The sequence below is a fragment of the Archocentrus centrarchus genome, chromosome 6 (assembly GCF_007364275.1).
Source record: "Archocentrus centrarchus isolate MPI-CPG fArcCen1 chromosome 6, fArcCen1, whole genome shotgun sequence".
In the NCBI taxonomy this organism is placed as follows: Eukaryota; Metazoa; Chordata; class Actinopteri; order Cichliformes; family Cichlidae; genus Archocentrus; species Archocentrus centrarchus.
The window spans coordinates 20,097,713-20,198,874 of NC_044351.1; the positions used below are offsets into that span (position 1 = coordinate 20,097,713).

At 39.0% G+C, this 101,162-nt stretch overlaps 3 protein-coding genes and 1 pseudogene across 3 annotated transcripts; 2 read left to right on the plus strand and 2 right to left on the minus strand.

Annotated features, from left to right (window-relative positions):
- The first annotated feature begins 39,016 nt into the window (after positions 1-39,016).
- ankrd34c (ankyrin repeat domain 34C) lies at positions 39,017-41,595 on the plus strand. Its single transcript, XM_030730652.1, has 2 exons — positions 39,017-39,091; positions 39,956-41,595. The coding sequence occupies exon 2, from the start codon at positions 40,006-40,008 to the stop codon at positions 41,593-41,595; it is 1,590 nt and encodes a 529-aa protein (XP_030586512.1). The 5' UTR covers positions 39,017-39,091; positions 39,956-40,005.
- A 3,232-nt stretch (positions 41,596-44,827) lies between these two features.
- On the minus strand, positions 44,828-48,124 carry LOC115781166 (retinol dehydrogenase 13-like; annotated as a pseudogene).
- Positions 48,125-51,686: 3,562 nt separating this feature from the next.
- idh2 (isocitrate dehydrogenase (NADP(+)) 2) lies at positions 51,687-65,993 on the plus strand. Its single transcript, XM_030730653.1, has 11 exons — positions 51,687-51,902; positions 56,608-56,699; positions 58,560-58,725; positions 59,580-59,740; positions 59,853-59,996; positions 62,688-62,824; positions 63,045-63,196; positions 63,301-63,413; positions 63,664-63,761; positions 63,870-63,962; positions 65,579-65,993. The coding sequence occupies exons 1-11, from the start codon at positions 51,785-51,787 to the stop codon at positions 65,661-65,663; spliced, it is 1,359 nt and encodes a 452-aa protein (XP_030586513.1). The 5' UTR covers positions 51,687-51,784; the 3' UTR covers positions 65,664-65,993.
- Positions 65,994-66,254: 261 nt separating this feature from the next.
- Positions 66,255-73,068, minus strand: znf710a (zinc finger protein 710a). Its single transcript, XM_030730692.1, has 5 exons — positions 73,024-73,068; positions 69,536-71,026; positions 68,592-68,783; positions 68,323-68,497; positions 66,255-67,877 (listed from the first exon to the last, which is right to left on the minus strand). The coding sequence occupies exons 1-5, from the start codon at positions 73,066-73,068 to the stop codon at positions 67,708-67,710; spliced, it is 2,073 nt and encodes a 690-aa protein (XP_030586552.1). The 3' UTR covers positions 66,255-67,707.
- Positions 73,069-101,162: the final 28,094 nt, after the last annotated feature.

Genomic DNA, 101,162 nt, shown 5'->3' on the forward strand with positions numbered 1-101,162 from the left:
CATTTAAAGGACAAACACTTTGGTTTTCACCTTGTCACTGGAGATACAGTAGCTGCAACCATACGCTGTTCACTGACACTTCCATCATTTACAACTGTTGTGTAACAGCAGAGAGATGTTGCAGGATTCCCTGCGGCCACTGAGTCTCGGTCACATGCAGGAAGTCTGGGTTGGTGCACATGCAGATTTCATGTGTGCCTGGGTGATTCTTCACAGCCAGAAATTCTTCTTTTTTTTTTCCCCATTGCTGTTCAGTTGTGTAAATTAAAGCATGACCACAGAGTTGCCACACTGTTTAGTTAACATCTAACATGGTGAAATTACAGAGACATGCATACCTTGCACAGTACATCACACCCCAACACAATAAACCCCATTTAGCTCGCTCATATACCTGAAAATATGTAGCTTTTACTCTACATGCATGCTTCTATTTTTGCAGGCGAATAGATGAAACTGTGTGTACAATTCAAGTGCTCTATTTTAGGCGCAGGACATGAATTATAGAGCAAGTGCCCAACAATGTGTATTGCAATCACTTTCTACTGACCTGAGTGCACGAGAGAGAGAGAGAGAGAGAGGAGAGAGAGAGGAGGAGAGAGAGAGAGAGAGAGAGAGAGAGAGGAGAGAGAGAGAGGAGAGAGGGAGATAGAGAGAGAGGAGAGGAGAGAGAGGGAGAGAGGAGAGAGAGAGAGAGAGAAGAGAGAGAGAGAGAGGAGAGCGAGAGGAGAGAGAGAGAGAGGGAGGGGGAGATGCACAGTGTCTGTGATGAGTGACCATGAGCTGCTCTTGCGAGTGTTGGTGGGCTGTGTGATGGCAGAATCCCAGCTCTTGGCAGCAGCCCAGGCCATTGTGATTTGTGCTCGCTGCTGCCTACAGGGTCGCCACCTGGCTGCTGCTTCCTCCAATCTCTCCGGGTACACAGAGTTGCATTCACAGCAGGTCTGTAATTGAATTTCACACATGTCACAGGCAGCTTAGCTGTGTTTCTGCAAGGTGTGTGGACAACACCTTCAAAAATTTTATCTTGAGGTGCTTGAGAATTATTGTGATGTGGGAGGGTGGATTTTAGCTTCTGTCCACACTTATACTTATATTGTCCACACGAATTACACTGGGACTATAAATTCACTGATCATGGTACTAAAACGTGAAAAAATGGAAAGTTGACCTTAATCTGCCAATGGTACAGAGTGCAATTTATCTGGACATGTTAATCTTCCTTTTGTCTTTGCCTTTACCAAACCACTTTTTTCCTACTTTTAAATGTGCAACCTTTGCTAAGCCTTGCATGTCCTGCTAGACTTTCTATCTTTTACTTTCAGCTTCTCCATTATCAAACAGACAAACAAAGAAAACAAAGAAAACCTTTGCATCTCTCCAATACTGAATATCCAGTAAAAGCTTAGGAGAACCCAAGCAAACAAAAACAAGGATGTCTGCATTTGTTACTGTGAGCAAACTGGGGAAATGTGTGGGATAATCACGATTAGGAATACTAGTAAGTTAATGCTGATATACCAAAAATGACTATCTGTATACAGAAACAAGGAGTGGTGACAACAGTGACAATTTTCAGTTTTCATCTTTAGTGACTTGTTGGGAATTTTTATCACTTTTATATTGTTATTATTGTTATATCAAGCATTAAAGTATATTAGTCATGCACACACTAAATTAATGAACACTGTATGCTTTAAGGTTACTGGGGTAAAGGTAAGGCCTGTTATGTCTATTACTCATATATGCTTGAGGCCTTGGTGGGTTGTAGGAACATCTCTGGTTCACATGACTTTTGTCACCTCATGTTGTATTTTAGGAAGTCTTATGACCGGTATGCTCCAAAAGTGCCCACTTGTGTTTTTGTAACGTGAATAAATGTCGGGATAAATTCTAGCTAAGTGGGGATTGTCAGAGAAGTGTTTTCGTAGAAGAGGTTTTAATTGATAGACGATCCTTCATTGTGACACCTGCCAGAGCTGTTGTAAACCATTGAGGTACCCTGGTGATGTTTGTTTCTTTAGTCCATGTGGGATAAGAGTTGGCAGAGCCTCAACAGGTGATTGGTTAGGGTTCAATTTTCAGGTGTTGAGACTTTCTGTGTGTGTGTATCTTAGTCTTAACTATGTTACTGTCTGTGTTTTGTGTAACCAAGATGCCTAATAAACAGCATGTGCTGGAACCTGCTCATCCCAGTGATTTGTTTGGAAACTTTGGATTTAATTAGGTTTGAATTTTCGGCCAAAAGGAATATGGGGACCCCTAAAATTACATCCAACAGACTGAATTTCACATGAACTGTTGTACCTATGGGGCAAAAAGGGGTTAAAAAAAAAAGGTAACAACACAACATGTGACATGCAATAACCTTATATGTCAAAAGCATTGATCATTTTTATACATTCAGCAGACATACAGTGCTGTGAAAAAGTATTTGCAACTTTCTGGATTTCTTAGTTTTTTGCATATTTTTCACACCTAAATGTTTCAGATTATCCAACAAATTTTTATATTAGACAAAGATAACCCGAGTAAAGACAAAATCCAGTTTTTAAATGACAAATTCATTTATTAAGGGAAAAAAGCTATCCAAACCTACCTGGCCCTATATGAAAAAGTAATTGCTTCCCTTGTTAAATCATAAATTAACTGTGATCAACCAGATTTTTTTTTTTTTAGAAAATGGAGTTCAGTTTCACTGGCCACCTTCAGGCCTGATTACTGCCTGACCTGTTGAATAAAGAGCATGCCTAAATTGAACCTGTCTGACAACGTGAAGTAGGCTAAAAGATCTCAAAAAAGCAACAAAAGCAAATACTTTTTCAGAGCATCGTACCAATGTGTAATTATTTGGATTCTTACATTTGGCTGCCTGATGATGTTTACATCTCTTTTGGTTTTTAACAACTGCTGCTGGTCCTTTAGGAACTAAACACTCCACTGTGCTCACCATCAAGTTCCCTATTTTGCAGTGTTAATCACTGTTAGGCATTTTAAAGAAGTAAAGCTGAAAACATAAATGAGTTCTCTCAGCTAAAAATATTTGTCCAGAAAGTACAAGATAACAGTAAAGTTTTTCTAGCTTTGTAGAGGCGTGTGGGTGTGGAGACTGAATTGTAGCTGCAAACTTCATGGTTAACATTATTTTATCATTGAGATCAACAACAATGAGTTTTTTTTGACATTCATTTAAGATACAAAGCATTCACCCATCCTTCTACCATGTATGCTTTCTTTAAACAATGATGAGGAAGAGCAAAGATCTTCACCCAGGCAAGGACAGCTTCAGGAGAATTGTGACTCTTAAAACCTTGACATTTCAGTTGGATTAACTTGAGATAGTTCCTAAAGGTAACTACATGAAACCCCACCCCTCAAAAGTCAGAAACACATCATGGATTATTTGTACTAGTATATGAACTGGAGCCGCTGTGGGTCTGTACAGGTTTATAAGTTATTTAACGCCGACATTTGTGTTTGCACGTTCAGCTGAGTGGAACCTTAAGACAGCGGTTGCCATCTCTTTTCCTTACTGTACAAATCCACAGAAGAGACCAGCACTCGCCTCAAAGTAGGCCAATTACGAGTCGCTATGAATAAAGACATTAATGCAATGTGGCAGAGCCCAAGAAGCAAAGGCAGGGTGTCTTCCTTCAGCTAATATGAACTCAGAGGGGACATGTAAACAAGTCCTTCCATTACATAATCAGTCCTTTTCTCTTTAAAGCATCTTCTCTTATTTTAAACTTCCTCTCCTCCTCCTATTTTCCCTCTTACTCACTGACGAGTGCAGAGACTGAAGATTGTTAAATTCTGTACTTCCTCTGGCATTCACTGTGTATTGCTGCCTCATTGCCCATCCATTACTCATGAGCAAGCAAAGGTCTTCAAGAAGAGTTCTTTACAGAGATACTAGTGCTTGATCTATGACTTTGGTTCAGAATAAATAATCTGAACAAGTACAAGATGGCTTGCTCTGAAATTTTGTGCAAACAATCTTGGTCCCTAGATGTGAAATCAAACTCACTTTGGGAAAACCTTAACTTCTTTTTGTACTTGATATCATTAAATCTTTTTCCTGCAGTTCATTAGTTGCTGCACTCATCCTGAGCTGTAAGATGGAGAATATGGTAAACATTTTTAGTATAAAAAATTAAGAGTATAGGGTTCCCATTTTGAATATGTTTGCATCCTGATGTGTGCATGAAGCTCAATGGTTATTAAACTGTGGGGCATGCAGCATTGCTGGGGAATAGAGCCATTTAAATTGGGGCACTGATGACTAGGTAAAAAAAAAAGAAGCAAAACTAAGTTGAGTGGAATACTGTGGATAAAAAGAACAAGAAAAGAGTTTGCTGACACCTTTTTAATTTTCACTGAATAATAAAGAAAATTGCGAGGAAAGAATCATGAACTTTTGAAGCAGGCCGTGCCAGAAAAGTTTTGATGTGCTTGTCTGTACACTGCAGGTGTTTGTGGAGACTTTTAGTGCAGTTTTGCTGAAAATGCAATAACATGCAGAGACAACAGTGGGTGTTTCAAACACTAACAAATAATACAATGAAATACAACATTTATCTGAGATCAGCTTGGTGACACATTTTTTGAAGAGCAATATGATCAAAGAGAAAATTTAAAAAGGCTATTATGAGAAACAAGTAGAATTTACCACAGCAGGTGCATGACCTGGGCACAGGAAACAATTGTGGCATAAGGTAGTGGCAGGCACAGCTATCATCTGGAAGGACGGGGGCTATGAAATGGCCAGCAGGGGTTATTGCCAATATGGTCTCTGCAGCACTCAATCACTGGTAAATTAAATCTAAGGATGACAGATGCTGCCAATCAGTGACGGGTTAGTGAGGTCAAATTAAGATCCATTTGCTGACCTTTTCCTTGGCTGCCTCCTTTCATAGTGCCTATCATCGGGGCTATCAATGGGGACTAATGAGTCTTAATGGTCTGATCCTGGCAGCGCGCCATCACTTACACTACAGCACAGCACTCACCAGGCCCAGGCAAGGTTATACCACTGTTGACGAGTGCTCTCAATAAAAACACTATTATCTCAGCTATTGCAGTACCTCAGCAGCCCCTTCAACACAAATGGGCCACCCAGCAAGAGCCTGCCCTCAAGCATCTTCCTTGTGCAGGTCTCAGTGTTGTCTGGGTAAAATCCCACACAGACTTAAACAGATTAAGGCCAGAAGTGTTTATATTCTTGTTATGTCTGATACATTGTGGGAAATTACCAAAATCCCAACAATTAATAGATTTTTAAAAGCACTGTCCATCTAGATAAAAGCTTGCTCCTCCTTACTGTAGACTGTGGTTGTCATCTAAACACTATTGAAAACACATCAGTGAGGCACACTGTTGCACTGCCTTCATTATGAAGAACCTGGGGACTCTACAGATTCCACATTTAAACAGCCAAATGTGTTTTAATTCACATTTTGAAACAGTTCCCCTACACATGCACTATTTCCTTCAGCTTGAGTAACATTGGTTAAAAATAAACTGCTGTTTTAAGAGACTGCTGGAATGACCTTCTTTTTAAAGAAGTGTCAAGAAAATATCCCCATACAACTTTACAACACCACCAGCCTGAACTGTTGATAGAAAGTAGGACGAATCCATGCTTTCATGTTGTTTATGACAAATTCTGATTCTACAATCCGAATGTCACAGCAGAATTCAAAACTCAACAGATCAGATTGCATTTTCTCAATCTTCTGTTGTCTACTTTTGGTGAGCCTGCCCAAGTTGTAGCCACATTTTTCTGTTCTTAGCTGACAGGAGTGGCACCCGGTGTGATCTTCTGCTGCTGTAAGCCATCTTCTCCAAGGTTCAATGTGTTGAGCATTCAGAGATGCTCTTCTGCATACCTTGGTTGTAGCAAGTGGTTATTTGAGCTACTGCTGCCTTCCTATCAGCTCGAAGCAGTTTGGCCATTCTCCTCTGACCTCTGGCATCAACAAGGCATTTTCACCCAGAAAACTGCTGTTCACTGGGTTTTTTTTTTTTTTTTGGAACCATTCTCTGTAAACCCTAGAGATGGTTGTGTAGTAAAATCCCAGTAGATAAGAAATTTCTGAACTATTCCAGACTGTCTGGCACCAACAACCATGCCACATTCAGAGTCACTTTAATCACCTTTCTTCTCCATTCTGATACTTGGTTGGATCTTCAGCATGTCATCTTGACCATGTCTACACGCTTAATCGTGTGGCAATTTGGTGCTGCCACATGATTGGCTGATTAGATATTTGCAGCAGTTGAAAAAGTATACCTAAAAAAGTGGCCTGTGAAGGAAGATTTTTATTCCAATTAATTTGAGGTGGTATCACAATTAATATTTATTTTCTCCTTTCATTTTGATATCTTTTTCTCTCTGATTGATCCTCACTTCAGATGGTGCTTATCTTTAGCTCTTTCCTGACTTTGAAACACTGTTATGAACAAATTTGGACACTTGGCGGAGCTTTTATGTGTCCCAATGCAAATGTGCAAGCTCAACAAGGCTTGCAAAGAGTGATTGAGCCATGAACCATGAAAATGTCAGCCCTTATTAATAACAATGCTGGATCAAGCATGCAGATCTTAATGTCTGCACTTCCTTTTGTATAGTTAGATGGTCAACATTAGACATCAATTTATTTCACACAGTGAGTGCATTTTTTACAGAATGAAGCTGCAGCCCTGGGATTTATAAGCCTCTCTCGGTCTGCCTTGGTTAGACTCAAAGCCACAAAGCCACAAGCAAGCTGAGCAGCAGCCGCCTGCAGTGCATAACAACGGCTCCAAATCTGATAGAAATGGACAAGTCAGTGTGAGGGTGTAAAAAAAGATCTGCTTCCATTTACATGTTCATGCACTGTAGCAGAAAATTTTACTAGATTTGTAGGGTTACAAATAATGACTGAATGAATGATGGATTTGGAGCTTTAAAAAAAAAAAAGCTGAAAATGCACCTTGTGATTTATTACATTAACAGTCCAAACCAGAGAAATTCAGTTTAGCATCATATAGGACACAGAGGCAGTAGAGCTGCAAAAATGAGAAACTGGAAAGCAGAATTAGTGTTTATTTTTAGCCTGAGGAATGACTAAAATCATTTTCATTTTCAAATGCTATACAATTAATTTATTGTAAACTAATTAATTTGATCATTTTTGTAATATGCATCAGAAATAATAAGTATGTGTGCTTGTAAAACATTCAGGGCTGTGGTCAGCATCTAAACAGAAGAAGCAATGCTGCAGCTACTTACTGTAAACACTGCATTTTTTTTTTGAGGTTATAAATTAAGTAGGTAAGCAGTAATGATATCATATTTTTCTTTTTTGCTTGACACACCTCCCAAGAACAAGTGGCTCATGAGCATACTGGAAAAACAGACCTGCATTTTTTGGGAAACAGCCACATCACAGCTCGCCAGGTCAGATTTTTTCAGCTTTTCAAACTGGATTTCTTCCATTGGCCCTGATGCACAGCAATGCCATCTCGGTTCACTGGATATCTCCTTGCGGTATCTGGATGCATGCATCTATCTATGTGAGCCTACAGCTTGCACACCCTGCCTGAGGGCTAATTACACTCACACAATCCTGAGCTCTTCTATTGTCGCCTTTTGAAAGACCCCCTTGAGACAATGGCATTAGAGAATAATATGATGAGAAGTGAGAACAACTGAGCTTGTTGTGATGTGCTGTTGACGACACACAGATCATAGAAAGTTAAAAAAGTGCACAGTGTGTATGAGCATTTACACGTAGCTCAAGGTTGATCTTCGAGGCTGTTTATTTGCATGTGTGAGGTGCAAACACACACTCACATGCGCTGACACATGCAGTGAGGACCATGTAAGATACAGAGGAGCAGAAAGCGACACAGAGAAGGAAGCACAGTTGACTTCCTCTGTCGTTACTCACACCTGCAGTAGGATGCAATCTCCATAGCAACAAGACTTGGCAACACTGTGCAGAGTTGATATTTGAGGTTGTGATCTTTAATACCCCTTTTCTCTCTCTCTCTTTTTTTTTTTTTTACTGCAGTATGTTGTGGAAATGCATTTCTCTGTGTTTTTGCCCCCACCACCTTCAGTCTCGACGTGTTTGTGTCACCAAGAAATTAGCCCTCCGTTGATGTCATCAACCTGTCATCTAGAAAGGGTCAGTGAAATGGAACAATCACCCCAAATGAAGCTATTTGACTGTTTATCATACAGGGATATGTAGATCACATAATGGGCCAGTTAAATGATGCATTTTAATATGAAATATTTTCATGGCCTTTCTCATACAAAAACAAGCGTGATATGTCTACAATAATCAATGCTCATCCTAACCTTGAGTACTGAGATGAGAAGTCAACAGCGAGGGTGTAATTAACATTTTATACTTTATTTTATATATTTGTTACAGAGCACTGGAAACAGATTTGAACATGCTTGATATTATTGTCGTAGAAGGTGCTCTTTTTCACAAGCCTTAACTTATAGTTAATGGATAATTCCTGAATATGTTTAGAGCTGGTCGGTTTTGCACATTTTTTTTAAATATGTATTTTTATGTATCAGTACATCCAGCAGAAAATACATCCATTATTACCATGTAGGATTTCTTTCCTCCTCTGTAGCCATGTGCAAAACCTGTGTGATTTCAAGTGTAATCAACTGAAAGACCTTGGCGATAACTGAGAATACATACTGGCACTGACTACATCTTTGCACATGAAATGTGACACTGTTAAGATGAACAACACTCAAAATCGCATACCATATGCACACCTTGAAACCATCCATAATTTATCCGAGAGGAATATAAAAGCTGCTCCTGCTGAGCTGAGAGCCTCAGGGGTGTCTGTCTTATTTCACAATGACCTTGGATGTCCACTTCTGTTGAATTTGTTACTTCTCAGTTTGTTTCCTTTATCCCTCTTAAATATTAATGTAGTAACCTACATTTGCTTCCCCGAAGAAGTGCAGCCTCATCATGTGCTAATAATGAGCCTGGTGGCCACACGGCCCCATCCTGATAATGGTTGACTTGATACTGCCATCTAATGGTTGTGTAAAGGAAGCAAGTATTTACAGGATTTAATCAGTAATGTAACATTCATAAGCAGCAGTTAGGTGACAAAAGGGATTTATAAGACAGTGTTTTTGCTTTTTCACTGCGTGATATATATATATATATATATATATATATATATATATATATATATATATATATATATATATATATATATATATGTTTGGAACAATAGTCATATCTGAAGTATTTGCCACCATCTTGGCATCTTTGTGTTCTATACAAATATATTTAATACTTTTGGATCCTTAAAAGCTTTAACTAAACCATTTCTTGACTGTTTGGTGGTGGTTTACAATGTTTTTATTCCTAGATTAAAACATGGCATGACATAGTTATAATCATATGAATGTTACAATCCCTTATTTACTACATTACTTGTAATATTTATTACAGGTCAGTGCATGCATACCTATATTTATATACTATCTATATTTGGCCATCGTCTGTTAAAAACGAACCAAACAAAACAAACACTGGAGAAATGTCTGATTCAAAAAGAAAAAACAGCTGTCGCAGAGAATATAATGGCCATGTTTTTCCTCCCTGCAATTTGAAGTGACTGCAAAATAAAAGCAGTTAGAAAAGGGTCTTGTTACAATCTTGAGGCAGAACAAATATGTTACATAATATGACATTTTTGGATAAAGCCATCAGAAGTTTCCCTCATGCAGGGCAGAGTGCAGGTATCTAACATCAAAGTCAAAAATGCATTCCCACTACTGGTCTGGCATACTCTAATTAATGAATACACTAACCTTCCTGGCATCTGAAAATGCATACCATTTCCTGTAAAAGCCATTTTGTTGTCATGGACACAGACAGAAAAAAAGGTAGAAAAAAGAAAAGGAAAACATCATCTGTGTCCATGGCAACTGAGTCAAGTTTAGTGCTGCCAAAAATGGTTTAGGCAAAAAAATCTTCTCAGAGATGTGAGATATGTGCATTAGACTCCACCTTGCATGGTACAGCGAGCTACAAGTAAACAAATCAAACACATCCAACACTGTAAAATTACCAGAATCAAATGCACCTTTTTGACAACCAATAATAAAAAGATCAGATTAAAGCTCTGAATGTTGATAATATTGCAATCAGTGCTGTTGATTAATAATGAAGAATAGATTCATGCCTTATGTACAGTCTCCTGCTAATTCTCAGTCATAGAAAATAGCTCCTTTCCCCCTGAAAACAGAGCAAGGCATCCTCAGGAAGCCTCTAATCCCCTTTAGAAATCTTAGTCAACTACTAAAAATAGAAAACATCCATGGTGCCCTCTGCTGGAGATTTATTCAAGCTGCTGATGTGAACTGTACTCAGTGCTGCAGGACTCTTTGCAGTGATTGTTCACTGTTCCATGTAAACAAGACTTTGCTGATTGGGCTGGCAATTCTAATTTTACTGCAGCACTGATCTACTGTTTCTGTCCTCCGAGAATGCTGAAAGACAGTTTGCTCACCATAAACTGATTTTCCCCCATGCATTACTTCATCATCTTACTGTACAGTCAGCCAGTACCAATTTTTCTCCCTGCTTTCTCTCAGGGTTTAAGGTTGTGGGAATTACCCGGTGTCTCAGGGAAAAGCCAAATCAAGCCTCTATTAAATGGAAAGCTTGTTTTGTTTGTGCAGTGGAAATCCACCTCTGTCTTCAGTTAATCATCTACGGGGGGTTTTTAACTAATGAGAGAGGAGGTCCGAGGCACCGCAAATAAATAATGATAGTTTGCTGTTCATAGTAGAATGAAGGGAAACCTAATTTATTTCACCATATGTAGTGGAAATCAGGAAGCCTCTTGTTTTTTCTTTTGAAGACTGTCAAAAAGGAAAAAAAAAAAAAACCCACTATCAATCAGAATAGGATTAAAAACATAATACAGTGTGGGCTTTAATAACATTTTTGGAGATTAATGGCATTTTAATCTATGCTGCATCCTGCTCTTGCTCTCTTTTTTTTTTCAAAATAAGAAGCCTCCTTGTAGTAAGTGTGTGCTGACCTCAGTGTCACCAATGTCTCTATCCTGTTATTGCAACAAAGGCACAACTTTGAAAAAGTTTTGATGACCACAGCATTGCTCTGTCTCTCTGAGGCAATGGCATATGTATCGCATTAAACCTGTGGATGTTGCTGTAAACTGATTCAGGATCTTAGTGTGTATAGGCTTTTGAGTAAGCGAGGTAAAGCTTGAGAAACAATAAAGGTGAAACCAGACTAGTGTGTGTCTGTGGGAGACAGAAAGACAGAGAGAAAGAAAAAGAATTTATGTTTCTTTGTGTACATGACCCTACTGCTGCCTGCAATGAATTGTGTGTGTGTGTGTGTGTGTGTGTGTGTGTGTGTGTGTGTGTGTGTGTGTGTGTGTGTGTGTGTGTGTGTGTGTGTGTGCACGGACGCGTATGATGGCCCTGGTGCTGCTGACAGTGGGAATGCAGTGCAGATAATCCCAGAGGACAGCAGAGCACTGCAGAGGAGATGCTTGGCAGATCTCCCCTCATCCGTGTGACTGCTGTTGGCGGCTGGTGTGGAGAAGAAATCCGGAACTGGATCAGAAAGTGAGTCAGCCGTGTTTAATTTGCGCGGGACTTTTCACGCTGAAGGGAGGAACTAGGCAGAGATAACCAGCACCAAAGCATACAGAGATGTCTGCTGTCCTTCCCCTGCCAACTGCATGCCCCAGGAGTGAGTATAGATAACGGCCAAAAGGGTCAAACCATGTCACATATTTGCTTATTCGTCCCTACTGATCCTGCGCTGCAATGATCTACTGTCAACTCATTTGAGTTAATTTAAATTTATAAAATGTGGCAGTCATTTTTGATATCTATTGACGAAATTAAGTCTTTTAACAAACACATTTCCTCTTTACTGTTCCCAAATGTAGCCTCAGGGTTGTGTCTGGCAACTTGTGGCAACTCTCCATTTGATGATTACAGAGACTGAACAAGGTTTGGATGCACACAGATGGCCTGCCAGTACAACACTGGTTTATATGAGCTTAAAACACATATGGTTCTCTTAAATATCCAGGAGTTAAAACTTTCATGTATGAAGTGGGTAACTCTTTGCTTTCAAGGTGAAATTTTATCCCCCCAAAAATAATATTTGATTATTTTCTCTACAGTTCTTGATTCACACTTAATCTATCAACTGATTACAAGATTACAAAGTGATGATTAACTACCACACCTCTATGGTCAGTTGTCCATCTCTTGTACAAATTGGCTGATAATGACTGAGAAGGCACAAAAATTAGGGTTAACAAAGATAATCTCGCTAATCACTTTAAGCAGGACAGCACCAGGGATGAGGTGGGGTCAGAGCGCCATAAAACTGCTGATGAGCGGTGTCCTCAAAGTTACTTTGACGGTTGGATGCAGATGAATGCTAAATGGACACTGAGCAAACATGAGTGCACAACAGCCATAACTGGACTGCTGGATTGGTTTTGTTGAAGTGATGGCGCACTCAGCTTCCTCATGGAGATATTTTTGATTATCAGCGTAAACTGTGGACAAAAAAATTCACAACAGTTTTGGATTACAGTTATGTGGTGGTTATGGAGACAATGCGAGACCTTATTGTTGCTGTCCGTGTTTCTTTATTTTGTAAGTCCTTGTCGAGGTCAGCTTTGAGTTGCTTCTGCTTTACGTTTTATTAGAAAATGCTGTTCAGGCTATAATGTTGTTGAGCACATATCCTTATCACTTTTCCAGCCCAGCTATCTATTAAATGTTTGTTGGACGGAGAACTGATAAGGGTATGAGTCTGACACTTTCCATCACTGATAACTGGACACAATATGCTGACACTTGGGCCAAAAAGTTCATTATATGAAACTCTAACTGGGCCATCAAGACAATCCAAAATCTATTTTGATCACATTTGTCTGACTATCTGGGACTTTTTTTTATTATTATTATTTTTTAAATATCTAGTTTCTGTTTCTAACAAATACTATACTATAAATTTTTGGTATTTTAGCATTAAAAGACAGAAAGAATCTGCTCGCACAGTTGTTGAGGTATTGTGTATATGTAGTAGACCCTTTGAATCCTGTTTTATTTTAGATTTTTCTTTTGGATGACATTTTCTTTAAGAGAAAATTTTCACATGCAGTTTTTTTTTCTGAGCCACGAAGGAGATTTTTAACTTTGTGGTGGCAGGTTCATGCAGGGGTGGGCGGTTACAAAGGTGAACATGTTGTGCTTAGTCAAGATACTGAACCCCAAATTTCTCTCTAGTGTTTTAAGGTGCTGTGTGAACATAACCTATAGCACTCTGAAGGGCTGAAAAGGACTAGAAAATTAATATATAAAGTTTGCGCCTCATATATTCAAAATGCCATTTTAAGAGTTACTTTTGTTAAAATGTTGTTGTACAGATTATGGGGGATTTTTTTGTTTGTTTTGTATTTGATTCTGCTATTTTTAAATACTGTGTTCAGTTTTCTTGGGGGATGCAAAGGATCCCCTGTGGCGACCCCCTAAAGGGAGCAGCCGAAAGAAGAAGAGTTTCAATTTTCTTACCTATGAAGAATACATGTAAATATATAGAAGTGTTGCATAACATTTGCCTGAATCTTTGTCTCATCTATGTGTCTGGTGTGGATATGTTCTCATAAACTACATGTAAAATACTGAGTTAAGAGGGGATACACAAATAATGACACTACTAATTAATATTATCTCTAGATCAGCTTCACTGTGCTGCGAGTCTGTTTGAAACTTTTGAAATGTGAAAGAAATAGAAAACAATATCAGAGTTGTCAGAATCGCCATGTAGGAAACACTTGTGTTGCAGTAGATTACAAAGAATGTGACTGCACAAGTCAACACAAGAGGGTATTGTTGCTCTACTTTTTCTGAGGAGCTGCAGTTGTCAGATATCTGTGTGGGGAATCGTCTACACGCAGGGCACACGGATGATACACCCAAACCTCTATTTTTAATGACATCCCCGAGAAGAGAGAAAGCAATCAGCTCAGATTAGCCAAATCGAATACAATGACCATCAAGCATGTCAAATGTGAAGGTCAGCAAATATTGCTTGAAGCTGATCTGTGGAACTGCACAGCCTTTGGATGCACAAATTATTAACCTGTGCTTCAAGCATCCTCACCTGTCGGGTGAAGGACCCTTCAGCTTTGTCTTGCCTGTTCAGCCTGATTAGTTTGAGAAATCTTTGAAGGAACGGGCAGTTGCAGCTGGCTTTTGGATGTTTTAATGTAATGTCTGTGAGCTGCAAAGAGTCAAAATTAAAGTGTAATACACAACAAAGATGGCACTTTTTATTTAAAAAAACACAGTGACACAAAACAATGCTGCTGCTTTGAAGTCTTTCCTTTAACTCTGTTTACATCATGAAATTATTATATACGTTCAGTTTGGAAGCAATTAGGGCTTTGTTTATATTTGCATAATCATAGCTCCATTTTATATCTCTTATTTTTGACCTTCTATATTTATGTTAGACAGGCCCTTCCTCTCATGTGGGTAATTGGACTGTGAAGTTGCCCCAAATTTTTTGATAAGAAAACATTAAAGAATTAAAATCATTTAAAGAATAGGCTTAATTTGAAAGGGTGACACTGTCCTGAAATGTCACTTGTCATGAAAAATAGCTGCGTGCATGTGTGTTACCTAATGTTTCTTCAAATAGAAGCCATTGAAACTATGAAATGCTGAGAAGCACTGGCTTACGATTTCCAAATCTCCTGGTAACTGTGAAAAGTCATTTTAAATGTAATTTTTGAATGCTGACATGATCTGAGATAAATTTGTATTTTTTTAACACTTCCAAAGATTTGTATCTCTAAAAAAAAAAGATGTTTTTTTGTTCTTGTTTACTGACACCACTGTAAGCCAGCGAGGGTCGCGCAGAGTTTATCTAAGAGAGTTTATCACAAGACGGATCCTCTGTGAAAGCACCAAATCAAGAGTAGTTTGAATAAATAACAGCATGTGACCGCCCCTGTTTCTGATGCTCTTCTATTCCATCTGCACGTTCTCAGTGTGATGTAGCTGCATGCTTGCTTCTAATTAAAGATTAACTGTTTGATGACGAAATGAGGAAAGGTATTGGGAGAGAGGTGTTCTGTGATCTGAAATAGTCAATGCATCTAAGGCGCTCTCTTTAATTAGACACAAAGACGAAAACCCATCACCATGACGACACAATAGCGAGATAGAGGCGGATGAAGATGGGTTGGTCTCTAAGAAGCAGAAAGGGCACTGCATATTGCCATACATTAGGATATGTACTTTCTTTTTCAAACTCTCCTTCATTTTGAGATTTGCTGGTAATGTATTTTAGACATGAAATCAGCTGCGAGCACAGCGTGACACTTGATATCCATTTGAATAGATGGCTATTCTCTGTTGGTCAAGATGTAAAACAGCTAATCAGATATGATTATGTCTAGGATATAGAAGAGCTGGAAAATGGCCCTGCTCATAATTTTATTATAGAGAAAAAGAGGAGAGAGATGAAGCACACCTTTAAGTGAATGGGTAACACACAGCCCAAACTAACAGCTGATCTGTTTGGACCTTCACGCCACCATCTGTTGCCATGTGGCAAGTGTTTACCAAGGCATCGAGACCTGCACCATCTGTACACCAGCCAACCACAGGGGACTGGCTGACTGACGAGCCTCCTTGAAACAAAATGGGTTCAGGACACCTGGGTGAAGGAGTCCAGCAGTTTTGCCACAATGTGCATGTTAGGACTAGTTTGTTTCCATGTGTTTGATATGGAGCTCAGCAGTTACTATGGTTTGACATGGAGCAAAGCAACTGCTGACACTAATTGCTGTGAGCTGCTGCTGCTGATCTATGAAGCTGAAGATGAGGCTGCAGAGCAATGAAAGTGAGACTAGAATAAACACCAGACTAGAACGACTTTATTCACTTTAAATACAACTGGAGACCCATGTAGCTCCATATTCACTTCTGTGATTTGTTACAGTTACTTCTGGTTGTATAAAGTGGTCCCCTGTGACTGCAAAACCTGTGACTCTGGCTTGCAGAAAGATGCTGTTGACAAGATGTGAGAAGGTGGCTCATGACATACCTTGAGAATATCACCATATGTGCTACTCTACAAATGTTGCTAAATATTCTTATTATATGCCACTGTGTGCCACCAGCCCATGAACTATGACAAGGTGATGAAAACAAATTCACACCCAATGATGAACCAGCACAAAGGCCTCACTGAAATGGCTGTTCTTTCTGACCCCCACTAGTTAATGGGAGGAAGCAGGATGCAGGGCATTTTGAAAATTTTGAAGCTGCAACGCAACTTTAAAGCGTTTGACAAAAATGGGAAATATACAGTTTCAGCAGCGTAACAAAGGTGTGTGTTTGCTACAATTAACAAACTGAACTTGAGTAAACAGACTGTAGGTTTTGCTGAACACCTGCTGAGTGATACTGAGAAATGCAATAACATCATATGACAGTAGCACAAGTGAAGCAGGGTGGTAAAGTTGTCACACGGGGCCATTTCTGTCCATTACAAAGCAGTTTGTTCCTGATGTTTCCTGCCATCAGTTTGCAGGTTTTACTACCACTACATGTGCAAGAGGAAACACAGTCTCAGCACATAGTGTGTAGTCTCAGTTTCATTAGTTATAATAATACATTTTAAAATATGCAAACCAGCAAACTACACTTTAGGGTAGGTTGCCACTGGGTTAGTGGTTCAAACTCCCTGGTCCTGCTATGTCCTTTGGGAAGACACTAAACTCCAGGTTGCTCTGGTGTGAGTGTTTGCGAATGAGTGACTGACAAGCATTTTTAAGACGCTACATAAGAGCACACCATTGACAATTTGTTAACAGAGTTAATTAAAGATTCATAAGAGGACACGAGTCACAACCTCTTTCACAGACATCAAAAAAATGTGCGGCCTAATGGTCACTTAAAGGGCAGAGTTATTATAAACATTAAGCGCGTAGGGACAAGACTATCATGTGCACACTCACTCCAAATCATAAAATTATTTAATCAACAGCATTTCAAACCCAGATGTGTAAAAATTGTAACTGCGCTGCATACTGTGCACACACTTTGAATGTTATCAGCCCCTTAAGTCACTGTTATCAGTGAAGTCACTCTCATAGATATTCATCCGAGGCTGGAAGTAGAAATTCTTCTGAATGTCTTGTGGTTTTTTTTAGAATTCCAGTCAACAGGTCTGGGCTGACCCATACTTTATCAGTGATGATGAGAGCTGAACCTATGGCTATGACCCAGGGTGCAGACAGGAGTCTTCATAGTGAAGGCATTACTGTTCGGAGCTCAATCAGGATTCAAGGGAATTTGCACGTCGTTTGTTTGGTCATTTGTCTCCTATGGTCAGTGTATCGATGCCATGTTGGAGTTCAAGCTGGAAGGTTGCTGTTATGACGCAGTGGAGAAGATTGATTGCAGCAGGAACACGGGGAGCATTATAACACTACTCGAGCTGACAAGAGTGCTTATCAGCCAAAAACATGTCCAAGATATCAAATATAGATGTTACACAAAACATGAGAACACCAAAAATCCATACTGAATTCCTCTCATAGTCTTGACTTATAATAGCTTGCTGTATATTCTGTTTTATGCCAACATTAAAAGAACAGAAAAGCTCTGTGTTTAATTTAATCAAAAATGAGCTGATTAGGAGGAATCCAGCTGCAATTCCAGTAACAAGAGTGCTTGATGTCTCAGCTGGGTGTGAAGCATTTCTGAGGGATCAGTGTCAGCACAACACAGGACCACCAGCACCTCTCTCGCTTTTGAACATTAACTAGACTATAAATATAGATTTCCCATAATTTACCATCATGCCTAAAAGACTCTCATTTCCTTTAGTCAATATTGACTAATGCATCTTATCAGTAAAATGGCACGTGTTCAATTTTTACAGCTTTTATACTCCTACTGTTAATAATCATTTTTAAATCTTAGATCTAGAGTACCACATTCTTAATACTCCTGTTTTTACTTTTTTATCCAGTATCTGCGGTAGCATGAAAATTTCAGATTCTCATCAGCTCTGAAAAATGTATTGACATTCAAAGATTGTGGGAAAAATACTTGGAAAAAAATGCAGACTTTTCCACAAAAGCGGTAACCATTGTTAAACAAAATTATTTATCAGTGTGGAAAAAAAATTACTTAACCTGAAGTTAAATGAGCAGTATCGTCTGCCAAGGCCAATGCCGTATCACTTGGGCTAGAAGGCAACACTTTATACTACAGCCTGCAAATACGGGCGTAATTCCCTTTTGGGGGCACGGGCTGTATTATGGAGTTGATTAATCTTGTCTTTTTGTATCTTTATCTTTATTTTATATTAATTATGTTGATCTGCATGACAGATGTTCTATTATTCATCTGCCCTTTTATTTTTTTTAACCAATATACAGGTGATAAGGATCGTTCCCCTTACCAACTTATAAGAAAAAAAAATGAATACAATCAAAATTCGCAGGCCTATGCGACCTTATAATGATGGAGCCAAGTCTAACTTAATTTTTATTTTTATATATTATTTTTATCACTGTTCAAATATGACTTTCAAAAGGGGTACACAGGAAAGGAGTGTCTTCTTTCCTATAAAATACCTGGAAGTTAGGCAAGGTTAAACCACTTCATAATACTGCCTGCACCCCGAAAAGTACCAAGAACCAATTACCAAGGAATTATGCTGTACTTAAAATTGCTTACAGTATTAATTTCTGTCTCCTTTTCTGTAAAATACTTAGAATTTAGGGACTACTTAAATTACTTACAATGTAATTATTTATTCTTTCCTGTAAAATACATGACGTTATGCACTGCTTAAAAGTACTAACAGATGACTCAGAATTAGAGTATAATTACTGTGAATGCTGTTAATTTTTTCTTTGTTTCATGTAAAAACCTGACCTGAGGAATTACACGCTTACATCGGTGGGCTGTATTATAAAGTGTTATCAAATATTATTTGAAAATAGAGATGTTATGAATGTAGTTTTTACTATGCTATGTTGTAATTGCACTTATTAATGTCCGTGATGTGCTCCAGACGTAACTCAAATAAACTGTTTATGTGAAAAAATAGCAAATTTAGTTTCTGACAGAGTTCCTCCCATTTTGAAAACTGGCCCTTTGTCTGTGTTATAGATTGAAACAGGAAACATCTGCAGCAAACACATTTTTGTATGGATTAAACAAAAACGTAGAGTGTTCTAAAATAATCATTAGAAATAATGGCAGGCAGATTTTTTTTTTTTATTTTGGAAAAAACAAAACCAAGCTGATGCTACAGTCACACCGTGATTGGAGACAAAGACATTACCAAAATTATTGCAATTGTGTACAACAAACTTGGCTGCTTTAAAGACATTGGCCAGGTCTGAAACCATTCTCAGTCAGTTGCTACCTTCAAAGTAACTTCGATGTGCCAAGATGGCAGTAAAACTGCAATAATCAGTCTACTATCAGTGTGTGACTGAATGGGTTAAAGTTGGCAATTACATGCAATCAGTTTATGATAATGTGGTGATCACAAATCTGTTGTTTACATACACAGAAACTTACTACATCCAGAGTCCAGCCAGAACCTCATAAATCTGAAACAGAAATTCCTCCTCTGCAGGATTTAACTGCAAAATAACACAGATGCTTGGCAACCGTGCTTTCATATAGCAATAAAACCAGATTACAACCAGTTGCCAACCAGATGTGTCAAGTCCCAAATTGCAAAGAGATGCATTGCAGATGAATAACGCTCCTCAGTACAGACTGACCAGAATGATTGCAACATGTTGGCAATCTGTCTCTGTTGATAAATTACACAACAATTATTTGTAAACCTTCACCGATCTGCAGTCTGGTTTGTCTGATTGTTTGGAGACCTCTGCAAATGCCTCACAATCAAAAGTGGTCGCCATGGTGACTTGCAGAATGTGAAGTTGCCAAATGTGAAGCAATCACCAGAGCAGATTTTTCCTAGTTGCAAGAAGGTTGCAAAAAAACCCAACACACACACACACACACACACACACACACACACACACACACACACACACACACACACACACACACACACACACACACACACACACACGCACACACACACACACACATACACACACACACACACATGCAAAAAAAAAACCCTAGGAATGCATTAAACACAATTTTCTTTTGATTTCTTAATCAAATTTAGAAATTGCCATTGTGATTAAGTATGAACACACACTGTCTAGATCAATAAAAAATAATGATTTGTTGCATTTTTTTTATTTTAGCAGTTATAGTGGACATTGGAATATCCTTGTGTAAAATGTCTCTAGATGACTATTTGTGTGAGAGAGGGGTAATGATAGCTTTGGCAAGCTAACACATCATTAAACAACAATAGACGCCTGATAGATGTTTTTTTTTTTTTTTTGGAGATTGTCACCATGATAATTGAGTGTAACACAATAGACTAAGTGTTTTTCTATTTTAAAGCCTGCATGCATGCCCGGGTTTCTGTCTGCAGAAACAGATTGTTTTGCTTGGCTGTTGGCTCTGTGTGTTTCTTGGTGGTCTTTACTGGATGCGTGGTGCTGCATGGTCATCTCCCCTCAGAGACATGATCAGAACGCTGTTTCTCTCTAATGATGCTGGGCTGACTCACCTCCCAGTTGACAGACAGTGCTTTATTAGTTTCTTCAGGATAAACGTCTGCCTTTCCAGCCTTTCCAAAGCCACATCTCAGGGGTCACTGACGGCACCGTTTCTTTATTTGGTTTATTTATAAACCCTGTCCCTGTGCCTCACTGAGCTTCACCACACACCTGGCTGTGCATGGCTGATCACATTGATCAAGTCAAACCTCTAATAAGAAGGAGCACTGAACAACAGCAGTAGCATTTGCTGAGCACTTCAAATCCAATGTCTTATTTCTATTTTTATATGTCCGCACACAATATGTCAATAATAGCTGTTTATTAAAAATGTCAGTGGCACATTTCTTCAATGTTATAAGTCAAGCTTTGTTTTTGGCTAAAGCTGGCCTGCCCCGCAGCTTGGGAACCACTCATCTGCAGGGAGGCTATGGCTGCATTTTCACCATTTGTTATAACTACGACAAAGTCATGGGTCCAGATACAATCCAAAACACTGTGTGTGAATTTCCTTTTAGATGTGTTAGTTGTTTCTTGAAATGCACGATAACACACAGCAGGTTTCTGTTTGACTGTCAGAGCCAGAGAGGGGAACAAAAAGAAAAGGGGAAGTTTGGTGACATCGAAGAGCTATAAAACCATCAGAGAGAGGTGGGATGGGTCAACAAAACATAGACCATGTTTAACACAGAAGGCAGTTACTCATTTAAACACTACTGACTGCTCAAATGGACTGATTCTTATATGGCACTTTTCTACTCTACCTTGGGCACTCTGAGTGCTTTTTACAGCATGTTTCATTTATTTCTTTCCATGCTTAAGTGCTTTCTATCTAACTTTCACACGCTGACAAATGCATTGGAGAGCAACTTAAGGTTCAGCATCTTGCCCAAGGATACTTTGGCATGCAACTGGAGCAGCCAGGGATCAAACCTCCAACCTTCTGATTAGTAGATGACCTGCTCTCCTGAGCCACAACCACCCAACAAGAATACATTATTATAAGTTTCAGCAGTGCAGTGAAAGTCACAGGTCATACTAATTAACCTAGACACAACTGTCCCCTGATTCTGCAACTTTACAGAGCTTCACATCTGTAGCACCAGATGGTTTGTTACACAGAAATCTATGATCGCACAACTCTAGCAAGGTAAGTGCTTTATAGCAAGTTTATATATCTTGTTTGGTTTATTTATAGCATAGTTTTCAGTGTCAGCAGGCAGCTGTTTTTCAACTTAACACTGTACACAGCCTGCTCAGCACCAAAAAAGAAGACAGATGAAGACAATACAGCTAGTTAACATATTGGAGCATTAAGTAACTAAAGTGACCTCTATTTCCCAGTGGAGTTGGTGGAGTGCAAAAATAGAGCTAAAAGAAATGATTAATTCATGACTTACCAGGCTCAAAAGTATGGCCGCAAAATAGAATGAGAATCAAAATAAGCTCTATTGGCCAAGTATGTGTACACATACAAGGAACTGAGCTCCATTCTTTTATTTTTTCCTTTGCTGTCAATGTAAACAGAATAGACAAACAGAATAAACAAACAGTAGAGACAATAAAAACAGGACACAGACAATAACAACATATATAGCATATTCATATGTGCAATGGTGGAGAGTGCAAAGATGTTGGAATAAATAATGGAATAAATAAAGGATGCATAACTGGTTACTATATATACAGTATATACATGGGAACTTAACTGTTGAACTATGATGTTTATGATGTAGCCTGTCCCTTTCCTGATTCTGGATTTGTACAAGTCCTGATTAGAGGGCAATTTGGCAGCAATGATTTTTTTCTGCAGTCTCCCTTATAAACTGTTCATGCCCTGTTTAATGGTTGAGGCAAACAGGACAGAGAACATACTGGACTACTGCACAATAATAATCTATTTTGCAAAAAAAAAACAAAAAAAACAAATATATATATATATATATATATATATATATATATATATATATATATATATATATATATATATATATATATATAATTTATATAATTTATATCTAATTCTTCTAAAATCTAAAAACACTAACGCAAGGGAAGCACTCTTTTGCATCTGGATATTCACCACATGCACCACACACATTATTTTTTCTTTTGGATGACCCCATTCAGTTCTATCCACAGTCCCTTAAGGATTGTGTTCTCTAGTCGGCTGTCCTGGATTGGGAATCACATTAATCATCCCTAAAAATACACAAAGACATTACTCTTGCTGGTGTTCCTTCTGTTGGTGTGAAAAGTTATTTTTGCAATCAGCACAACTCTGTGGACTTGATTTTTTTATTTTTTGGCCACAGCAGCTTTATTGGCAGTATAGAGAGACAGGAAATGGGGGAAAGATACAGGGGAAGACGTGCAGGCAAATTGGCGTCAAGCTGGGACTCAAACTCACGTCGCCCGCACCGCAAAACGGCATATACATGCGGTCGCCCTGAGCCACCCGGGTACCCTGGACTTGATTTTTTTACATTGTGAGAACAATGAATGTGATCACACCCGGTCTGTATTTCACACCTTTTCAAATTCATTCCCCTTTTCCTTCTATCTTCTTCACAGCTGCTTTCATTGACTGTGAAGACAGTTGTGTGCAGGAGAGAAGATTTGTGCACTTAAATCAGTTGATCGCAAAAAGAACTGCTCACAGCTCACACCAGAAACCTCTTTTGTTGACTAATTTGCACGAGGAATATTTCATTTGAGGCATTTGGGCTTTAAATGAGCAATTAGATCAATAGCATCAGTAGAAGCAGCAGGAGGAGCAGGAACCCAGCATGGCTACTTACATATTTATTTAGGGCACATCCCCTCCATCTGTGCCTGTATTAACATGGACACTGTAAACCAGTGACAGGAACAGCCGCGCCTCATTGCCGTCGAGGAGCAACACTTGTGATACAGATTTTTAGCTGACACATAAACAGCTTACACCCATTGATACATCAAAACATTAACTGAGTTTTGCCAATTTTGCCAACCTTCTGGTGCGCAAAATGTAACATTCAAAATCGCAGCTAGTTCTGCAGTAACACCAAAGTAGAGCACCGAGCAGGTGATAAATCACAGGTTAGAAGGTGTTTTGTCGCAGCGCTTATAACTGACCCCAAATTTTCAGCCCCTATATCTTACCAATTTGGTTGCAAAGACAACCACAGCTGATTGTGAGTATAGAATAAAACCCAGATTCTTTGGTCAGATGTGCACAACTCACTACTGTGCATAGAGTTTAAATACCTGTGCAGGGATGCTTGTGGAGATATTTTGGATGTATAGGAGTGTATGTAAGGCTACAGTAAATAAATGACTGAATATTATCTTCTGTGCTCAGTAATGTCTTAACTGCTGCATCATTTCCTTGGAAACACAGTTCATTGTCCTCTCACTCAGATCAGATCTGTTGCTGTGATATCACAGCTGCTACCGATTATGCTCTGTGACCATTTTGTCAAGGCACACTCACACAATGAAATGCAATGAAATGAAACCTTTGATCAGCACTAATTAAATCAGGTTCCCTCTCCATTTAGCATTCATCGAGTCCTACTGAATAGAGAACAACATCGCAGGCTTAGTCAGAGGACAACACAGCTAATGTGTTCCCAGCAGTGAAAAGATCATGACATTCAATTTTATTAAAATGAACTGATTAAAGACACAGAGTTCTAACATGAACACAAACACTGACAAAGGTATTGACATGTACACTCATGATTTTGGCCGCATTCGTCAAAACTCACATGAGGAGGAGGCACAACAGGAGAGAAGATGATAAACATGACTCACTACATTGTGATACTGACACAGTCGTGCCGTGGAAAACATCCCAGCAGCATCCTGGGTGTCTCCAGCTCCAAGGGATGTGTGCCATTAGAAATGTGTCTTAGAAGAAAAAGAAGACTGGGAATCCCCAAAAATAAGTGCATCTTTGTTATGTTTAAAATTAGAATTTGATGACTCATAAGGGATATTATATTTTTTTAAAAAGAAAAGACAAAAATACAAATGATATCTATGAGACCTTTGTTTTGAGAAGAATATCTTAATTTCGAATTTCTCCTTGAAGCCAGTTTTGCGGTCAAAGCAGAGATGATGTTGATCCAACACTTGCCCTGCCTGACCCTGCAGAATGAAGAAGCACCCTGGTTAAATGCCATACTGAGCACACAGGAAGTCTTTATCTGGAAAGTTGCACCTCTAAAAGCCTTCCAAACCAAGATACAATGCCGTCATCCTACCACACAAGATATTGTTCTCAAAATGTGCCAGCTGGAGCACCATCTTTGAGTTTACAGCCAAACTAAACTGACTCCACTTTACACAAATGCTGGGAGAGCTGGGAGCAATAAAAAGGGCTTACACCAGTTCATCCTCCAGTTGCTCAAAGCCCGAGTCATTAAAACAAACATAAACCCGCACAGATCAATATTTTTATTGACAGTGAATCAAAGTGTGTTCAGATCAGTTTAGTTTTATTTACACAGTGCAAACTGAGAACAACAGTCACCTCAAGGTGATTTATAATGTAGATTAAAGATCCTACAATATTAGAAAGAAACCCCAACAGTCACATGACCCCTTATGAGCAAGCACTTGGCGACAGTGGGAAGGAAAAACTCCCTTTTAACAAGAAGAAACCTCCAGCAGAACCAGGCTCGGGAAGCAGCAGCCATCTACCATGTCTGGTTGGAGGGGTGATGGGAAAGACAAGAAAAAAAGGAGAGCATAGACAGGCAAGTACTAAATGGAAACTATGGGCAAGACCAGTGACTATGTGTCTTAAGTTATTTACGTGCAGACGTGAATGCATTTGTAAAAAGTCCTTTGTGAGTCCAGAGGAAGCTGAATAGCTAAATAAGGAAAAAGCAATAATAGATAAAGTTTAAAATGAGACATTTTAATATTTCTTAAAAAAATAGTTTGCTCATTTTGATGGTTTTGGATTTGATGGCAGCAACACAACTCAAAAACATTGGGATGGGGGCAAAAAAGGCTGGAAAAGTAAGTGGCGCTAAATAGAAAGAGCTGGAGGAACACTGCAACTAATTAGGTTAACTGGCAACAGATCATTAATAAGACTGGATATAGAAAGAGGATCTTAGAGAAGTAGAGGTTCTCAGAAGTAGAGATGGGCACAAACTGTGGAACAATTTTGAATCATTTTGAATAGCTCATCATCTACAGTATATAAAATCATTTAAATAGAGAATCTGGGGTAAGGTCAAAAAGCAATACTGGATGTCTGTAATCTTTGGGCCTTCAGGCATCACTGCATTAAAGACAGTCATGAGACATGTTGCTGTCGTTCAAATCACTGCATGGGCTCAGGAACACTTCCAGAAATCACTATATATCATTACTGTATCTGTTGTACTGTGTGTGCACCAACTAACTGAGCTCAAGATGTTTGGATATGCTTTCTTCACATCAAAATAATTGTGCACCTTCTGATCCTCTGAATGACTCAAAGCCCTCGACTGACAAGCATAATCATTTAGTTTAATATTATAGATCATATGTACAAATCATTTAGGCCAATTTAGGATTTAGCAGGGGGCACTGAAAAACAATTAACTATTAATTGCATCTTATGTTTTTAAAATGATTGTAGGTAGAAGTTAGAAGGACTAAATGGTGATAGTCTTGTTTCACTGAATCCCAGGCTGCCGTGTCTGCTCAGAGAGGTGATCTCCCTCTGGGATGTGGAGTGCTGTGAGGCAAAGATAACTGGTTCTTATCTTGATCTGCTCAGTCAGGTATGAGAGCTCCTGGCCCAGGGGAACACTAGCAATGGGCCTCACGAGCACAGTGGGAACCAGAATGTAGATGAATTTTCCTTACCTTTAAGTGAGAACTGTGCATTATAATTATATTGAGTATCTTCCCAGTCTTTTCACTAGCAGGCTAGCAGCCAGATCACCCTGGTGGCGTATTATAGTCATGCCTGTTTTGAATTGAAATCAGATGGGGAAACTGATTATAAACCTGCAGAGTTGTGATTCAAGCAGAGCAAGCCTCACTCACTGTGCCTCCTCTGATACAAGTCCTGCCTAGTCTGTGTGAGCAAACAGCAGGACACAAACACAGGCAGCTCAGCCAAGTGTGTCAGCTAAATCAGTCAGATTCAGAGAGTGAGAGATGCACAGGTGGCACTATGCTTTCAGCTCAATTATGCTGATCTATTGCTTTCTCAAGTCTTCTTTTTTGCTAGGTCACGTAGTCACTTATATATATATAAAACTCTCTTAAAGGTGAACTTACCTTTTAATACTCCAATACCTCATTCTAGGTACAGAAGGAGTTAAGATTAGTGCACACAATTGAGTTTAACTAAATCTGGTTAGTCAGGGTGGGTCCAGATCAGGTGGAGGTCTGGTAAATCAAAAAAAAAAAAAAATATGAGTGTAGTAAGGCAAAATCTGTAAGTGAGGCACCCATTCAAAAGATTGGCACAATGTAACCGGAAGAAAAGACTGCAATCTAGAAATGTAGTTAGAAACATCTAGAAACAGTACAATTCACTAATTAAACAATCACAACAATGTTGACTAAATTACTACATGTAGTATCTCACTTCCTTATCAGAATATCACTTGACAAGTAAGTATCCCATTAGACACTTGATATTAAAAAACAACAGCAAAATGATAACATAAATGATAGTAATGACCATCCATCCATCCATCCATCCATCCATCCTCTTCCACTTATGCTTTTCAGGGTCACAGGGGGGCTGGAGCCTATCCCTGCTGTCACAGGGCGAGAAGCAGGCTACACCCTGTATAGGTTGCCAGCCGATTACATTATATTATATAGAATGATACCCAAGAAAAATGACACCTGGCTTAAAAAAAAAAGACAAAACAATTTCACTGTTATCTGTTAAATGTTTGACTAGCATGCCAGATAAAGATTGAGTGCGTGCCAATACCTGATATATCAAATGGAGTATAACGAAAAACATCATGATGTCCGACTGCACCCAGTAGCACTTTGCAGTTTGCAAGCCAGCATGCTTTTCTGGCCCTTCTGTCAATCGTCTGCACAGTGGAAGATACATCACAGTGTTTCAAGCAATATAAACAAGGATGAGAAAGCGCAGACAGATGACAAACTAATTTAGAGGGTGATTATAGCTCGTTCATATGTAAAACCCTGCCTTTGAATTTCATCTTTTTTCTCTGTGTACTTTCATGACTGACATATGAGCAAGAGGGTCAGATGCAGTGTTACAGCAAAGCAGCATGTTCCAGCTGTTTGGATACTGCAAGTGACAGTAGATACTTTGTAATGGCATCCAACTAGCTGTAGTACTTATATATCTATAAAAAACTTGTAATTGGAAAACATGGACACTGATATACATAAATGGCAGAAAATCCCTTGCCACTGAATCACCAGCATTGGGTGTTAGTAAAACATAAATTAAAACCCTTAGAAGGACAGACTCAGAGTTATGGCCAGATTGAATTTGTCCTAGTAGGTGGAGAACAACTTTTTTTTTTTTTTTTTTTTCCACCAATGATCTTAGATAAAAATGACATCTTGGAAATGGACCTAAAGTTAGATAAGACAGACAGATCGAGGTTAGGTTTTTAAGAAAAGACTGTGCACACAGCATGTTTTAAGGCACTTGGGATATTTCCTGAATCAAGACTACTATTGATTACTGAGACAATACTTGGCCTGATTGTATCAAAGACCTCTTTATGGAGGAGTGGAAAAAGAATGTCCAGTGTGCAGGAAGTAGCCTTCAAACGCAGGATATTCTCTTTTAGTATTAGACAGGAGGGATAGGTGTGAAGTGTACAAAAAGATCTAATTCCTTTTATCTACCAGTGACAAATCAGTATATCAGCCATTAGTGGGATCAATGAAAGAACAGATTACGACAAACAGATTGCAGAAATATTTGTATCTGTATTATAGTATTTGTATCTTTTGAGTTTTCACTGCATTCAGACAAGAACACAGACAAGCCTGAAGGATGTCAGAGGATACTGGTATGTTTAAATGAAGCAGCAGAGGTTAAGATGTCCTTATAAGTGAAATATAGTTTAGGTGTATTCATGTTGACTAAATCCATGACCTCAATATTTGTGTTGTAAAATTCACTGTGTAAGTAGGCACATTTCAACCAAACATAATGCTTAAATAGGAGCAAAAAAACCCCCCAAAAAAGTACACTTACAGGTAGCCATGATTCTGTCCTCCTTTGTGCATCTGAAGCAACGAGACAGAAAATAAAGTTCCAACATTTCAAATAAATTACATTAAATGCAGCATACTGTAAGGCTCTTAAACTACCTTGAAATGTTTCTGCTAATTCTACTAGCATTTAGTTAAAGTGGTAGTGGGTTAAAAATATTTAACCTGGATGTCACAACTGATCTATACTTTTGTACAAGAGAAACAAAAGAATTAAGTCAAAGTAGGTCCTCACAACTCATTTAATGATTTCTATTGCATGTCATTTGAATTTCTCAGCTGGCTTTCTTTAGATCAATTCAGTTTAGTGTCTGCATAATGAGATTATTGACAAGTGGTAATATAATTTAGCTGTTGTCATATGGCAATGTCATATTTTTCTCATTTTGTATGACAAAATTCCTGCAAATGTACTGCTAAACATCTGTTTGTTAATATTTGTAATGCCATTCTAAATGTAAACATCCTACCAAAAAAAAAGTGTAACTAAGTGTTTCAGTAAAAGCAATGTTCTGCAATTTGGGCCATAATTAAATTTAAAAAAAAAAACATTGCTTTTCTGCACCTGATGTTGCCACAATGGTTGGATCCATCAGCATTAATGAATGCCTTGAGGATGATGTTATTAGAATGCATGTGTAAGTGGCACAGGTGGAGTAGTGCCTAAGCTTTGTCTTCACCTCATGTATTTCTAGTCCTCAAAACTGGTATTTTAATGTGAAGCGCCAGAAGGAGCAGTGGAAGAGTTTCCCCATACAAAACACATACCTGCAATGACTGTATTGCAGTAAGCAGACTGGTATTCAGTGTTTTAAGCTTTGTGCTCATATTTCTGACAACCGTAGGGCACCCAAAAGCCTTATTGTGTCATTGCTCAGCAGTGCACACACATAACTCTGCAACATCACAAATCTAGTATGGGACTGCATGACATCTTGAAATGTCTGCCAAACGTACAGCTATTAATGTGATTTAGATGTAAGATGTGTTAGAATAATGTCTGGATCTTATAAAAATGATCTTTAGGTGTCACTGAATATAATTCAGGATTTTGCAGAAACTGAGCTGATTTCTTCATTTGACTTTAAGAAATTGCTGCAGCCTTGCAGAAAAGAACAAGTGCGATGCTTGCATTTATGCAGGTGGCAAAGAAAACATGACTTGGGTTCAGCATAATGTTTTGTGTTCTTCTGCTACATATCCTACAGGCCAGCTGATAGACCCAGATTTCAGTTTGATGTGTCTTCACCCTTGTACCAGAACATTTCAGTTCTCATGTTGCTGCCTCTGACTGAGCTAAATTGCCATGCTGTTTCTGGAAAGAAACATGTCGTGTATTTTTCTTAGTAGATGAATCGCTATCTCATCATGTCTGCGACAGGCTAATTTGTGCTCCTCTTGGTAGATTGTGTTAGTCATTAATGAAGTCAACCGGCTGCATCTGTTCTCACAAATTAGAGCATTTTAAGTAGATCCTCTGCAGAACTTTTCACTCATATCTGTACATTATTTTTGGTACCACCTTTTCAGATAGGTTCAAATTGGGAAGCAAATCAGAAAGTTTTAAGAATATCTGTTCACTGAGGAATTTGAGAGTATTTAATCCTACAGTTTTCATTGACTTACAGCTCTTTCTTTTTTTTTAACCAGCCAGCAATAATTACTGACTTGTGTTTGTCCTCATATACTGCCAGCTCATATATTGCCAGCTCATCCCACCTTCTAGCACAGCTGATTAAACCCAGCTGCAACAAGCTTGTGCCATCTTATACTTGCCAGATTCTTGTAGCAGAACTGAAAGGACAGATTTTTTTTTTAAAAAAAAAAAAAGAAAAACTCAATTTACTAGCCTTTTATTGCTGGAGCAAGATTATGGCTAAGCACAAATTCATTATACAGTATAGAATTTTGTGCGGGGTACATCCTTTGCCAAGATCAAGGTGCCATTTTTGATTTTAAAAAATAAAGGGATCCTCATCTCCACCAAAAGTTTAGGAAAAGTTTCAAGAAACTGGTCTTAGTATTTTTTGTGTAAACAGACGTGAGACAAACAAATGGCACGTTTCTTTCCACCACCTTTATCCTACTATGTTGTTCTGAATTTAGAGTTTTCTGAATTTAGTGAACCCAAGGTTTGAGTCTTCAGTTAAGGTTAGGGTCATCCTGCCTTGCAGGCATGTTTCTAAAGCTTTTTCTTTGTATCTACTGTAAGTTCTGTTACCTGGCAATTATGTGTTTTGCAGAGGCCAGGCTGATCCTGTTTGGGCCTGTCATGTCTGATTCTGCTCATCTGCAGACACTGTCAAGGATGGAAAGCAGCGATTTGACGTCACCACCAACAACACAGACAGAAAAAGCTCTTTCCTCACCTTGTGCTGCAGAGGAGGTGTATTTTGGTCAGAGTGCTTCATGGTGTCAAAGACGTCACAGTCTCAGGGGTGTGAACCGTGAGCAGAGTGAAGTTTTCTAACTCACTGTCAGAACATCCACTCATCCACACTGATGTACCCACATACTCTGACAAACCCAAACCTCTGACAGTTGCAGCTATGAAACAGTCCGTGATGAATTCATAGTGGAAAACTCTGTTTTTCACTGAAATTCATTTAGCACAACACAACACAACCTTATTCTGCAAACAATAAATTATATTGATACTTCTACTAATGTAAAATACTAGATGTGATATTAAAGACTAGAAAAGGTATTTAAGACACAATTATATCAGTGCGCTGGTAGGTAGGCCCTATCTCTGGACTTATATTGATGGTCGTGCTTTTCTGTTGTCTTTCATTAGATATCTTATAGCAGGGAGAGTTTCTGCTCTCTGCCCAGTGGGAGGCAGACACACTGTTAAGCTTTTGATTTGGTGGTGTGAACAGAGGTGTGACAGATCCTACAAAAACATCAATTTTGCCACTAATTACTTTTTTAGTTAGTGAAGCAGCTATACAGAATTTAAAACTCTACCTGAATCTACACCTAATGAAATTTTCCTAACACTTGTTGATTTAGAGGGCGAAGGCAAACATAGCCAAGAAAATGGGAGATTTAACAAAACTTGTTAACAAAACTGTCATCTGTGGCTATATCATGACCACTTTTTACTGACAGACCATTAAGGTGCCTCCTGTTCCAGTATCCAATTAAAGGCATCACAACAACTACTAATAAGTGGAGTGTAGAGTTGATAAGCAACCAATTCTGAAGCTTCAAGCCCTTTGCTTCATTAGGAGGATGTTGAGCTAAAATAGAAAATTCAACACGGCGGACATCAAAGTGCCCACTCTGCAAAATGAGTAACAAACTCCTTATTAGATATGCACCAATCTCCTAGGATACAGCCAACATACACAATGATCACCCAGCAAAATTGTTGCCTGTATAATGCTCTTGAATAATGCTCAACTCAATTACTGCTTGCCAGAAGGGCAGGTGTTGGTTTGCAATGTGAGATGAGAAAGAACAGAAGGACTGGTGAAGGAGAAGGAGGCAGAGGAGGAGTGGAACCATTTCAAGATTTCAAGTATGAGAAAGTAGCACTTTTCAATATGAAAAGATCAAAGTGTCTGAAAATGTGTTATACTTCACGGGCTATAATCATGAGTGGACGAGGGGAAAAAAAATCACCCGCAGCATATGTGAGGGGTGGCAGGTTTTTAAGCTGCACTGGAGGCATTTCCCTAAATCTGCCAAGGTAGGAGGGAGACAAGGAGCAGTCCAGTGCAAAGCTGCAGCAGGGTTCGTGTGAGTTAATGCTGTCGCAGCCCACACATTCACTTGATACAATCGCTGAGACACCAAATGCCATGAGAATGTCAAACTCAGTCTTTAAAGAGACAACCACCACAGAGGAAGAAGCACAGCATCAGCACAACAACAGGCGATATATGTGCTAGAAAACACACACACACACACACACACACACACACACACACACACACACACACACACACACACACACACACACACACACACACACATACACACACACACACACACACATACACACTTCTGTGTCAAAATGCAAATGGAGTTATCAAGAAGAAAATGTTGAGTGGGATATAAAAAGATTTATAGGTTTATTTTAGAAAAGAAACAAATGCTTATTTGGAAATCCCTGTATTGAGACTATAAAACATTCTTCTCACCATGCACATAAGCATAACAGCAAAATTATTATGACTCTGGGCTTAATTCAAATTGCTACAGAGGCAGTTTTCCAGTCTTATCTGTTGTGCATCATAAATTTTATCCCTTCTGTCATTTTCTTTCTTGTTTATGTGCCTGGATGCTAAATTTGAGGCTTCCGACTGCAGCTGGCTAACTTAGCCTTCCACTAAGACCAAAAACAGGATAAAACAGCTACACAAATCAAAGTGCAAAAACAGCAAATCAACAGTTTTGGAGGGTGTTATGTATCTATTTCTTGGCTGAGCAGTTTCCCAGCAACCAGCGGTGACTCCAGGAGGTTATTGTTCCCAACCAAGTATTCCCAATAAAACAGCAGTTTGCTTTTTTACAGTTAAGCATTTGTAAAGAAACCAGAAGCTTCTTAAATATGACATTTGTAACCACTGGTGAGTGCCAGGTAAACTGTTTTTAGTTTATTTATTTACAGAGCTAACTGGCTGTTATGGTGGACAAAGCATTGAAATGGCAAAAATGCATAATATGCCAGTTTCCTTAAGTCTTTTCCTTTTTTTGATTTAAACATTTTTTTGTTATTCCATGTATATTCTGGCTTCTTTCATTAATCTCTCTATATAATAATATATATATAAAATATATAATTCCCACAATTATGATAACCTTAACCTTAATTATTTATTATAATCCATATAAATAACATTATAATTAGCTTAAAATATTATTTTTGCCAATTATTATTATTATTATTATTATTATTGATAATAATAATAATATCTATCTATCTATCTATCTGAAGTCTCATGAAGCTTCAAACTGGGCCAGTTTGGTTTTTGGCATGACTCTAGTTCACATCTTTTTGGTGGTGCTCTCACTTGGTGTTGGCACTCACTGCAGTATTTTATCACTTCCTGTTCCTGTTACAATGCACAATGGTGTTTTGTGTAGCTTGTTTAATTACAAAACCTTTAGATAATGACTTATTTCATAGTGTAATGTTCACGTACTTAAATCATCAAAAAACATTTTAAGCATAAATACTCACAAAGAAAATAGAATCCTTAACTGCACAAAAGAGTAATACAGTTAAATATGGATTATTAAATATTAGGTCTCCCTCTTCTGAGTCCCTGTTAGTAAATTATTTAATAATTGACATATTGATTTGTTCTGCCTACAAAAGCCTGATTAAAGCAAAATGAATATGTTAATTTAAATTATTCAACACCCCTGAGTCACATTAACTTTCAAAATAAAGGCCAAGGAGGAGGAGTAGCAGCATTCTTCTACTCCAGGTTATTCATCAACCATAGACCCAGACAGAGTTTTAATTAATTTGAGAGCCTGACTCTTAGCCTTGTCCACGCTAATGGAAAACTCAAAACCAGTTTTATTTGTTACCTATCATCCACCTGGCCCTCACACAGTTTCTAACTGAGTTCTCAGACTTTTTTTTTAATCTGATTTAGTGCTCAATTCAGATAAAAATAATTATAGTGGATGATTTTTAACATGTATGGAGATGCTGAAAATGACAGCCTCAACATTGCATTTAATCTATTATTAGATTCAATTGGCTTCTCTCAGAATGTAAATGAGCCCACCCACCACTTTAATCACACTCTGGATCTTGTTCTGACATATGGCATAGAAACTGAAGATTTAACAGTATTCCCTGAAAACCCTCTTTTGTCTGATCATTTCTTAATAAAATTTACATTTACACAGCAGTGGGGAATAAATTTTAGTACAGTAGACATCTTTCTGAAAGTGCTGTAACTAGGTTTAAGGATATAATTCCTCCACTATTATCCTATTCAATGCCATGTGCCACCAGAGTGCAGAGCAGCTACTTAAACTCTACACCTACAGAGGTCCATTATCTCATTAATAGTGTCACATCCTTACTGTGTATAACTTTGGATACTGTGGCTCCTCTCTACAAGAAAGTCTCAAATCAGAAGTGCTTGAGTCCCTGGTATAACTCACAAATGCATAGCTTAAAGCAGATAACCCATTAGCTGCAGAAGGAATGGTGTCTCACTAAGATCTTCATTTAACCTGGAAAAAGAGCTTGTTTCTCTGTAAAAAAGCCCTCCTTAAAACTAGGACATCTTACTATTCATCACTGATTGAAGTAAATCAGAACAACCCTTTTCTGTTCAGCACTGTAGCCAGTCTGACAAAAGGTCAGAGCTCTGTTGAGCCAAGTATTCCTTTAACATTAACTAGTAGTGACGTCATGAATTTCTTCACAAATAAAATTTTAACAATAAGAGAAAAAATATTCATAAGCATCTCAATGATTTATCATTATCTACAACTACTTTCAGTACTACAGATATTTATTTAGACTCTGTCTCTCCAATTGACCTTTCTGAGTTAACTTCAATAGTTACTTCCTCCAAATCATAAACGTGTCTATTAGACCCCATGCCTACAACAATGCTCAAAGAAGTCCTACCATTAATGCTTTGATCTTAAATATGATCAATCCATCTCTATTAATGCCCTACATTAAGGTGGCAGTAATTAAACCGTTACTTAAAAAGCCATCACTTGACCCAGCTGCCTTTGCTAATTATAGGCAATGTACAACCTTCCTTTTCAAAAGTTCTTGCAAGAATAATTGGAAAACAGCTAACTGATCATCTGCAGAGGAATGGTTTATTTGTATAGTTTCAGTCAGGTTTCAGAATTCATCACAGTATAGAAACAGCATTAGTGAAGGTTACAAAAAATCTTTGTATGGCCTCTGACAGTGGACTTATCTCTGTGCTTGTCCTGCTAGACCTCAGAGCAGCTTTTGATACTGCTGACCATAATATTCTATTACAGAGATTAGAGTATGCCATAGGTATTAAAGGTACTATGCTGCAGTGGTTTGAATCATATCTATTTAATAGACTCCAGTTTGTTAATGTAAATGAGGAGTCTTCTTCACACACTAAGGTTAATTATGGAGTTCCACAGGGTTCCATTCTAGGACCAATTCTACTTATATTACATGCTTCGCTTAGGCAGTATTATTAGAAGGCATAGCAGAAAAGTTGGACACACTGTCCAAACTTTTGACTAGTACTCTATGCACTGCTTTTTTGTGTTTGTGTAGATTCTCAATCATCCAGGTCAAGATCTTGTGACTACATGACCTGGATGAATGAGAATCTACGCAGACACACACTTTTCACTGTTAATATATTACATTGTTTATAAGAATAGCCAACAGGCCAGTTGTACCACAGACTTTGGACACTGCCTCCATCTGGTAACAGATACCCTCTGCGGGTAAACGGGTGGTCTGTGGTACCCTACAGTCTGCCAATGGACTGCCAACAGAGAGTCATGTTCAGCCCATAAGAAACTGAGGGGTAATACATCCTCATAGCTACTTGTCAGTCTCAAAGTAAAGCCTAACCCGCTTTATCTTTTTTGTTTCTTTTTTCTTCCTCTTCTTCTTTTTTTTTTTGTAACTGAGATCACAGATAAGGTAGCTCACAGGTCATTTTCCATATACCATCTTTTCAACTGCTGAAGTCATCCCCTGGTAGCAGTTAGAAAAAAAGGCAGGTTATTTAGATTAGTGTTGTGTAATGACCTGTCACCTGGCTTTTCAGAGGATAGTGACAATTAAACAGCAATCTCAGCACAGAACAAAAATGTGCTGATATGTTGCACTGTATATTTTTTAGACTTTGCCATATCACTTGCTTGTATTTGACTTTCAAATCTTAATGACTTCAACAACAGAAACTTTCTTTTTCAATATAATAAAACATTTGAGCACATTTCTGTTTCCAGTTTACTGAAATCCATTTCCGTTTTCTTAAAACCTTGGTATTAGTTGGAATTAAGGTTAGACATGAAGATTTCTGTTCCTGATGAAATTTGAAGACTGCCGATAACTTTTACATGTCCTTTGTCAGAATATATAAATAGTTTTAGAGCTACTGTAGTCTGATGAGCAAAAATGTCACAATTCAGACAGAAGAAAAGGTTATATTTAGAAAGGAGGGGAGGGAGAGCAGCAGCTGTGGTGTAAGATATCTGAAAATGGAAAGCGCTCCCAGGGGTGATGCGCTTATTCTTTTCACTTTAATTATTTATTTCCCCTTTATATACTGCCAGCGACAGCATCATCAGGGCAAAGATCACACTCTGTGAGGGCCATTGACGTCCTTGTGGCTTCCAGTGATAATGAATGTGTCTAAACTAGTCAGCTTGGCCTTTGATCCTCAGTTCATCATGATTCTCTGAAGCCTTTCTATAATACAAGCCCATATAAATTTTACTCAGCAGCATAAAAAATTTTAATATACATTTAATATCATATAAATAACAATTTCAGTTTGTTGTTTCTAAAAGAACTTTGAGACATTCAGTTCCTAGAATAAAGTTTGACACTTACAAGAACAGCTTTTACTGATCTGCATATATAAACCAATATTTTATACAACTCTTTAATCATTTATTTGAAGAAATGACAATATTTGATCAGACTGTTAATGCCTCTTGAACAGGAGGAGCATATTCTTTCGAGTTGGTGACTACAGCATGAGCTGCTTTATGAAACTGCCTTCTCCATGTGCCTTGTAAACAACACTTCCTCTGGGATCGAGAAGGTAATCACAGGTGAGAAATCACTGCCAGCATTGACAGCTGAAGTCCTGAGACGTCAAGCCTTTGGATGGGTAATAAAATGATTAGTCCTGGACTCAGGAAAAAAGGAGCAGGGGTCAAAGGATTAATGATCGAATGTGTTGGTGGTGACTTACTCATGAGTGGAAAATAGATCCAAAAATAACTGCATAAAAATGCCATATAATCCTGTCTGTCCGTGGAGGAATGTGTCTGATTTACCTGTTCTTTGCAGGGCTGAGAACATCACTGTTCTCATTAGAAACTGCTTCTCTGCTGTCTCATAGCAACCTAAAAATAGAAATGTCCCTATTAGGCTGTATAGCTGCGATGGCTGCTACAAGTTTTGGCTTCTTTAATTGTACTGTAAATATATAGGTGCAAAATATTTTTGCACTATTTCTTAATTTGAGTATGAAACATATCTCCAGTAGAACTGCTGGAGATATGCACAAACAGCCCAAGCTTAAATTATTAATTAATTGTTTTTTATTAAACTGTCACTGCTTAGAAAAAATATGATTTCTGATTTTATTTAGAAACAGAAAAAGGAATGTAGCTGATGAATGTAGCATACTGGAATTCCTTGTAAGAAGCAGTTTGATGGTGGTCCAGACACATTTTACAGCTGAATTGTTTTCACTGTGCCCTTTCATACATGGCAGACAGACAACCTGCCTTTATTCCTGTTCGACCCTGCAGAAAGATTAAATCATATTTATAGCACAGACTTACTATCTGAGGAAAATTCAAAAAGCAGCATAAGCACTAGGCATGGGAAAATAGCAGCCCTCTCATCCTTCATCACGTGTAGGCCAAACTGTGCCCACTGCTTTCATTTTCAAACTGCTCTTTTGACATAATTAAAATAGCACGCGCGCAGATCATTTGCATGTCTTTAGGAGGCAGCACTCGTTTTGTTTGTGTCCTGCAGATATAAAGATCAGGACAGAGGTTTTTCATCAGACGCAATTTATTTTGGTCGACTCTGACGTCAAGAGAATACACGTTTCATTCAACAAGCAAGAAAGTAAGTTATTTATAACCCGCAGCATCTCCAGGTTGTGATCCTTGAGTGCGCAGTGAAAGGAATACTCCCCATTGGACTGATGTTGTGTGCCTCTATAACAAAAGCCACACAGCTCATGCGTTATGGTGCCAGAGAGGCTTGGCACACTGTAACCTAAACCAAGACGCATTGATGGGAACAGTCACGGAAAACAAAATAGGAATATTGTGAAGAACTTCAACAAACTTTCTGTTTTGAATCATTAATTTCGCCCTCACAGATGGCAGAGCACTGGCTGCTTTGAACATGGAAAATCTCCTCTCTGACCAGGTAAGAAAACAAGTGTTAGAAAAATATTACACGCGAAGGTTAAATAATTCAACTTTACGTCCATATCTTGCATCACTGAAAGCGAAGGTTATTAAATTGGATCGATATTCCATGTAAAATCCAATTTGTGTCTAATGTTCGCAAATTAATATTTAAACTGCAGATAAAGTATTTAAATTCGGGATTTAAAGCAGAATGAGACGATGAACACCGTAACATGTAATGGAGCGCGTCTTTCTCGCCAAGTTACCCAAAATGAGAACCACGGACAGCGACTCTTTGAGCTCAGCGTGACGTTATTTAATGTCACGGGTTTAAAGGCTTAAACAGATGTTTGAGTCACTGTTTGAAATTTCGATAGAAAACATCGCATTAACGTGCAGTCTCTCACCTATTCATTCCAGTAGACGGAAAGATGAACAAGGCTGATGTTTATGCTTACTTGTAGTGGAGAGTGGAGGCTTTTGTTTCATAAACATGTTGGAGGGAAAACACTGCTGTCTCGACAGAGATTTTGTAAAAGATCAAGTTGGATTCTGACATCTTCATGACACATCCATCAGTAGTGATTATGACTCTAACAGGTGTGTTACCACGCTGCTTTCTGCATGAACGTGATTTTTTGAGCACGGGCGTGATCAACTTAGGAAAACTACCATTTTGTAAACATTGTTTCCATTTTAATAATTAAAAAAGCAGTATAGTCTCTATTTAAGAGGTCTGTAAGAGTAAGTTTTATTTAAAATCCTTAGGTTGTAACAGGCTGCCACCTGCTGGTAGTGATGAAAAATAGAAAAACAGACAAAGTGGGTATTACTTAATTTTATGATGTGAGCTGAACTAATTCCACAAATTTGTTCAAAGGGCTGCGAGCTGCGACTTCAATACTGAGAAGATCTGTAACTGGCTGGGAAATGGCAGATATTCTGGAACTGCGGACAGATGGAAACTCACTCCTGAAGGCAGTGTGGCTCAGACGCTTGAGACTCACCAGGCTCTTGTTGGAAGGAGGTGCGTACATCAACGAGAGCAATGAACGTGGAGAGACACCCCTCATGGTGGCCTGCATGTCCACACACATCGACCAGCAGAGTGTAAGTAAGTCAAAGCTTATAAAATATCTGCTGGACAACCAGGCGGACCCCAACATTCAGGACAAAGCAGGGAGGACAGCTTTAATGCACGCCTGCATTCACAAGGCTGGGTATGAAGTGGTGGATCACTTACTGAGCAATGGTGCTGATCCCAGCCTGGAGGACAGGAGTGGGGCCTCAGCCCTGGTCTACGCCATAAATGCAGATGACAAAGAGACACTTAAACTGCTCTTGGATGCTTGCAAAGCTAAAGGCAAGGAAGTAATCATAATCACCACAGACAAGTCACCATCTGGCACTAAGACTACCAAACAATATCTAAATGTCCCTCCATCACCAGAGCTGGTTGAGAGATCTTCTCCGGCATACTGCACCTCTCCCTCCGATATTAATGTTACTGCATCTCCCTCACCTGAGCAAGAGCAACAAAACACAGTCTTCAGTTTCCAGACAAAGTTAAAAACCTCTAGCACAGCTGCAAAACTTGCCAATGGGCCTACATCACCAACACGGCGGCCTGCAAACCCCAAACGTGCACGTTTGCCTCAGCTGAAGCGGCTGCAATCAGAGCCTTGGGGGTTGATTGCACCCTCTGTCCTGGCTGCTGCCGCCGTCACCGCCCATGAGGAGAGTAAGAAAGCTAGTTCTGATGAGGATGTTGTTGCAGGGGTAAACGGGCTCTCTTTGAGTAAGAGGTCAGCTTTATCTCGACAGAACAGTGTGGATGGGAAGGACAGCTTATTCCCACTAGTGGGTGAACAGCCCTGCAAAATGACAACCTCATTATCAGTTCCTCCAGCAGCTAAACCATCATATGAGAGAACTCTAGGCCAACACCAGCCACTGGCACGGCGCAGCACAGTGCCTACAGAGCAGGAGAACAACAGCTGCATCAGTGGACTAGCCAGTCTGAGAGATACAATGCATAGGAGACATCTAGGAAATGATCACTATGACTCAGACTCACAGCTCTATTCAGACTCTGCCATGTTAGACTCTCCTAAGGTCCCAGTAGAGCGAAGGAAACTAAACACCTCTCCACTTGTGATGTTAACCAGCTCCAGAGAATCTCTAGACAGCAATGCCAGCACATCCTCTCCCAGCACAGCACGCAGGCGTCCACCTGGCCTCCTGGAGAGAAGAGGTTCAGGCACACTTCTGCTGGATCACATCTCTCACACCAGGCCTGGCCATCTCCCCCCTCTTAACATAAACCCAAACCCTCCCATTCCCGATATTGGGGCTAGTAACAAGCCCTCCTCACCTCTGGCCACAGGTATTAGATCTATAGCTCCAGTAGCACCAAACACACCAAAGAGAGGTGGTCTCAAGTTGAAGAAGAAACTTGTGAGAAGGCACTCTATGCAAGTGGAACAGATGAAACAGCTTTCTGATTTTGAAGAACATTAGTTAGCTATGAAGTTTATGCAGCAAATATTGTGGAAGTAGAGATGTTAACACTATAGATTGTGAGGAAGTACATCCATAGTCTACACGAGTCATATGTGTAAATTCACAGCTGTCTAGATGTTGAATAATGTATAATTAAAAATATATATAGAACATATACATACATCAGAACTGAGCAATATAGATAGATTTCCTCCCCTTGTTACACTCAACCTTAAGGGTAACTATCTTTTGACTTCACAACATCTGCTGTATATGTTTTACAGTTTTGAATGTAAATGCCAAGATATGGTACTTTTCCTCTGAACTAGCTGATCATGTAACATTAAAGGAACACACAGGGTAAGTTTGTAGCTGGTGACAGATAAAGTGCACTTTGTGCATATGTAATTAGCACAATAATGGACATTCGCTCACACACACAAAAAAAAAAGAAAAGAAAAAAGATGTGATGCACTTGTCTGAGATGTAGCTTTGGGTAAGATGAAATTGGACTGTTTGTAGCAATTCTGTACAAAGTGCCTTTAAAAAGAAACCTAAAATATAACGAGCAGATGGTGAAGTAATCAACATGTGTTACAATACTGTTGGTCCCACATGGATCTAAATGAAGACTCATGATGAATATATAGGTTGTGAATAAACAACACGCCTTAAAAAACAGGTATAACAATGGGCTATGTATAACAGCACTTTATTGCCCAAGAGAAAGAAACTGAATATCAATATTGACAGTGTTGCAAAAGCTAAAGCACATTCATATATAATTCTTACGATGAACCCAAGTAAAAGTGAATGACATTTTAACCCTTAGTCCGCACAGATATTGGTGAAACCCATCGATTAAAATGTCATTTCAAGCTAATGGCAATCAAAGCTAAAGATCACACAGCTTCCATGTAACAGATCTGTGAAGCATTGCTTCTGTTTAAGAAAAAACTTAATTTAATTCATAGTATTTTTCCAGTTAGTTTGGTGTATATTCTAAATAAATGTCTATCACTTGTGCATTTCTGTGTTTTGCTCATTCATTTGTCATCATTAAGCAGGAGCTCAGCTGCTGTTCATTAGAAAAAGTACCAGCACTTCCTCAGGCCACTTCACAGTCCAGTGGTACCGTGATAATGACAATCATCATCATCGTCACTGTGATTACATCAGACCAACCATAGAGGCACTCAGCTCCCACAGCTTCTTGGCAGCTTCATCATCTAGACCCTGAGGGGCAGCTGTTCTAGGGGCACAGTCACTGTAATCAGTGCAGAATTTAGTGTTAAACACACAACTTGATCTATTCATACTGAGTTTATTAAGTCACAAAAACATGTTAATCAGTCAGAAAAAACAGTGAAGAATAGCAATCAAAGGATGATTTACAATACAACATCTTAATATTTTGTTCCACTTTGTTCAAGATAATGATAGGAATTTAGATAGTTCTTTCATTACCAATAATATTCAGATACTAAGACCAAAAAGTCAGTTTTCAATTTTGTTTTCAATAATGGAAAGTAGCCTTTATAGCCGATAACTGAAAATTAAAAAAAGTAAAGAAGACATGAGAGAAACACCCAAAAGAAACACACAAAACAACTGAGCGTAAACAAGTAATCTCATAAATAACTACACATAACAAATGTTAGGGAAATCTGTTTATGTTTTGTGTGTCTGAAAGAAAAAAAATGGTCGATATATCAGTTTTTTTTAAATTACCTAATATTAGTATCGGGCTTAAAAATCCAATATCGGTCAGGCTCTAATGTTAAATTTTTAAAGTGACATTAAAACACATGATCAGTTTATATGTTCAAAAAAGCCGGGACATGTGAAAGAGTGGAAACATTATGCAATTGCTAAAAAAAAAAAAAAAATGGAAAGTAGTCATCATGTCTCAGCTTCTTTAAAACGTGCTGCTGGCATCTTATTCAGCATCTGATTAAATAGTGTTTGTATTAGAGTGTTGGTATAGAGTGCTTCCCTTGCATTAGTGTTTTTAGATTTTAGAAGAATTAGATATAAATAATATCTATATCTATATCTATATATATATATATATATATATATATATATATAAATAAAGAGATTGCAGACTTTTTTAAAATCATGCAAACAAGATGCATGCAGCACCACTTGAATGTGAGTCATTGGAAAACAGTCAATGGAGAAATTATATCATGCCTGGGAAGATGATGTCAGCTATAATGAAAGGAAATACCATATCTGCAAAAGATGAGAAGCTCTCACTGTATTGTAACTGGTTTGTGGTGTTTTTTTAATTGACTGTGACTTTGTCTGGGCATTTTTTATAGGCATGCACAAGTAGAGACCCTGCTGACATGATGATTCCCTTATTTATCATCTGATCTTGAGTTCCTGTCTCAAAAAGTGTCCTTGTATCAAAATCTAATTTCAAAATTGTGCTAATCCTTTATACATTTTTATATTAGTGCTAAATTGCTACTGTAGTATGTTCATAATGTAAAAGGGGTCTCTCTTAGTTGCAAATCAGACACTTACCAACCACCCCTGTAATTCCCCTCACCTCTACAAGGTCTTTAAGTCTCTTTAGATAATTGCTTTGGTTTTTACAGCCCACAGTTCTACTCTCATCAGCTTAACTTTCACCTGTAGCAGACCTATTTTCTGCATAAAAACCTTGATGAGCATCCTCTACAGTACTAGCCCAGAAACCAACAGTTGACAGTTACTAGACTAGACTATATGGTGGTCAGAATTCAGCAGCTAAAAAGAAAGAGATTTGTCCATTAGGTGTCAGTCCAGAGAAAAAACAGAGTTAAAAGGAGAGAAAATATTTAATTAACGTTCATCAAATGGTTAGGTACACAACCCCAAATGTATGCCGATGTGTATGCTGGTAATGTTTTAGATATGTCGGTCTAATTCACTAGATTGGAATCAGTATTGTTACTGACATCATTTACTGGACTTGGACAGCATTTTTACTCCATAGAGGAATTTTGGGTGCCACTCAAAAATGCACAGCATGGTAATAAATTCGTTTTTGACCAGTTTTGTTAAATGGGGTTAATTGTATTTAACAAATCACAAGAACGTTAATTTTATGGTGTGCAGACCAACTGTGCTCACTGTTGTCGCCTTTGAAAAGCCTATTCTGAGGTAGGGAAGAACCTGCTAGCCATGACATGTATGACCCACAGTGAGTAGTTTCTCTATGAGTGTTATTAGAAAATTCACTGCTTCCACTATCAGATACTGTATTATTTAAAGTACAAAAGCAATCCCTAACTCATGTTACCTTTCATAAAAATGAATCCAACGAGTCCTGTTCAATGACATATAGTATAGTTTAATTTTGAAGAAAATAAAGCACAGGGTTCAAATTCATATCCTGTGTCTGCACATCCACTGAGGCGAGATATTGCATTGGATTGCACTGGGAAAGAAGAGTCCAACTATTGCATTACTATTATGCTTCATTACACATTCACAATCATAGTCTCAGGAGAGCATGTCAGTGTTGTTTTCAATGTGATCCATTTCCCCCACATGGCCAAGCTGAGTAATATTCCTACTGACTGTCTATCAATAAAGATCCCATCTATAGAATTACACTGACTGAACTGTAATAGAGTTCACTTTCATTTTGCAGGCTTTCCTTCACAGCGCAGTAGATGGTGGTCTGAGCTCCTTCTGTTGGATTCTTGATGAAGAACTTAACGGGCATATACACAACCCTCGTCCACAGGGGCAATGTAGGCCAGAAGTGCCGGCCAAGCTCAGTTTGGATTACTCCAGGGTGGAGGCTATATGCTGTTACGCCAGTACCTGAAAAATAACAAGATGCAGGACATAAGCCAGTCGAGCTATAAAAAATTCCATATAATGTTTAATGACAGGTAGAAATATATAACATGTGAGATATAAAACAAATACAGCACCTTGTAGCCTGTTGGCCAGCTCGCTTGTAAAGAGGACATTAGCTAGTTTACTTTGAGCATAGCTTTTCCAAGGGTGTTAATCTTTGTCCTGATTTATGTCATCAAAATAGATTTGACCTGTTAAGAGAAAACAGTACATCCTTATTCACAGATATTAAGTGAAGCTGAAAGGATGACATTCTTTAGAGACTAAAACAAACAAAAAAACCCATCTAATTCTCTTTACATGAACTAGAAAAAGAGAAAAACTGCACCTCTTTCGTGCGCTAGGCTGGAGACACTGACAATGCGGCTCGGAGCTGACTTCTTCAGGAGATCCAACAGACAGTTCGTTAAAAGGAAGCGGCCCAGGTGGTTCACGCCAAATTGCATTTCAAAGCCGTCTTCAGTCTTCCATTTTGGACAGCCCATTATACCTAAAGGTAGGAATATCAGAGGAAATTTATTTACCACCTGTTTACATAAACATGAAACACGGTCACAAAGCCAATAGAATATGCTACATCACACCATCATGGGTCTGATATGATTTATACATCCACCTGCATTATTGATGAGAACATCCAGGCGCTCTTCATTTGCTAGGACATCTTTGGCAAGTTGGCGTACTGACTGTAGGGATGCCAAATCCAACTTTTTGACAATCACGTTGTCATTTCTGCTCCTTTTTTTCACATCTTCTGCAGCTTTATTAGCTCTGTCCATGTCTCTACAAGCCAGAATAACCCTTGCGCCTGTAACACAGCAGATAAATCATTATGTCCGAAAAGAAATTAGATTACTAAACCGTATATATAAATCCAGCCAAATCACCAACCTCTTCTAGCCATGTCAACAGCAGTTTCTTTGCCAATCCCAGTGTTGGCTCCAGTGATCAAGACTGTCTTTCCATCTAAGCGAGCTTTGCTGTGACACACACCACCTGCCATCCATTTCTTCAAACCAAAAAGTCCCACTCCTGTAAAAACGTCCACACAGTGACAGCTATAAATCTCCACTGATCAGAGCCGCCTTCACCTTCTAAATAAGTTAAAAAAAAAAAAAAAAAAAAACTGTACAGATTTAACAGACTGTTTAGAACCAAACTTTTCTCAAATATAAATTATTGAGGTCTGCTTCAACGCCCTAAATACACTCAAATGAATTTAACAGAAAAATCCTTAAAACCTCTTGAAATAATTTGAGATCAAATTAATTTGAGTCATAAACATTCCTTCTTTGTCCACCTGTGCGTACATAAAAAAATTGGACCTTCTGTTTTACAGAAATCTAAATTGAATAAACTTTGGTAAAAATGCATGTTAAAGTGCTCTGAACCTCTTTGAATTACCAGGATTTTTGGTATTATGATATGGGGCCCAATGTCCAACGTTTTTCTAGTTAACTAAAACAAATCTGAAAACTAAAACTAGAGTGTAAAAAACATTTTAGTTAGATAAACGAAAAACTAAACTTTAAAAAAAAAAAGGAAACAATGTTGTGAACTTGGAAAATGAACTAAAATAAACAGCAAATATGGAGGAAATATCCAATTTGATAAAATTTGTTATCACAACCAGGTTTACTGAGACTTGGATGCCTACATAACTGCCTTCAAAAAATGTTGCATTTTTATTGTAATAACTGTGCTATTTTGACATATGCCTTCTAATATTAATTTAAAAGACTAAAACTAACAAAGAAACTAATACAACCTAAAATAAAATGAAACCCTTTAAAACAATAAAAGCTCTTGAAACTCACTGAAATTAAACTGAATTAAAAGCATAAAGTCAAAGTGAAACAAACATAAAAATTTATTAGAAAATACAAAACTATAATGTCTCTGGTGGGTCCTAATGTTTACTTGTTGTGATCTTCAGAAGAACATGCGGGATCTTTGTAGCAGCTAATTGGGATCCAAATGAAATATCTGGGATTTTTAAAGAAAATGTTATATTTATATAGATTAGTCTGTATGGTTAGTGGATTTCTTAAGAAAACAACAGGCAGCCCAGCTGCCAGTGAAAATATGTTTGCAAACTATTTAAAATTAAATAAAATGTATACACATCAAACGTGTAAAAGCGTATCCAAACTGTAAAGCATCAGACATACTTAAACAGCGTGTTAGTAACTCTAACGCTGATTTTGAAAAACAAACAAATAAAAAAGAGTAAATTAAAAAGAAAAAGAAATATGTCAAGTTAACTTTAACTGGGTTTGCATTAACCAAACCTGCAGCTTCTTAAATTTACTTTAATCATATTCTGTAATGTCACTTTAATAATCATGCCACAAAATTAAACGCACTTGTTACTTTAACGAGCATGTAGGTCTGTGCATTCCAGTTACAAATTATAAGCATTATAAGAGCCGTTGAATCAAAACAGCCATATGTCTGCTATCTACAGTCTATGTGCTGGATCAGATCATTGCCCTAAGTGAGGTAGTGAGCGCATCTGCTATCATAAGAGATACTTTGTTTTTCTTTTAACGCACAACGTATTTTACTCTGCAAAGAGTCTGCGTCAGGTCAGTGCATACCTGTTACGCGGTAGTTTTAGGATACTGGGAAACAAATGAGCGTGCAGCTGAGAAGATCCGCATTATTCTGCTGACCCTGTGCTGTTACTGTTTATGAATCTACCTCTGTCAAAGTCCAATTTAAGCGTCAAATAACAAATAACATTTTCAATAAGAGTTACATAACTAGCACAGTCTTTCCCCAGGAAGTACCGCCTACCGCTGCTCTACACGTGAATCTTATTGGTTCTTTGCCAAAGAAAGTAACTACTAAAATAAATTTTGGTGGTTTACAAATCTTTCTTTCAATTTAGAAAAAAGTTGATAACGTTTAATACTATTAAACTTTAAAAATAAAACAAAAAAAATAAAATGAAATAAAACTTCAATGTAACAAAAACAATCAAGTCAAACTAGAGTGGTATGGCCAAGATTTACTATAAACACATTTGCTGAAACCATTTTCATTTTACAGCTGTATTTTTCTGTCTTCTTCTTTCAGATGGTCCTTTTATGAGTTGTCACACCAGATCATCTGCCTCCATCTCACCCAAACCCTAGCATCCTCCTCTGACACACCAACCCTCTGCATGCCATCCTTCACTACATCCATGAATCTTCTCTGTGGTCTTCCTCTTTTTCTCCAGCTTGGCAGCTCCATCTTCAACATCCTTTGTCCAATTTATCTGCTATCTCACCTCTGCACATGACCAAACTATATCGGCCTTGTCTCCAAACCTCTCAACCTGAGCTGTCCCTCTGATATACTCATTTCTAATCCTGTCCATCCTGGTCCTCTTTTTTGTCTTTTTTTGTTAGTGCCATTGCATTATAGCAAGTTTCACTACTGTCTTGCAAACCTTCCCTTTCACTCTTGCTGCCATCCTTCTGTCACAAATCACCCCTGACACTTGTCTCCACCCACTTCACCCCACCCGCACTTTCTTTCTCACCTCTCTTGTGCACTGTCTGTTGCACATGGTTGACCCCAAGTATGTAAACTCATCTACTTTCGCTTCTTCTACTCCTTGCAGCTTTACTGTTACATCTGTCTCCCTCTTTCACACACAAGTATTCTGTCTTGCTTCTCCTTACTTTTATTCTTCTTCTCTCCAGAGCATACCTCCACATCTCCAAACTCTCTTCCACCTGCTCCCTACTCTCACAACAGATCACAATGTTGTCTGTGAACATCACAGTCCACAATGAGCCTAAACTCATCTGTTAACCTGTCTGTCACCACTGCAAACAAGAAGGGGATTAGAGCCAATCCCTGATGTAATCCTATCCCCACCTTGAACCCATCTGTCACTCCGCACACCTGACCACTGTCTCGCTGTCCTCATGCATGTCAGTGTACTCCCAGTGCCAGTCATAAATATGGAGGGTTGTATCAGGAAGGGTATCTAGCGTAAAATCTTTGCCAAATCAAACATGTTGATCATTATTTTTCTATGATTGCATTAAAATGAAACTCAATAAGTTAATACTGCAAGTAAAAGTTAACAAGGGGAGTTTTTTACTTTAAATGTCAACTATTTTTGCACATCAAATGTGCAAAACTGTTAAAGGTGAGGCTGCAGTTGAGATCTTTTAGAAGCATTTCTCTTTCAGTTTCATTTATGTATCGCCAAATCATCACATATGTATGGCCAGGGCACTGCACATGCTGGGCCTAATATGCACAGTTATTATGCAATAAAACACAGCATTTTCCATTTAGCCAGCACTTATGCTTTAAGTTTAATAAATAGAAAAATCCATTGTCTGCAAGGAATACTCACAAATCATCCAGCAGAGGTCCCTGTATGCTCACCAACACAGTCTTGGTGCCTTTTACTTGATTCCGGCAGATGAGCCCCCAGACTAGGCCTATATTTTATTTCTGTTTTACTCACAGTTGCAAGTCAAGCACAGCAAGTCTTGTTTTGATGCTATATAAAACACGTGAGCCTCACGTGATATCCCAAACTCCTACGAGCACATTAAGATGTGTCTGTGCTGTTGTGTGAGCAGACAAAAGAGGAAACCCACCAGAAACACCAAGATGACAGTAATAACAGCATCAGCCTACACTATCAGATTAAAATTAAAACCTGAACAGAGCTGCAGCCGAGCAATAAAAAATTTACTTCCCCGCTTTTGATGAGAGTAAAATTTTACCGTGTCAGATCAATAAGTCATGCTTTCTCTGATCTTTAAAGCATAACATTATGAGTCTAGACAAGGACTATATATAGAGAGTTGACCTTGGGGTTTACAGGGTGACATCTGAGGGTGACTGTTTTCACTGTGGAGAGCTGCAGAGTGTCTATGAATCTGAAAATCATAGGCCATAAACTACATATAAAAATCTAGATGTGTTCTAAAGTTGCTGCATAAAGTGAGAGGATTATCTAACAGGAACCTTGCCCTGCCTGGCTGCAATGACTGTGCTCTTCATTATGGTCTCTCATTGCATATGCTGAACAAAGTTTTGCATTTCAGGGATGAATGAAGAACATGTTCATTGCATTGACCTTCTCTACAATGTTATTACACACAGACATGCTGTTTAGGTAAATACATTACTGTTAAGTCTTTAGAGTTTTTTCTATCATTGCAGGCCTGTAAAAGCACTTTAGAGGTGACCTGGCTGTCTCTTTTATTGGCTCACTACCAAGCCCGTCATGTGACTGCGCTGCAGACCTATCTCCCAGTATGGTAACCTTCCCCTGCTAAAATTAGAGGGCCCTCTGCTGAGACATTGTGGAATGTGTCAGTCCTATACCCATTCTGCAGATAATTTAGGATCTCAATAATTTTTCACAATGAGTGTGTCATTGTCATGTCTGCTTTAAATCCTGTTTGATTTGTGATAAATGTTGTCAAATAACAATTATCAAGGCAAATCTGTCAGGGTAGAGCTTATTTGAAGCATTGTGTATCTGCATCATTGTGATTTTTGTAAGGATGTATTACTGTTGCTTTAATACCACATAGATTTAATTTATTAGTTCTTTATTATGATTATTATGACACTACTTTGGTGTCATAATATGCTTGTTTATTTTAATAGGTTTCCTCTCCTCATATTAATCTATGATCATGCATAATAAATTACAGGCCCACATTAAATAGATTTTAATGATCTTGGGTGTTTGTAAAGACACATATCGTCAGATAGGCTACATGCACAGTGTTATAAATTAATATTACAACAAATATTATTTCTACAATGATCATCACAGGAAATTAGTTTATAACAACAGTAAAAACTTCATGACTCCGTATATAACCCTGAAGACATTATCTGGGATTTTGATTTTTACAAAAACCAAACCCCCCCCCCCCCCCCCCCCTCCCGCATAAACTCACCATCTGGGCATAACAAATGATCATGAATAGATGATGTTTTGGTGGATTGAATGGACCTCAAAATATGTATGCCAGGTGTCAGTTGCCCTTGATGGTATTTTATGGATTAACACATAAGACTACAGACAGTGACCTTTGTGTATATTACCCTGTTATGACGCTGGGAGTTCACCTTCCTCTGGTCGGGGTTATACGTTCTGTATGAGCCTCTGGCGTTTAACCGGCGTTTTGTGTCGGTCCCTGTATGTGTGACTCTGACGTAGCACTCAGCATGTCCCGCCGGGGAGGGGGTGAAGGGCGGTGCTGCTGCCGAGTATATTGCAGCGAACCTCGGAGCGTGTGCCCCCCTCTTTACCTCTGCGTTTCGTCGAGCGTTCACCGCAAAGTGTTTTCGGGCCCGGGAAGACATGGCTGGATACCTGAAAGTCCTCAGCTCTCTTTCGAGGTCTGCTGGAGCAGCTTTTTCGAGAAACCCCGCGGTGCTTGCGCCAGCTGCAAATTGCCAGACTTTGCAACAAAGAAACTGTGAGTGGGAAGAGATAAACGGTTCGCCACGAGCATCATTATGTTGACCGTTAACCGCAGCTTGACCTCGCTATGTGTAACCGTTGCCTTTTAAAAACTTAGCTCGGGATGCATTTAGGTGAGCTAATGTAATGTCAGGGTATGTAGAGAAAGCGGACATCTGGTCAGCCTCTCGAAGCCGGTGGCCCTAAAGGAGCTAATGTAGCCGTGCTAGCCGACTTGCTGCTAGCCAACTAGGATGCTTTGATGGTTTTCTGAGGTCGGGACACCGATGCTCAAAACGCCTACTGCTGTTAAATGTCTGTTAATATATTTGCCTCAGCAGAGGCTGTTAAATGACAAAATGTAAAGGTCGAAAAAGATGAGGGCAAAGACAGCAACCGCCTGAGCCGGGGAAAAGCCGTCTTTGTCTCCCTCATTCAAACTTCGAGGAACCGTCGAGCGCAGTGTGAAGATATGCGGACACAAATGAATTAAATCGTTCATAACCTTGAATCTCATAAAAGACAGAAATAACCTGGCAGGTTTACATGCCGTTTCCCCCCAACTAGAATATGTGAATTCATAAGAAAGTAGCGGTGCGCTGCAAGAACTGGCAACGGATGAATTAAATGGATCTTCCGTTTTAGCTGTTTTTTGACTGCTCATCTCCGGGGTGAAAAATAAAATGATTGTGAGACTAACCCGAGAAAAATATATTTCCAAGACCAAACTGATGAGCTGCTCATCAGCCGTGAGACCATTAGTGCAGGAATGACTTGGGCCGTGGGGTGAAACTTTTCCCAAGGTCAGTTACCGCATACGAGTCTCTACTATAGGGAGCAATGGCTGCCGCCGCTTCTTCCTTGGCTCGGTCTGTCCTACAATATGCTTCTCATTTTGGTTGCATCCACGCTGCTGCTCATAATTACCACTTCTCACCCTGCTATTTAGACCTTAAAACACTGTGCGGTTTGTTACTTTTATGTTAGCTTTAAATGTTAACAAATAAGACTCTTTAAAAACAAATAAAAAGGGAGAGTAGGCTCAATCGGCTGTTTTGCGATTCAGAGGGGGATCCAGTTTTATGACGTGCGCTCTGCAGCCATCCCAGATTAAATGTAGCTGAAATTATAAGCTATAAACGTTAGTGCTTTAAATGCATGTCTCCCTAAAACTAGCACGACACAGCTACTGTTTATAAAACAGTGGGTCAGTTGAAGGGCACTATGGCTCAGATGTAACTGAATCACCAGCATGTCCTTAGACATTCACAGTGCACCGTTTTAATTGTGGTGAATGATCATATGCCCAGGACTGCTTAGGCAAGATAAAACAATTGGTACAGCACAGTGGAGGCGTAATGCTCTTAAACACAAGTTATCCTGAGGATACTTAAAGTGATCGCAGGATTTGATAACACATCCACGTGTGAGAGCCCTATCAGGCGCTGTTGAATCGTGTTTAGGGTTTGCCAGCCTTTCCCGAGGTGTAAACCTGCGTGCCAGATTAAAAGTGGAAGATTGACAGTGTTGATTGCTTTCTTTTGTTGCAGTCGCATGTTGCATTGTGTTCAGTACCACCTCTTTGCTGTTGTTACAGGCCCCTTTAAATTTAACAGTGCTTGTAAAATCGACCCAACATGTTGTTAAACTTGATTTGGATTTCAATGTGGCCATCAATTTGTAACTTTAATTTGTAAACTTCAAAGCTTTGCTTGCCCATTTTGACTGTGATTGAAAAGTTAACTAACTGAGCCTCAGACTGCAGCCTTTCTGTAGCTTAGCTTTAGCTCTTTGTTTACCTCGTAAATGCCTTTCCTGGTATAGGATTAAAACTTGATGTGGGCTAAGGCTTGCACCCTTGTGTTGAAAGCTAACCAGGCAGGACACCTAATCAATGGTTATTCTGTTCATCTTGTTAAGACACACATCATTTTGGATTGTCCTTGACTCCTTGACCTTAATTTCCTCAGGGCACTTCACGTTCAGTTTTAAAATTAGTAACGTGCTAAAAACAGGGTCTTTAAAACCACTAAATACTCAAGTCCTGCACCGGAGGCTAGGGCAGGTTATTAGCCTTGTCTACTTTCCCTTATTGACTTTGAACCAGGAGGCATTCACAGTTTAAGGATTTTAAACTTCCTGTAGGGAAATTCTTCTATAACTGATTGACTTAAGGTGACATTCAAGGTGATAAAATTCTTTGACTTGAAGAAGGGTAAATAAAAAGCACTTAGGACAGGAATGGCACATTTTTGACAATACTGAAGCCTTCTCAAATGCAGAAGATAGCTGATTATTCTTTATTTTACATATATATTTTTTATGTTTTATGCACGCTCTTATTTTAAATTGAGACCGAAGACCCGTGCTCTTGTGCGATCTTTCCAATTATTGTTGTCTCAGTTGCATATTTCTTGTAGCGCTTGGCTTGGACTTAAGCTGCAAGTGGTTGAACAAATCCTGCCGCTCTATCCCCGATGCCTGTGCGAGTGATGTGGCTTGCAGGCCCACATGATTGTTTCAGCTCGCCCTTCAGCCTCCAATTTGTTGATACGCTCAGTAGTTACATAACCTACTCAGCTCTCTCCTGGGCTCCCTTCCCCCCTGCATTATCATAGTAAAGTCCTGATTTTGCAGATTTAGGTTGAATGAGTCAAAAAATTATGCCAGACAGTAGTTGTTAATGACTTACCCATGATGCAATGCTGCAGTGACTAGAGCAGATAGAGAAGGACAAAGTCTGTTACAGAATTGATTTTAAAATAATTATATCTTTCCAATGAGGTGGTAAATCTGCCCTCAGTTTTTGTCATGTAGTAATATTGGCTGTAATGGTGATATTTGGAGAGCCAGTACCCTATTTAATGCAATGTGAGTACAAATAGAAGGAAGTAATGATTATTTTAATTAATAGTAAGTCAGCTGATTATAGTCTGTTGTCTTGCTCATAAAATTGCAAGAAAATGGTTAAAAGAAATACCTAAAGCCAAACATTAAGCATTCAGATTGCTTGACTGTCCAGTCAGCACCCCTAAAATAATCTGTTTGTCTCTCACATAGAAAAGTAGCAGTAGCTTGTTTGTTTTGTCACCAGACTAATTGTTTCATCTTAAATCACCATAAAAGTCATTTTCATGCATGAGGAAAACAGAACTTGGAAATCCATAAAAAGCTTTTCTGTTTGCTTTAGCATTATATTCAGCCTGTTGTTGGGAAGTAACTTAAGTAATGTTGATGGATTCATTTTAAAATAAACCTGCTGACAAAGTGATCATCGTAGTTTCCTTTGTTACTTGCCAAAATTATACACATTTCTTTCTCCAGTTTCCAGATTAAGGAGTATGTTATACAGTCACATGACGGAGCCCAAGCAACAGCGAGTTAGCAGAAAATAATCAGTTTTTCACCCTCCTGTCACAGATATTGCATTTTTTTTTGTCTCTCTCTGTGTAACATGCTATTGTGTAACATAGCTGTAACATAAAGGTCACAAGTGTTCTTCCTTCAAAGTTATTTTCAGTGCGTGGTCGCTATGTTTCTGTAGTCAGCAGGGCCCATGGGATAAGAGTAGAGGCTGTTTTGACAGGTGCTGCCATAGCGCCAAAGTCCCAGCTATGTCAGATGTCTTCAAACTCAGACTAATACTTGATTTTTAAATGAATGTAATATCTTGTACTTTTATAAATGTTGGTCATATAATGTTTCCACAGGACAACCTGTGTTTACTTGCGTTACTCTGATGGCAGTGGAAGAGCACAAACTTGGCTTGGGAAATTTGAGTCATTTGATCCTCTGCACCTCCCCCTGTACTTTCCTATTCCCTGAAATGTTCCTGCTGGCAGGACTCACACTGAGCAAACTGAGAGGAGATATGATTAAAGATACTCATCCATGGGCGCTGGGGTGGCTCAGAGGTTGAGCAGGCAACCGCATACATATGCCGCATAGTGGTGCGGGCAGCACAGGTTCAAGTCCCGGCCTGTTGCTATCTCCTGTGTGTCTTCCCCCTGTATGTCTCCTCCCAATTTCCTGTCACTCTCCACTGTTAATAAAGCTGCTGTGGCCAAAAAAAAAAAAAAGATGCTTATCCATATAGTCCTGGTGGAAAGAGAACAAGTTAGGAGATAGTTTTAAAAAATTAAGCAGATTGTTTTCTACTGAAGTTTGTTTTCTACTGAAGTTTGGTATGAAGTGTGCAACATTCAGTCTGAGGTTTTTTTCCACCAGAATAATGCCAGTTGTTTTTTGGCACTCTGAAAACTCAGGTTCATTAATGTTTGTTCTTTTTTTATCCTTTAACATAGCATACCAAATTAAAATAAGAAAAAAATAGATATGATGTCCTTCCAGATCCAGGGATTCGCTTCATGCATGTTATGGATGGAAATTTCAGCTATGGTTGATGTATGAAATCTCAGACTGCTCTTATTACAAGTGTGCTTCTCTGGATGCAAACTAAGTAGAAATATCCTTGGGTCCAGTGAAATTGATTTCAGCTTTTTGTAGCTTTTAAATACATTCAAGATTAAATGTTAAATCATTTAAAAGATTAAATGTTTGTCTGACCAGATGGTTTTAGTCCTCTTGAGTATAATTAATTTCTTTTTTCCCCAATTAGAGCATTTTCCTTTGTTTATGATTGGCACTCAACAGTCTTAACAGTTTTTATCATTTTTATTTTTTTTTTAACTTAAACCATGTGTGTTTTTAATGTTTGACAGATGCCGACAGACGCATCAAAGTGGCAAATCCAGTGGTGGAGATGGACGGAGACGAGATGACCAGGATCATCTGGGAGTTCATTAAAGAGAAGGTGATAAAGTAGTATTAAGGTCGAAGGGGGGAATACTCTGATTCCATGCTGTCTGACTGTTTTCATACTCAGCCTGGCAGGTGGATGTGTGGGAAGGGTCATGTACAGGATTATGTGTGTATGTTGGGGAGGGGCTTTGGTAATTCAGTGGCTGATTGCCTCTGGAGAGAGCAGATGTTGTTGGCTCAGGAAGAAAACGCAGAATAGCATGAAGTTCAATCACTGAGTGGTTTTGACAGCTGATGAGCTGTTTTGTCTTGTTAACAGTCGGTGATCCCAAGGTGCATTTTATGGGGGTTTTTAGGTACACTCAAAGGAAAATGTGGCATTTAATTACTCCCTAAACTCATGCAAATAAAAACTCGGGTCTTTGTGGTACAGGCTAACTGTAAATGCTATTGAAGAAACATCTTTAGTACAGAGCATTTCTGGCTGTTTGCTCAACACTCTTTGTCACGTTGTTATTTTAAGATTTTGATGGGGTGCTTTGAATGCTGAATATGACAGTTAACTAGCTGTTGTGTCCAATCAATAACAATTCTTTTCATAATTTTTACTGGATTTTTACAGAAATGCGCACCTGGATTGCAAAACCTGGCTTACTTCTACTTAGTTTTACTGGGTTTGTGTAGCCAAAGTGATGGATATTTGCTCAATTGAATGGTAGTGCTCACAAACAAACCTCATCTCACCTTGCCATATAAGTGCAGTCAGTCACACTGAACCTCCCCTTCTCCACAGCAGCCTAGATTGTCAGCTGTAGTTGATGTTAACTGCAGGAATGGTTTACCTGACATTGGATGTAAGTTATGATTTAGATTTATGTCACTGGATATTGTTTATCTTGTTAATCTAACCAGAATCTCACTTTTTTCTCTTTTTTTTTGGCCACTGTCCTTGAAGGGTAACCACAGCAATCCTGAAACTGACTCAGAGATTGATGTTTGTTGGCAAACACTAGCTAATTAGCCCTCACCTTTGAGCTGATAGTACCACTCACCTTCAATAAAGCAGCACGACTGACCATCTAAGTTTAAAATTCCTATAACTATATGTACCTCTGCACACTTTATCCCAGTGGCAGTGAAAGAGAAGGGATTTTCCAAGATGTGAAAACATAACCAAAGTTGGAAATTAGTGCTGATTACAGTTTCCCACAATGTGCAGTTTGTCCACACATTTTTCTTCTTTGAGAGGTGATCTAACTATTCATGGCTTAAGACCAATGGAAAGTTTACAGAATTGTGCTATAGTTCTGGGGAGATTCCACTATTGGCTGGTATGTTGAAACAACGTTTTGCCCTCCAGAACCATGTGCTGGTCACATGACAGAAAACTGTTGGTGGTGAAGTCAGACATTTTTTAAAGGTACAATGTGTAAAATATCACCGTTAAATGTCAGTAGATTGCAGTCAACTGAATTCTGTTTTGTTACCCTTATTCAAGTGAATAATCTTAGCTATGGTGGCCACTGTAGGACAAACAACTGTTGTTCTTCTATAGCGAGTGCAGGCTGTCAGTCCGATGTTTAACTCAGCTGTCAATATGCCAGGTGCTCATGTCTATTTATTCTGGATGAGGCTGTAAAACTTTGTGAAAGGAGTCCAATATGAGTCAGTGAAGCTCACTTCAGTCCAATGACAGTGATACTGAGGTGAGTTGTTGAGGATATCCTGCTGTTTTTGCCACTGTTAGCTCCTGTTAGCTGGTGCTAGTGAAACTTGATTTGAAGTGTATCATTGTTGGACTCGAACACTTAATGTTCAGATGTTGTTCTGTCTGCGTACCTGTTTTTAGGTGTGCATTGTTGGTGCTAATGCTCTTTCTTTCTTTCTTTTTAAATTATTTCTGGTCCTTTAGCTCATCCTGACCAATGTTGATGTTGAGCTGAAATACTTCGACCTGGGTCTGCCGTACCGCGACCAAACTGATGACCAGGTCACCATCGACTCCGCCCTGGCTACCAAGAAATACAGCGTTGCCGTTAAGTGTGCCACCATCACACCTGACGAAGCCAGAGTTGAAGGTCTTATTGAATCTTTGTCTATTATTAACTTCTAGTTTCAAAGCAGTAGACATAACATTTCCATTCTGCCACAATGATTTTTATGTTCACCACCAAATATTTTTAACGGTGTTTGTCATTGTGTGTTCACATGCATGCCTCTAAACTGGTTAAACATTAATAAAGCTACACATTAGACATGCACTAACTTTATGGTTGCATAGTTGAGATAACCTCAGTGTCTACAGTTCAGATTCTAGAAATCTTGTTACGTATTGCAATCCTCTCTCTTGGCCCCTTTTCCATTTTCCTGTGTAGACTTTCAAATGTGGCTAAAATGTATACAATTTAGAAAGTGGCAATTTTGGGCTTAGTAGAAGTAGAGCAAAAAAACAATGTGAAAAGGCATATGATCATCATCAGTCTGTCCAGTAAGCAAGCCTGATTAGACAATTTGCATTACACTGTTTAATAAGGCATGATAATTGATGAATTTTAAAACAGCTGAATTATTAAAACCTTCCTTTCACAGGGAGCAGATTGCTTTGAAAAAAGCATTAACAAAGTAAAATGTCAAGCATCTCCTGTTACACTTTGTGTGCTTTTTACATTTTAATTTTACAGGGTTTAAAATTGAAAAAAAAAATCAGGCCACAAATCAAATTAAATGGGTTATTAATACACAAATGTTTCCCACAAGTATCCTTACTTGTAAATACAATTAGCAACACCTGTCTTTCCATATGAATGCAGCTTTTGTTTTTTAACCTGGAAAGCTAAAATGTTGTTCACTAACATTGCACTCGCACAGTGCATGCAGAGTGATTGATTGTTTTGTTTGTACTATAATTTTGATGTTTGTTTTTTACATGTAGAGTTTGGCCTGAAGAAGATGTGGAAAAGCCCCAATGGAACCATCAGGAACATCCTGGGTGGCACCGTCTTCCGTGAGCCAATCATCTGCAAGAACATTCCCCGGCTTGTTCCTGGCTGGACACAGCCCATTACCATTGGCAGACATGCTTTCGGTGATCAGGTGAGTCATGTTAAAAATGCTGAAAGAAAATGTAGCAATTTTTTTTTTCACTTTGTGACCAAAAGTACCAAATGTTTTAAAGTCAATTAAACTTCCTGTGTTTCTTCTACAGTACAGAGCAACAGACTTTGTTGTCAACCAGCCTGGCAAATTCAAGATTGTCTTCTCACCAGCTGACGGCAGCAAAAACAAGGAATGGGAGGTCTTTGACTTTCCTGCAGGGGGCTGTGGAATGGGCATGTACAACACAGATGAGGTGAGCAGATGCTTCTACTTAAAGGAAAGGATACATTTTATATTTTTGTTGTTTAAATCACTAGAAAAAGAACAACAATACTGTAGTCAGCTTGTCTGTTCGAGCTCATATTTATTTCTACCTGTTTTCTTCTGCTGGTTAATATTTACAGTAGTTATACTGTGTTATATTAAAAAGTCAAAATAAGCAACACTTCCTGTATTTATATTGATAAATGACCCAGCTAACTCATGCCACAGTGTGGCTCAGTGATCAAGAAGAAGTAACTGTAACAGCTCAAATATTCAACTAGTGCAAAAAGATAAACCTTTTTTTTTTTATGAATAAGGTAACTGTCTTATTGAATTCCTGTTTGTTAATAAAAGATTTTTGGTGAAGTCCAGTGGCTCCCAAACGGTGTTCCCCGGGATTGTGTATGACATACATACAACTAAACTGTGCAAGAAAAAAGTATGGACTAAGATTCAAAAATATGTTATTTCATGCTATGCGCTATTGTTTGTTTCATTATGTTGCAAACTACACAGCTTATGGCAATATTTTTTTCATCATTTGGTTGATAGCTTGCAATCTTACACAGTACTACATGGGTTCACTCATCTGTAGTGGCAGAAATTTGAATACCAGCATGGCTGGTTAAGGTGAGACAGATCTGGGTAGGCCCGAACAGGAGAACGACCAGCCAAGACAAATGGAGCATGTTCCTAGAGGCTACGTCTGAACACAGATGTGGTTTGATTACGAAAAGTATTATACAGACCAGAAGACTGTACTTTGCAAATGATTCTGCTCACCAGTCCCCACTGCAGCCTCAAAACCAACAAACATCTTCTACCTACGCAAGAACCGTGTGGAAAAAAGTACAGAGAAAGATTACAAATGAAAAGCAGAGAAGAACCATCAGGAGCTCAAAATAAACCCTAGAGTCAAATGTTAGAATTGGTGCTGCAGCTAAAATTTGAAAGTACAATATTTACTTTCAGTATTTTATATAGCAGTATTTTATGTTGGGCCTGTTTTGTATTTGAAAGCATTTTATATTACATTAATATATTATATTTCATAAGTTTACATTCTTAAATATTTGCCCTGAAGTTCCAAATAAATGGACACAAACATAAATGGCAACTGTTCATTTCTGAGTATATAATTCAAAATGTAAACAAGAAATAGTCCTTTCCATTTGCAGAAAATTCACTATATCGTGATATAGATCGGGATATGAAATACTTTATATCGGGGTATGAAGTTTTGGTCATATCATTTAAATTTAGTATGTTAGTATATACACATCAAATGGTCTGATAGATAGTGAGGAGGTAAAATGAATTGCTTTCCTGTGTGAAGCAAATTACAACTGACTAATGGGTGTCATGCTTGGCCCAGATGTTGCAAATAAGGCATCAAAAGTGCCTCCATCTAACAATTATTAATGAAAAAAAGAGTTGACAGTATTTCAGATTATGGGTGGGCAATATAGCCTCAATTATATAATGATATTTCAAGAAAATTTGTGATAATATTTCTGATGCTACAGAAAAAAAAATTTAAACGACATTTGGCTAATGCTTGCTGGCAGCAGCATTTAGAAATGTAAGTAAATGAAGGGCATTTCCATCCTCCTTTTCCAAAGAGCCACTATTATTGATGACACATTACCCAATTAGAAGTGTGAATCTTTTGAAACAAGGTGGCAGCAGAAGCATTATAGTGCAATAGTAGTGACACAGCACAAGTCAAATGTAAGCACAAAAGCGGCCTAGGTACAGTTTTCCCTGGAAATTTCAAGCAGTCGTTTAGCATGACTACTTTAGCTTAACAATAACTAAAGTACTCCATGCTGGAACTCTTCAGGAGCAGCACAGTACTGTCACCTAATATAATTCCAAGCCTGATTGTACTCCATGGTGTGTTTTTGCCTCAAGTGGTGAAACTTTGTCTTGCATATTTTGCAAAGTACTGCACTTTGTTAGAGGTTGTTCAAATAGTTCCCTTCTCAGGTACTCAATTGTCATCAGAGGCTAAATCGTGGTTCCCGCTGTCAGACATGCCTGGGCTTGTCTTGTTGTGCACAATAACAATGATACTGCAATATGACACTTTCATATCACGTAATATATATATACATATATTTTTCAGATAGCATGTAAGCAAATGTGAACAAAGGTCTGCCTTACGATTTTACTTGCCCTTTGGTGTGGCTTGCGTATGAAATGTTTAAAAATGTTGCAGGCTTCAAATATCTTTCTTTTCATTGGTTTCCAAAAAAATATTCATTTAGTGTCAGCAATTGTTTGATTGTTGGCTGTTTTCTCTGTGTTATTGTAGGGTCTTTACCTTTCAGTACAAAGCACCTTGAGGCAACTACTGTTGTGATTTGGCACTAAATAAATGAAACTGATTTGGATTGAACTGTATAGTGCAACGTCCAGATCATATTACATTTGCTTAATTCTTGCCCAGGTTTCCAAGGTACTTTGTAAAATGCACAGAGCAGTCACTGCAGTACCGCTTTTCAACTCTCTTTGCTACTGTTTTGTTTGCCTTCATCAGCACAGGTCTGTTTGATTTTACAACATCAGAGGTCAGCTGATGACTTTCAACTTGACAAGGGGAAGGTTGTTAGCCCCTGTTCGACTGATAAAGCCTACAGCAGTCATGAACTGTTTGTTTCTTTATTCCCTTCATCAGTCTATTACAGGCTTTGCACACAGCTGCTTCCAGTACGCTATTGCCAAGAAGTGGCCCCTGTACATGAGCACAAAGAACACAATTCTTAAAGCCTATGATGGCAGATTTAAAGACATCTTCCAGGATATCTTTGAAAAGTGAGTGTCTGTCTTTGTTATTGTAGTTTTGTGTGCATTTTTTGAACTGTCATTAGCAAAGTAAAATGATAAATAAATGTAAAATGAAATGAAATTAATTTTTTAAAATTCATTTTTAGTGCAACATTACAGCCACTTTATCACTTTCACTTGAATGTTTTCTTTTGTTTTTTTTTTAAAGTAAAGATGCATTAGTTTATTGTGTTTGCGCCTCCTGCAGGAATTACAAGCCAGAGTTTGATAAACTGAAGATCTGGTATGAGCACAGGCTTATCGACGATATGGTCGCCCAAGTGTTGAAGTCTTCGGGAGCCTTTGTGTGGGCTTGCAAGAATTATGATGGAGATGTTCAGTCCGACATCCTCGCACAGGGTAAGATTTTTGGAAAATGTCACTGTTATAAAATAGCATAACAGATGCTTGTGAGTTTTTGGTTTGAAGTGGATTGCACTGAAGAATTGTTTTTTCTGTTTAAGGCTTTGGGTCTCTGGGACTCATGACATCAGTTCTTATCTGTCCTGATGGCAAAACTATTGAGGCTGAGGCAGCTCACGGCACTGTGACCAGGCACTATCGCGAGCACCAGAAGGTTAGTAACCATTAGTCCTATGGCTCTGTATGGGGAAACATTTAAAGTGGGAAATGAAACAGGAGCTATGTAAAGCTCAAGTATGTGCTTGCATACACACTGTATAATCTATGGAGCTATACTGCCATCGGGTGGTGAAAAATGAGTAGGACAATTATTCACACATGGTCAAATGCAGTAAATATTTGATGCTGGACTCTATATGTTTAGTAGGTTATTATGCCCACATTGTTCTCATCTCTGCTTTCAGGGTAGGCCAACCAGCACTAACCCCATTGCCAGCATCTTTGCCTGGACCCGAGGCCTGGAGCACAGAGGCAAACTTGATGGCAACCCTGACCTTATAAAGTAAGAAAAGTTGAATATTTCTGTGAACACACTGGTACTAATGTAAAATGTGTCATTCATTTATTTATTTTTATTAATGAATTAATTAATGTCTTTCATTTTCCACAGGTTCGCCCAGACGCTTGAGAAGGTGTGTGTTGAGACCGTTGAGAGTGGTACAATGACCAAGGACTTGGCAGGCTGCATCCACGGGCTGCCCAAGTAAGTTTATTTCCCTGTTGACACCTTAGTTTACAGTGTAGTGGCAGACTTACTGAAACCTCAATATATATTCAGTAACCACTTTCTTGGATAGATTTATGTTTTTGCTGCTATTCTTTTTTTGTGTGTTTCAACACACTGGAAATGCTAAACAGTGTATTTTACCATGCAGCATGTCCACTGCAAAACATGTTTAATATGTTCAGTTTAAACTGGTTTATCAGTCCATCAGCTGATAAAGGCTAACATCTCAGAGTCTAATGTGTGTTCAGTAATCTACTTGTTTTACCTTAGCATAGCCTTCTAATATTACAAGTTTGGCCCTATAGATGACTGAAATTAAATGCAGAATCAGTTGTGATGTTTTTGTGGTGCATCACCACAAAAACAAAACAAAGATAAAAGGTTTACTGTTACTCATCCATTTCATTTAGGATTGATGGTATAGTCTGGACGATTACCTACCCAAATAGTTGATCGACAAAAGTAATCTGCAGCCATTTTTTAAAATCAAAAATGTCAAATATATTGTAGCTTCATCACCTCAATGGAAGGACTTGCTGCTTTTGTTTTTATTATTGCATTAAACAATTTGAAGATATCATTTTGAGCTTTGAGAAGTAGTGGCACCCATTTTTCACCATTGGCTGATATTTCATAAAAGAAATTCAGAAAATAATTTGCAGATTAATCAGTCCTACAAAGAGTCATCAGTTTTTGCCTCGATTTGAAGGATGCATCCATTCGGTCTGTGGTGCATCTTTATGTTTTGGGCCATTAAGCCTATAATGGCAGCCAGAAGATGAATGAGGTTTGATGCTATCACGTTAATCTTTAATTATAATCATGTTGATTTAACCTCCAGTGCTGGTCTGAACCACTGACCCAAGACAGTGTATAATTTGCCCTGATTCTGACCTGTACTTTCTGTAAACTTGTCCTCATCTGCCAGTTTTCATTATTATATATTTTTCAGCAAGTTATAAAAAAAAAAAAGAACAATTTCAATTTAACTTTCAAGGCTGGCAAAAAGCAAGATTTTTTTTTATTGCTTTTAATGCTGATCAGGGGAACGTTAAGTGTGTTTTAATTGAGTGAACCTTTCTGATTTGTAATGAACATGGGTGATGGAAAAGTAAACTACACAGATAATGCAGGATTTTTCCAAGTAAATCCACAAAAAAAAGATTTTTTTATTTTTTTTTGTAAAGATTTTCCAAGTGTTTACTTAAGAATGCTGTAGCCTTGCCATCTAGTTCCTCCGTGCGTTTGTGCATGTGTAGTGTATGTACTTGGCTCATTTGTCTGCTTGAACACATGTGTAGGCATTGAAGTTTTCTCATCTGCCAGTCACAGATGCTTCATGTAACACTGTTGTTTAAAAACTACGTGCAAAATTAAAGGGGAACAACCTTTGTAGTATTTACTCATAGCTTGTTTAATCTTGATAATATGTATCATGGAGTTTAATAATCCATTTGTAATTAACAAACAGCCGAAATTAATGCACTAATAACTAATAACCAACTTCCTGATTGTGTTGCTTCTTTTTTTTTTATGGTGTTTTCTAAAGTGTTGTGTTGAATTTTCTGATGTGCTCTGTCCTGTCTTTTCAGCGTCAAGCTGAACGAGCATTACGTCAATACTACAGACTTCCTCGACGCCATCAAGACAAATCTGGACAAAGCGCTCGGAAAGTGAAGGACTTGAAAGAACGATAAGCATGAAGATGGCAATGTCACTCTTCTGTTTTTGTACCTCATTTTTAACTTAAAAGGTCAATAAATCCACTTGCAATTTAATCAGAAGGAGGAAAATACAAAGTACTGTCTATAGGATTATGTAGTGTTCTATTAGGTTTTTAAATCGTTGAGAATTGTCCTTCCCACCTCATGCCTCCCTTACTGTCTGTCCCATTATTTGCAGGGTTTTATTTTTGTAATGTGAAGTAAAGTATTCAGTGCTATGTAAGGCCTTGGGCAAGACTGAAGCCTGTGTCACACACATTTGCCAATAAATCTTTTAAATCACTCTTGGTGTTTTGCGTTTCATACAAATGAGAGCTAAACCACTTTAAAGGTAAATAAATTTATTATCTTACAGTATTGCCTGGTACACAACATTGTACATACATTTCTATCAACATTATCTCCACACTAATGTCTAATACAGAAAGCCATTTAAGATGAGCATCTTTCTTGTGTCATCACTAAAATAGTGATGGAGTGAACACAGAAGCTAAAAAAAAAAAAAAAAACTCACGAAAAATGAGCATTTTTATATTAAATGCACTATATCAACATTGCAAATGGATACCTTATTTGCAGGTTACAAGTCTGAAAAGCTAAGCACTGGGAAACTGAATATATTGAGCATTTCCAAATCATTTTGCACAAGGTCCACGGCCTTGTCACATGTTGGGAGGTTGTCGTTCATCACTTGAGACCAGTGTACAGCATGATGGATGGCATGCTCTCGCAGGCACACTGGGGCACTTAATATTTCTGTCTGAGTTTTTTGGGGACAATTCTTGTTGAGATTCATCCATTTAAGAGAAAACAAAAAAAACAAAAAACACGCGCGCACACAACTGCAATACAAATGCAGGGTTTGCTTTTGAAAAATGCTGCAGTCTTGTGAAGGCTTGGATCAGGGAAAACTGTAAGGTTTACTGAAAGAGATGCTGCACCACAGTCTGTTCTGTGGTAATCTGAAAAGATCTACAGATGGGTGGGAGGGGAACCTGAATGTAATTTCTGGAGGTCTGTGATTGGACCCCAAGAAATTCAATGTCCCAGCTCAACACAACAACAAGGAAAATAATCCAGTGGCGCCAGTAGCTGCAAGATTTGATCCAATTCTTTGGTAAAAGGGATCCTACCATTAAAAAGAAGGGTAATTTTCTTTTCTTTTTATTAGCATCTTATAACATTCCACAGAAACAGTTACATTCATAGACTAGAGATCAATACAGGGTGACGCTCATTAATGCAGAAATGTAAAAAGTAGACACAGTGGTCCTCAGTGCAATGCACTGATTGCAGTACCAGCCAGCGTACTAGAGGTCTGATACATTCTGTACAATAATATACAATAAAACAGATTGCAAATCCAGTGGCGTTTCAGTCATTTTGCAGTTTATCACAGTTTAAATCAAAGTGAATCATTAACTTCTGCAACTTTATTAGCTTTGGCAAGTGAAATGAACAGCTACACCTGTTTCCCTCTGTAACCCATGAGTTTACCCCAGCAGAGAGAGAGAGAGAGAGAGAGAGAGAGAGAGAGAGCGCGACCGGGATTGTCTTGAATGAGGATGTGCAGTGTGACATTAACGTGCACCAATGGTTACAGCTGAGCTTGTGCTTTTCAAATTGGGCTCTGATGATGTAACTGTTGTTAAACAACTAACAACATATACAAATGTATATATATATATTTTTTAATCCTTTGCTCCTATTTTAGGCTGTCCATTTCCTTCAAATATATTTATCTGTATTTTTTTATGTTTTAGAGATGAAAAATATGTAATTAGGTTAAAAAAGTATACATTTTTTTTTTCTAGCATTATGAGTGATTCCAGTGCATACTCATGTGCAGTCTGCTAGGCTTCTTCACATCCAGGAAGAGGTGCCCAAGCACTATGACTTTTAACAGCAAAATTACAACAAAATTAAAAAAAACAAACAAAACAATCCTGTTTTCATTAGGTCACACCTATATTCAATTTGGGGTCAATTTTAATAATTCACGCAGTGCTGAAGCGTCCTGTACTCTTCCCATAGGTGCTGTAATACTCCATTTGAGACAGTTTGGAGATGTCTGGCGTGTTGTTGTTGTTGGCTCGGTTTTCTCGCTCGCTGAATTCAAAGCTCTCCTCTTCGTAGTCCTCCTGGCCTTCTGTCTCTTGGGGGGGTTCTGAAGAAGGGACAAAGGAGGATACAAATATGATTCCAGTTTCAAAACAATAACACACACACACACACACACACACACACACACACACACACACACACACACACACACACACACACACACACACACACAGCTCTTCCTAAAGACATATGGCCACATTTAGGACAGCCTGTAGATTGCCCCTCCTCAGTATCAGTCTCCACTGATAGAGACAGGCATGTCTAATCCAGGCACTGCTATATTTACTAAGCACATGAGGAGGGAGCGACAGAAACATCAAAATGCTTGAATACTAGATTACAGTACATGCTGAGTCAAAGTGCATTAGGGACAGACTGAGTGACAATAATGTGACATGAAGCCCTCCAAACACATAACCATCAACAAATTCAAATATCATCTGTTTCAAATCAAAGTTTAATTAAGGACAAGTCATGAAATTACTCACCGTGTCCATCTATTGTGGCATCCATGATGCCGTGTTTGACTTTCATGTGTCGGCTCAGGTTGCCCTTCAGGTTGAACTTGCTGGTGCAGTAAGGGCACTTGAAGGGCTTGCTGCCAGCGTGGAGATGCATGTGGCCGAGGAGGTTGTACATTCTGTTAAACGACTTTCCGCACACCTGAAAGACACGAGTGCAGTAGTCAGTACCTCTCCCTGTTTCATCACAGTGGGATCCAGTTAACCTAATGTAAGACCCAACTTGCTTTCTCCACCTTGCATTTGAAAGGCTTCACCGGCAGGTGGACAATCATATGCGTTTTCAGGGTCTGCTTCTGGACAAAGGTCTTGAAGCAGACGTGGCACTGGAAGGGCCTCACACTGGCGTGGATCAACATGTGTCTCTTCAGGTTGGCAGACAGGGTGAATTCTCTGGCACAGACATCACACTTGAATTCTTTCATACCCTGGGGACACAAGAAATGTTTGGGCCTTTTAATTAATTTGGCTAAATATATGGTCGGGAGGAAAATAAATAATGAGTCATGGAGAGAAAAATCACAAGGAGCTCACATGTGTGCCTGTTTGCTGCAATCGAGCATTTGTATTCTGGCTTTTGATCATACTCATGTAGATTATATTTCTCCCCACCCCCACTTGTTGTGTGACAAAGATGAAAAAGTCTGGCTATGGAAAGAATAAACTTTCTTTTAAAAAAAAGTTTTTAACCATGTTTTTGACTTTTATTTTTAATATTCAACACAGCATGTGCTATGAATAGAAGTTTTTTTTTTTTTTATTTAGAATAAAGTAGACTATACAATGAAATGGAGAGAAAGACTAGAGTGATTCATCAGACACAAAGGGAAGTAGCTTTGCGAATGACACACGACACAAAACACATGCAAGTGGGGGGTTGAGACACACAAAAAACTCAAGGCCTTTGAAGGCTATGTTTACAAAGCAACTGGTTTTGGAGAAAAGGATGGGATGCCATATACCCCCATTTTTTCCATGAGGATTCATACTGCAGACACTGAGTGAAAGAGTCTAAAATACTTCCCTTTTTACTCCTAAATCCCTTTTATGCCTATGTTGATAATTAAATTTTTCTGTTTTTAAATAGTGATGTGTTGCTGCATTGAACACATTAACTGGTAGACAAAGGCACATCATTCAGTTTCAGTACCTTAAGTGGGAAGGCATGCGCTGGCAGTACCTTGTGTGTGAGAGCGTGCTGTCTGAGATGGTGGATCTGGACAAACTCCATGCCGCACTCGGGGCAAACGTAAGGCCGCACGTTCTGGTGCTTCATCAAATGGTTCTGCAGCTGGCTGCGGTAGGCGAAGGACTTGTTGCACTCTGTGCACTGGTATGTCGTGGGTCCCTGATGGCTGGTCAGGTGACGCTTCAGGTGCGCATAGGTTGGAAACTCGAGACCACACTGGGTGCAGACATGGCACTGACCATTCTCATGTTTGTTCTCGTGGGTCCTCAGTTCACTAGGGTAGGCAAAGCCACGGCCACAGAAGCGACAGCTGTAGGGTTTCACGTCTGAATGTTGCAGCATGTGCCTCTTCAGGTGGCTCGTCTGTGTGAAGGCCTTCTCACAGACGGTACACTTGTGAGGTCGGGTTCCCTGGTGGGTGAGCAGGTGAGTCTGGAGGTGGCTTGGCTGCTTGAAAAGCTTTCCACAGTGTATACATTCATGGGGCTTAATTCCATTATGGCCCAAGATATGGGTTACCAGGTTATATTTGGATGTGTATGACTTCTCGCACATGCGGCACTTCCAGCGTTTCAAGCCTTCTCCGACGTCTACGCAGTAAGACTCATCGATCTGTACATTGATGTCCAGTCGGTCAATCTGCATTCGTCTTGCGAGACCTTCTGGGTCTGACCACAGCATGGCTTGGTTGTTCTCCTCATACTCTGTTGGCATTGCCATATCTGCGGACTCATAGGCCACCTCACTGGAATCATAATACCGATTCTCCACAGGACTGCTTGTTTCTCCAGTGGTCTTGAGATTAAGTGCCTCCTCTTCTTCTTCCTCTACTACTAACTCTTCTTCTTTCCTCTCTCTTTCCCTACCAGAGCTTTCATCGTGTTCAGCCTCTGGCTGTCCATCTGCTTGTGGCCTGGACGTATCTCTCACACATGAAGGACAGTTTCCACAAACTTGCTCCTCTTTCAGAGAACCTTGCTGGATGACTGGGTCCTCTGTCTTGCCAGGACTACGCCTGCTGTTCATGTGAATGCATGAAGGAGGGGTATCAGACTCAAGTCTTTCACCTTTAACCTGAGGCTGTGGACTGGGTACATTGTGCGGATGACCCTCTAATTCCCCATCAATCCTGGGCCTCTTGGTCCTCCCACGGGGCCCGGGCCGTCTTCTCTCACTGCAGTGGGGCTGTTGCTCTGGCTCCCCAGCAGGCTCAGCCAGGTAGTCCCCATTGGCTCCTATCAGCTGGTCAGCATACTCATACTCCACTGACTCCGGTGGAGGAGGAGGGCATTCTCTGGGCTCCCCTGTGTAAAAACCATTAGGAGCAATAGTGGCCCCAAATATTTCATTCTGGGAGATGAGGCCAAGAACGGCAGCCTGAGCCAGAGATAGCACGACCACAGGCTCCGTCTGTGTGCCCACATCCACTTGGCTCTCAGTCATCTTTGGGTATGTCCGCACCAAGCGGCCACTCTCCTCCTCCTGGAAGAAAACACACACAAACATACAACATAAACATAAATGAACAAAAATCAACTAAAAGCAAAACTGCATCCGTGTCTATGTGTGCTTTCTATTATCCGTTGTTACAAAACCTGTTGCACAATGTTTCCTCATATATTCTCACTTCCCCACTTGCAACCTTCCTATCAGTTCAAACGTGCCATTTTGATACAGCCGTAGAGTTCTTTTTTTTTTTTTTTAAGTTTCAGCATTTCAAACTGACCCCAGCAGGTATAGTCTTCTTCCCCAGGATTAAAGGAAAGTGTTAAAAGAAGGATTTTCAGTGTTACTCTGTGAAAGCTGCATTCGGACTACGCCTTGTGTCTTTGCTCTGAATCCAGAGAACATTAGATTGAGGAGATAAGACAGATCTGTGTTAGCACCCGGCTTCCTTCCTTGACAGCCTTTAGAATAACAAAGAACACAACAAGGGATGCAGGTCCAGCCAGGATGTTGACTTCCGTGGACTGTCCTCGGCACTTCCTGTGGGGTCCTGGGACAGCCTTGCTGACCAGAGTTAGCTCATCACTGGAGCTATCTGTTGCCATTCACAAAGGAGAAAAGCATCTCAACTCCATACTAAGAGACTCCTGCTGTAGCCAACTTTATAATGCCTGCCACACTGGGCTTCCTTAACAAGATGATATATGCCGGCAGGCAGTCTCATATCCATAACAGACATTCGATTGAGCTTAGAGCTCATTCTGTATTCTAGACCAATGCATGAGACTCGCTAACTTAATTGTATGGTTCGGATGTGTTTCAGACCCACATGCTCATGTTTATCCTTCCGCCTGTAAAAGCAGAACAGTGAAACTATGGGGAAGAAATTGTGGTATGACCAGAATTAGCCCTCTGTGGTAAAGGAGAAGCGAGTACTGCATGCCACTAGTTTCAGGTTATTTCTCAGCATGGATCCGACTAGTAGGAAAATCTATAGTGAGAAGCTCTGACCCCTGGTTTCTTTTCAGACAGCACTCTAGCCTTCACACTGCCATATAAATAAGAGCTGCTTCCTTTCCTGACACAATACTGAGAGAAAAGAAAAGAGTGGATGGAGAAAGGAAGAGGAGATAGAGAGCAGGAATAAAGGTGAATGTGTGAGTGTATGTGTATGTGTGTGTGTGCATATGTGTGTTGGGAGAGGGGAGTAGACCTGGATGCCCTGATAACCACGTCATTTATAATTACTGCTTTTAAAGTAGTCAGACAGAGACAGACTGTGTGTTTGTAAGAAAGAAAAGGAAAGAGACTGGGTGTGTATTTGAAAGCATGTGTGTGTGTGTGTGTGTGTGTGTGTGTGAGTGAGAGAAAAGAGGGAGGGAGGTATGAAGAGAAGGAGAAAGAGCTGTGGGCGGGGGAGGAGTGGAGGGAGGGAGACAGAGAGAGAAATGAGATGGAGGGGCTGAAAGATAAAGAAAGAGGGGAGGAGAGGGAGGGGAGGGAAGGGTAACGAGAGATTGAGTGAGCATGTGAGAGGAGGGAAGAGAGAAAGGAAAAGGATAGGGAGGGGGTGTGCGAGGGGGAGCCGGAGAAAGACAGAAAGACAGAGTGAGTGAGTGAGAGAGAAAGAGGGGAAGGAGGGGGAGCTGTAGAGAGAAGAAAAAGCACAGCAAAATGAAAGGCTGACAAAATGAAAGAGAAAAAGACAAATGACAAGTAGACAGAGAAGGTAGGGTAATAATTGCAAGAGTCCGTACTTTCACATTTAAAGTTGCAACTGAAAGACACCTAAGGACAAACAGTCAGAGCAGAAGCAGAAGCGTGCAGCATAGAGATAGAAACACAACTATTTTTTTAAAGGATGTTCCTACTGCAGTACTCATATGAATGTGGAAAAAAAAAAAGTAATCTTGCTTCCCCTGAAAACGCACAGACGGACAAGAGTGTAAACAGCTCACTAACAAACTGCAAAACAAGTAATCGCCACCTTCTCCCTTCTAATATCTTTCTGTATCTTTAGGTTACAAACTCACCACATTGTTCCTTGAGTGATGTTTAAGGTGTTTCAGGGATCTCATCCTTCAGGAGAAATGAGTGGAGTAAAAAAATCCACCTCCTATTTATATCTGTGGGAGAGTGGGGCGGTCCCACGGCTCATCCTCCTCCTACTGTTGCTGTTATCAGAACTGACTGTGCCTGCCCCCCCCCCCCCCCCCCAACAGCCCTCCACCCCACCACACACACACACACACACACACAGACACACAGACACACACACACACACACAGCATCACCCCATTTCTTTCTCTTCCTCCCACCCTCTCCTTCCCATCTCACTTCTCTTTCTCTCCTCTTTTCTCTTACAAACACACACACACACTCACACACACACACACACACACACACACACATCTTATCTCCCTTTCTCACTACATACAATTCAGCATGACCCTTCAACACACATTTCTGTTTAAGGCACCCAGAGACACAAGCTCTATCGTTTCTTGATCACACTTCATACTTTGCATTTCCTTCTTTTTTTTATGAGTATGTGCTCAAGCGCACAAACAATTATAAAATCTAATCAGTAGTTCCTCTGTGCATGCAGACAGATATATGTGAAAAGCACACACAGACATCTTTATAGATGTGTGCGTAAGTGTGCGCAGATAGAGGCATGCACACACTTTCACAACACACACAAAAAACACTCAGAGACACTATGGGTGGAGGTGTGTCTGTCAATGGCAAAACAGTCAGACAGATAATGTCTGAGAAATGTTAAAATTTTAACTTTCCAGAGATCGTGTAGTTTGCTGCCGTTATTTCTAGATTCAAGCTAATTAACTATTGAGACGGCCTGAAGTACACTGTCTGAGAAATTCTGAAGAAACAAACAAAAAAAAAGAGTGACAAAAGAAAAGAGAAGGAGAAAGAAAGGAGAGAAAAGCAGTTAGGAAAGAGGGAGGGAGGGAGACAGACGTGGGGGAGAAAGAATAAGGAAGAAAGAAGCAGAGGGAGGGGGAGTGAAGCTGAGAGAGGAGGAAGAGGGAGGGAGTGGTGGTGGAGGTGGGGGGGTGGGTGAAAGAGACAGAAAGAAAAAGGGAGAGAGGAAAGAGAGCTGGGGTGGGGGAGGGAAGGAGAGAATGCAGCAAAAAAAAGGAGGAAGAAGGGAAAGGAGAACTGGGGGGGTGGCTGGTGGTAGTGGGGGGAGGGGGGGGCAGGGGCATAAGAAAGGATGTGGCAAAAGAAAGAGAAAGAATAAAGAGAGAAAAGAAAGAGGGGAGGGGGAGTGGTGGAGAGGGGGTGGGGATGGGAAGAGAGATAGAGGGAGGGTTGAAAGAAAACGCAGTGAAAGAAAAGAGTGTGGGGGGTGGTGGTGGTGGTGTGCTGGAGGAAAGGAGAGAGAAAAAGAGAGAAGAAAAAGGGGGATGGTGGAGTGTGAAAATAAAAAAAGAAGAGTCCATCAGCAAGAGAAAAGAGAAGGGGGTGGGGGGTGTGGGGGGGGGGGGGGTGCAGAATGAAGGAGGAGAGGAGGTGGAGGAGGGTGTGGGTGGTTGGGTGTGGGGGGGGCGGGGGGGGGTGAGAGCAAAGGGAATGGAGAAAGGAAAGGAGATAGAGAGACAGAGAGAGTGAGGAAAAGGAAAAACAGCAAGGGAAGACATTAACTATTGAACTTCCAGATTTCTTTCAGGCTGTGTTGAGAAACAGTGCGGCAGAGTACCTGCGGGCTAAGTACAGGTTGTGTGCTTAAGTAGTCAGCACTAAAGATGATCCTGATAATTAGACAGGTATTCTATTATTCCAGTGCTTACCTTACCTTTTACTAGTAAACACGTGTGTGTGGAAAAAAAAAAAAAAGTGCATCTGAGACATGCATGTGTAGGTGCAGGCGAGTGCGACAAACACTGCATGGACACATGCCAATTGTGACTGTAAGACTGAGGACTGTGCATAAACATTTCCTACTAAATAACAGGAAAGGGCAAACCTTGAAAACCTTGATCAATCATCAGCAGCTGGGAGTGCTGCGAGAATGAGAAAGATAGAGAGAAAGGGGAGCGGAGGGGGAGGAGGGAAAGATAGGGAATGAGAGTGAGTGCGAGGGAAGGGGGGGAGAGAGAAAGAGATTGAGTGAGGGTGTGAGTGAGGGGGAGAGATAGCAGGAAGTCGAGGGAGAGAATGGGAGAGAAAATAGAAGGAGAGCAAGGGAAGAAACAAAGAGATAAGAGGCTGAAAGACAAAGAAACCACATGGAAGAAACAACAAGGGACACGTACATAAAACAACACAGAACTAGCCTATGGGGAAAATGAAAAAGACACAGACAACAAAAGTTTGTGGAAGAAACACACTGGCTCCTTTCCAGGCCCGAATCTTCATAACACCAAAACCCGCTCACTTGTCCATTTACTTAGGGTACAATTGCATGTGCAAGTCTATGGAAAACTAATAGTGGAAAAGGCTGCAATGATAATAAGCATAAAATTTCATTCACTTCTTAAATTTCTACAGGTTTATGAGGCAGAGAGAGAGAGAGAGAAAGGGAAGCAAGTCATTGCCCTGCTCTCAAGTGTACTAACCCTCAACTGGGATTTCAAATGTGCGTTTGTGTGTGGCTGCATGCGCACAATTGTCTGATGTCTGAGATCAGGGACAAACGTACACACAGACACAGACACACACACGCACACAAACACACAACACTGACACCAGCATGCTTACAGTCCTCCACAGCCCTAAAACAACACACTTCTGACACGGGTGTCTGTATGATTACTGTATTTCTACCAGCAGCTGCTAGTCCATTTCCAGACCCGGCCCGGCTCAGCGCTGTTTATCTATAGGACGACAACCATGCAGCGCAGTGTCACATCCTTTCTGTGATATGGGTCAAAGTTAGAACTTTTTTTTTTTTCCAACAAGAGAAAGAGAACAAGTCAGAGCAATGATCATGTGCGGGAGGGAAGGAGAAAAAGTGGTGGTGGTGGGGAGCAACAGATTCAGATATCAGCTGTCTGTTTTACCCCTGAGAAAATCTCAATGAATCATACAACTGCAGAGGACTCATTGATGACAATTCCCTGTTTTCTTTCTTTCTTGTGTGTATGTGTGTGTGTGTGTGTGTGTGTGTGTGGGGGGGGGGGGGGGGGGGGGGGGGGGGGGGGGGGTAAAACACATCTGAGAACACAGTCTGACAAATGCAAATGGCAGTATACTGGAGGCATTTGTGTATCAGCCATAGGTTAGTCTTCATCCAGCCCAGTGACAGGCTGCATACAGCCTGAGTTTGCTCTGACTGTGTGTGAGATGGCTATAATTCAACATCCTCTCACTGTCAGGCAAACGGGAAGCTGTGTAGGTTTGTGTGTAGAGACGTTACAGCTACAGTGCTCAGGTGAGGATTTTCTTATGATCAGAAAGCAGGAGAACGAGAGGAGAGAAATCAGTTTGCTCCGTGTTTTGAACTTTGAGTTATTGGACTGATGTTTTAGCTGGCCATTCCTCTCAGACCAGTGTGTAAGACAGCAAGCCCACACACCTTCTGTTATTTCCAGTGCTGGATCAGTCTCACCTCTGCGCAGCATGCTGATATAATAGTAAGTCTCAAGCATGATTAGCTGCTGTAATTAAGCTCTCACCAAAAAAAAAAAAAAAAAAAAAAAAAAGGGAGCACAAGAAGGAGCAGAGAGCAGACTATCACACAGCTTGAATCTAAGCAATGCAGCTGGAAAAGACCTATATCAAAAGTGTATAAAGAGCAGCCACACCCTAGTTGCACGCCTCCAGCTTCTTCCATTAAGGTTAGTCAGAATGGACTGGACTCACAGACAAGAGAAGAAAAACTAAAAAAAAAAAAAAAAAAAAAAGATTCAGTCTTTATCAGTATTGCCTCCCTCACTGCTGCAAAAGAGAGCAACTTTAAAGGTGAGGTATATATGATCAGACAAGGCAGAATATACGGGAATGCAACTTACAGCAAATAAACAAGACTCTGCAGGATATTCTGCAGTTCTGATTCATTTCTCACGTTTGCTTGTTTGTACTCTAAAATTTAAACAAATCAAATCTTTAAATTCACTCCAAAAAATTGTTCATACACAAAACGCAAGACAGGATGCAGAGATGGCCAAAGCAAAAATAAAAAAAAGAAAAGAAAAGAAAAGAAAAAAAGCCCTAAATAAAAGATTACTCTCCCCATTTTGTAGCGGGGGTACTAAATGGAAAGACAGAATATTAGCAATGAAATAGCTCTGCTTGGAGACAACATTGGAGAAAGGAGTGTGGGGAGAGCTTGAAAAAAAAAAGACTGAATATAAAGGAGAAAAGACAGAGTTGAGGGAGGAGAGGAGAAGAGCATTCAGCAAGGAGGATATAAAAGGAACAGAGAGGGGGGCGAGGGAGTGAGACAGAGAGCTATGGAAGGAAAGAGAGAAAGAGAAGGGAGAGAGAGCATAAGAGAGCGAGAAAAAGAGGGGGGCATGAGAGAGCAGGAGAGAGAGGAGGAGAGAGAGATCAAGAGAAAGAGGGAGGGAGGGAGGGGGAGCGAGTGAGAGAAACAGAGACAGAGGACGAAAGAGAAAGACAGAGAGGAGAGAAAAACAGAGGGGGAAGGGAAAAGGAGGGATAGCCACAAGAGACTCAAAAACCACAGAATAAAAAAGCCTCTGTCTGTCTGTAACTCTATATAGATATACAAATATGAATCCTAATATATGGGCGCATTGCATTTATTCAATGGGAGTGGATGGGCAACAGTACAGAATTCAACATGCACCTCAAGTTCATTCAATAAGTCAGCAAACAAAATGTAGGACCATGGAGAACTCATATCTTCTTATCAGGAATGCAGTTTTTCATTGCAGTAAGGTGGGAGAAGAATCTTACCAAGGTATTTTATCTTATTTTAGTCGCTCTGAAGTCTCTTTCTGCTATATGATTCATGGAAAAGTATGCTTATAAAATATACCGTACTATCTCGCCATATTCTGCGTGAGTGCTGAAATCTTTGTGCAAACGTATATAAAGGAAACATGCGGTTCTGGCCATCTTGCAAGTGTCCTACATAGTGAAATGGCCCCAGATTTACTCAAGGTGAGGCCCACAATGAACCACAGAAGCCTATTAACACTAGAGGTCTCTGGAGTGCCTTATGTGCTGGTTAGAGGCGACCACATTCAAACTGGCTATAGCAGGCAGTGGGGACGCAGCCACTGTCCCTCTATGGCCGTCACTTCTTTGTATTATTCTTCCAGCTCCCGGTAACAAATTTCAGTCGGAATTACTTTTCTTTCGTCCAAGTTTCATTCTTTTAAATCAAACCCTTTGTCTATCTCTTCTTTTGTACCTTCCTCCTGTTTCCATGGTTACCTCTCTCTCTGCTCTGTACACTATCTATCTCTTCCTCCGTTTCCCTCTCTGTCTCTCTCACTCTGTTCTTATCTTTCTCATTTTGCTTTCATCTCTGCCTCCCTTCCTCCTGCTTTATCCCACACCCTCCTCACTCCGGCTTTTATCTCTCTTCACTTTCATCTGTCTTTCACCTTTCTCTCCCCTTCAAGCCTGCCATTCCATCATGCTGGTTTTTGGTTCTTACTTATAGAGAGAAAGTTTTATCGGTTTCCCTGTCAATTCTGCATTTTTAATCATTTCCAATTTATCCAACCCACTTTCAATGCCATTGAGTCATGCATTAAATTGTCTTGGGCAGACTATGAGTGTGTGTGTGTGTGTGTGTGTGTGTGTGTATGGCTGTGAGACTGAAAGCATAGGTGCAGGAGGCTGTAGTCTTTTACTGCCATAAAGAAAGAGGAATGATTCCTGTCATGATATCCAGAGATAGACTAGTTGCTGTGGTTTTGTCTTTCAGGTGTGCAGTAATAGATTTTCTTTCGTCATATTTTCCCATTTTCATATCAACAGCTTTGTATGTCAATAAATTTACAAACCAGCATGTATGATTTTCTCATCTTTTATTTACTGCTGGACTGCATTTGTGCTTATATGTGTGGAGCCCCACTGAGACCGAAGCTGTTGAGGAGGTAGTGCTCCTCGACATGGGGCTGCCTCCTGTAAGGTAGCCTGTCATTTCTCTGCAGTGATGAAGATGTTCTTGTGAAGCACAAATGCCTCCCTCTACGCACCTCAGTCGGGAGATAATCGTATTCACACACAGCTGTGGTTGGTTTAATCGCACCACCACCACATCATGTGTCACCATGTGATACTGCACACTGAACTAACATCGCTTAACCACAAACAGAGACAACATGCTCCATTGATATTTAAGACCGGACAATAGTCAGTATAGAACATGGCTATGTCTGCTGGCCTAATACCAATTCACTGTAAGGCTTTCATACATGGTGGTATACACAGGAGGGGGAGTGTGTCTTCAAGTCAGTGACAAACTCATTCCAAGAGACACTGCATGTGGTGTGGGAGGAAGTTTTGTTCTGCAGCTTTGACTGAAACTAACCTCCCTCCCCTCTCCCTCGCCTTCCCCTTCCCCTTAAAGTACCACAACTATTCAGAAAAGAGAATAAAGAAAACCTGAATAGAGGAAGAGAAAAAAAATGGGGTCCCTAGGCGAGAAAGAAAAGAAAAACAATGAAAGAAAACAGAATGAAAAGCAGCCAAAGAAAAAAGGAAGGAGAGAAAGAAGAAGGACAGGGAGAGGGAGGGGAGACAGAAAAAGATACAGAGCAAAAGGAGCATAAAGCAAGGAGAGAAAAGCACAGCAAAAAAAAAAAAAAGGAAAAAAAACACAAAGCTCTGAAAGACAGGAACATTTCAGTGGAAATAAATTCTAAGAAGAAAATGAGGGGAGCAGCATATTGGAAAGGAAAAGGTCTATTTGGAATTGGTCAAAATGGGTTTGAAAAATCAATGATTACAATAGAGATTGTGCTAATACTAAAGACTAGGCTATTTTGATTTGCGTTAAATTAACAGTCACACTAAATTAGATTGTCTGAATCTCCCCTTTTTTTCAATCATAATAAGAGAAAACAAAAGAGCAGACAGAAACATTCACAAATGGTTTGAGTATTTGAAACTGAGAATAAAAAAAAGATTCAACCTTTTAAATTGAATTTATAATCTGGCCTCCCAGTGCCTTACTTCACATTAGTCATAGTCAGTGTTTCTGTCAGAGCACTGTTATCACAATCTCTGTTAATGCAAGGCGTGTTTACACCAGAAATAAGGGATCCATGTGTGAGCGTCTCTTTATGATACAAAAATCATTAAATCAGTAAATCTGTTGTACCTAACTGCATTCTTAAAATTTGTGAGACATTTTCACAAACATTTCATCAGGACAATGATGCTGCCATTTGTGCTGCATTGTGTATAGCTTAGATTGCACAGCTTTCAGTCTGCATGACAAATAGGCAAAATAATTCCTTTAAGAGTTTTCCATGTGTATGCAGCATGAAAAAAAATGGACAATTTCCTTGAAGATTCCTTTAATACTGTCACCTTTTTGGGAGATTTGTTTATTTCCTTTCTTTCCTAAGAGTTACAAACCTTATGACTTAAGTTTGCACTAAAACTGGGAACAGCAGGAGCAGCTTCTTCCAGTACATGTAATCTCACTAATTTATAAATAATTTTGGCTTCATCTGTACAGAAATGGAAATGCGGGAAAAATCTCATGTTTTGGTTTTTATGGAGAATTCCTGTTTTTGTAAAAGATAGTTTTAAACCTTCCAAAATGAAGTAAATCTATCAGCAGAATGTGAAGATACAGTTGCTATGACTTCATGTCCAAAACATCTGTATTGTGTTCAAGAAATATAAACTGAAACTGATCTGGGGACAGGCTGTACTTTGTGATAATACCAATTCGTACCACAAGATGGTAACCTTTGAGTAAACATTCATTAGGAGCAGATTTGTAAGGGAGCTGCATTGTTGTGCAGTATTTGTGTGCAGAGCCTATGCACAGCTTTGCAGACCACGGTACATGCTGTTCAGTGTGACCAGGGGACACGGAGTGGGCCGAAAACAGGCAAAGATCTTTATATTTAAGTAAAACCAATTAAAGCCAATGAAAACTGTTCACTGCAGCCACTGTCTGGGCTTTTCATGTTGCTATTTGATGATTTTTTTTTCCCCCTGCACTTCTCCCTTTCTGTGGTAATTTCATTAATCATACTTATTCAGCCCTTTTCTTTTTGTACTATGCTAATTGAGGCCTATAGAGTCTGAGATGCAGCCCTTAAGTCTGACCTTGGGGGGAATTTACTGGGACATCCACTCTTGGGAAGATTGGCAGCTGTCTTGAATGTTTTCCACTTTTGAAAAATCTTTCTTACCGAACTGTGGACATCAAATTGTTTGGAAATGGCCTTATAACCCTTCCCAGATTGATAGGCAGCAACAGTTGCTTCTTTAAGATCATTGCTGATGTTTTTCCTCCCTGGTATGTGTGAACACACACCTAAATGCTCCAGACCAGCAAACTGCCAAAACCTCTGCTCTTATAGAGGTGCTCACACTTGCTGATGATCAGTTAATAAAGTGCCTTTGATTAGCAAAACCTGGATGCTACTGACACTCCTATGGAAGCAGTAAGGGTGTACTTAGTTTTTAACACACTGCTTCTACATTGTGGCTTAGTTTTTGCTAAATAAATAATGACTTAGTGTAATATGTCATGTTTTGTAATTCATTTGAGGTTGTATTTGCCTAATTTTAAGACCTGCTCAAGTATCAGGTGACTTGTTTTGTTTTTTAATTGGTAAATTCTTAGACTTTAAAGAAGGCATACGTTCTCTCTACCATTTGACTGTACATTATTTTCTTTTCTCACAGCAAGTAGAATAAAAAACAGCAACAACAAAAACATTCAGTCTATATTAAAAAAAAGGAAATGTGCTTTCAACAATTTTTTTTCATGGATCTCACTTATTCCTATATCAATAGTAACTGTGTGATTAAAATAGGAATGATGCTTAGTTCTCAGCTTATACCTGCTGCAGGAGTTAACGCTGGTCACCAGTACCACTGATGTCTTGGTCAAGAATCTGATAGCGGGTATCAGTAATACAATCTGTAATTGAAAACACTGACCTTCCAGCTCTAGCAAAGATGCATGTGACAAACAATAATAACTGTGTGGGCCAATATGAAAGGCCATTTAATGAGGGAAAACGGCTACGTGAACCACAGTGTGGCCATGATTTACATTTCATTTTAGCATCACCCTACATGCATGAGTGGTGAGAATGCTAGACCTGCAGTTTATTTTTTACACTGTTTAAGTGGTGACTCTGTGAAAATAATCAATACAGGGACAGCTTCATTATGATCCATCCATTCAAGTTATTGAATTAACAATCTGTTGCTATCTATCTAGTGTGATCAGATTATGTGGGCCTTCATTTCAAGTCAAATTATTACAAGTAATTACAAATATAAACTGTATAATGCCTCAGTGGCTCTCTAGAGCCACATTAGTGGAGCATCAGTAGAGCCTGAGTAGAGTATCAGTACTTCCTACAGTGTTTTTTCTTTTCTTTTCTTTTTTTTTTTTTTTGTTTTTAAAGATTTATTGCTATTACAGTCAATTAGACCTCAGAACAGTGCTGCAATATTTTAGTCTTCATTTTTTACTTTGGCTTATGGCTATTTTCAACCATAAGGCAGATGTTGCAAATTTCCAAAAGGCATCTGCAGGCAGCAAATATTAACCTTAGAACAAAACCACAATAAACTGCTTGATGTGTGTTTCATATTGTGTATTGATTAGCTTTGTGAGTACTCTAAGGCAAGTGTCCTGACAGTGCTAGTTAAAGCTGTTTCTCATTGGTTTCCTTACCAATGCTATCCATGCTGCTTTTGTTCAAATTACACTTCGAGGCACATGAACATGACTTATAACACAGAAAGAAACCAGATTGAATAGACATACATGCCAAGAAATATTTGAAAGATTCACAAGCAGCTAAGCCCTGTTTCCTTAGCTTTATTCTAAAAAAAATAGCTTGTCATACAACAAGCAGAGCATGTACTTTATCTTTTATACATATCTTTTATAAGTAAATAAATTCTAAATGTAGTATATGTAAATGAAGAGAATGATAACATATATTGAACTTCTTGATGTATGCACACCAGTCTAACAGTGATTGTTGAGTAACCTCATGCATTTCCCAACTAAAGCTCCTTTTGTAATGAGCTATTTGCATAGTAGTGACTTATCTGTTATTTAAAATCAGTCTGTCAAGTCTCAGATATAACAACATATTTTTATTCCTAGGATGATATCTGCATGGACAGTGTTCGGGTGATTTGATGTAACCACTAAAAAGTGTGTGAAAATTTTGAAAATGTTGGAAAGATGTGAAATGATGAAAGCCGGTGTCTCGGCCCTACTTTTCCTCTTAGAAATTACATTTACATATCTTCAGCAGCAAATACTTATTATATAAAACCACAATATTGATTACATTTATTAACATCGTGCAGAAATGTTTTACTAAACGGTGCACAGTGGGCAGTATTTCAAAAGCTTGCCTAAAATATCCAAAATCTTGTAAGCCTGTATGAAAATGGTTATTTTTAAGCTCTGTAGGCGATTGCAGCTGCCATGGGAGGCCAGGTACACCCTGGACAGGTTGCCAGTGTATCACAGGAGTAGCACATAGATAACCATTCATACATTCATACCCACAACCAATTTAGACTCACCAGTTAACCTAATGTGCATGTATTTGGACTGTGGGGAGAAGCTGGAGTACCGGGAGAGAACCCACATAGGCAAAGAGAACATAATCAATACATAACGATGTTGCACTTTGTCCATCCTCCATCCATCTTAACTACAGCCCTTCTAAATGTATACAGCTGTATTTAGGCAGCCATTACTTTCACTATCACTGCGTATTTGGACTGTATTTATAGAGCGCCACTAATTGTTGCCTTTAGTTTTGCAGAGTAAAAGATTAAAAATCCACTCTTGCAAATAGTAAATGCTGAAAATGAGAGTACAATTGCCAGTCCTGCCCTTGTGTAGTGTTTGTGTCATAGCAGAATTGCTGTAATTACCAGTTTCCCACTTACTGGTAATTATGACTGGGAATGTGTCATTTTTCTGAAAACTCTGATATAGTTGAATTGGTGCTAAAAAGTTCAGAAGTGCAGGCAAAAGCAAGCAAAATGGATGTCTGGAAGTAATATGACTTTTAATAAAGAGCTAACGTTTGAATCTTTCTGTTTTCTTTGTTAGTGTTTAATGATTGAGGCAGCTGTAATCTGTAATAATGAGTGACAGACAATAACAGAAGGAAGCTGCCACTTAGAGGTGTCCAGTAACCTGAATGCTCACAAGTGATAAATGGAAATTTTTCCTATGATTACCTTGTTAGGACCTAAGCAGTGAGGGAATGAGAAAACAAAAGTTATGGCCAAGAAATAAGTTTGTTACTGACCCTGAAACAAACAGAAAACAATGGAAACCATGAATTTAATAAGTAGGCCGATAAAAGAGGTCAGCAAGCTATAACTTTGCTCAAAAATATAACAAACAAAAGTATATAATGGTTGGGCAGAGCACAATTACACACAAGGGGTAAACAAAAATGGACTACAATCTATTTAAGATAAATGAAATTTCAGGGCATGTTTTGGTACAGGGTTGAGGCTGAATTGTTGGAAAAAAAAATTTTGGAAAAAAAAAAAGCCTTTTATCTGATCACTATTCCTTGATCTAGATGGAAAATTCCATAAGGTCGAGGGAAGATGTGAAGGAGAATTCATAGGTGTTCAGAGAATCCTGCCGCAGTTACACTAGCCTCCTTAACAATGTGACAGTGGGTGTTGTTGATATTTGGTCTGCCGTGTTAAGACTACAAAGTTCTGAAATACTGACTAGAAAAAGGCACATCTAAGATACCAAATCCTTCCCTTTTTTACCTTGTTGTTTCATGTAAGTTACATAAATCTGTTAAAAATAAGAGTTTATTACCAAGGTTGGAATTTAATACATAAAATAAACTCATAGCAATACAGGTTACAACTGAAATGAAGCAGTTATCATACTGAGATTAGTTGCTCATCATGTCCATTCATATTTTCTCTTCCGGCTGGAAAGATGATCCAGTTCAGCTCTTGCATTTATTGGATTTCATCACCTGTGACTGAAGGAAAAATTAATTACCAGGGATCCTATTGGCTGGAACTACAGCAAAGGCAAACTGCCATACTACAACATTAACTTTACTTTGATCATTTCAATATGGCTAAAAATGATTATTTGCAGAGCATTTTCAAAATCCACCATCACATAAGGCAACAGCTTCATAACGAGCAGATTTTAGATTTTAGGAGAACTTTTTTAGCATGTGGAGAACTCTTATTATTGCTGCCACTTACATACTTCTGGGCTGTTTTACTCAGGATATTTTTTCATTAATGTAATTACTATATGTGCAGTGTAAATATGTGTGCACAGAGTAAGGCCAGCAGGAAATAAACTGTGTGATGTTAGATGTTTGCAAATAAAATGAACAGTAGATTTAAAAAAAAAAAAACTAACAAGGTGAGATAAAATGTGGACTGGAGCCATATCACCTTGTTTCCCTGCTGCTATCACACATCTTCTTTATGTATTATTAAAGAGCCCCTTATTGTTCAACACTTCTATAACCTCTAACATTAGGACAGTTTAAATGACTGGATCCAGTTGCCATATACTAACAACTTCAAAACTGTTAGTCAACCAAAGCACACACTGCACCACTTTAGAAAACCCCATACAATCCTAAACAGCAGTCAGATATTGTGAACTATGAACTATATTCCTATTAGCAGCACAACACATAACATCTGCCTTATAAAAGTCACCGAGTGTTGGCCAGCAAACCTAGTATTTTAAATTATTCTTACCTAGAAAGTAAATTACAGTGCTGTGAAAAAAGTATTTGCCTTGTTTGTGATTGCTTTTTAAAAAAATTTGCATATTTGTCACACTTACGTGTTTCAGATCATCAAAGAAATTTTAATATTAGACAAAGATAACCTGAGTAAATACAAAATGCAGCAGAAATCAGGAATTGTTTTCATTGTACTGTATTTCATTGAACTTTTTAAATTGAACACTCCCAGATTCATTGTTCTGTGTTTTCCTTATGTTCATCAAGTGTAGTTTGGCAAGTGTGAATGGCTACACTGTGTGGACACAGGCTAAATCTTGTCAACATGATTCTCCTGTCTGATAAGTAGCTATAGCAGTGCTAACTAACCTACTGTACTTCACCCTCAATTAGCCTGACAACAGGATAGGTCATCCTGTATTCCAGCTGTTCGTCCAGCTGTCCGTCCAGCTGTCCAAATTTGTTAGATCATCAGCTGATCTAACAAGCTTGTTAGATCAACTGGTGATTCTAAATAGGCTGGCACTTGGTTCTTGTGAATAAACCCGTATTATGTGAAAAGTTCATTCGAGTGGTTCCATAGTATAGCAGTTTACACATTTACTTAAGAAGTAAAAGATTCCTGGTTTGATCCCAGGAAGATATACAAATCCCTTTGGGGTTGTATCAGGAAAGGTGTAAAAATCTGCCAAATCAAACATGCAGAGCTACCTGCTGTGGCATCCCTTTGTGAATAAGGGAACAGCTGAAAGTATCAAATATGTTTCATCTATTTGTTTTTCTTCTAAGTCAGATTCTGTTCACTTGGTAGATAAGTAATCGGCTAACAACCTCCACAAAAAGTGTCTATACCAGTTCAGAGTAGCTATATGTGACTGGCCAAAAGACTTCAGTGTCCTTCAGGCTTCGTCACATTGCTTCAATGCTCTCTTCAAAAGCACAGGTTCTTTTGAGTCCTAATGGAGTGAATTATACAAATGGGAATAAGGGCATCTCTTCTCAGAGGCTGTCTTGGTGCTGCACTCAATTGTATGTACAAGTACACTAGGAATATCTATTTAAAAAAAATGACTGAAATACTTGTGAAGGACAAAAATACCATAAAAACTGACATCTTTCTCTCTTCAACACATCTGACCTTTCTCTTTACGAAGTGACCATTAGGTTGTGAGGTAGAGTGCTTAAGAAATTTATTAGACCACCACCCAGTGTAAGATTTACGCCACAGTTACCCTAATATAACAGTATTGGCAATTACCTTTTTTTTTTTAATGTTTCTGTAATGATTACCAGTATGCGCAAGTTCTTTAATCAAAATTAAAAATTTAATGCTAAAATATAAATATTATTGGAATCTATGAATTTTCAAATGTACTGTTGACAAAAAAGCAGAAAAAATAGTAAAACACGTTATTATTATTTTAAAATTAAGATGCCAAATTACAGTTATTTACTTGCATTCCTGAAAAGAAAAATTTGTTTTAGTGGTTGAATCTTATGCTTGATTAAATTCTGACTTCTCGGAGAGGTCCAGGCTGCCAGCTCAAATTTGGGTATGAAAACAGTTTGTTATTTGCATAATAAATAACAATATAATTTTTAGTTTTAAACAAGTTTTTTTTGACAGATTTTTAAGATATTTGTGTTTTTATGACAGGTGGTCTAATAAATTTAAGCCCTGTAGTTTTAGATAGAGCCTCTCCTGATTCCAACATTAGAAAGGTGAGCTTGGAGGAGGTTTTTGACACAGTTCAACAATTTAACAAGCACTTTGTTTCAATTATACTGGCCACCGAGCATTTCAGTTAAAAGCAGTTAATTCAACATTAGAGGCTCTTTTTACTGATGCACAGTGCTGTCTCAGGTACAGAGGGCTCTGAAAACCTGAGACCAGTGAATATACTTACAATTTGCATTAATTTACCATTTAATTTTTTTTTTAAAAGTTGAACGGTAAATTTATTGCCACAATGCTCCTATAAATGTTCAGTGGGGTTTACATGTGGAAGGAAGTCCATGACATTAGCACTCCTTGGTCTTCTTTGGTTTTCAAATAGCTCTCAAAAAGCTTTGAGGTGTGTCTGAGCTCATTAACCTGCTGGAATATGAATCCTCCTCCACAAAGAGGCAAACCTGAGGGTGTAGCATGTCTGATGGTTGGAGTGCTACTTCTGCTTGGTCAGGGTGGAGTCCCTTCAGAACAGGTGTCCACCTCCATTGTGAGCAAAGCAGTCATAGGATTTAATGTTTCCCTTGCCTTTTCTCACTGGGTTTGATCAACTGCAGTATCAGTCTCTCTCCTTTGTCTCTATGTATACACCTTTCTGTTATTGCCAGTAACCTTTAACCTGGACTCATTAGTAAACAGGGCTTTCCCTCATTATCCATTATGAAATGCTGGTATGTCTTAGCCCAACCCTGAAGCGTTTGGCCTAATTTTGCCTCCTGAAAACTAGTTTAGAGATGCTACTTGACACCACAAATCCACAGTACTTCCACTGATTTGATTCTTGGATTTTTTGTTTAGCAATGTCTGCGTCTGTGCTGAAATATTTAGCAAAACTGCATATATCGATATTATGATGGTGTGGCCACTTTCAGTCTGTCTGATTGTAGTTTGGATGCACAAGTAAACCCAGTTCCCATAAAGTGTTTTAAAGCTCCATGCACTGCTCACTTAGAAACCTTCTGTCTAGCCACGACGTGATGCAGTGAAAACCCCTCCTTGTTTATTATAACAATTTGACTTCTGCCACTTTCAATTACTTCATGTTTGCCACTGTCTAAATGCTACTTAGTAGGCCATGTTCTTCTGGAAACTTGAGGTACAGCCATATGTATAACAGGCGAAGAATGTGGGCAAACTGAAAACTTGAAAAACTTGAAAAAGCCTCAATGAGTGGACTAACTCCAGAACTGTGTCATCTGAATTCTGTGTCAGTGACAGGGATACAGCTCATGGAAATCTGAGCTGTATCCCTGTCACTGAACAGGAGTTACAGTTAGATCTGTACGTTTTTGGACAGCAGCACATTGCTTTGCCTCATCACAGAAGATTTTAAATCAAGCAATCAACTTTCAACATATTTAGGAAGTACAATTGATAATTGAATGGTAAACTGTAAAGCCAGATGAAGCCTGTTCATTGTTTATTCCATGTCATATCAAGCACATAAAAGGTCTGGATTTGATTCCAAGTGTTGAACTTGCATCACACCAAATGAGGGAGGCCATCATTAAGCTGAAAAACCAAAATCAACTTTTCAGAGGGATAGCAAAAACTTCAGGAGTGGCTAAATCAACAATCTGATACATTCTTGAAAAGAAGGAGTGGGCTGGCCTGCTCAGCAGCACCAAAAGTCCTGAAAGACCACAGAAGACAACTGAAGTGGATGATGACAGAATTATTTAATAAAAACAACTTCACATCATCTAACCAAGTCAAGAACACACTCAAGGAGGCTGGCGTATCATTGTTAAAATCTACAATCAACGGACACCTTCATGAATGTGAATACAGAAGGTTTACAACAAAGTGCAAACCATGGGTTACACTCAAGAACAAGAAGGCCAGAATTGAACATTAAAAAGAGCCTGCACAGGACCAAAATTAAGAGCCAGTGGAACTGGGTCTCTTGTGTTTATTGATGATGTGAGAAGTTTATTGATGATGAGAGAAGTAGCAGGATGAATTCTGAAGTGTACAGGGCTGTACTCTCTCCTCACATTCAGCCACATTCTGCAAAAGTGATCAGCCAGTGCTTCACAGTGCAAATGGATAATGACCTCAAGCAACCCAAGAGTTTCTCAACGCAAAGAAATGAAAATTTTCAAGGCCCACGTCAGTCTCCTGATGTCACTGAAGACAAAGCTGAAGGCAGAGAGACCCACAAACTCGCAGCAACCAAAGATGGCTGCAGGAAAGGCCTAGCAGTGCATCTCAAGGGAGGAAACAGCATTTGGTGATGTTCATGGGTTCTAGACTTCAGGCAGGCAGCGAAGGATTTTCACCCAAGGATTAAAAACAATCTTTATGTTTAAAATTGTTAGTTTGTGCAATTACTTTCTCTGAAAATGGAGGACGTTGTATAAAAATGGCTGTAATTCCTAAATAGACACTCCAATACTTTTGTTACACCCCTTGAATTAAAGCTCAAGTTCTGCACTTCAGTCTGATCTTGTCTGATTTAAAATCCACTGTGGTGGTTTAAACGCTTTAGTGCCAAAAACTACAATTGTAATGTGCTACTGGGACCAATGCTACAAATTTGGTTTATGTTGATAATTTAGAAATTATTTTTAGTTTTATATGACATTATGATTTTCATTGTGGTCCCAGAATGATGATTAAATCTTAGTAAATTCTGGCAAAGTCACCGAAGGATAGAGCTTCCTTAATGAAGCTTAATGAATGTCACACTTTCCAAATACTTGGCACACTAAACAGAAAACTTATGTCATCTTGACAGTATCCCATCCAGCCACCTGCAAGCATTTAGAGCATCTGTTTCATCTCGTAGACTAAGTTATCATATTCAGGGGCTCGTAGTGCCTTTGTTCTTAGTACGTCCAGCTTTATCTCTTTCAGGCCATAAAAAATATTCTATTCTGATGTTTTAAGTATTTGAAAGTTCAAATTATCCACTTGATCAGTGGAGAAAATATCCACCTTCTACCATGGGTTTCAATTTAACTTGAGGTGGGCCTAGCCTAACTCGGAGGTCACTGGTTCCACGAATGATTCCAATTTTGAGATTCTAATTTTGAGAGCATATTGAGCTCAAATGAAGTGAAACAGGGCTGGGATGAAGGTTTGGCACGGTTCATTTTGACAGCTCAGGAAGCATCAAGAGAGTGCTTTGATCATATTTTTAGTGGTTCTTGGATTTTCTGGCTGGATGTGAAGCTATGTTTGTGACTTCAAGCACAAATTGCACAAAGGCTAATTAGATGACTTTCAGGAAAAAACTGACCACTATCTAGACTGAAGATCGTAAACTCTAAAGGCCGGTCCTTGAGGTCAAGTCCCAAAGATACTGCTGCCTATTATGGTCACAGCTCTCAGAATAGGTGACAACAAGTAATGACTTCCAACATGAGTAAGTCTGAGAAAATTTGCAATTTTGGGCTTGAAAAAATGTTTCCATGTCATCACTATTTCAGGTACAAAGTATCACTTGCCTGTGCAGAAATGGTGTTAAGAGTTATGCTGAGTTTTATCTGCCTGAAAATGCCTTGTTGATGCAGGAGGTCAGAGAACAGTGGCAAGACTGCTTGGCACTGTTCGGAAGGCAACAGTAAGACAAATAACCACTTATTACAACCAAGGTATGCAAAAGATAATCTCTGAATGCACAATGTGTCGAACTTTGAAGCAGATGGGCTACAGCAGCAGAAGACCACACCAGGTCCCGCTCCTGTCAGCTAAGAACAGGAAACTGAGGCTACAGTTCACACGAGCTCAACAACATTGGACAACAGAAGATTGGAAAAACGTTACCTGGTCTGGATTTCTGTTGTGAAATTCAAATGGTAGGATCAGAATTTGGTGTAAACAACATGAAAGCATGGCTCTAGCCTTCAGGCTGCTGGTGGTGTAATCGCACACTTTTTTGGCCCCTTAGTACCAGCTGAGTATGATTTAAACACCACAGCCTACCTGAGTATTGTTGCTCTCCATCCTATATTATGACTACAGTGTACCCATCTTCTGACGGCTGTTTCCAGCAGGATAACTTGCCATCATCTCAAACCAGTTTCTTGAACATGACAGTGAGTTCACTGCACTTAAATGGCCACCAGATCTCAATGGAGCACCTTTGGGATGTAGCGGAACAGGAGCTTCACATCATGGATGTGGATCTGGCAAATCTGCAGCAACTGCGTGATGCTGTCCTGCCAATATAGACCAAAATCTCTGAGGCATGTCGCCAGCACCTTGTTGAGTCTATGTCATGAAGAATTAAGGCAGCTCTGAAGGCAAAAGGGAAGACAACCTGGTACTAACAAGGTGTGCCTAATAAAGTGGCAGGTGAGACTAAATTGACTTGCAGACTTGATAGGTGTCGGCATACATTCTCTCTGTTGTCAGCTTCCAGAAGTCAATGCCAGCTAATAGAAACAAAGTAAGAAGGCTCTCCAGCTTCATGGGAGAGAAAGCACAGAGAGGGCTCTGGGTTGGGCACTCTAACAAGACAGACGCATGTCAGTTACATATGGGCCAGACTTGGGCCAGACTGTTGGCTGGATCACAGTAGATAGACAAAGACGGAAATCAAATGCTCCCTGAGATTTTGGAATAACTGATCTGGCCTTTGATGACTGAATGATAATGAGAGGTATAAACACATGAGGGGACCAGCCAAGGTACTACAGTGGCAAAATTAAGAAACCTCTGAAGCTTCCAGCAAGAAGAAGACATTGACCATTTGGAATCAGCCTCATCTGTTGTCTGCACAGATATGAGACCTGAAGGCACCAAGTACACAGGTTTCCGAGGAAGGGATTTGCCCAGGAGGAGCTTATACTTCTTTTAATTTCATATACTCAGAGAGCACAGAGAGCAGTGGAATGCAAGTATTAGACACAGGAAGCAGAACAGACATAAAGAACAGGAGGGGTCACACAGTATGTCTGCATGCAGAAAGACTAATCTCAGATTTGCCTCAAGTAGTACTTGATTTCATATGGCTCGTAAAGCCACAAAAGACTTTATTACTATTCAACCAGACCTGTAAATAGATGTTAAAATTTGTGGACATAACCATCGACTTCCCCTGATGTTAGCTAAAGGCAGACAGCTGCATGCGTCTTTGCCTCTCCTTTTCTGTCATCTGCCCACTTTAAACATTTTATTCAAAAGGAATTTGCAGGACATCAGCATATAGTTCATAAACTGATAGCATAAATAGATCTCAATGAATAGTACAGAGGGGAGACAGAAGGGCAAGGTAAGGAGCAGGAGAGGGAAACTTTAGGGTCAGATGGTGTTATGACTATGATGGATTCTAGCGTACTCCTCCCTTTTTGGCTGTGAAAGAGAGTTTTATGTGCACAGAACCTAAATTACTCTGATGAACAGCTAGCAGAAGAGGAAAGAGAGTCAGATCCGACAGCTTTTGGTATGACGGCCCCTTGCTGGCAGAGGATTGAATCCTATTAGGAGTGTCTTCTGCAGTTTGTCCTCTACTCTGACTCCCTGTAGGTTTCCCACAACAAAGAGAAATACATAAGTGCTCAGTGTGTTTAAAAAAATCATTGAACTCCTATTTTATAATCTAATGAAACTGTAAAGAAAAACACGTGCCTTATGTCGATGTCTCGAATTATTTTTGAGTAGTTTATTTATTCATTTTAGCATTCATTAATACAGCAAAAGTAAGGTTTATGCATGAATCACCACTGGTGCACAGTTTAGGCAATTTAGCATTTAGGACAATTTGGTTTTGACTCAACACAAAATTATTGTATCATAGTCCTTAATTGCATCAATCAAATCTTAGTCACTTGCAACAGGCACAGAACCTTCTTTTTTATTTCTTGCAAATATTTTCAGCCCTACCTTTTTCCCTCTTCATGTCTATATTCCATCCTATGTTAAGTGGCGTATTTCCTTCTATATCCAATGTTACACTAAAGGGTTTTAAAGACTGCACTGAACTAACAGATAAATGCACACAACCTAAGCTTAAGTGGCACAAAACATTCAGGTCAATCTTAAATGATTTGTAATGCCCCCTCTAAAGTCTTTCCATTCATTACAGTCCATGGTGTTCCCAATATTTTTGTTCAGAGGCTGCAAAAAGGTAGCAATGAGAAATAGAGATAGATGAGAAGGAGGCTGTGAGCCCATGTAAATATAAAACCATCAAGGCTTTGTGAACACTTTCAGCACATCTCTGCTGTGCTTTGAGGATGAGCAGTGTCCTTCAGTAAACAATTCTGAATATCCACAAACTTTTCAAGGTAGCTTTGCTGACAAACCAGGCGTATCAATGCTGTTTTGTCACGTGACGCATTTGCAAGGATGTGATATGATATGGTGCTTAGGTGAGATATCTCGAGAGAAGGTCCAGGATCTCATGTTATTAGCCAGTTACAGTGATACTGTTTCATTTTATCAGCTGCTGTAATTCTTTGAGTGCATTTGAAAAACTGACGTGTTAATTGTTGGGGATCTTAATTTGAAAAAAGAAGAAGATGTATCATGAGCAAAAAGAGCATTCATAATCTTTAACATTCAATTATCTATAATGTATTCTGTTGTAGTGGTTAGGTGGTTGGCATGCCACTGACATGACGACTTTGAGCATGTTCTGAAACACAGTAATATCTCACCAGTAGCAGATTAAAGGCTATTTGAAAGAAACTGTTTTGAAAACTGCCAGAAAACTGAGATGAATGTTTAATCTTGTTCATAATTTCATTTACATTGGAATAATTTAACAAATAAAGAAGAAAAGAAAAGGAAAAAAAAAAACAAAACACTTGAATCCAATTTTCCTAAATTGCAAAAAATTTATTATTTTCTTCCATCACCCATTTTAAGCTCAGGTCTTAATGATTCTCCAATGATTTACCTTCTGTGGGTTTTTCTAAGGACGCGATACTCCAGATAAATCTGAAGAGAGCTTTGAAGAACCTCAAAAAATGTTGAGTCACATCAAAATCAACCAATAAGGGGATTCATGTATAAGGAACAGCTCCTTGCTATGTGAGTTCGAGGGGGTTTGAAGCAGCCCTGTCTCACACTCCACAGTTCTTCCCCTAACAGCATTAGTAGTGAGTGCAGCATGCTGAAGCAAAAATGTACATTTTTCATCATCTTCATTTCAAAGATTTAAAAAAATTGAATAGCTAGATTCTTCTTAAAAATACTGTATGCCATATGAAAGCCAATTTTGGGGTAAAGGTTTCCATGAAACCTATTTTATGTAGATTTACTTATAATTTGTCACTTATCTCTAAGTGTTTATTCTGACTTATGCATGAGCTCCTGTGTGTAGTTGTCCTCTTAGGATTCATGCAAACAGAGAGACAACACTCTTGAATGGGATGAGCATGAAAGGGCGTGTGAGACGCACCAAAATGGCTTCGATCCCTCACGCTTGCTTCTTGTTCATGAATCATGATCATGTTAAGGATCACAAAATACGGAGCAATGCAGTCGCGTATTTTATTTGTATATATAATGGATGTGTTGCCAGTGAATAAAGTACTGAAACATTTGTCTTTATTAGCATCAGTTTGTTATGACTAAATTAATCAGTGGCACTAAGATCATTATATTTCAAAATATTTAACTTCAGTGGATGGAGTACAGGAAAAAGGGGCTTTTGATTCTGTAGCCAAGGTATTAGGATAGTGTGCATTATTACTATTTCCATAATGTGCGTCTTTAGCCATTTTCCAGGTAGGCGTTGTCATTCCTTGTAAAGTAAAGATGAAGAGAGCTGGTAGATTGGCTCTTTGAAGGACTGGAGACATGCTTCTTCCTCAAGATAAAACACACACACACTGGATGATTATTTGTTGTGTGGTTGTTGTGCTCAGTGGTTATGTTTGGTCTGAAAGAAAATTTTAGTAGCTAAAATAACTACTATATGATTTGACATTAGAAGAATAAGGTTGCTTATCCTGCGGATCTTGAATTGTGCACATCTTAGTTTCAGAGTAGCTCCTTGAAATTCAATACACCCCTCTGTTCATTTGGTCCCCTTTTTACCTTCTCTGGTCTTGTTCTCAGGTTTTTCATCAAAGCAGACTGAATTTGAGAATGAAAAAATATCCATGCATGCTATTCAAAAAATTATTGTACAATATTTGCCCCAGAGCCTTAATTCAGTATCTATTTTGTGCAATAATTAGAACTATATTTTGCACTGTTTGTACTGGTGTACTTTTAACAGTACAAACATGCCAGAGAATTTAAACCCAACAAAAGCCTGATTTATAATGACTGGGATTATTTTTTAATTAGGAAAACGATTAATAATACAATTAAAATCATCATGCAGTTTTGTATCATACAGCAGCTTCCCACCAGGGTCCTGATATACATGTGAACTACTCAGTTTGCATTTCATTGCAATAATACGGAGTTGTAGCATTACCAAAAATGGTGGAACAAGCATTGCTCTTCAGTGCTGCTGACTGAAGCAGCAGACAAGATGACTGGACGCAGTCTTTTATGTCTTTGTGAACCTGTGTTTTCAAAAATATCCCAGTAGGTGGCACTAGTGCCTCGTTTAAAACAAAAAATGCACCTGATTATTTGCTGTAAGGGATGTGACTGCAGCACTGCTAAAACTCTATGAAACCTGGGATAAGATGTGGATGGAGCCCCTTTGAAACAAAGTTTTGTAATGCTCCTCAGGATTTTAACATTTTGAGATGATGTAACTCATCTTTACATATATGATGCATATAAATTCGTTATATCATCTCGATCAGAGAAACAACAAATAAACAGAAGGTAAATAAATCAATTCATTCCATGTTCCTAAGAAGAATTTACAAACGACATGGCAGGATAAAACTGATTAAACAAAATACTGGCATGTATGTGAGCGGTATCATGTAAAAACATAAAGTGAAATTCTTATTTCATTATTTACTGCCACTTTGGACATCTTTGGTAGGCTTTGATAGGAAGAAACTTATTTTTTCTTTTTGGTCAAAAATCTATGAGAAAAAAATTTCCTTCCAGTTTTCAGATGGTCCTAAACATAAAAATCTGTGGTGTCAGTTTTTTTTTAGAGCGTTTATTTATTTCTTAAAAATGTGTCTTTGTCTTTTTAAATAAACAAATAGCCCATTGTTGCAAATGTTTGCAACATTTAGCCCCTGTAATGTTCTCACCTTGAACTCACCTAACTGGGGACTAAAAAATAAAATCTTCATAAAATCACTGATTTTACAAATACTAAAAGTCGGACATTCTTCAGGTTAATCCTTACATGAACTATAAGCATGTTCCAAATATGTTTTTTCTCTATGATTTTCATGCAAACACAGAAAATTTGAATCTCCTTCTTTTTTAATGCATTGTAAGATTTTGAGTCTTGTTTGATAAAATGTCATTTAAACTGCATAAGCGTTTTAATAATAATAATAATAATAATAATAATAATAATAATAATAATAATAATAATAATAATAATAATAATAATAATAATAATAATAAACAATAGTATGGATTTGACATCACCGTGAGGAAATAAGTGGAAATAACATACTGCCCAGAGAACCACCTGAACCTCCACACTGTTTTTAATATTGCTCTGCTGGACAAACATGTTATATGAAAATGTATATTGTATAATATATATGTTACAATTTTATTTGCAATACAAGATGTAAGACTATATAAAAAAAAAAAAGCATATAGCCAAAAGCGTATTAACACCTAAACATGACATCAATATTTTATTGATGTCATGAAAATTTCACTCCAAAGCTGTGGACATTATTTTGAGGTTGACGTTTCCACATCATTTTCTAGCCTGCTCATCACCTCTGCAGAAAATAATAGTTTCCTGCTTGAGCCTGGTATCCTCAGGTGAATGTTTCATCCTTTGAAAATCTAGCGTTACTTTAATTTTGTGTAAATGATCTTTTGTTTGTAGCTTTTTTTTTTTTTTTTTGAGTCCTTTTGAAATAAGGGCAGACATACTGAGTGTAATACCTTCTGACACTTGGGGCTTGTAAGTGAATGACTTAAACATTCAGTGACAATGAGACTCTTTGTTGATATCATTGTGTGTTTTATTGGGTTGTAGTCTGCAGTACAGCGCTAAAAAATAAGTGTGCAGCTGATCTCAAATTCAAATTCTGCATTTCTGCGTGATTACATTATCATAAACGTTTGTGTAAATGCAGCAGTAAATTTAACAAAATGCACTTGTATTTACTGTCTGTGTGTTGAAAACTATTAACGTAAATGTGATGTGGACTGACTGAAAATACCCTGAAACTGGTATTAACTTAAGGGAATTGCAGTGCGCTGGACTGATCTTAAGGTTTTTTTTTCCCAAAGTGGCTCTTGTATAGTTGCCTACATCCGAACTGCTACAGAACAGATAAATAGAAAAACTTTATTGGGAGTAGTCATTGCTCTCTTCCTGTTTTCAATTGCTTTAAGTGCAGTGTTCAAAATGTCATCACACGTCTGCTCAGACAAGACTACCAGAGCAATCAGATGGACATTTTCAAACCTTCAGTGCAAGCTGCAGACAGCTACACAGTTTGCTGTTTTTAACGGCTGCATGTGACCGCTAACACCGAGTCAGCAGGTGAACTCTGCAGAGGTGAATTTTAGCTATACTTAAATGGTGATTTAATAATGTGCAACCTTTAGTTGAATGAGCAAGGACATGCAAAAAAAAAAAAACAAACAAAAAAAAACTGCCTGGCAGGGAGAACTTTTTTCTTTGATATAATTCTCCTAGAAAGGTTTATTCATCACTTTTGATAAATTCAATGACTTTAAATGAGTATTTTCTCAGTGAGGTGTCCTTCCTGTTCTGCTCCCGCAGTGCAACTTTTCTTCCATTCAGCACTGAACTGATTTGTTACCTGACTATGACTGCATTCAAGATTCAAGTAATCCAACTTGGAAAAAGTTTGATGCTTTTTACACAAAAAGCCCCCATCAGTCCAAGAGGATGGTGTTTCCATCTCAGTTCAGGCCTTTAATGTAGTTGCACATTAAATTAGTGCTGAATTCAGCCTGAAGGCACGAACACCTGTTATATCCTGCATCCTTTACTCATACCTTTCCACTGTTGAGGAAGTCAGCAGAGGGCATGTAACTCAAGCATAGAGTACATCCAGAGCTAGGTGAGCTAGTAACGTTTCGGGCATGGATGTTTCAGACTAGTCTGAAGAAGGGCGGGGATGCCCGAAACGTTACTTCACCTTGAAGGCAATTAAATATTTTTCTGGGAGCGTTCTGGTGTGCGGACTGTCTTTTTCCAAGGAATTTGAATTATGGCAGTAGTGCTCTTGTCTGAAACACAGCATTGAAGGCTTTCATGATTTCATACACACATATAAGACGGACTTGTGCATGTAATAGTTAGTTCAGCAACATGCCCTGCCACTTTTATCTTAATAGGCTAATTAAATGATGGTAAGTGGTACAGTTAGTTGGTCTTATTACTACAAACTAATACATCAGATCTGGTATGTAATTAACATTAATGGCTTCATAGTCCCTTTCATAACTCAGCAACTAAGAATTTATTTAATGTGGAGAAATTTACACAGATGTGCATTACGTTGCTTTCAATATACTAATTATTTTATGAAATTGAGTTTTTAATTTACGTTAGTCCAAAAACATGCTTAATTGAATAACCCTTTTTCACATTTAGAAACAATAGTAAAAAATAGAGTCCATGGAAACCACAGAGTTGTTTTTATGGTGTGTGTATTATTTCTAATCAATGAAACACAAGCTGAAAACATCTGTTCAGTTTACAGTGACACAAAGTTATGACAGGAAAGTACTCTAATTATAAAAAGTTAGGACCAGTCATCTTTATTATTTACTACTGGAACATAACATCACGCAACACTACCCAACACTAAATAATAATAATTATTTTAGCGACTTACTTATTTACCTATACTGTTTCATTTATCTTATCTAGCCATCTCTAATTTCTTTATATTTTGCTAGTGAAAATATAATAGGTACAGTGATTTATTGAAATGTGCAAGAATACATGGAAATACAGTACATAAGGGAAAAACAGTACAATTCTAACAAGCTTGAAAGTCAGTGTTTGGTATGAGCACCTTTATTTAACACAGCCTGAACTCTCTTAGGCCAGCTTTCTCATCATTTCTTCAGGAATAGTTTTTTAGGCTTCTTGAAGGACATTCAAAGCTCTTCTTTGGATGTTGGCTAAAATAATGTTGAGGTCCGGGCTCTGGGGAGGCCAGTTCATGACTGATGGCGTTCCACTGTATGATTTTCTATCCAGATATGCTTTAATTGCATTGACAGTGTGTTTAGGATCATTGTCATGCTGAAAAATGAAGCCATTGCCAATCAGACACTTTCCAGCTGGTATTGAATGGTGGCTCAGAATCTGATGTTACTTTTCTGTGTTCATAATTCCATCAGTTTTGACCACCAGTGACTAAAATGCTGACCCAAACTATGACAGCGCCTCCACCGTGTTTTACAGATGGCTGTAGACACTGTTGTAACTTTCTCTTGAGCCCCTCCGTGCACATTGATGACAATTTGAGCCAAAAATATCAAATTTGGATTTGGATTCCATTAGACTTGTTACCAGTGATTTTCAGTCCAGTCCAGTGTAATTTGGCATACCTCGGCCTTTTCTTCCTGTTTTTCTTCCTTGGGAGTGGCTTCTTGACAGCCACCCTTCCATTGAGACCATTTCTGATGAGCACTAGATGATCAACATCTCTCAGGTCCTGTGTCACGTCTTTGTTGGATTTTTTGCTATTTCTTAAGTACACGACTTTCATTCAAAGAAATGTGGGGTGGCTCAAGACTTTTGCCCAGTACTGTATATTAATGGAAAATGAGTAACCTGGCTCATCTTGGTTAATTGAGCTGTTTTCTTTGTCATGTTGGGTATTAAGTAACTGCCTCAAGGCTTTTGCAGCAGTAAATCTTACTCTAGTTCTGTTAGTAATGTTTCACTGACACCCCCACCCTGAAAAAACCCAACAGCAAATCAAAACAAAACAAAAAACCCCATATATTACTGGTGTCATTGATGACCCGACTTAGACCTTGTCACACCAATGGCCCGATTCCTAAAAACAATTATTACAATTTGTAGGAGAATTAAATTCACAAATTTGTGGTGGAAAATATTTTCATGATTGAAAATATCAAAGTGGAATGTATAAATATGTGACAGGGGTCATACATGACCACACTCTTTTGTCATTATCATTTTTGACCTACAGTGCAGTTCACTGCCAGATCAGATCTCTTCCAGAATATACTTCACATCATCTTGCAGTGGAATCACACCAGCCACCATGCCTGTCACGCTGACGTTCGAGCCATGTCAGGTTTATTCAGTGCTTGGCACTGCCAGCTGGACCACACCCAGCTTCACATTCGACCTTCAGTTTGATCTCAAAAAGTTTAGCTACTGCTTCAAGCACGGGTGTGATGGTATCATGCTGATCAAGTCAGGCAGACAAACACCTGCAAAAGCATTAGAAAACTGCCTTTATGGTAGTTTGTGCTACAGCAGGACACATACACACACATACACACTAGCAGGGTAAAAACA

Coding starts and splice junctions, on each gene's coding strand:
- znf710a (XM_030730692.1), bottom strand. CDS start 73,068: ATGAGATCCCTGAAACACCTTAAACATCACTCAAGGAACAATGTG. Junction 71,027..73,023: donor ATCACTCAAGGAACAATGTG/GTGAGTTTGTAA, acceptor GTTTTCTTCCAG/GAGGAGGAGAGTGGCCGCTT. Junction 68,784..69,535: donor AGCACGCTCTCACACACAAG/GTACTGCCAGCG, acceptor TTGTGTCCCCAG/GGTATGAAAGAATTCAAGTG.
- ankrd34c (XM_030730652.1), top strand. CDS start 40,006: ATGGCAGATATTCTGGAACTGCGGACAGATGGAAACTCACTCCTGAAG.
- idh2 (XM_030730653.1), top strand. CDS start 51,785: ATGGCTGGATACCTGAAAGTCCTCAGCTCTCTTTCGAGGTCTGCTGGA. Junction 59,741..59,852: donor GACATGCTTTCGGTGATCAG/GTGAGTCATGTT, acceptor TTTCTTCTACAG/TACAGAGCAACAGACTTTGT. Junction 63,963..65,578: donor TGCATCCACGGGCTGCCCAA/GTAAGTTTATTT, acceptor CTGTCTTTTCAG/CGTCAAGCTGAACGAGCATT.